Source organism: Pituophis catenifer, unplaced genomic scaffold, assembly GCF_029215685.1.
Source record: "Pituophis catenifer annectens isolate HBS135680 unplaced genomic scaffold, rPitCat1.0.hap2 SCAF_5, whole genome shotgun sequence".
NCBI lineage: Eukaryota > Metazoa > Chordata > Lepidosauria > Squamata > Colubridae > Pituophis > Pituophis catenifer.
The window spans coordinates 61,070,072-61,214,250 of NW_027256885.1; the positions used below are offsets into that span (position 1 = coordinate 61,070,072).

Sequence of the window (144,179 nt, forward strand, 5' to 3'; positions counted from 1 at the left end):
GATTATTATTGTCATGTTAGTTGCTTGCTGTTGTTTCATTCAGTGTATTCCCTCATTAATTGCTATGTTTCGTCCTGCTCCCCTCTCTCTGCCTCCTCACCAAATGCGATACATACAAAAATCTTTGTTCCCTCAAAATTAAATAAAAAGAGAGGACATGTAGGAATCTGCAGGGGAGGTGTAGGAATCTGCAGTCTGCATATGTGCAGGGATTTTCCTATCTTGGATGGCAAACCTCAGATAAGGAAGGTTACTTGTACGTAAGCGCCAGGAAATGACATTAGCAAGAGGATGACACTGCCAGACGTTTGCTCCCACATGACCCCTGGAGAACCTATGGATTGGATGATTTACGATGGACAGTTGGGGGAGATGCTTTCTATATGTGATTTTCGCGCCTTTGCTTCAGACCTTGCTTTTCTTTGACTGCATTCAGTTCTTATCCAGTAAAAGTTACCTTTCTCTATGAAAATGGAGTCGGGGTTTTTCTTTCTTGGATAATGAAAGGAGGCCATCCTGACATTAAACAAGGTTTGTTTTTAACAGCCATCCCGGAAAACTACCGAGGGGGCTGAACAAACAATGTCTGATCAAGACAGCGACCAGGACCAGATGGGAGCTGCCGGTTCAACAGCTTCATCATTTCAACCGGGGGGGGGGGGAGGGAGCCTCGGACTGGATGGCAAATTTACAGCTGGAAGAAGAATCAGAGCAAGCCAGATGGTTGGTGGGAGTGGGGTGGCTACCAGAGCTGGAAAAGACCCCCCCCCCTGGAGTAACAAGCACCAGACCCCGAAAGGGAGAATCTGCCTGGATGCAGGAGCAGAAAGAAAGCCTCCTGGTCACACAGGCCCTGCAACTTCTGAAGGAAGCTGAAGAGAGCTGTAGAAGCCAAGAAAGGTATGTTTACCCTGCTGAGAAGGGGGGGGACCGCCCCAGGGATGAACCAGAGGCTGCTGCTTGTGGGGGAGAGAAAGAGCAAGCTGGGGAAGGAACATCTCTAGCCTCTGGAACTCAGGCGGGAGAGGCAGCAGTCCAGGGGCCCCCAGCAATACAGGCACCACCCCGGAGGCAAAGAAAGCCAAAAATTTCCCCCATATCAGAAAAGTTCGGAGGAGATCCGAAGAAACTGGGATTTTTCCTGACCCAAGTATGGAACCATATGCAGGACTGGGGAGGGGACTTCCTCTCAGATGCTGCACGAGTGAGGTGCGTTACCAAAGTCCTAGAGGGAGTAGCAGCTGAATGGATGGTGGGACTCCACAATAATAACTCCCCCTTGCTGAGAAATTATGATCAATTTATGAGAGCCCTCAGAGCGCATTTTGAGGACCCCTTAGCCAAGCGAAAAGCGAGAATCAGAATGAAGGGCATTCACCAGGGCTGGAGATCGGTGGCGGAATACACCCAAGAGTTCCGCGAGTTGGCACCCTACATGAGAGGGTGGTCAGAAGTGGCCCTACTAGAGAATTATAAAGATGGGCTGAATGAGGACGTCTACAAAGATTGCCGTTCACGGGGGGTCCCTGAAGATCTGCAGAGCTGGTATGTGGTAGCAGCAGATGTGGAGATCGACCTGGCCCGAAGCCGGCTCCGTGTTGGGCGCTCTTGGGATCAGCCACCCTCCTTACTCCACAAGGGGGCGCCAAAGGGAGCAGTGGGGAAGACAGGGCCCAAGCCAAAATCCTCCGCGTATTTCAAATGTGGGAAGGAGGGGCACCGAGCTGCTGCGTGTTTCTCCAAACCAGCGCCCAAGGCGACCTTTGCCGGAGGAAAGAGGGCTGATAAAGCACCAGCGAAAGCCCGCGAGACCGCCCTGAAAGGAGAAGTCATTGAGTTCACTCCCCTGAAACCGGGTGAGTTGGGAACTCCGACCATCGCTGATGACAGTGAGACCGACACCGATTCCGATGACGACAATCTGGTGAGTCACAATGGGGGCCCCATGACCATCCCAGTAGAACTAAGGGTACCATCCACCGGGGCCCATGGCCAGATGCCAGCCCTTCTAGACTCCGGATGCACCAGGTGCGTAATCAGCCCAGATGTGTTTGAAAAGATGGGCCTAAGACTAAAAGCGAGGAAAAGGCCCATCGCATTCTGTCAGCTAGACGGATTGGCGGCAGGAGGGGGCCCAGCCAATTTTGTGACCGAGCCAATCGAGATGCAAATGGGGGATCACCTAGAGACTCTTAGTTTTATAGTGGCCCCGGACATGGAGTGGCCCCTCATACTTGGACTGCCTTGGCTCCGTAAATGGAACCCGCGCATAAACTGGAGAACGGGAGTTTTCCGCATTCACTCCGAAAAGACAGGGAAGGAAGGGGAGGAACCCCATTTGGTGGACGGAGTGGAAAACGAGGGGGCAGCAATGGCAACAGACCACATTGCGGGGGAGGAAAAGATTCCAAAGGAGTATTGGGACCTCCAGGAGGTGTTCAGCGAGAAGGCCACAGATGTGCTGCCCCCCCACTGGCCAACGGACTGTACCATTGAAATACTCCCTGGAGTAAAACTCCCTAAGCCAAAAATCTACCCCATGACCCCGCGGGAGCTGGGGGAACTACGAGACTTTATTGAAAAAAACTTAAAACGGGGTTTTATCCAACCGGCTAGGCCAAGGGTGGCAGCGCCGGTACTTTTCCGGGAGAAGAAGGATGGGTCCTTTCGCTTGGTGGTTGACTACAAAAATCTGAACGCCATTTGCGTAGAAAATGTCTACCCCCTGCCACTCATGAAGGACATGCTAGCCCACCTAGGCAAGGGGAAAATTTTCACCAAACTGGACTTGCGGGAGGCCTATTATAGAGTTCGGATTAAGGAAGGGGACAAATGGAAAACTGCTTTTAACTGCCCGCTGGGATGTTTCCAGTTTCAGGTGCTCCCTTTCGGACTGCAAGGAGCCCCTGCTGTGTTCATGCAGTTAATCAACGAAGTACTGCATAAACACCTTTACAAAGGGGTGCTGGTCTATTTGGATGACACTCTTATCTACACCGAGGACATGGACGACCATGTGAGGACCGTCCTGAAAAAACTTAGAGCTGCTGAACTGTATGCCAAACTATCCAAGTGTGAATTCCACCAAAACAAAATTGACTATCTGGGATACCGCATCTCGCATGAGGGAATAGAGATGGATCTGGAAAAGGTCCGGGCAGTTTTGGAATGGGCCCCACCCCGCACCCACAAACAACTACAGAGCTTCCTGGGCTTTGCTAACTTCTATAGACAGTTCATCCCCTCGTTCGCCAAAATCGCATTGCCAATTACAAATCTTCTGAAGACAAAAGGAGAAATGAAACCAAAGCCCTCCCGGCCCCTCAAATGGACTATGGACTGTCAGGCGGCATTTGAGAAACTAAAACAGCTGTGTGCTGCTGAACTGGTCCTTAAACATTCTGACATGGACGCCCCTTTTGTTGTACAGGCTGACGCCAGCGACGTAGCAGTAGGGGTAGTGTTACTACAATCCAATGCAGAAGGAAAGCTGCAACTCTGTGCCTATACCTCTCGTAAGCTAACGGAGACCGAGAGGAGGTGGGCCATATGGGAGAAGGAGGCTTTTGCGGTTCGTTGGGCACTGTTAACGTGGAGACAATTCCTTGAAGGAGCTAAGCACCCGTTTGAGGTGTGGACTGACCACTAAAACCTAGAAGCTTTGAAAACGCCACGTAAACTGTCCCCAAAACAAGGCCGCTGGGCTCAACACTTCAACCGATTTAATTTCTCCCTGCGCTACCTTCCTGGAGGGAAGAACTTCATGGCAGACGCCCTTTCTAGACTGCCGCAATACAATAGTGTTAGAGAGGAGGTGATTCGGCCAATTATCCCCTCAATACAACTAGCTGCACCAGTAGTTACTAGAGCCCAGGTGAAAGCAGATCCAACTTTTTCGGACGTCTTGACTAAGCAACTACAAGAAGCCCTAAAGACTGATGAGTGGTTTCTGGCCCATTCAAATGAGTGTTCTTGTGGCTCGCCAGCGGCCTGCGCGGATCATGGCTGATCCCGACGACGAGGAGGCTGGTGTGGTGTTGCACCAGCAGCCGGCACAGATGGCGCTCACGTCGGACAGCGAGGAGGCTGAAGGGGATGTGGTGCCAGAGGCAGAGACTCAGCCAGGGCCTTCAGAACCTCCAGAGGCTCCTTCAAGTGGAGAGAGCGAAGCGGAGGAGCCTCTTCTCAATGCTCGAACATGCAGGGCTGCCAAAAGGCAGGAGTGGCTACTCAGGAGGAGGAGGTCTCCTCGAGAGTAAGGCTTGAGGATAATTGGCCACTCCCTTAGCCTATTTAAGTCACATGCGGTTAGTAAGTTTCTTGCTGGAAACAACTTGTAATTATCATCAGAGCATTTTTTGGAAAAGTCTTATCGTATCTTGCTTTCTGGGCTGGTTGCCAACCTTTGCCAGACTTTGGTTTATTCTTGCTAGTTAATAAATTTGATAAGGACCATTGGTGTGTGTCAATATCCTTGGGAATCCACAGCTGGGGCAGACCAAGTGTACACTTCGGGAAGGGCTTGCTTGGGTGGGAGCCAAGTTGTATGTTCCCGCCAGTCTGAGAGCAAGAGTTTTACAGCACGCTCATGATGTCAAAGTTGCTGGGCATTTTGGGTTTGTGAAGACGTTGCATCTAGTTAAGCGGCAATTCTGGTGGCCCGCACTCAAGAAGGACATAGAGACATATGTGGCCAGTTGTCCCGTGTGTGCTTCGGCCAAGAGGCCTCCTGGAAAGCCACCTGGACTGCTTCAAAGTGTTGCCAGACCAGGTGCCCCATGGAAGGAAATCTCCATGGATGTTATTGTAGAATTGCCCGAAAGTGGGGGGGAACACAGTTATTTGGGTGGTTACTGATTTGTTTTCCAAACAAGTGCATTTCATCCCATGTCCCAAGATCCCTTCTGCAAAAACACTTGCAAAAATGTTTATCCAACATGTATACAGGTTACATGGAGCTCCAGAATGTATAATTTCAGATAGAGGAGTTCAATTTACCTCCCATTTTTGGAAGGAGTTCCTAGGGTTGATAGGCTCTGCCCAAGGGTTAAGCTCCACCCACCATCCCCAAACTAATGGGGCTTGTGAGAGAACCAATTCCATTTTAGAACAATATCTGAGATGTTACATAAATTATCAGCAAGATAATTTCAGCCTTCAGTACTTAATTAAATGGAAGGGTTACCCATTGTCAGAGGCTTCCTGGGTGAAGAGCGCAAACATTCAAGCTGATCGCCTTATAGCAAAATTCCATGCAGACCACCCGGGAAAGCCGGGAGGGGGGGTGCACAGCCAGGGAGGGGCTGATGAGACTAATCTTGTTGTGTTTTCCCTATGGGATAGGTGATGTCGCAGAAGTGAAGGGAGAGGGGCCGGATGTCAGCGTTCCAAATTAGGTTTTCTTCCAGCGCTGACATAACAAGATGAAGCAGAAATGAAGCAGAAGCTGAGATGAACTTTTACCTAGTTTTGTATGTTACAGATAGTGTTTCCTGGGAGACGAGGATGGGGGCTACATTCCTGTGAAAAGAACGTGCCGGGATGTAGAGATGGATCTGTATGATGGCCAATGGGACATTGGGGTTGGAGAGCGGAAGAGGAGGGGGTTGGAAGGAGGGGCCAGTTTGGCTGCAATTTGAATCAGAAATGTCGGATTCCGCTATTCTTAAAATAAAAATGATTCATTAGACAGCTTGCGCTTGAGAATGAAGTTTATTCAAGATAGCACCGAAACCTGACAGGCAGATTTACTGCTGTTTGCAGAGGTGGCCTATAATAACTCCATACATAGCAGCACAGGGTTTACCCCTTTCAAGGTGGCTTCTGGCCAAGATTTTGTGCCCATTCCAGAGTTGCCTCAGGAAAAACCACAAAACCCCTCCTTGGTTGATTGGATCAAACAGTTACGTGCCACTTGGTCTGTAACTCGCAAGGCACTGGATGAAGCACATCGGGTTCATAAGGCCCAAGCCGATAAGAAGAGGGTTCAAGCACGGACTTATAAAGTTGGTGATATTGTTTACCTCTCCACCAAATACTTGCAAACTACCCAAAAATCTAAAAAGCTTGGACCCAAGTATGTGGGTCCTTTTCCGGTAGTTCGGATCATTAACCCAGTCACAGTACAATTGGAGTTACCCAAAAATTTGAGGCGAATTCATCCGGTGTTTCATGTAAGTTTACTAAAACCAGAGCATTCATCCCCTTTACGTCCAGACCAAGAACCTCCTCCTGTCCCCATACTAATCGAAGGGGAACAGCATTTTGAGGTCTAAGAGATTTTAGACTCTAGAAAGCATCGGGGTAAGGTGCAGTATTTGGTGGCCTGGAAACATTTCCCATTATCTAAGGCTGAATGGGTGAATAAACGAGATGTTCGAGCTCCTAAGAAAGTACAATTGTTTCACTCCAAATATCCTGATAAACCGTAATGTTTTTTATGTCATGCTCTATTTCTGTGATCTGTTCTGTCCCCGTCTCACACACGCACACAAACAGTCAGCCAGGAGTTAAATAAAACTTGCAGACAATAAATTCCTTCGATAACAGGATTGGCAGCAACCCAGTAGCTGCTTGCCAAGAACTTTACTCACAGGTGGAGGTGTTCCTCCTCTGTCAGATAAACCAAAACAAATACACAAAGCCACAGAATTGTCAAGTCCAGTCCGTATTAAATCCAAGGCAGGCAGATAACGTAGTTTCAGAGATACAATGCGACTCGCTAGTTGTTTAGTTTTGTCCGTCACAGAGCCTGAATGGCCATCACACCCCCTTTTATCCCCTGTGGGGTGTGGTCCAGTGACTCTGCTTAATCTCTGGCATGCCTCCTTTTCTGCTGCGTGCGCTTGTCTCTCCGATGCTGGCGTGGATCCAGCCAAGACCTATCTCCGTCACTGTCCGACTGCGACTGCTCGGCGATACCTGGCTCCTGGCCAATCTCTTCTCCTTCGGGAGACACCTGAGGCATTGCCAGAGAGGAGGGTCCTGGAGAGGGAGGCCTGGCCAACTCCTCTCCTTCACTTTCAGAGCCTTCTCCCTCCGATAAAACGGGCTCGGGGGTCGGAGTCACAACAGATCATCTGTTTTATGACATTTTGGTTTCTTGTAGGAATAATGCCTCTTCTGCAGGAGGGCCGAATGTCAGCCTCTGCTTTCTTGCTTATTGCTTACTTGCTCGGCTGCCATGAAATGGGGGGACGGGGGAGCTATTGGAATTCTTGGGAGGGGGGAAGCGAGCTGGAGGAGAAACGAAAGTAAAACTTTGCTGCAGCGGTTTTCTTTGAAGCTGGCTGATAACGTCTGCAGGTCAACAGTCGTGGCATAGCAAGAGGATGACACTGCCAGACGTTTGCTCCCACATGACCCCTGGAGAACCTGTGGATTGGATGATTTACGATGGACAGTTGGGGGGGGGATGCTTTCTATATGTGATTTTCGTGCCTTTGCTTCAGACCTTGCTTTTCTTTGACTGCATTCAGTTCTTATCCAGTAAAAGCTACCTTTCTCTATGAAAATGGAGTCGGGGTTTTTCTTTCTTGGATAATGAAAGGAGGCCGTCCTGACAATAGGAGAGGCCTCTGTGCGGCAAGCCTGAGGGAGAGAAGGGGATAGGATAGGAGATGTTTCTGTGGGGCAAGGCTGAGGGCGAGGAGAGGAGACGCCAATCGTAACTACTCATTAATTTTCAAGCTGTGTCGATTTATCAAGCCCGATCACATAGTTTCGTAGCAGAGCATGGGTATTCAGCTAGTAATATATATACACACACGTGTGTGTGTACATACATACACACTTCAATCTACACTTCAGTCTATACATTTCTGCTCGGGGACCACTGTTACCATGATTTGGAATCTAGCTACATTTATGGGAGAGATAAATTGATTTTTACCCCAAAGAAATTTTGTTTCCCTCTCCTGAGGGACATTTCTGTGATTTTGTGTTCCCTCTTGCTGTATAACAAATTCCTTTTGAAAAGAGTCTTTCTGCAATAAACAGTTCTGAAGTTTTGTGTGCTCATTTTTTTATTAATTGCTAATTCTGAATGAATTTCTGCCACTTACAATATCTCATCACAAAATGAACAATTGAGAGAGCCAAATGTGTTTAATGTAGATAAGATGAAAGGAGAAAATACAAACTAAGCTGCTTTTAAATATGCTATACCATATTTTTGTGTAATGTACTGTATACTTGCTCCTTGGAAAAGTTCTGCCCTGATCTAGATAGGCTTTTCAAGTTACATGAAGTTCTGAGTATATATGTTTTTTGTTATTGTTAAATGCCTATACTGAGGGTTGTATGTAATGATACAAAAAGGGAAGGAATGGAATTGAGAACAAGAATGTCCAAAGATAATGGTTTGGTTGGAAGTATAACTATTTTAGTGGGCTATGTGAAGTACAATTGGATGTTTGAATGTGAAGCAGTGTAGTGCATAAATGCAGAATACCATAAGCTAATGAGATTCCTATCACAATCATTGTATTTGTGTCTTGTAGGCCTACATGGCTGCCTGTCTCAGTACTTGTAAAATATACTATCCAAGGTAAGAAACATTTTACATCAGGGAGTGGAAAAGACAAATGTTGTGTTGATACAAGTTAAGAGTCAGAAATTCAGAGAGATTTTAATATTGCTACTTGTCTTTTTACAGCCACTAGTACATGGCACAAGGTTCTGTGGACAAGAATTCCCAATTCAATGTTTTGCAGTTGAAGCAAAAAAAAAGTATTTGTAAGGGACAAACTACATGTCAACATTGGAACAATTGGGCATGTGGATCACAGCAAGACCACATTAACAGCAGCCATCACTAAAAGTGAGAGTTGGGGAGAGATGGGCGCAGTTGTTAAGAGACCAAAGAAAGAAAGGATTTCTTTTTTTATTTGCTAGAGGGCCATTGATTTAAAGAACCACCAGTAAAGTATTGGAGCAATTGACTAGGCTGATCCAGAGCTATAGGTAAACAGGATGGTCTAAAATTAAAGCATGATACTAAAAAATTTCCAGGGGTTAGTTTTTTTGTGTTGGGTGCTCTCACGTCTAGAAACTGCTTCAACCTTTCTATTTGGAATAAAAATGTTACCCTTCAATAATAATCTTGATTGATGGCTATCACAATGTATTTGAAGGTGTTAAGCAGAGGTGGGTTTCAGCAGGTTCTGACCAGTTCTGGAGAACCAGTAGTGGAAATTTTGAGTAGTTCGGAGAACCAGTAAATACCACCTCTGACTGGCCCCATCCCCATCTATTCTCTGCTTCCTGAGTCCCAGCTGATTGGGAGGAAATGGGGATTTTGCAGTAACCTTCCCCTGGAGTAAGGTGGGAATGGAGATTTTACAGTATCCTTCCCCTGCCACGCCCAAGCCATGCCATGCCCACCAAGCTACATCCACAAAACCGGTAGTAAAAAAAATTGAATCCCACCACTGGTGTTAAGGCTTTTAGACAGCAGAAGTCTTCCAGAGGGTTTCAGATCAGTTCAAGCATCAGAGGTGGGTTTCAGCAGGTTCTGACCAGTTCTGGAGAACCGGTAGCGGAAATTTTGAGTAGTTCGGAGAACCGGTAAATACCACCTCTGACTGGCCCCCATCTATTCTCTGCCTCCCAAGTCCAGCTGATCGGGAGGAAATGGGGATTTTGCAGTAACCTCCCTGCTACGCCCACCAAGCCATGCCCACCAAGCCATACCATGCCCACCAAGCCACACCCACAGAACTGGTAGTAAAAATTTTTGAAACCCACCACTGTCAAGCATAATATTGTTTCAAAGTCTCACATGGTAGACTTAATGCTTTCTCCTTACTTGAGGCTCAGGTAAAGAATTAAACAGTGTGTTTTCCCCCACTTTTATCAACTGCGAGAAAGACTTTGATGCTGTTTTCTTTCTATTAACACTTCTTATAATCGCATAAGGGAAAAAAGGCTGAGATGCATAAAAGTCCTTTTTGCTAATTCAAAAGTCCAGAAAAGGAATAAAAGAACCTTTAAGCATTGTTTGGGTGACTTGTCCCCTTAGACAAGGAATAGTGCCAGCCTTTCAAATATTTCAGTTTAAACACACCTGTGATGCCATGTTCACATTTACCTTTTTCTTCCAGTTCTTTCAGAGACTGGAAGTGCCCAGTACAAGAAATATGAAGAGATTGATAATGCACCAGAAGAAGAGGCCCGGGGGATTACAATTAATGCCTCCCATGTAGAATACTCAACAGCCAACCGCCATTATGGTCACACAGATTGTCCTGGACATGCTGATTACATCAAGGTTGGCTCGAGGAACTAGTATGCCAAGAAACCTTTTAAGAATTCCAATATTCCTATTTTAGAATCCCTGGCAGAAGGTACTTAGTGATTGTACTTGCAAGATATATTTAAATGGATGATTTAAGAAAAAAAAAAGTATCTTTCCCATTTGAGGTATTTTTATGCCAACCACAGTAATATGAAAGGATGTTTTTCTAAGCTTAGAAAAGTGTTGGGAGACATATTTCCCATTCTTTTCTCTATAGAACATGATCATTGGGACAGCACCATTAGATGGCTGTATCCTGGTGGTGGCTGCAACAGACAGACAAATGCCAGACTAGAGAGCACCTGCTTGCTAAACAGGTTGGTTGTGGTCTAAAAGACACAGCTAGTGATCATCTGATACATTTGCTCAGACAGGGCAAATTTAAACAATTTTCCTTTCTCTGCTTTATCCCCTCACACTATTCTAGATTGGAGTGAAACATGTGGTTGTGTACATCAACAAAGCTGATGCAGTTGATAAAGAAATGTTGGAACTAGTGGAGCTGGAGATCCGTGAGCTACTTACAGAGTTGGGCTATGATGGGGAAGCAGCTCCTGTAATTATAGGGTCTGCTCTATGCGCTTTAGAGGTCAGTATTATGTTGCACGAACTCTGCTCCTTTTCTTCCCTTTATTAAAGATGTATTACTAATTCCTGTGGTTCTTTTTTTGTAGAACCAAAATCCAGAACTGGGCTTGAATTCTGTTATAAAGCTTCTGAATACAGTGGATTCATACATCCCTGTGCCAAAACATGACCTTGATCAACCTTTTCTGCTTCCTGTAGAGTGTACTTACTCCATTCCAGTTACCAAACTTTCACATTATACCCTGCACATCCAAAGATGAGAATCCATTAACAGTAGGAGATAGCTATTTTGTACTTCATTATTTAAACTGGCTTTAATTTGTTCTAGGTCGGGGCACTGTTGTAGCAGGTACCCTTGAACATGGTATTCTCAAGAAAGGGAAAGAATGTGAATTTGTGGGTTACAAAACATATTTACGCTCTGTTGTGATTGGTAAGTAGAATCCTCCTCCTGCCCCTTTTTTTTTTTTGCAAGGTTGGTCTTCCAGTGAATTTTTAGCTTAGTTCAGGGGTGTCAAACTCAATTTCATTGAGGGCCACATCATGGGTTGTGTTTGACCTTGGAGGGCAGGGGGTGGACATGGCCATGGTGGGCGTGAAATCTTAAGGTTGTAGAAAAAATGCTTTTAAAAGTAAAAAAAAGTTGGCCACGCCCACCCAGTCACATTAACTCCCACCCCCCCAAGCCATGCCCACAGAACTAGTAACAAATTTTACATTTCACCACTGAGCCCAACATTTATGTTGCTAAGTGAGAATTTTGTTAAGTGAGTTTTGTCCCATTTTACGACACTTCTTGCCATATTTGTTAAGTGAATCACTGTGGTTGTTAAATTAGTAACACAGTTTGAATCTGGGTTTCCCCATTGACTTTGCTTGTCGGAAGGTTGCAAAAGGGGATCACGTGACCCCAGAATGCTGCAACTATCATAAACTTCAGTTGTCAAGCATCCAAATATAAATCATGTGATAACAGGGATGCTGCAATTGCCGTTAAGTGTGAAAAATGGTCATAAGTAATTTTTTTCAGTGCCATTGTAACTTTGAACAGTCACTAAGTGAACTGTTGTCAGTCGAGGACTACCTGTAGTTTTGGGAACTGGGGAGGCTACACAAAATTTGCAGAAATGTGTGTAATTGGCTTCAGGTGTCGAGATGTTCCACAGACAGTTGGATCAGGCATAGGCTGGAGACAATTTGGGCTCTTTGATGCGGTCTGTGAAGCGAGAAGATATATGATGGGGATTGGTCATGTGTAAGCCTGGCTCCATCCAGCCACATCAGAAGATTGAGGCTCAGGTGAGTGAGGGAAATGTGGGAAGGCAGAATACTAGGATGCCGTTTCACATCCTGTAGACGACTGGGAAATAGAGATGTCCATAAAACTCTGGAGCACGTTAACATGTTACTAGGGAATGGCTAGGCTAGTACCCACCTGCTCTCCTACCCTGTAAAGTTGAGACAAGAAGAATTGCTTTGCTTTTATAGGTTTACAGGTGAAATTCAAAAAATTAGAATATCATGCAAAAGTTCATTTATTTCAGTAATGCAACTTAAAAGGTGAAACTAATATATGAGATACACCAGTGGTTCTCAACCTGTGGGTCGCGACCCCTTTGGGGGTCGAATGACCCTTTCCCAGGGGTCGCCTAAGACCATCGGAAAACAGGTTCTGGAGCCCCACCCACCCCCCGCGCTATTCTTACCTTTTATTTGGCCCCACCCCCAATCTATTGCTGCCTCCTGAGTCCCAGCTGATGGCTAGAGGGAAAAAAAAATATTTAAACTCTTGCCGCGGGGCTTCAAAGGGCCGCCCTACAGCTGATCAGTGTTAAAAGAAAACAAATGAGTAGACCGGTGTCTGCAAAAATAAATGGGTAGACCCAGTGGTGGGATTCTACTTCGGTAGAACTGGTTGTTAAGTACTTAAGTAGTTAAGCCAGTGGTTCCCAAAGTGGGCGGTACCATGCCTTAGGGGGCGGTAAGAGGCAAGGGGGGCGGCAGGGGGGCGCTAGAGGCAAAAGGTGGGCGCTAAGTGGCAAGGAAGGTGGCCCCCACCCTTTGGCCTGTGCCTCGCAGCAGTTACCTCCTTGCAAGGAAAAAACAACTCCTTTCAGCTTCAGCATAGGCTAATTATCCCGTTGATTAGATCTGCCTCCCGACTCTCAGCTGATTTGCTCTCAGCTGTTTTGCGCAGGGCTCTGCAGCTTGCTGCAAAGAGCTAAATTGCTGGAGCAGATTTTTTTTTTCTCCTTATGCAAATCAAGCTGAAAACGAAACTGGAAGTAAAGCAGGCTTTGGCTGTTACGTTGGAAATTAACCATAATTAACCAATGTGAGGATGGATTTAAAAATAGATGACAATGGGAAGGGGTATAATATAGAATAGAAGGGAAAAATTAAATTTGATTAAGATTAGAGATGAGGATGAAGGGTAATATTGTTTTTTTTAAAAAAAAATAGATGAGGAATAAATATGGCGAAAAGGAAATATAGAAATTGTAAATTTAATTGAAATGACTAAACAGTTTAAATTTGTGAACCAGCCAAATACTCTGTTCAAAGAAAATACATTGTATGTTTGTACGTGTGTTTCTAATTATTGCTATTTATTCATATTTGTTCTCTTTTATTCTTTAAAGTTTAACAATTCATTCTTTATCTTAATATCTTTATATTTGTTTGGGGTTGCCTTTCTTCCCTTTCATCTTTTTTATTGTACAGCAATCTTTCTCCTCAAACCTACCACCTCTCTTTTCTTTCCTTACTTTCTCTTCCCCCCCTCTTCTTCTCCTCCCTACTTCCTCTTCCTTTCTCCTTCTCCTCCTCTTCCTCCCTCTCTTACCCTCACTCTTACTCTAATTTCCCTTCCCTTCCTTCCTCCCTTCTCTTCCTTCCCTCTTCCATCTCTCTTCTCCTTCCTTCATCCCTCTCTATTGCTGTATTCATTTTCAATTTTATATTTTCCACTATGGAGTCCAGGCAACCCCTTCCAGGACTCTTCCTTTCATTTATCAAGTATATTTCTCAAAATTTCTCCTCATCTTTTTAATTATTAGCAGTATATTTCATCTTATTCCATTTTTTCTATTGAACCCAGTGTAATCATCTTTATCTTTTTTTTCAATTATTTCCTTTTCAATATTATCTCGTTTCTCTTGCTTCTCATTCATCTTTTCTCTTTTTTTTGCAAGATAACCAATTCTCTGCTTCTTTATTTCCCTTAAATGCCTCCCTTACTTTTTGAAACATCTCCCTCAGTGTCTCAAATTCATCCTCCCAATTCTCCATATTTTCAATTTTAAAAGGCTAGGATTTTTAAGCTTATTCTTTTCATTTAAATATGGGGGGGGGGATGCTTTTCAAGGAGCCACAAGGGGGGCTGAGAGCAGAGTCATTCTGACAGTGTCTTTTAAAATTGCTTGGAAGACCCATTTTTTCCCTAACAGTAATGGTTTGTATACTTTGGAATAAAACATATACCTGGAAAAAGTACTTGCAAAACTTGGACAGAAGGAAGAGAAAGGCAGGACTGGACTCATTATCAGTAGCTAGTTAGTTCATTGTTATCAGTGACTCCCACTGATTCTAAACTCATTTTAAGGCTGGGATTGGTGACTACTGAAATTTAAATATTCATCATTGGTCTCAGAAATCTTTGATTTGCGAGGACCTGTCAGAAATCACTTTTTTCAGCCCTCTGGGTAGTCCTTTTGTGCATATGGACTACTCAGAGGGCTGAAAAAGTTATTTTTGACTGGTCCTCGCACTTTTGACCAGTCCTCGAACTTACGACTGTCCTCACATTTTATGTTTTTTTCCCTATCTTGGCACCATGGTGAAGAGAAGCAATTGTGAAATGAGTGACATGGTTAAGAATGTTGCACGGGCATAAATGTGAGGATGGTCATAAGTGTGAGGACCAGTCAAAAGTGTGAGGACCTGTCAGAAATGACTTTTTTCAGCCCTCTGAATAGTCCCTATACACATAATCATGCCCACCCAGTCACATGACATCCAAGACACGCCCACAAAATAAGCCACGCCCACAGAACCGGTAGTAAAAAATTTTAGAACCCACCCCTGGTTGGGGGTCACCACAACATGAGGAACTGTATTAAAGGGTCGCGGCATTAGGAAGGTTGAGAACCACTGAGATAGACTCATTACATGCAAAGCGAGATAGTTCAAGCCTTGATTTGTCATAATTTTGATGATTATGGCTTATAGCTCATGAAAACCCCAAATTCACAATCTCAGAAAATTAGAATATTACATGAAATCAATAAAACAAGGATTGTACATAGAACAATATCGGACCTCTGAAAAGTATAAGCATGCATATGTACTCAGTACTTGGTTTGGGCCCCTTTTGCATCAATTACTGCCTCAATGCTGCGTGGCATGGATGCTAACAGCCTGTGGCACTGCTGAGGTGTTATGGAAGACCAGGATGCTTCAATAGCTGCCTTCAGCTCTTCTGCATTGTTCGGTCTCATGTCTCTCATCTTTCTCTTGGCAATGCCCCATAGATTCTCTATGGGGTTCAGGTCAGGCGAGTTTGCTGGCCAATCAAGCACAGTAATCCCATGGTCATTGAACCAGGTTTTGGTACTTTTGGCAGTGTGGGCAGGTGCCAAGTCCTGCTGGAAAATGAAGTCAGCATCCCCATAAAGCTCATCTGTGGAAGGAAGCATGAAGTGCTCCAAAATCTCCTGGTAGATGGCTGCGTTGACCCTGGACTTAATGAAGCACAGTGGACCAACACCAGCAGATGACATGGCTCCCCAAATCAACACAGACTATGGAAACTTCACACTGGACTTCCAAGCATCTTGCAGTGTGTGCCTCTCCATTCTTCCTCCAGACTCTGGGTCCTTGGTTTCCAAATGAGATGCAAAAGTTGCTCTCATCAGAAAAGAGGACTTTGGACCACTGAGCAACAGACCAGTTCTTTTTTTCTTTAGCCCAGGTAAGACGCTTCTGACGTTGTTTGTTGTTCAGGAGCGGCTTGACGAAGAATACGACATTTGAAGCCCATGTCCAGGATCCGTCTGTGTGTGGTGGCTCTTGATGCACTGACTCCAGCCTCTGTCCACTCCTTGTGAAAGTCCCCAAGACTTTTGAATGGCCTTTTCCTGACAATCCTCTCCAGGCTGCGGTCATCCCTGCTGCTTGTGCACTTTTTTCTTCCACACTTTTCCCTTCCACATAACTTTCTATTAATGTGCTTTGATACAGCACTTTGGGGACATCCAACTTCTTTTGCAATTACCTTTTGAGGCTTTCCCTCCTTGTGGAGGGTGTCAATGATGGTTTTCTGCACAACTGTCAGGTCAGCAGTCTTTCCCATGATTGTGATTCCTACTGAACCAGACTGAAAGACCATTTAAAGGCTCAGGAACCCTTTGCAGCTGTTATGGCTTAATTAGCTGATTAGCGTGGGACACTTTGAGCCTAGAATATTGAACCTTTTCACAATATTCTAATTTTCTGAGATTGTGAATTTGGGGTTTTCATGAGCTGTAAGCCATAATCATCAAAAGTATGAAAAATCAAGGCTTGAACTATCTCGCTTTGCATGTAATGAGTCTATCTCATATATTAGTTTCACCTTTTAAGTTGCATTACTGAAATAAATGAACTTTTGCACGATATTCTAATTTTTCGAGTTTCACCTGTATATCCTGACCAAAGAAGGTGGCCGTCAAGCATCTTTTGTGTCCAAGTTCATGCCAATTATGTTCTCACTGACCTGGAATATGACTTGTCGCATAGAATTACCCGAGGGAAAGGTTTGTATCGCTTTTTTCCCATTAATTTCTTGTGTGTGAACACTGTTGAGTACTGTTTATAACAGGTGTTATCTCAATATTTCTAAACTGTTACATTTCTTGCAGTTGTGGAGGTCTAAGTGTAGGTTGCCATCTCTTCATACCTTTCCTCTTCTTTGCTGTAGGAAATGGTGATGCCAGGTGAGAATGTCTGCCTTAAGCTCATACTGCAGTACCCCATGATCTTGGAACAAGGACAACAGTCACTCTGAGGGATGGATCTCAAACCATGAGCACTGGAGTGGTCACAAAGATACTGCCACTAGCTCCAGGGGAGGATTGCTGGGATAATTAAGTTGCAGCAGCTGGAATTGGATATGAATACTTCCTAGAAAACTGATGACACTGCATCCAGGTCTGCACAGTAGAAGAACGTGGCAGTCTTGGCTCAAAGAAGAGGGTACCACCAAGGAGTGGGGGCAAGGGTGAAAGTTGTTTAAATAAAAATAATTAAAAAGTGAGCATGAGGTCCCCCCCCCCCCCCGAATCATCCTTAGCTCAATGCAGGTGTGCTGATGAAGCTCCAAAACATCTCTGCACCACAAGCACATAACCCTGCTATGCAACCTTAATCCATTACAGATAAGCAGCATGCAAGAGCAGCACATTTCCAATAGAAGTTAATATATGTAGTTTGGGGTTGAACTGTGAGCTGCTTCGTGCTCTGGGCTTTGTTCTTTGCTTGCAGACATTTCGTTACCCAAATAACATAATTTTGGAGCACCAAGAACCCCACAGAAGCATATTTGTTATGTTTTTGTGCTGCCATACATAGCTGAAAGGAAACATGAAATCACAAAGAGCCTTGATAGTACAGTGGTCTACGCACCCTGTTATTAACACAATTTACTGCTGGTTCGAATCTCTCCAAGGCTCAAGCCTTCCATCCTTTCTAAGGTAGGTGAAATGAGGACCCAGTTTGTGGGGGCAATAAGCTGACTTTGTATAAATATACAAAAGTATGAAGGCTATTGCTTAACGCATTGTAAGCCGCCCTGAGTCTCCGGAGAAGGGCGGCATATAAATCAAATTAAAAAAAAAAAAAAGTATTGAAAATGTAAGAAAAAATATCTGCATTAAAAAAAGTGGAGATGGGAATTATTACTGTTGTTTTGATTGGAAAGAAATATAGCAATAGCACTTCGACTTATATACCGCTTCATAGTGCTTTTACAGCCCCTTCTAAGCGGTTTACAGAGTCAGCATATTGCCCCCAACAATCTGGGTCCTCATTTTACTGACCTCGGAAGGATGGGAGGCTGAGTCAACCTTGAGCCGGTGAGATTTGAACTGCCAAACTGCAGCTAGTAGTCAGCTGAAGTAGCCTGCAGTGCTGCAGTCTAACCACTGTGCCACCTCGGCTCTTCCAAATATGATTTGGAAACTAGCTAAAGTGCTCATTGGAAGGAGTGAAATGCATCGCTTTTTATCTGTTCCCCAGCAGTATTTTAACTATGCATTGACAAAGATTTTTTTAAAGGTGATGTTAAATACTATCAACCATACACAGCCTTATTTTTTTGCAACTAATTACATGAATCACTAACAACAGTTTGATAAAATTTAATGTACAAGTTTTTAGCCTGATTAAGCATTGCCAACCTGTTTCACAAATATGACCATCAGAATTATAATAGTTGAGAAGGGATTAATATTATCCTTAATTCTAAAGTTTGTTTTCTTCTATACTTAATGTTTTTTCCTGTTTAAAAAAGGACTTTTCCTTTGCTCACCACTTCACAACTGTTGGTTCAGATTACAGCTGTAAGGTTCCTATATACAATGCCAGTTCCTTTATACCTCAGACTGACTAGCCAGGATCAAAGTAAGACTATGACACTTTAAGCAGGTTGACAAATGAAAACTGAATTTCATTGAAGAGCAGCAAAAAGCTCACAACACTCAACCTGTGCTTATTTTAAAAGAATTCACAGATGGGGTGACTAGCTGAGGCATAAAACCAGGACTTTTAAGTGATTCAAAATGGTATCTACAAATAAAGATTTAACACACCAGTCACACCATCATCCTTGTTTTCTTTTTTCATAACTGAAAAAACAATAGTAACTAAGACTCCTGCAGAGGCCAAATTGAATTATGGCACAAATGTACGGTTTCTGCCCATTCCCAAAGTCCTTAAATTTAATGTGTCATTGATTCCAATAAAAACATCAATTAAAATTTTAATTTGGTGTGTAACGGCATTCACAGGATAACCCCAGCACTAAAAACTACTGCTTTATGATCTGTTTCACTGTCACTCAAACTACTAATCCTTGGTGATCTATTTTCAGAGAGGAAAATTATGCTGCTAGACAATAATGCTGAATTCCAAAACAGTTCTTCAAGTCTGGTTGAGCTAAGTATGCTGGACAGGTCACAAAGTTTTCCTCTCTGATGCTGCAGAACCACAATTAAGGATTGTTGCTTACAAACTGGCCCTCCCACACATTCACCCCAAGGCCAACATTAGTTAGTTTAAATTTTTATTTTAACTTTTTAAATATTTTTACTTAATAAAAGGTCAAGATTTGTCCATATGGTCATGTCCTTGTCAAGTTAATGTGGGAAAGTGGCATTTGTTCTAGGAACCCCAATGGAGTTATAAATAACAGAAAATAAACACTGCCCTCCTCTGGGCAATGGAAAGGGGTCTTGCTCCATCCCACTGGTCAACAATACCCTGGGCAGGCTTCACTAAACCAACAGAAAGGAAGGTGCTTGCCAAGAGGGGCTGGGCCAGACTGCATCCCTTCAGGGGCCTCTGCCTTGGGCACAAGGGATGGCCCAGGCTTGGGGGGTTCAGCAACAGAGCCATAGCTGGCTGGGGTCTCAGGTCACAGGAAGAAGCATGGACATCAATTCCCAGGGGTATGGAATGGAAGCTGCTGGGAGGGATGAGACTGAACTGGAAAGAGAAGAAAGAGGCAGTGAGGACCACAAAGGCACACCAAAATCCAAAACAGTATTATCTGTTACCTGCAGGGCAAGCCCTGCCCAATTGCCATCAATGCTCAATCAATTCTTCAGAGTAGCTAATTTATCCTGATCAGAAATGCGGACTACAAAATCTTGTAATTTCCACCCATATGGACATGCTAGATGGGGATAACAGTTTGGTACATCAGAGGGCTCATCTTTCCTATTAATCGACCTTCTCCCAACCCCTGGCTTCAAATAACAGACTTACCTTGGTGGTGCCCTATGTATGTGTAGGGGGATGGTGTGGAGGCGGAAAGGGTGGGCACACCACTCTGGGGCACACCTCCTTGAGGGGGTCCACCATGAGTCTGTGAGGAATGCAGTAACATGACTTGGGGAGCTCCAGGGTGAGGTGGTGGGGCAGCTGCAATTCCAGTCTGGACATGGGCCTGTAGTAGACAAGAATAGTTTTGAGGATTTTAATAAACCATACACCAATTTATCACTAGGCCACCAGAGAAAATGCCAAATTTTCTAATTTAATTTAATTTAATATTTAAATTTATATACCGCCCTTCTCCCGAAGGACTCAGGGCGGTGAACAGCCAGAATTAAAAAAAAATCAAATACAAAATTTAAAAACAATTTAAAAATAAACATTTTGGCCCGACAGTTAAAATCCCCCATTAAAAATCCAAATTAAAATATACAATTGGAGAGATTAGGCCAGCCGGACTTGATGAAATAAAAAGGTTTTGAGGGCCCGACGGAAAGTAGGTAAGTCCGGAATTGTCCATATCTCCGGGGGGAGCTCGTTCCAGAGGGCAGGTGCTCCCACAGAGAAAGCTCTCCCCCTGGGGGCCGCCAGTTGGCATTGTTTGGCTGACGGCACCCGGAGGAGCCCCTCTCTGTGGGAGCGTACTGGCCGGTGGGAGGTTCTCGGTGGCAGAAGGCAGTCCCGTAAATATCCAGGCCCTAAGCCATGGAGCGCTCTAAAGGTGGTCACCAACACCTTGAATCGCACCCGGAGGACCACCGGGAGCCAGTGCAGCTCACGCAGGAGAGGTGTTACATGGGTGCGCCATGACACTCCCATAATCACCCGCACGGCCGCATTCTGGACCAGTTGGAGCCTCTGGGTGCTCTTCAAGGGGAGCCCCATGTAGAGAGCATTGCAGTAGTCCAGGCGGGAAGTGACGAGGGCATGAGTGACCGTGCATAAGGAGTCCCGATTCAGAAAGGGACACAACTGGCGAATCAGGCGAACCTGATAAAAAGCCCCCCTGGCCACGGCCATCACATGCTCTTCTAAAGACAGCTGTGCATCCAGGAGGATACCCAAGTTGCGAACCCTCTCTGTGGGGGCCAACGACTCACCCCCAATAGTCAGAGATGGCACCAACTGACTATATCGGGACGCTGGAAGCCACAGCCACTCGGTCTTGGATGGGTTGAGCTTGAGCCTGTTTCTCCCCATCCAGATCCGTACGGCCTCCAGACACCAGGACATCACGTCAAGGGCATCATTGGGGTGGTCCGGGGTGGAGATGTACAGCTGGGTGTCATCAGCATACTGATGGTACTTCACCCTGAAACCACGGATGATCTCACCCAGCGGCTTCACATAAATGTTGAACAGAAGGGGCAAGAGGACCGACCCCTGCGGCACCCCACATACAAGGCGCCCCGGGGTCGACCTCTGCCCCCCCGTCAACACAAACTGTGACCGGTCAGAGAGGAAGGAGGAGAACCACCACAACACGGTGCCCCCCACCCCTAACCCCTCCAACCGGCGCAGCATGATACCATGGTCGATGGTATCAAAAGCCGCTGAGAGATCTAACAGGACCAAGACAGAGGAACAGCCCCTGTCCCGAGCCCTCCAGAGATCATCAACCAATGCGACCAATGCAGTTTCCGTGCTGTGCCTAGGCCTGAAGCCCGACTGGAACGGATCGAGATAGACCGCTTCATCCAGGTACTGGGGAAACTGTCGTGCCACCACACTCTCAACAACCTTCGCCAGAAAGCGAAGGTTGGAGACTGGACGATAATTTGCTAGAACAGCCGGGTCCAGGGAGGGCTTCTTGAGGAGGGGCATCACCACAGCCTCTTTCAAGGCGGCGGGAAAGTAGCCCTCTCTCAAAGAAGCGTTAACAACCCCCTGGAGCCAGCCTTGTGTAACCTCCCGGGAAGCCAGCACCAACCAGGAGGGACATGGATCCAATAAACAAGTGGCCGCACTAAATCTACCCAGAATCCTGTCCACGTCTTCAGGGGTCACTGGGTCAAACTCCTCCCAGATAACGCTCTCAAGACCTGTCTCCGTCACCCCACCTGTATCTACCCAGTCAGAGTCCAAGCCTTCCCGAATTTGAGCGACTTTGTCATGCAGATACTGAACAAAATCCTCAGCCCTGCCCTCCAAGGGGTCCTCCTGCGCTCCCGGATGGAGCAGGGAGCGGGTCACCCTGAACAGGGCGGCTGGGCGGTTATCTGCAGACGCGATAAGAACGGAAAAATAATTAAACTTTGCCATTTTTATCACCACTAGGTAGGTCTTAATATGAGACCTTACCAGTGTTCGGTCGGATTCGGAAAGGCTAGCCCTCCAACTTCTCTCTAGGCGTCTTTTCCGGCGCTTCATCTCTCTCAGCTCCTTGGAGAACCAGGGAGCTAAGTGAGATCGGCGGCGGGTCAGAGGCCGCAAAGACACGACACAGTCCAAAGCTCCAGCGGCCACCCTATCCCAGGCGGCCACCAGGTCTTCAGCCGGGTCGTGAGTCAGAGCCTCAGGGAAAGGCCCAAGCTCCGTCTGGAACCTATCAGGCTCCATCAGGTGCCTGGGGCGGAACCACCTAGTCGGTTCTGCCTCCCTGCGGCGGGGTGTAGTGGTTTGAAGGTCAAGTTGAAGGAGAGAATGGTCAGACCATGACAAGGGTTTAATCACTACATCCCCTATATCTAAAACATTCAGCCACTGGCCAGAGTTGAAAACCAAGTCCAGAGTGTGTCCCCCTATGTGTGTAGGGCCATGAACTAACTGGGTCAGGTCCATTTAATTTAAGAACATATATTTAGCAACTGATGTAACTCATACCACTGAAATTTAGATGAGGCACTTAACCTAATTCCAAGTATTGTTCAAAGAATATTTAATAATGAAATATTATTAAACAAATAATTCATGAAACAATTGCTGTTCTTGGTGCAAATACTGATACAATCTTTGCTCAAACTTAATGTAGTATCCTATTGATGACTTTTAAATGTTTGTCCAAGCAATCCTAGTAGACAAAATTACCCTGACATTTCTCTCATACATCAATTGCCGCGAAAAATGTTACTGGTCATTATTCATCTCCTGGGTTGTCAAACACCACTCTGAGTATTTATGAGGACAGACACTCTGAAATGTCTTCCATGGTCAAAACTGCTGCCCCTTTTCCCTTCCCAGAGTCAGGCATACTCGCCTGAGTGACATGGGCCATGTTGGTGTATCCGTGCTGCAGCTGCTGATGGGCATGAATGGCATAAACTGCTGGCTGTGGGAAACCGTTCTGTGGAGACTGAGTACTGGGCCCCGGGGTTATGGATGGTGGTGTAGCTGTCAGTGTAGCTGTGTGGTACAGGTTCTGCTGCTGCTGAGCGCTGGCCAAATGAGGGGGCTGTCCAGCTTGGTGCTACAGTAGAAAGCACATGAGTCACACTTCAACTACCAGTTTGAAGAGCAAGATTTGAAACTCAGGTTAGTGTACATTTATCTGTGGGAAGGATGGGGAATGACTCATTTTATTAAATTTGTATTAATGGCATTATATTATTATTATTTTAAATAGTATTTATTGAAATTCCAACATATAAAACAAACAGTACAAAAAACACACCACAGACAAAAACACAGAAAAAGACATAGCAAAATTTTTTCACTAATGACAGCTTTTCTATATCGGTATCTCTAGCATAACAAACATATTTACAAAAGTTCTAATTCTATATATCTCTATAACAGATTATCCTATTTTTTTTGCATCTACTCTCAAGCCAGGGATACCATCTGTTCCAAACTTGATAGTACTCGGTTTCTTCCCTCTCCTTCATTTCCATAGACAGTCTGTCCATTTCTGTAGTGTCATATTTGTTTTATTATAATTTGGTCTGGAGGAATATCTGATTGTTTCCAGTTCTGTGCTAGGACAATTCTACTTGCGGTTAATATATGTAATGTTATATATTGTAATTTTTTCTCCACTTTCCCTTCAAAAATGCCCAAAAGAAAAAGTTCCGGCTTCATCTCTATTCTCTGTTCAGTTATCCCCTCCAACCACTTTCTTATCTTACACCAGTATTTTCTAATCTTAGGGCAGGTCCACATGTGGTAGAACGCTCCTTGTTTATGACCACACCTCCAACATTCCGGGGACGTATTCAAGAACATCTTGGCCTATCTCGCTGGTGGCAGATGCCATCGATAAAACATTTTGTAAAGGTTCTCCTTATAAGCAGCTGACATCGTTAGTTTGTAGTTTCTCTCCCATAATTTATCCCATTGATCTAATTGAATATTGTGTCCAAAATTTCTTGCTCAGCTAATCATTGTCTCTTTCACAGAATTGTCTCTTTCCATTTTAAATTTTAACAAAAAATTGTACGTTTTTGTAATCATTCCCCCCCCCCCCATTCCTAATAGTATCTTATCAAGTTCCAATTGTTCTGTATATATACCATGTTGTTCCCGGTCTTTTTTATATTTTGTTCTAATTTGCAGGTATGGCCACCAATCAATTTTTATCCCCTGGTTTCTCAAATCCTGCTCTGATTTTAAATTTCCAAATTCGTCTAAAAGTTCCGAGTATCTTACTACTTTGTTTATATCCAATACATTGGGATAGATTATGGCCTCCATTGTTGATATCCAAACTGGAACTTTCATATAATGATTTTTCCTTATATTATCCCAAATATTTATCAAAGCATTTCGCACTAATGTCTCTGGTTTTATTTTTTCCTTCCCATAAAAACGCATGCCAACCCAATTGAAGATCGTGGCCTTCCAATGTTAATACTCTCTTATTTCTTAATTGAACCCAATCCTTTAGCCACGTTATTGCTGCCGCTTGATAATATAATTCCCAATCGGGTAGGCTGAAGCCTCCTTTGGTTCTAGAGTCCTGAAGAAGTTTGCGTTTTATTCGGGATTTTTTTCCCAACCAAATAAATTTACCGGCCAGTACACTCCCACAGAGAGGGACTCCTCAGGGTGCCGTCAGCTAGGCAGTGTTGACTGGCGACCCCCAGGGGGAGGGCCTTCTCTGTGGCAGCACCTGCCCTCTGGAACGATTTGCCCCCGGAGATACGGAGGATATCAGATCTACGGGCTTTTCGCCGCGCCCTAAAAACTTTTTTCTTCCATCAAGCAGAGCTGGCGTGAAATCCCCCCCCCATTTTTGAGATATTAGATTTTTTAATTGTTTAATGGGTTTTAGTCGTAAGGTTCTTAATTTTCGGCCAAAGAGTATAATTCTTTTAAATTTTTAAATTTTGTATTGGATGTTTTTTACTTGGCTGTGCACCGCCCTGAGTCCACCAGGAGAAGGGCAGTATACAAATTTAAATAAAATTAAATAAAATTTAATTTAATTTAATTGATCAAAAAATGCTTTCCCTAATCTTTTTTTCCCATTGTCCCTTTTTCTTTGGTTACATTGTATTTTCTAACATTAATAAACTTATTTTTATACATTTCTATACATTTGTTATATATGTATTTTATACTTCTAACTTCTTCCCTGTGATTATTATTCTTTATTTCTCGACTCAAGCCATTCATACTGTTATACGTATTCATATGCTACAGACAGCAGTAGAGGAGGCGCAAGCCGCCGAATCACTGAATAGATTGACGGAAGAGATACAGAAGCTGGGCAACCCCCTGGCAGCTAGAAGTGGGGAAACCGTCCATCAGGGAGAGGTGGAATTACGGGAGGACACTGAAGATGAGGGAAATAATCATGATGATGTCCATCAGTTGAGAGTGGCTAGCAAGGAGCATAGATGGACAGAGGATCGAAAGTTGTTCTCCTCATGTATAGGGTGCGGCGGAAACCACCCGAGAGCTATGTGTCGCCATAAAAACACCATTTGTAGACGGTGTGGGAAGAAGGGTCACCTAGCACAAGTTTGCCGTGCCGCGTTGCTTGCCCCCCCAACTGGACAGACTTCAATTTGAAATGGGGGGGAAGCGTGGCCCACCGAGGCTAAGAACCCCAGAGGACAAGTGTTTTACTATTAACACAGATGTGTGTTGTTCAGAAAGGGTGAACAATCAAACCGGGATGCCAGGAAGTAGTAAAATTTACATTACTGCCTTTATTGCGGGATGGAAGTGGATACAGGGTCGGCAACAACAATTGTATCCTGGCAGACTCTACAGAAATTGGTGCCACACGGAGCCGAGCGGAAGCTTATGCGTAGTCGTATTCGTTTGAGAGATTATCAAGGAAGTAACATCCCCATTAAGGGTAGCGGAACGTTCCACGTAGAATATAAAGACTTGTCCGGGCCACTTAAATTGGTTGTTGTTGAAGGTGCACTGCCTAACCTCCTGGGACTGGATTGGTTTGCAGCATTGGGGCAAGAGATTACCGGGGTTCATAAAATACGGGGAGAAACCATCAGAGAGTTGAGTAAAGAGTTCGCCGATGTGTTTGACGGAAAGTTGGGAGAATATAGGGGTACCCCGATATCCTTCAGTTTGGACCACAAGGTGGCCCCAATAAGAATGAAACCGAGGAGGGTGCCATTTGCACTAAAGCCCAAAGTTGACGAACAACTAGATAAATTGATTCAGCAAGGCGTACTGAAACCAGTGGACCATGCCAAGTGGGAGACCCCTATAATGACGCCAGTGAAACCAGACGGGTCGGTCCGAATTTGCGTGGATTATGAAATGTACGGGAGTTCATGGCTTCCATGACAGCCATGGACCTGACCCAGTTAATTCATGGCCCTACCCACACGGGGGGAAACACGCTGGATCTGGTTTTTGTCTCTGGACAGTGGTTGAGTGATCTTGAGATAGGGGATATAGTTACCGAGCCCTTGTCATGGTCAGATCACTCTCTCCTTCGTCTTGACCTTTGAACCGCTGCACCCCGCCGCAAGGAGGCGGAGCCGGTAAGATGGTTCTGCCCCAGGCGCCTGATGGAACCTGATAGGTTCCAGATGGAGCTTGGGCCATTTCCTGAGGCTCTGGCACACGCCTCGGCTGGAGACCTAGTGGCCGCCTGGGATAGGGCGGCCGCTGGAGCTCTGGACCGGGTCGTGCCTTTGCGGCCTCTGACCCAGCGCCGATCTCATTTGGCTCCTTGGTTTACTGAGGAGCTAAGGGAGTTGAAACGCCAGAAAAGACGCCTAGAGAGTAGTTGGAGGGCCAGTCTTTCAGAATCGGACCGGACACTGGTAAGATCTCATATTAGGAATTACCTAGTGGTGATAAAAGCAGCGAAATGTAGCTATTTTGCTGCTCTTATTGCGTCATCAAATAACCGCCCGGCCGCCCTGTTTAGGGTGACCCGGTCCCTGCTCCACCAGGAAGCGCGGGAGGACCCCTTGGAGGGTAGAGCCGAGGATTTTGTTCAGTATCTGCATGACAAAATCACTCAGATCCGGGAAGATTTGGACTCCGACTGGGTAGTCGCAGGGGGAGGGACTGGGGCAGGTCTTGAGAATGTTATCTGGGATGAGTTTGATCCTGTGACCCCTGAGGACGTGGACAGGATTCTGGGTAGACTGAACGCGACCACTTGTTTATTGGACCCGTGCCCCTCCTGGTTAGTGCTGGCTTCCCGGGAGGTGACGCGAGGCTGGCTCCAGGGGATTATAAATGCTTCGTTGGGTGAGGGTGACTTCCCCGCCGCCTTGAAAGAGGCGGTGGTGAGGCCTCTCCTCAAGAAGCCTTCCCTGGACCCAGCAGTGTTGGCTAACTATCGTCCGGTCTCCAACCTTCGTTTTGTGGCGAAAGTTGTTGAGAGTGTGGTTGCGCGACAGCTCCCCCAGTACCTGGATGAAACAACGTATCTAGATCCGTTCCAGTCGGGCTTCAGGCCTGGGTACAGCATGGAAACGGCATTGGTCGTGTTGGTCGATGATCTCTGGAGGGCTCGGGACAGGGGTTGATTCTCTGTCCTGGTCCTATTAGATCTCTCAGCGGCTTTTGATACCATCGACCATGGTATCATGCTGCACCGGTTGGAAGAGTTAGGGGTGGGGGGCACTGTTCTACGGTGGTTCTCCTTTCTCTCTGACCGGTTGCAGTCTGTGTTGGCAGGGGGGCAGAGGTCGACCCCGAGGCCCCTCGTATGTGGGGTGCCACAAGGGTTGGTCCTCTCACCCCTTCTGTTCAACATTTATGTAAAGCCGCTGGGCGAGATCATCCGTGGTTTCGGGGTGAAGTTCCATCAGTACGCTGATGATACTCAGTTGTACATCTCCACCCCGGACCACCCCAACGATGCCCTTGAAGTGATGTCCTGATGTCTGGAGGCCGTGCGGATCTGGATGGGGAGGAACAGGCTCAGGCTCAACCCATCTAAGACCGAGTGGCTGTGGTTTCCGACGTCCCGATATAGTCAGTTGACGCCATCGCTGACTATTGGGGGCGAATCGCTGGCCCCTACGGAGAGGGCTCGCAACTTGGGCGTCCTCCTGGATTCACGGCTGTCTTTAGAAGAGCACTTGACGGCCGTGACCAGGGGGATTTTTCATCAGGTTCGCCTGATTCGCCAGTTGTGTCCCTTTCTGGATCGGGACTCCCTACACACAGTCACTCATGCCCTCGTCACCTCCCGCCTGGACTATTATAATGCTCTCTACATGGGGCTCCCCTTGAGGAGCACACGGAGGCTCCAACTGGCGCAGAGTGCGGCCGCGCGGGTGGTTATGGGAGCAACATGGCGCTCCCGTGTGACACCTCTCCTGCGCGAGCTGCACTGGCTCCCGGTGGTCTTCCGGGTGCGCTTCAAGGTTTTGGTTACCATCTTTAAAGCGCTCCATGGCTTAGGACCTGGTTATTTACGGGACCGCCTACTACCACAAATAGCCTCCCAACAGCCGGTACGCTCTCATAGAGAGGGGCTCCTCCGGGTGCCATCAGCCAAGCAGTGTCGACTGGTGGCCCCCAGGGGGAGGGCCTTCTCTGTGGGGGCACCCACTATCTGGAACGAGCTCCCCCCAGAGATACGGAGGATCCCGGATCTGCGCAATTTCCGCCGTGCTCTTAAGACCCTCTTATTCCAGCAAGCCGGCGTGGCCTAATTTTTCTCCCCTTTTTTAAAAATTTTAAATTGAAATTTTAATTTGTTTTAAATTTATTGGGATTTTAATTGTCGCGGGCTAAATTATTTAATTTGGTTTTAAATTGTTTTTAACTTTTGTATTTCTGTATTTTATCCTGTGCCTGTTCACTGCCCTGAGTCCTTCGGGAGTAGGGCGGTATACAAATTTAATAAAACTAAACTAAAACTAAGGGCTCTTCAACATAATGCTTATCCGTTACCAGTGGTGCAGCACTTGTTACATTCGTGGGGGTGGGTGGGTGGGTAAGATGTTCGCAAAGTTAGATCTTGCCCAAGTGTATCAGCAGCTCCCTGTAGATGATGCCACTGCAGAAGCCCAAACAATCGTAATGCATCGGGGGGCGTTCCGTTGTCACTGCCTACAGTTTGGGGTGAGCGTGGCCCCAGGGTTGTTTCAAAGTCTGATGGAACATTTGTTAAATGGCATCCCTGGGGTTGTGCCTTATTTTGATGACGTGCTCATCTCCACTACCAATAAAACGGAATTATTTGAACGACTTCGACTAGTGCTACAAAGATTTCAAGAGGCTGGACTAAAGGTAAAGGAAGAAAAGTGTAAAGTAGCAGTAAATCAAGTAGAGTTCCTGGGATACCTGGTCGATGCATCCGGATTGCACCCCACCAAGGAGAAAGTACAAGCAATACAGGCTGTGCCAACACCAAGGAATAAGATGGAACTCCAGGCCTTTTTAGGGCTCCTCAATTTCTATAGTGTGTTTTTGCGACAAAAGGCATCTGTCGCTGAACCACTACATTGACTATTGGGAAAAAAGGTGCCGTGGGTATGGGGGCGCAGAGAAGCAGCTGCATTTGTGGGGGTAAAAAAATTAATTTCCTCGGATAGCGTCTTAGTTCAGTTTAATGAACGTCTGCCATTAGTCCTGACGTGTGATGCATCCCCGTTTGGAGTCGGGGGAGTTTTGAGTCATCGCCTTCCAGACAATCGTGAGGCTCCAATAGCATTCTTTTCTAGAACATTATCATCTGCCGAGAGAAACTACAGCCAACTTGATAAAGAGGCATTGGCTGCGGTGGCGGAAATTAAGAGATTTCACAAATATGTTTATGGAAGGAGATTTGATTTAGTGACAGATCATAAGCCACTTATGGGACTAATCGCGGGGGACCGGCAAACACCGCAGGTCCTGTCCCCAAGAATGATGCGGTGGACAGAGTTCTTAGCAGCATATAGTTACCGACTTATACATTGACCCGGCATAGAACTGGGCCATGCTGACAGCCTAAACCGATGTCCGCTACCTAATCTAGTGGAGGATCCAGCTCCAGCAGCATCAGTACTGCTGATTGAGACCATGCCATCCGTTCTTGTTACGGCCACGGAAGTGGCAACCCAGTTGAGAAAAGACCGAACAATCATGCAAGTGTTAAATTGGGTATGGAGGGGATGGCCTAAAGAGACAGGGAGTGTAGAGTTTAAGCCATTCCGGGCAAGGCAATACGAACTTTCAGTGCAGAAGGGTTGCCTATTGTGGGGGAATCGGGTAGTGATACCCTCAAGGCTAAGGAAATCATTATTAGAGACTCTACATGAAGGCCACCCCGGAATTGTAAGGATGAAGGCATTGGCCCGTAGTTATCTATGGTGGCCAAATATAGACAAAGATATTGCAGAGTGGGTGGCGTTGTGTCAAGCATGCCAGGAATCGAGACCAGCACCTCCTGCAGCACCACCACGGGACTGGGAAACACCAAAAGGCCCCTGGTCTAGAATACATCTTGATTTTGCAGGGCCGATAAAGGGGTCCTTCCTAATTGTTGTGGATGCCTATTCCAAATGGCTGGAGGTGGCCATAATGAGGTCAATCACGACGGATGCTGTTGTGAGAGTATTAAACAAAATGTTTGCGACACATGGGTTGCTGGACGTGTTAGTATCAGACAATGGGCCGCAATTTACGGCAACAGCATTCAAGGTATTCCTAGTAAACTGAGGAATACGCCACGCCCTGGTCACGCCATTTCACCCCGCGAGTAACGGGCAGACGGAGCGAATGGTACGAGCGACGAAAGAGGCCTTGACTCGAATGGGTCCAGGGGACTATCAGGACAAACTTTATAAGTATTTGTTCAACCAACACGTCACTCCCTGTGTAGCCACCGGAAAGAGCCCAGTTGAATTACTTAAGGGTCGCCGGCTGAGAACAAATTTAGATAAAATACACCCCGATTATTCGACAGAAAGCCTCAGACTGGGAAAGTACAGTCAGAACCTTTGAGCAAGGTGATCTAGTATATGCCCGGAATTATACTGGTCAACCCATATGGATGCCGGCACAGATTACAGATGTTACAGGTCCCCGTTCATACCGGGTGGAGATCGAGGATTGGCGCCTGTGGCGCCATGTTGATCAGCTTCAGAGCCGAGTGAGGGGGACAGTCGTTAGGGAGCTGGAAGAAATAAACCAGGGTGGGAATCTAGAAGAGCGAGTGTTTTTTTTTTTTAGTTTAGTTTTTATTATATTTGTATACTGCCCTTCTCCTGAAGGACTCAGGGCGGCGAACAGCCATGATAAAACAACATACAAGACAAAATTTAAAAAAACATATTAAAACAATTCGATCTTTGGCCAAAATTAAAACTTCCAATTAAAACCATTTTAAACCACTTTTAAAACGCAATTTAAAATCATTTATCCCGTCAGACCGGCTTGCTGAAATAATAGGGTCTTCATAGCTCGACGGAAGGCGCGGAAGGTTGGGGATCTTTTGTATGTCCGGGGGCAATTCATTCCATAGGGCAGGAGCCCCCAGAGAGAAGGCTCTTCCCCTGGAGGTCCCCAGTTGACATTGTTTGGCCGACGGCACCCTGAGGAGGCCCTCTCTGTGGGAGCGTGTCAGTTGGTGGGAGGAAAACGGTGGCAGAATGCGGTCCTGTAGGTAACCAGGTCCTAAGCCAAGGAGCGCTTTAAAGGTGGTAACCAACACCTTGAAGCGCACCCGGAAGACCACCAGGAGCCAGTGCAGCTTGTGCAAGAGGGGTGTTACATGGGAGCGACGAGTGGCCCCCATTATCACTCGCGCAGCCGCATTCTGGACCAGTTGGAGCCTCCGGGTGCTCTTCAAGGGGAGCCCGAAGTAGAGAGCATTACAATAGTCCAGACGGGAAATGACGAGGGCGTGAGTGACTGTGCGCAAGGCGTCCCGATCCAGAAAGGGATGCAACTGGGAAATCAGGCGAACCTGATAAAAAGCCCCCCTGGCCACGACCATCATATGATCGTCTAAAGACAGCCGTGAATCCAGGAGGACACCCAAGTTGCGAGCCCTCTCTGAGGGGGGTAAGATCTCATCCCCAATAGCCAATGATGGTGTTAGCTGGCTATATCGGGACGCTGGAAACCACAGCCACTCAGTCTTGGAGGGGTCGAGTCTGAGCCTGTTCCTCCCCATCCAGATCCGCACGGCCTCCAGGCAACGGGACATCACGTCAAGAGCATCATTGGGGTGGCCTGGGGTTGAAATGTACAACTGCGTGTCATCGGCATACAGCTGACACTTCACCCCAAAGCCACGGATGATCTCGCCCAGCGGCTTCACATAAATGTTAAACAGGAGGGGCGAGAGGACTGACCCTTGTGGCACCCCACAAGTGAGGAACCTCGGGGTTGACCTCTGCCCCCCCGTCAACACAGACTGCGTACGGTCAGAGAGGAAGGAGAACCACCGTAACACGGTGCCCCCCACTCCCACCCCCTCTAGCTGACGCAGCATGATACCATGATCGATGGTATCAAAAGCCGCTGAGAGATCTAGGAGGACCAGGACAGAGGAGCAACCCCTGTCTCGGGCCCTCCAGAGATCATCAACCAATGTGATCAATGCCGTTTCTGTGCTGTAACCCGCTCTGAAGCCCGACTGGCATGGATCTAGATAAGACGGCTTCATCCAGGAACCGAGGAAGCTGTCTCGCCACACTCTCAACAACCTTCGCCGTGAAGCGGAGGTTGGAGACAGGACAATAATTAGCTAATACAGCCGGGTCCAGGGAAGGCTTCTTGAGGAGGGGCCTCACCACCGCCTCTTTCAGGGCGGATGGGAAGATGCCCTCACTCAACGAAGCGTTGACAATCTCCTGAAACCAGCTTCGTGTAACCTCCCGGGAGGCCAGCACCAACCAGGAGGGACACGGGTCCAATAAACATGTGGTAGCGTTAAGCCTCCCCAGAATCCTGTCCACGTCCTCAGGAGTCATAGGGTCAAACTCCTCCCAGATAACATTCTTAAGACTCATCTCCATCATCCCATCCGAGGCTACCCAGTTGGAGTCCAGGCCGCCCCGAATCTGAGCGATTTTATCAAGCAGATATTGCACAAAATCCTCAGCTCTACCCTGCAAGGGATCCTCCCTCGCTCCTACCTGCAGTAGGGAGCGGGTCACCCTAAACAGGGCGGCTGGGCAGTTCTCTGCAGATGCAATAAGAGTGGAAAAATAATTAAATTTCGCCACTCTTTTTTTAATTTGATTTATATGCCACCCTTCTCCGGAGTCTCAGGGCGGCTTACAATGCGTTAAGCAATAGCCTTCATACTTTTGTATATATATACAGTCAGCTTATTGCCCCCACAAACTGGGTCCTCAATTTACCTACCTTAGAAAGGATGGAAGGCTGAGTCAACCTTGAGCCTGGTGAGATTCGAACTTACAGTAATTGCAGACAGCTGGTGTTAATCATAATGCTATCAGTCTGCTGAGCCACCAGGCCACCAGACTCTTATTGCCACTAGGTAGGTCTTGATATAAGACCTCACCAGTGTTCGGTCAAGTTCAGTGCAGCTGGCCCTCCAATTGCTCTCTAGGCGTCTTTTCCGGCACTTCATCTCTCTCAGCTCCTCGGAGAACCAAGGAGCCAAGGAGAGGGACAACAATGCAGTGAAAGGGTATCTGAAGGGCTGAGGCCAGTGCAGAATGGAACACCTGTTATTGAGGGTTCATTGTCACGGAGCTCGTCTCGCTTTTCCCCATCTCCAACTGAGGGATATGTTCAGGAGGGGCCCCCAGAGAGTATGTGTAAGCCATCTGATGTAGTTGAAGAATCGTTGAGAATGCAGTCGACGTGTGAGGGCCCGACAGAAATACAGGAGAACCGCCAGTTGATGCGAAGCCGCCGTATCTGGATGATTATGTTTGTGGTATACGAAGTTTCCCCGAGGAAGACGGAAGGGGTGTTATGTCCACGCAGGCGTGAGCAGAGACTTCTGCCACGCAGGTGCGGGACATATTTTAATGTTATTGGTTAAGGCTGATAGTTTTCCTTTAAAAGGGGCTATCAGCCGGAAGTTGCATGTTGGTTTTACTGAGTCATTATCTGCAATAAACATTGCTGCTAAAGTTTGGCTTCTCATCTGTATTCCTACTCCCACACATTCCACATACCATTTATTCCATATTATATAATAGTCTGTCTCTTCTTTTTCTTTAATTTCTTTTGTTAATTTGTCCATCTCAGCACATTCTAAAACTTTTTCTATCACTTCTTTGTCTGTTGGGGTCCTTTTCTGTTTCCAATTTTTTGCATATGTTATTCGTGCAGCTGTTATAATATGTAGCATCAAGTATTTTATTTCTTTGGTATATGTTCTCGTGAGTCTTCCTAAGAAGAACGTTTCTGGTTTTCTTTCAATTGGTTGATCTATTATTTTTTCTATCCATTTCTTTATATTTGTCCAAATTTTTTTTGCCACCGGGCACGTCCACCATAGATGGTAATATGTTCCTTGAGTTTTCTTACACTTCCAACACGTTGAGGTATTATTGGGAACATCTTTGCAAGTCTTGTCGGTGGAAGATGCCATCTATAGAACATCTTCAGCTGGTTTTCCTTGTATGCCGTGGATAGTGTTAATTTTGAATTTACTTGCCACATTGTTTCCCATCTCTCCAAATCTATTGTATAATTAAAGTTTTGCGCCCATTTGATCGTGTCTTTCACTATCTCCTCCTCCATTTTATATTGTAATAGAAATTTATAAATCTTACTTATTAGCTTCTCATCTGACCCTAATATGATTTTGTCTAGTTCGTGTTGATCTGTTTGTCATATGTTTTTGTGTCTTCTTTATATTTAGATTGGATTTGTGAGTACGTCTACCAATCAATATCTCTGTTTAGGTCCAATTCCAATTCTTGTTTTGATTTCAATTTTCCTTGTTGTTCTATTACATCTTTATACCTTATTGTTTTATTTAGTTCTATTAAGTTTGGGTGTTTTACTGCTTCTATTGGTGAAAGCCAAATTGGTATTTTTGCATATTGCTGTTTTTTAATTTTCAACCAAATTTGTAATAACGCATTCCTTAATATATGTCTTTTGAAGTAACTATGTGTTCTATATTTTCCATCCCAAAGGAATGCGTGCCAACCCACTTGTAACTCCTGCCCTTCAATTGTTAGTATTCTTTTATCCTTTAGTTCTAACCATTCTTTTAGCCACGTTATGCCAGCAGCTTGGTAATATAGTTCCCATTCTGGGAGTGCTACTCCTCCTCCTATCTTTTGTATCCTGTAATAATTTAAATTTAATTTGTGGTCGCCTTCCCTGCCATATAAATTTGAATGTTATTTTATTTAATGTTTCAAAAAACTTTTTTCCCAATTTTATTGGTATGACCTGAAATAGGAATGAGTCTTGGCAAAATATTCATTTTGATGGTGGAGATCCTTCCCAATAATGATATCTGTAAATTTCTCCAATTGTCCAAATCTTTATCTGTGTTATTATTTTATCATAATTGTCTTCTTTGATTGATGAGCCCCTTGTCAATAGCCCAATCCCTAGGTAGTTTTTCTTAGTTACTTGAATTTGTATGTTTTCCAAATCTTTTTCCTGTTCCTTTGTAAGATTTTTAGTTATTAATTTTGATTTGTTTTTATTAAACTTAAGTCCCGACACTTCTCCGAATTCTTCTAATTTCTTAAGTAATTTTGGTCCTGATTCTAGCGGTTCTTCTACTATAAACACCAAATCGTTGGCAAAGGCCTGAACCTTGTATTCTTCTTTATCTTTAAACCTTTAATTTCTTGATCCTCTCTAACCTTTTACAAAAGGATCTCCAACGTTAATATATACAAAAGTGGAGAGAGTGGACATCCCTGCCTTACCACTTTTGTTATGCCAAATTGTTCTGTGGTGTCATCGTTCATAATTACTCTTGCCTTTTGTTTTGTATAGATTTCCCCTATCTTTTTTTCAAATTTTTGTCCCAAATTGCAAAAATTTTAGTTGCCCCATTAAAAATTTCCAATTCAAATTAACGAATGCCTTTTGGGCATCAAGGAAAACCAGTGAAGCTTGTTTTTCCGGGTGTGATTTGTAAAATTCTAATGTGTTTATTATTATTCTCATGTTGTTCTTGATTTGTCGGCCTGGCAGAAATCCATTTTGGTCCGGATGTATATGCTTATTCGGTACTCTTTTAATTCTTTCTGCTATAATTACTGCAAATATCTTATAGTCCGTGTTTAGTAAGGAAATTGGTCTATAGTTTTGTATTAGATGGTGGTCCGTATCTTCTTTGGGGATAATAGTGATTATTGCCTCTGTCCAGGTTGTCGGAATTTTTGCATTTTCCAGAGCCTCATTGTATAATTCTAACATTGTTTCCCCCAATATTTCCTGTAAATTTTTATATATTTCCACCGGTAGCCTGTCTGGACCAGGTGTTTTATTGTTTTTTTGTTTTTTCAGTGCCGATTCAAATTCAAGTTTAGTTATCGGCCTATTTAGTATCTCTCTTTGTTCTTCTGTAATTTTTACCATTTCTGATCTTTCAATATATTGTTTTACTTTTTCCTCCTCTATTTCTTCCTGTTTATATAAATTTTAAAAAAAATGTTTGAATAATTTCCTTTTTGTCTTCTCTTCTATATTGCATTACCCCTTTTTCGTCTCTGAGTTGAGATATCATTCCTTTATCTTTTTCTTTTTCCAGTTTATGTGCCAGCCATCTACCTGTTTTGTTTGCGAATTCGAAATAGTTTTGTTTTGCCATCTTTATTTTCTGGGCTATTTCTGTTTGATTTATCAGGTTTATTTTATGTTTGGTTATATTCCATTCCTCTCTTACTTTTTTGCTTTGGGGTTCTTCCTGTAATTTATATTCTAATTTTTTTAGTTCTTCATATAATTTATCTTGCTGTCATCTCACCTTCTTTTTCTTCCCTATATATGCAATCGTCAATCCGTGTATATATGCTTTTGTCGTATCCCAAATATTTTGTAAAAAGGTATCTTCTTTTTTTTGTTTATTTTAAAAAATGATTCCAATTCCTTTTCTAGCATTTGTTTAAACCTTTTTTCTCTACATATATTTTGGTTCATTGTCCATCTCCTAAATCTTATTTTCCCCTTCCAATTTATGAGTATTGGGTTATGATCTGCCCATTCGTTTACCCCTATCTCTATTGTTTCTAGACCTGTCCGGATATCTGCAGTCATCCAGGCCATGTCGATTCTGGACCACGATTGGTATGGGTGGGAGTAAAATGTATATTGGTTCTCATCTTCATGTGTCTCCCTTCATACGTCTCTCAATTTTATTTCCGAAGCCATATTAAAAAAATTTTTTGGTAGTGTTTCTTTCCTTTTTTTATTTTTCTTATTACTCTTGTAGTCTTTTTTAACATCTACTATAGCATTATAATCTACAGTTACAACAGATATTTTCATAATCTAAATCTATTACTTTACTATGTAGTTCTTTAAAAAATTCATGTTGATTTTGATTGGGGGCATATATTATTATTAATAGTGATTTTTTTCCCTTTTATTTCTAATTCAACCATCACAATTATTCCCTCATCTGCGTAGATTAGTTTTGATTTAATCCTTTCTTTTACATAGACCGCTACTCCCCCCCCCTTTTTTTTTATCAATGATGTATATAGTTTTCCTAATTTTGGATTTTCTAATAGTTTTTGGTATCCTTTTTTAATATGTACCTCTTGAAGGCATATCACATCTGCTTCCAATTTTCGTAATTTTGTGAATGTTTGTGTTCTTTTCTTTGGTGCATTTAATCCATTTGTTGTGGCTCCGATCCCCGAGCCCATCTTATCGGAGGAAGAAGGCTCCGAACATGAAGGAGAGGAGCCGGCCAGGCCTCCCTCTCCAGGCCCCTCCTCTCTGGCTATGCCTCAGGTGTCTGCCGAGGGAGAGGAGATTGGCCAGGAGCCAGGTGTCTCCGATGACAGCGATGACGGTGATACGTCGTTCCTGGATCCACGCCAATGAAGGCGAGATAAACGTTTGCAGCAGATGAGGAGACGTACCAGGGATTAAGCTGAGTCACTGGACCACACCCCACAGGCTATATAAGAGAGTGTGGTGGCCATTTAGACTCTGTGACGGACAAAGCTAACTTCTGGCTAGTCACTTTGTACAACGCCTGAATCTGCTGAAGGTTTCTGTTTGAGCTGGACTGTTTTTGAAAACTGTGTGTATTTGTTGGTGTTTATCTGGTGGAGGAAAACTCCCTCTTCTTGAAGTAAAGCACTTGGCAGACGGTTATCGTATTGCTGCCAAGTTCCTGATAACGAACCTTGTGTGTGCCAAGTAATTCTTTAACCCCCGGCTGGCTGTTTGTGTGTGTGTGGGGACGAGGATAGAACACCATTTAAGTTTGCTGAGAGAAGTTTAATTGCCTCTTCCATTGCCTAGTGTTGTTGTTTTTTGGTGTTTCTTGTCTCCATCCACGTTCTTGCTTTCGCCCCTTCTCTTTCCTCTTGTTCTTTTTCCTGGCTGTTTCTTATTTCTCTTTCTTGCTCCATTTCTTCTATTTGCTCTTCTTCCTGGCTTTTGCTCTCTGTTTCTTCTTTGCTTTCCTGTTCTTCTTCCTGTGTGAAATGAAGATTATAAAATTCTCTTGCTTTCTCTAGTGTGTCTACTTTATACTTTTTATCTTGCCATGTAATTAGAATCCCGTCTGGTGTCAGCCATCTAAACATTACTTTGTATCTAACCAATTGGGTTGTTTAAAATTGATATTGTTGGCGTTGGTTTCTAATCCTTCGTGGTATTTGTTTTAAAATTATAATTTCTTTACCCTTGTAAATCAAAGTTTCTTCTCGTGATTTCTTGTATACTTCATCTCTGGTTGTTCGCTTAGTAAATCTGACATGTACTTCCCTCACCAATCGGTGTCTTATGTAATTAGTATGTACTCAGTAGATTTCATCTATCTGTCCTCTTATTTCTGTCTTGTCTCTCTGTATTATTTCTGATACTATCTCCACCATCTTTTCTCCCAGGTCTTCATCTTTTTCTTCTACTATATTTTGAAAGTGCAGAAAAAAACGAGGCTTTCTCCATTTCCAACATTGCTATTGAGTCTGATAACTCCTTATTTAGTTGGAAAGATTTTTGCTCCATTGTCTCCACTTTTGTCTCTACTTGATCTATTTTTGTTTCCATTTTTTTGATTCTTTGTTCATTTTCTGTTATTGTTTGTTGAATGTCCCCAATTTTATCATTCATATTTTTAATGTCCTCTTTTACTTCTCCAATTTCATTTTTGATTTCTGTATGAAACGTTTTCATTTCTTCATGATTACCTGCCATTTTTTCTTGTGTTTTTAATAGGGTTTCTTGAATCATCTGGAACATATTTTGCATAGTGTTTAATGTCATTTCCGGTTTTTCTTTTCCTATCATATTATCTATCGTTCTTTGCTGTAGTGGTGTATGCCAATGTTGGTGTAGGATTTGTAGTTGTTTTTTTTTTCCTGTTTTGGCTATAGTTGTTGTAGTTGACATTTTTAAAGCTCGTGTAAAGTTTTTCCACACTATCATATAATTATTGATCCTTAATTCTTAATTTCTCTTTTTTTTTGGATATACGTATTTCTATACCTTTTACTTATTTGAAAACACTTTTAAATACACACACCTTTACTTATATCCTGTATAAATTTCGACTTAATCTGAATTCATCTATTATACAATATAATATGACACTACATATAACAATATAATCAAGTATTACTTTGAAGTATATTTAATCAGTACAATTTATTTAATTTGCTTTTATTTTACTTCTCTTTTTCCCGCCCTTCTATATTACTATAATTCACTTAGTGTCTTATTCATTCATTATACTCTGTAACATTTCACTCTTTCAAACTCAGTGATTTAACCATACAATAATTAATTATAAATTTAAGATATTTTTTCTTACTTTACTACTTATGTAGAGTCAGGTCCAGAAATATTGGGACATCGACACAATTCTAACTTCTTTGGCTCTATACACCACCACAATGGAGTTGGAATGAAACAAACACAATGTGCTTTAACTGCAGACTGGTAATGGGACAATTGGCTTCTCAGCTGTTCCATGGCCAGGTGTGTGATATTCCCTCATTACCCCAATTACCCCAATTACAATGTGCAGATAAAAGGCCCAGAGTTCATTTCAAGTGTGCTATTTGCATTTGGAATCTGTTGCTGTCAACTCTCAAGATGAGATCCAAAGAGCTGTCACTATCAGTGAAGCAAGCCATCATTAGGCTGAAGAAACAAAACAAACCCATCAGAGAGATAGATAGCAAGAATATTAGGCATGGCCAAAACAACTGTTTGGAACATTCTCAAAAAGAAGGAACGCACCAGTGAGCTCAGCAACACCAAAAGACCTGGGAGACCACGGAAAACAAGTGTGGTGGATGACCGAAGAATTCTTTCCCTGGTGAAGAAAACACCCTTCACAACAGTTGGCCAGATCAAGAACACTCTACAGGAGGTAGGTGTATGTGTGTCAAAGTCAACAATCAAGAGAAAACTTCACCAGAGTGAATACAGAGGGTTCACCACAAGATGTAAACCATTGGTGAGCCTCAAAAACAGGAAGGCCAGATTAGAGTTTGCCAAACAACATCTAACAAAGCCTTCACAGTTCTGGAACAAGATCCTATGGACAGATGAGACCAAGGTCAACTTGTACCAGAGTGATGGGAAGAGAAGAGTATGGAGAAGGAAAGGAACTGCTCATGATCCTAAGCATACCACCTCATCAGTGAAGCATGGTGGTGGTAGTGTCATGGCGTGGGCATGTATGGCTGCCAATGGAACTGGTTCTCTTGTATTTATTGATGATGTGACTGCTGACAAAAGCAGCAGGATGAATTCTGAAGTGTTTCGGGCAATATTATCTGCTCACATTCAGCCAAATGCTGCAGAACTCATTGGACGACACTTCACAGTGCAGATGGACAATGACCCAAAGCATACTGCAAAAGCAACCAAAGAGTTTTTGAAGGGACAGAAGTGGAATGTTATGCAATGGCCAAGTCAATCACCTGACCTGAATCCCATTGAGCATGCATGTCACTTGCTGAAGACAAAACTGAAGGGAAAATGCCCCAAGAACAAGCAGGAACTGAAGACAGTTGCAGTAGAGGCGTGGCAGAGCATCACCAGGGATGAAACCCAGCATCTGGTGATGTCTATGCATTCCAGACTTCAGGCTGTGATTGACTGCAAAGGATTTGCAACCAAGTATTAAGAAGGGAAAGTTTGATTTATGATTATTATTCTGTCCCATTACCTTTGGTCCCTTAACAAGTGGGAGGCACATATGCAAACTGCTGTAAGTCCTACACCGTTCACCTGAGTTGGATGTACATACCCTCAAATTAAAGCTGACAGTCTGCAGTTAAAGCACATTGTGTTTGTTTCATTCCAACTCCATTGTGGTGGTGTATAGAGCCAAATATGTTAGAATTGTGTCATCCCAATATTTCTGGACCTGACTGTATAAATATTTGTATATATACTGCTCAAAAAAATAAAGGGAACACAAGCAGAAGACATCCGAGATCTGAATGAATGAAATAGCCTTATTAAATACTTTGTTCTTAATACTTTGCCCAGTATTGGAAAGAAAAACAAATACCACCTCAAGAACATGTTATTGGAAAAATATTGGAGTGCGCTGAAATGAACAAATTGACTTCAGAAATTAATGACAGAGAAGATTCGGAATTTTATAGCGTGTGGGACATGTGGTACGAATGGATGGGGAAAAGAAATAAAGAAGGTAATAGAGATTAAATATTAACTAATTAACAAAATCTATATGAATAGTATTATATTTAGTCTTAGAGAGTTGAGCACTATTATCTTTAAGTGTTTTGAAATTAAATCTAGCTTCAAGAAACAATATCAAATAAAAGACAAGTAATAATGCATGTAGATGTATATATGTATATAATTGCACCAATGAACCGAAAATGTACCGATTGTATCACTATATGTTATAATAAAAATCAAATAAAAAAAAAATAAAAAATAAAAAAAAATAAATACTTTCTTTTTTTTTTTTTTTAATTTGATTTATATGCCGCCCTTCTCCGGAGACTCAGGGCAGCTTACAGTGCGTTAAGCAATAGCCTTCATACTTTTGTATATTTATACAAAGTCAGCTTATTGCCCCCACAAACTGGGTCCTCATTTAACCTACCTTAGAAAGGATGGAAGGCTGAGTCAACCTTGAGCCTTGGAGAGATTCGAACCAGCAGTAAATTGCAGGCAGCTGTGTTAATAACAGGGTGCTTTAAACCACTGTAGTACCAAGGCTCTTACATACAGTAGTTTATACACTGCTCAAACAACTAAAGGGAACACAAAACTACTGTATGTAACGAACAAAGTATTTAATAAGGCTATTTCATTCATTCAGATCTCGGATGTCTTCTGCTTGTGTTCCCTTTATTTTTTTGAGCAGTGTAAATATATATATACTGTATATTGTTCTTCTTTTGTACTTCTTTGTCACTCTTTCCCTTCTCTGATTTTACTTCTGGTTGTAATTTTCTGTTGTGCTATTGCATCAGTCTTCTTTCAAGTCTTTAACTCCACCCTCAAGTCCATCTATACGTCTCTTGTCTTTCCTTCTTTTTAGTTTTTATGTCTCCAATTTACAGTCACCAGTCACAATTTAAATTCCACAGATTTTTCAAAATTAAACTTTTTAACTTCTTTGCCTCATAAGGTAGTTTAATTTCTCCCGTGTTTCACCTTCTCCAATTCCCTCCGTCCCAGGGATATCATTTCCGCCACTAGTCCGCCTCTTGTTCCGTTGTTTCACTCTCTGGGACCCTCCTTCGCTCACACTAACCTCTTTTTCCGTTTCGTGCAGTGCTTCCCTCTGAGTCCGTCGCCGCTTGTTGGATTTGTCTTGTTCGTCCCTTTTGCATCTTTCTCACTCCGTGCTTCCGATCTTCCGGGTTTTTTTCGATTTCCTTCTCCTGGGTTCTTTTCTCTGCCACTAGAAACTATTTTCTTCATGCTTTGCTTCCACTCTATATGGCCGCCATCACTCCTAGTCCGCCTTGCTGGCCGACTTCCTCTCCACCAGTTTTAAGGGGATTAGTCCTTTGTCCACCCGGGCGATTACGTGTTGACCGGGGGCTTCGGATCTTCCCCTTTTGTATCCCAATCTCTGCGGGATCGAGAGTGCCTTTTAAAGGCTCCTGATACAGAGTTTTTGGGTTTTGGAAACGGCGCCCCGTTTCCTCACCCTCTCCACGATGACGTCACTGCCGGAAGTCCTCTTTGATTCATGGTCCATCTTCCCCTTGTTTTTAATCTTCCTTTCCATTTTAATATCAGTGGGCTATGATCTGCCTGTGTATTTGATGCTATTTCTATCTCCTCTATATTTTTGCTTAGTTTCAAATCCATCCAAATCATATCTATCCTGGACCATGAATCATGTGGGTTAGAATAAAAAGTATACTGTTTTTTTGTGGATTTCGTTCTCTCCAGATATCTTTTAAATTCAACTCTTGCATCATGTCAAAAAAAGTAGTCGGTAGTGTCATACTCTTATTTTTTCCCCCTGATAAATAATCTTGTTTTGAGTCTACAACCACAATAAAATCTCCCAATAAACAAACATTTTTACTTTCCAATTCTGCTATTTTTTAATGTAAATTATAGTAAAATTCCCCATTTGGTATTCGGTGCGTAGATAGCTGCCAATAAAATCTTTTTTTGTCTTATTCTTATTTCAATTAATAAAATTCTTCCTTCCTCATCAGCAAAAATTTGTCTCGGTTGTAACCAATCTTTAATATATACTCCTCCTCCTCTCTTTTATTGTGATGCAAGAGCTGAATAAAATTTTCCTAGTTTGGGGGCTTCTAATAGGTGTCCTTGTTGTCTTTTAATATGGACTTCTTGCAAACATGCAATGTCCATGTTATATTTTTGGAGTTTGGATAGAACTTGCCTCCTTTTGGCTGGAGAGTTTAAACCCATTTATGTTAATCGAAATTTGATTTCTTCTTCCATTTTATCTTCTGTTGATGGCCCTAGTTCCTTTCCTTAGTCTCGTTTCTCTTTGTGTCTTCGACCTCGCCCCTGTTCTTTTCTGTTGTTCTCTTTCAGTCCTCTCCTGTAATTCAATTTCCAATTCCTTTCCTTCTTCCTGACTCTTGTCTTCTATCTCCTCCCCACTCTCCCTCTCCTCATCTGTTGCTATACATTGATCATAAAATTCCTGGGCCTTATCTGGTGTGTCCAGCCTAATTTTTTTGTCTTGCCACGTCACTAGCAAGCCTTCTGGGATAAGCCAATGGAACATTATTTTATTTATTTTATTTATTTATTTTATTTTTCAGATTTCTATACCGCCCTTCTCCTTTCGGACTCAGGGCGTTGAACAGCCAAGATAAAAAACATTTATACACAAAAGTTAAAATAGATTTAAAATAATTAAATAAATTTGGCCCATAATTTAAAACATTTCAATTAAAATCCATATCAAATTTTAAAACCAACCATAAAATCAGGACAGCCCGGCTAACTGAAAAAAATAGGTTTTTAGGGCCCGACGAAAAGTCCGGAGGTCGGGGATCACTCGTATCTCTGGGGGTAGATTGTTCCAGAGGGTAGGTGCCACCACAGAGAAGGCTCTCCCCCTGGGGGTCGCCAGCCAACATTGTCTGGCCGACGGCACCCTGAGAAGGCCCTCTCTGTGGGAGCGAACTGGCCGGTGGGAGGCAATTGGTGGCAGAAGGCGGTCCCGTAAGTACCCCGGCCCTAAGCCATGGAGCGCTTTAAAGGTGATCACCAACACCTTGAAGCGCACCCGGAAGTCCACCGGAAGCCAATGCAGCTCGCGCAGGAGAGGAGTTACATGGGAGCACCCCATCGCTCCCATAATCCCCCGCGCGGCCGCATTCTGCACCAGTTGGAGCCTCTGGGTGCACCCCAAGGGGAGCCCCATATAGAGAGTGTTACAATAGTCCAGACGAGAAGTGATGAGTGCTTGAGTGACCATGCGTAGGGAGTCCCGATCCAGAAAGGGGCGCAACTGGCGTATCAGGCGAACCTGATAATTTTATATTTCACAAGTTGGGAGGAGAGGTAGTGGTAGTTTCGCCTTTGCTCTCTTACTCTCCTAGGTATTTGTTTGAGTGTCAGTATCTCTTTCCCTTTATACGTCAGCGGTGTGTCCCGTGTTCTCCTATAAATTTCGTCTAATTTTTTTTTTGTGAATCATACATGTACCTCACGTGGCAACTTATGTCGCCGTGCATAGTTCGTATGCACTCTGTACAATTCATCAATACCATTTTGCAAATCAATCCTATCCATCCTCAAATTATCAGCCAACAACTCTTATCATAAGATTCAGGAGGTCTTTATTTTCTAATGTATTTTGGAATCTTAGGTAGAACGCGGATTTGTCCATTTCAAGATATGTTATTGCCTCTCCGAGTTCTCGATTCGTTGCCATCAATTTCTTTTCTGACTCTTTTTCTTTTCTAGTTTTTTTTGTCTGTTCTGTTCTTACTTCCACTGTTGTTTTTATTCTTTGCTCGTTCTTGGCAATTGCCTCTTGTATTTCTCCCATTCTATCATTTAGTTTCCGTATATCCTCTTTTACTTCACCCATGTTGTTCTTTAGTTCCTCATGGTTTTTTTCCAAACGATTCTTGGGTTTTCAGAATCACCTCCTGAATCATATTTAAAGTTGTCTGCATAATTTGTAAATTCATTGCCGATCCTGCCTTCTCGCCTCCCAACATATCTCTTATCAATTTCTGTCCTGCTGGAGAGGCAGTCATTTGCGTAATTTTCTTTGCAGTTTTTGTAATTGTCGCTGTACTTGTCATATCCAGTTTCCCGGAGTTTCTTCCACAATACCATAAAATATCTAGTTCCTTTCCACTCCAGAAGCTACCTTTCCAATAGCAATTAAGTATTTCTTACTTCTATAACCTTACTTGCCTAATTTACCATCAATTAAAATTTACAAGTAAGATAATCAAATAATTAGATAATATAGTTAATTCTACCATTCTACTCCATAATACCATCAAGTTTCACTCTAAATTTATTTAACAATACCTAGACTAAAATATAGTACCTCAAAGACAAGAAGAAAAAAAATCCAAGTATAAATTATTTAACACTATTTAAAACTAACTTTTATCAATCAAATTCAATACAGTAAATTTAATCTGTAAATTTAATAAATTTAATAATAGATTTATCTATTTATACTATATCAATCAATTAGGTGTTAGATAATAAAAATAAAGATAATAAAAAAAATCTAAATATACACCATGATATTTGCTATTAAATAATCAATATAAACAATATACACATCGGGCCACTGATCTTCCCAATCCAAAGTCTTCTACTGATTTTAAGCAAGTCTTTCACTCTCCTACTTCATTACACTGTCCACACTTCTTCAGTTTACTACTTTCTAAGTCCTAAGTCCAAGATGTCCGCTCCTGCTAATATGCACTGTCACTATCACTTCGCTTCTCTCTCCAAACCTTTTCATTTCAGTTTTTGTGTCCACAATCTCCAGTCATTCACTCCCAATCGCCACAGGTTCAATCACAATCTTTCTTTCTCACAAGTTCCAATGTTCTTTCTTTTCCTTTCAACTCTTCCGATCGCTCTCTTTCCTCTTTTCAACCTTCTTCTCAGAACTTCGCTCCACCGCCAAAGCGCCGCCTTTTCCCTCTTTGGAGACTCACTTATCAATCAGTTTGTAGATTCCGCCAGATTAGGGAAGCAGCCCAGTAACTCACTCTGTCCCATCTCTAGCCACCAATACTTCTCGCTGCTTTTCACTCCTTGCTTCCTTCACCATTCAGGTAAGCCACCACGTCTCTGGATCCGACCATTACAGCCGGTCTCTTTTGCGCCGAAATTCAAGGGGTTCCTTTCCGTAACGGGAGATCGCACTTCTCCCTGTTACCCCAAGAGTGTCCCCTCTACAGAGCCAACCCCTCCAAGGTTGGACCTCACCTCTACCGGCTTCCAGACGCGAAAATTCAATCCAAGAAAACGAGGCTCCATTTTCCTGAACCGCTGCACCGTGACGTCATCCCGGAAGTCATATCATTTTTATTAAATTAGCCTTCCCGTTCTCTTATCTCCTTTATATAACACATAACCCCGACTCATTGATCATGTTGTCATAGATTTAAATTATTCACATTTTGAACATAAGTTCCCAGAGAAAGTATATTTATTTAGAATACCAAAAAAGCTACATGTCAGTTATGGTGGGTAGGTTCCAACCACCCACCTGTCCTCAGTTTTGCATTTCCATTGCAGAAAATACTCCCCACCCCCTCAATTTGATCAAATTAATTAATTTTGTTTAATTCCCAGATCATTGTCCCCCCAAATAAAGCATGCAAGGATTAATAAGTTTGTCCCTGGTGCTTCAATTCTGTAACAGCAGTTTCAGGAACCGAGATAGACAGAACATCACTTTAAAAGCAATATTCCTTTTCATGCCACCTAGAATTTCTAGAGCTTCAAGGATCATGGTGCTCTAGGACCAACTTCAAACATAAAGTCAAATAGTAAGGTGTTGAGTGTCAAGACAAGCATTAAGTGTCTCCTATGCATTAACCCCATACTTGGTTCCTCCCCCTCCCTCCAAGTACCTGCACAGGGCTGGGGGCGGCATGTTGTGTTTGCTGCTGGTTGCCCGTGGGTGTGGTAGATGGTTGAGGCTGATGCGGATGCAGCTGTGTGGCATGATGGGAATACGACTGATGCACTGTGGCTGCGGAGAGAAGCAGCAAGCAGCAGTCAACAAAGCAACGTGGCGGAAGGAAGGAAGGAAGGAAGGAAGGAAGGAAGGAAAGAAGGAAGGAAGGAAGGAAGGAAGGAAGGCTGGCTCAGACTTCAGCTAACAATAAAGGTACCATAAAGAGTTTGGGGTGTAGGTTGTTCTGCCGGAGGATACTGTGGAGTAGATGATGAGACGATAGCTTGGGGGTGACTGCCAGATGTCATCATACGGGGATTACTCTGCAGCATGGGGGCAAACACAGGCTAGAGGGAAGGAAAAAGAGAATATATGAGCAAAACAGATAAACACACGTATCCTGTTTTCCCTTGAATATTTATTGTACCCACCTGCGAGGGATAGTGGGCCATGGGCTGCATCATAGTAGGCTGTCCTGTGAACGGCTGGGCATTGTAGGAGATGTATGAAGAGTATGGAGTAGCAGCTACCAGAGGGGGCCCTGCAGCCGCTGCTGCTTGCATAATGGGAGGAGCTGAGGTGGGCTGGTGCTGGTCTGAACGCTGGGGAGGTAGAGACCCTGTTCAGGAAAAAGAAATGGGTTAAGAAAAGCCATTTATACTCTTGTTTTTTCTCCAAGTGGCAGAACAGTTGAGCCTTCCAGGCAAATTTTCCATGATCAACGAGCCTCTGGCCAAGAATCGCCTCACCTTTAGCTCGGTATTTCCCCTGCTGTCCAGGCACAGAATTGGAAACAGGGTAGGGGTACATCTGAGGTGCCTGTAGAGAATAGCAGCAAACTAATTAATTCTAACGGTATACTTACTACTATGCCTGATATGCTTTGTAAAGAACCAATAATTTGCAGTGCAAAGATAGGACCATTCAGGTATCATTCTTCCCACCTCACCTGCACAGTTGGGCTCATGTGAATCTGTGGGATGTAAGAAATATATTGTGTGCTGTACATGCCACTTTGCCCTGGGGTAATCACTGGGATGGAGGGTGTAGAATGGGTGCGTGGCCCCGGTGATGTAGGCGTACTTGTTGATTTGTTCTGGGAAAAAAGGCAGCAGTTATTAGATATTTGACTATGAAAGCAAGTTAAGAGATTACTGAAGGTGCCGTTATCCAAAAACCCATCCCGTGAACCCACACTAGTCCCAGAGCTAGTTACGTACCACAGAAAGAAGTGTCTTTAAGGGGTTGAATTCTTTTGCATTAGGATTCAATGTTGATTTCTTCACCTGCCTGGATGGGAGTACAATGGAAATGAGACAGGAACACAGACATGCAACAGTCTTATCTAGAGGTAGTCCTTGACTTACAATAGTTCATTTAGTGACCTTTCAAAGTTACAATGGCACTGAAAAAAGTGACTTATGACAGTCTTTCACACAACTGTTGCAGCATCCTCATGGTCATGTGGTCAAAATTCAGACACTTGGCAACTGACTCATATTTATGATGATTGCAGTGTCCCAGGGTCATGTGATCACGTTTTGCGACCTTCTGACAAGCAAAGTCAATGGGAAAACCAGATTCACTTAACCGTGTTACTAATTTAACAACTATATTGATTTGTTTAACAACTGGGGCAAGAAAGGTTGTAAAATGGAGCAAAACTCACTTAACAAATGTTTCGCTTAACAGAAATTTCAGGCTCAATTGAGGTTGTAAATCGAGGACTACACCTGTACTCCGGTTTCCCCCAGACTTACTCTGACACAGGACCATCTTCCTTGTCCTCTGCTTCCCCTTTACCCAGAGAACTGGCTGTCTGGGTCTGGCATTCCATGCCCTCAGAGGACTCTTTCTCCTCCTTGCTGCTGCCTTCACAGAAATCTAGGCTGGGTTTGGGAGACTCTTCAGACACTTCACATGAGCTGCCTACCCCAACCAACACCTCTGGCAGTTTGTCTTTTATTTTCCCTTCAAGAGACTCCTTTGGCTGGAAGGGGTCATGGGTGGCCTCTGGAGAGGAGCTGGGCTGTAACTAGGAAGAGACATGAGGTAAGCAACTGTGGTCAGAAAAACTGCTTTTATTTTATGTTTCTATTTTAAAAGTGCTCAATGTTTTCCTCCTTTTTAAAAGGGGAATAAGAGAATGTGCTCACCTTAAACTGGGCTCCAAACTTCTTCAACTCCTCAAGCTGGTTTCTCTTCTGCTCATTTTGGAGACCTAGAGCAGTGCAATTGCCACAATTGAAGAGTTAAGAACTCAAAACCCTGAAGAGCATTTTAGTATCAATCTCCAAGTTTTGTTAAGTTTTCTTAAATCTGGTACTAACATTAAATGGGAGTAATTGTCTGAGGATTATGGGAACTGTACTCCTATAAATCCAGATGGCATTGGTTTCAGGTGGCCAACTAAAGGATATGCACCTGGTAAGTTTTTTTTTACTTAGCAGTGATTATTCAATTTTGTATTTATATTCCACTTTTCTGAATGAGCAAGGTGATGTTATTTTTTTTTTGGGGGGGGGGGGGGATAATCAAGTCTTCCTTCATTTATCCCCAGAACAATCCTATAAGTTACACTGAGATGAAGAAGCTGGCTCAAAGACATCTAGTGAGTTCTGAGTTTGTTAATTAACTATTTAGTTCATTACATTTAGAACAGAATAGAATTTTTATTGGCCAAGTGTGATTGTACACACAAGGAATTTGTCTCCTTGTGTGTAGACTCTGCCTGACTTGGATCACAATTTTAAAAAACAGCAAAGTGCATATATATCATATAAAAAAATATGCAAAGCAACTCCAATCTGACATTTAGAGTAACAAGCAAAAAACTCAGAGAGTCAAAAGAAACAAACCTTTGCTAGTCTGTTTGACCAAATCTGAGGGCCCCATAACTTCTACAGTCCTGCCAGCTTCTTTGGTGGGAGAGCTACGCACCTCTTTAACTGGAAGAGGAAGGAAAGGGTTAGGAGGCAAAACGTATGCTACGTTTTACATCCAGATACCTGGCGAGGAAAGAGGAACAAAAGCTTGAAATGCACCTGGAAAGTATGGCAACTTCCCAAAGAACCTCACCATTTATTCAAATCACCTATTCTCCTTCTTCAGACAGACAATAATATGTTTAGTATCTTAAAACATTTTTAAGTGATCAAACCTATCAAGTATTTAAAAACTGTAAAATCTCAAATATTCTTCTTACTAGGGTAAAACAGGAGGGAAGAAAAGAACAAAGAGAAGTTTACAAGTCAGCAATCTTTCCAGGCAGCAAACTTCAAAAATCTAAACAAAGTCCTCAACATTTTTAGGTTGCTTTTAGGTCCATCCTTAGTTCCTTCTTTGTTGATTGGCAATCAACAAAACCTGCTTTATTCCCAGTTTAAGTACTTACCTTCAACAGCAGCTACTGGGATAGATGCTGGGACTTTAGGTGAAGGTGGGGTTGGAGAAGCACTCGATTCCATGGTAGTCCTTGACTCAGAAGGTGATGCAGGAGCAATAGGGATAGCTGGTCCCACAGGGGGATCTTGGGAAGAGAGTGGAACAGTTGAAGCAGACTTCAGTGAACGAGGAGCATAGAGGCGGCCCACTATACAGTACAGGAATAGCAAAGATGCATTAGATAAGTGCTAACATGTGGAGATTTTTTTAAAAAAATGAGGACCCAGTTTGTGGGGGCAATAAGCTGACTTTGTATAAATATACAAAAGTATGAAGGCTATTGCTTAACGCATTGTAAGCCGCCCTGAGTCTCCGGAGAAGGGCGGCATATAAATCAAATTAAAAAAAAAAAATCAAGGCTCTCACAAAAAAAGACATCAGATTTGCTGCTTATTCTTTCTTCTACCTGTAGCAGATGCAGCAGAGACTTCCATGGGTCGGCTGGTTGGGGAAGACATATTCTTGGCCCCTCGACTGGGTCGTTGAGACTTCGGAGACGTTCTAGATGGACCTAAAACAAAGCAGCCATAGGTGGTGATGAATCAAACTAGATACACACAAAAAAACCAAAATGTTCCTTTGACATCCATGCCTCTCCCTTAACTAGCAAACAATGAAAATTCCATCATGCCAATGAAAATTAGCAGCCATCTATCTAGTTTCAATTGGCATTTACAAATTGACTGATCAAGAAATTTAAAATAAGTGAATGGTGATTAAGTCAATGCACCAACCAGAAACCTTGTTCCACTGTGACCTATCTACAAGAGGAGCCTGCCCATTCCATTCGTAACCCGAGGATTCATGGGAGTGAATCTCATACCTTGAACAAGATCACTCCCTGCTTTCTGCTCACACATTCGCTAATCAAACGCAGTTTGTTAAGTGCACAAGGTATTTCAGGGTGGGGAAGGCCATGGGGGGGGCTAGTGAAGGAACAGGCCACCTGCTTAAGACCACCCAAGACCTCCCCGACCCACTGAAATACCCCATGCTCCGCACAATTGTTTCCCCCCCACCCAACCTGCCACGGTCACTTACTGTGCAAAGATCTAGCAAGCTATCTCCTCTCCAGCCTCTCAGCCACACCCCGCCCTCCGGAGCTCCATTTTGGGCTACAAAGTGCCAGACGAGGCCTGCGCACACCAAAACGGAGCTGCGGAGCTCCTTTTGGGCTACAAAGGCTTTTTGCAAAGCTGGCAAAAGGCTTTGCAAATGGTAAAGCTTCGATGCTTCAGGCCTTCCCTCCATTTGCAAAGCCTTTTGCTGCAGTTCTCATCCAGGGCTCCATTTGCAGAGAACAGAGGCCTAAAGTACTGTGAGACCACAAGAGATCAATAGCGTGAGATCTTGTGCTACTGATCTCACGTGATCTTGCATTACTTTTAGGCCTCCATTCTCTGCGTACTCACTGAAGGCCTGAAGCACCAAAACAGGCCAAGAAAGCAAAGGATGTCAAGATCTTCACAAGGTGAGTGCAGTATCCACAGGCCTAGTGCCTATGAAGACCAGGGCTGTTGAGGCTTCAAATCTAACTTCTCCCCATTTGCACTACAATCCTTCCTTTCTTCTTCACTCCTTCAATTTAGAATCCATTTTTGTATCTCATACACTATAAACTGTGTCACTTCTTTAGTTATATGTGTTTTCTTTACCTTTCAATGCTACTACCCTTCCTTTTATTGTTATTGTTCTCCAGAGAACATGCTAACCTCGTTCTTCCATTTTCCCCCCTAGTGATAGTCTGATACACTTTGTGATTTCAACCTGTCCATACCATTCATCCCACCCTGCCCTTCTACTCATCAACTTACAGTATTTTTCTATCTTGGTAGCTTGAACCAGATTGATATCGCAATGAAGACAGAAGATAATCATTTCCTCATTCAAGGAAGTAACCCCCTCCCTAAACCTAATTTGTATTGGTGGTGCTAGTAGTCCTTGCTTAATGACCATTTGTTCAGCAACCATTCAAAGTTACAACAGCACTGAATTAGTGGTAGTTACGACCAGTCCTTAAGGTTATGGTCATTGAAGTGTCCCCCCAGTCATATGATCAAAATTAGGGTGCTTGGCAGCTCAAATACATTTACCACTGCACCATGCACTTCAACTTCACCCACCGGTCTTACCCCATACCTCTCTGCCCTTTTGGATGCCCTGCACCGCCCCCCTCCCGGTGTCCTCAGCTGACCTTTGCCATTATTTTCCCCCTGCTGCTGATGAGGCGTTAAAGGGCAGAGATGGAGAGGAGTTGAAGGGAAGGGAAGGGAAGCATAACAGGGCAGAAGCTTGAGGTCTTTGTCTAATGACTACAACTGGGACTATCAGAACTGTGATTGCTAAGTGATGCAGTTAAGTGATGTTTTGCCTAATGAGACCATTTGGTTATCAACAAAAATTCAAGTCCCAATTAAGGTTGTAAAGGGAGGACTGCTTGTAATTATTATTAGTACTTCATTTCTTTCTAAATAATTCAGAATTTAAAATGGGCATTGGTCTTACCTTAAATGCCAGATTTCTTGATTGGGGTGACATTGTCCAGATGAGGGTTTTATCAGTCAGATCTGACGCTGGCTGAGTCATAATTTTTGACCACTCCCCTTGCTCCTCCCCTTTCAGGCCCAGTTTCGACGAAGAAAGGCCACAAGAAGGATCTCCAACAGGAACCATCATTGTCAGGAATAGAAACCAGTCCAACGGGACAACTGGAAAAAAACTACTTGAACAAGAACAATAAACTGTACAGGCACTGAGACAGAGGGAGGGGCTGGACAATGTCACCCCAATCAAGAAATCTGGCATTTAAGGTAAGACCAATGCCCAATTTCCTTGATGAGGGTGTGACATTGTCCAGATGAGGGACATACCAAAGTTTTGGCAGTCTCAAGGGCGGGATGTTGAAGGGCCTGGAGAGACCCCTGCATGATGCACCTGCTGCAAAACCCTCCTGCCAAACCCTCCTGCCAAATGACGCTTCAGCAGAAGCAAAAACATCTATCTTGTAGTGACATAAGAACGGCGAGGGGGTAGACCAGGTGGCCGCCCTGCAGACCTTCTCAAGGGAGGCCTGGGTCGCCCAAGCTGCTGAAGTAACAGCACTCCGAGTGGAGTGGGCAGTAATGCGACTGGGAACAGGGATCGCCTGGGCCTGATATGCTGAGGCGATGCAAGCCCTGATCCAGCGACCAATTGTAGCAGAGTAGACCTTGTACCCTAGGGAACTTAGTAAGAAGGAAACGAATAAGGCCTCGGATTTTCTGAAAGGGGCAGTCCTTTTGATATAAATTTTTAGAGCCCGCCGTACATCTAAGGTATGCTACCTTCGCTCCAAGGTATGAGAGGGCCGTGGACAGAAATTGGGTAGAATAACCTCCTGAGCCCTGTGAAAAAGGGAATTAACTTTAGGTATAAATGAAGGGTCCAATCTCAAAATAACTGTGTCTGTCCGGAAAACACAGAGATCCTCCCTAACCGAGAGGGCTGCCAGCTCCGAAATGCGATGGGCTGATGTTATGGCTATGAGGAAGGCTACTTTAAGGGCCAGGAAACGAAGGTGGACTGTGCGGAGGGGTTCGAAGGGAGCCTCAGTTAATGCGTTAAGGACCTTGGGCAAATCCCAAGTAGGATATCTATGAATTGAGAAGGGCCGTAAGAGCCTGGCTCCTCGCAGGAACTTTTTTATCACAGGGTGCTGAGTGAGTGGCTGCCCAGATGGACTGGACAAGGCCGTAGACAGAGCCGCCACATGTCTCCGAAGGGTGCTATGGGCCAGGCCACGGTCAAACCCATCCCAGAGGAACTCTAGGATTTGGGAAGGTGAGGCTGAAACAGGGTCTATCTGTCAGGATTGACACCACCTATAAAAGGCGAGCCAGGTGATATTGTAGAGTCTGACTGTGGATCTTCATCTACAGGCTTGAACAATGTGAATCACCCTATCTGAATAATTGTCCCGCCTTAGACGGGCCCCCTCAAGTGCCATGCAGTCAGTTGGAGCCACTGAGGGTCCGGATGAAGAAGGGTTCCCTGACGCAGTACAATCTGGTCTGGTGGAATCCTCCAAGGGTGAGATGTGGAGAGACCGACTAGGTCTGCGAACCACGGACGGCGTGGCCTGTCAGCGATAACCTTCCGAATCAGAGCCGGAATCAGAGGCAACGGTAGGAAGGCGTAGTGAAGACCTGGTGGCCAGGTGAGACGGAGAGCGTTGACCCCTTCCACCCCTGGCGTCGGGAACCTCGAGAAGAAGTGAGGAAGCTGGGTGTTCAGGTTCGTGGCAAAGAGATCTATGGCTGGAATGCCAAACCTGTTGCACATCTGTTGGAATATGTTGGGATGGATCTGCCATTCGGCGTTGTCCACCTCGGTCCTGCTGAGGAAATCTGCTTGTGTGTTTTCCGTCCCCACTATGTGGTCTGCTCTGATGGAGAGGAGATGTTGCTCTGCCCACTTGCCTACGAGAAATGATTCCTCCATGAGATGCTTCGAGTGGGTACCCCCCTGACGGTTGACATGTGCCTTCGCTGCCATATTGTCTGTCAACACCAGAACATGACGGTTTTGCACGAACCGTTGAAATTGTGTGAGAGCAAGATGGATGGCCTTCAGCTCCAGCCAGTTGATAGGGTTGGTGAGGTCGGAGGCAGACCAACGGCCTTGAGCTACGTGCGATGTGAGATGAGCTCCCCTTCCATGAAGGCTGGCGTCTGTAGTGAGTACAAGACGGTTGTCATTCATGAAGAGGCACCCCTTGTCTATAGAAGGCGATGTCCACCAATATAGCGATCGCCTGACTGAGAGTGGAACTCTGATTGTTGACATGGTGTGAGCTTGGCATTTCCGTTGAAAGGGAAGCAGGAACCACTGTAAGTGGCGGGCGTGAAGGTGCGCCCATGGAATGATCTGAACGCAGGAGACCATCTTGCCTAGAAGCTTGGATAAAGTGGCCAATGGAACTGACGGGTTTTTGCGAATATGAGTCACTAGGTCCCTGATGTCTGACCTCCGTTCCAAGGACAGGTAGACGGCCCCTTGACCTGCGTCGATGATGGCGCCAAGATGGGTGATCCTGGTGACTGGCACTAACTGACTCTTTTTGTAGTTGACTAGGAACCCATGATTGTTCAAGGTTCGGATCGTGAGGTTCAAGTCGTGTAAGGCTTGTTCTTGAGAGTAAGCCTGAATCAGAATATCATCCAGATAAGCCTGGAGCCTTACCAGTTTTTGTCGCAGGTGAGCTGCCACGACCGCCAGGACCTTTGTGAATACTCTTGGTGCAGATGCCAGCCCAAAGGGAAGAGCCCAGTATTGGAAATGCTTTCCTGCATAGCTGAATCGGAGATACTGTCGATGCTTTGGCAGGATGGGAATGTGAAGGTAAGCCTCCATGAGGTCTATGGAAACTAGAAAATCGTTGGGACGAATCCCTTGAAGAATAGAGGTTAGTGAACACATTTTGAATCTGCGATACACTATGTGGGAGTTGAGATTTTTTAAATCCAGAATGGCTCTCCACCCCCCCAACCGCTTAGGAACTACGAACAGGAAGGAGTAATACCCCTGTTCCCACTGTTCGTGGGGGACCTCCTCTATGGCGTGTATCTGCAGGAGGTGCTGAACAGCCTGGTTCATTAATTGACGTCTGGAGTCGCTTTTGGAAGGTGGACATTGAAGGAAGCGGGTTGGAGGTTTGGAGAGGAATTCCAGGGGGAGGCCGAATTTCACTACTGAAAGGACCCAGAGGTCTGGTGTTGACCTTTCCCACCTGTCTGCAAAGAGGGACAGGCGACCCCCTATTGGAGGATTTGGCGGTGAGTCACTTACGACTGCGGGACTGGCGGTAGCCAGAGCCCCGAAAGGACCGCTTGGACTGGAATTGCCTGTTCCTATCCTGAAAGTACTGACGGTCCGAAGACCTATAGGATCCCTGAAGGTATTCCTGCCTGGAGAGACCTCCTTGGGAGTAGGAACGAAAGGAAGGTCTCCTGTAATATGGAGAGGACCTTCTTTCAGACCGTTTGTATGTTGAAGGCAAAAACTTCAATAATTTTTCTGCAGAATAAGGAGCTGCAGCTAAGTGCCATTTGGCCTTAAGGTCAGCAGACCACTGGCGAAGCCAGAGCATTCTGCGGGCTGAAACTGTAGAGGCTAAGGCTCTGGATGCAAATTTGGCCGAATTCAACGTTGCATCAGCTGAGAATTGAGTGGCAGCAATTATTTTATTAATATCCTGATGGAGGCGAACCTCACTGGGAGGCACCCTTGCCTGTAGTTGTTGAAGCCAAAGGATGGTAGTTCTGTTAAAAAATGAGGCTGGTGAAGCTGATTGAATTGCCCATGCTGCAGCCTGATGGTTCTTTTTAAAAAGAAATTCCAATTTTTTGTCCTCTGGCCTTAGACCTTCAGAGGTATCCCCTGCCACATATGAAGATGAAGAGGAAAGGGCTGCTACAGGGCTGTCCACTGGGGGAACTTGTAAGAGTTGAGCAAACTTTGGAGCAACAGCATAATACTTATCTGAACCATGTGCAGATGCCATGGTTGCAGGCCCAGCCCACTGTTTCTTTACCATGTCTATGAACAGTTGTGGAGTTGGAACATAACACAGTTCAGGGGGGTGGGGGGGCTCAGAGAAAAGTCCCTGTAATCCACCCTGCTGGGCCTCCTGTATTTCTTTAAGATATTCATCTTCCTTTAAGGCGGCCGTTAAGCAAGCCTTATGCAATAAAGACTTGAATTTATTAGGGGGAAATAAACCTGTAAAAGCAGGTTTATCTTGAATTATCCCTTCATCATCTGATAGGTCAGAATGTCTCTCTTCCTCAAACACAAAGGCTTCACTAGCTCTGGAGGCTGCAGGAGAATGAGAGCCAGTAAGGCTGACTGCAGGGGAATCTCTAATACGAACAGAGCGCTCTGAAATAACACAGCCAGAGTGGTGACCATGACTGGTAGCTGCCACTTGAGAAGCAATGGCCTGATCAATCAGAATCCTCAATCTTTCTGGCATATTTTTAAAAGGATCTTCAGGAGTTAGCACAAGCATGGGGGATTCTCTTGTAGAAGCAACTGCTGCCACATGCCCACCAAATTCAGGAGTTGTAGGAGTTATTAAGTGGCTTGCAAAAGGGTTTGTAAGGTGCTTTGTTCTTGCTGAAGAACATTACCCTCTCCCTCCGATGACCAAGCCTGGCTAACAGCCGAAATGGGAGGAGGAGGGGTAGATGGGGGAGGAGAAGCCTCCTTACCAGGCACAGTTGCAGGAACCTCGCTAATTTGCTTCTCTAAGGATTTATGCCTCTTTGCTAAATCCTTTTCCTTTGCTTTGGAAAGGTGCTTGCATTTGGAAGTTGATTTCTTCCCAGTGGACATAATATTTCCCTCCCCTTGGGAAGAACGATCCGCCATCTTTAGTATACTCACTGCGACCAAGATGTCGACTGGAGAAAGATTTAGTTTCACTTTCGCCACGTGGGTTGAAAACAAGATGGCGACGACTCTGGCGTTAAACGTGATGGCTGCCAGGTCACACTGAGCAGGATCAACTCTGCTCCAGAGGTAACTGTCTAGGAAAGCCTAGAAACGGACCTCTTCAGTGCCTCTACAGCCACGATAAAAACGCTGGCTGGAAATGCCACAGGGAGAGGCAAGAATAAAAACTGGCTCTCTCCTCAAACTCCGTTGGTGGTAAGAGGGGAAGGAATTGCGATTTCAAACCTCTGCTGCAGACTCGGTGGCAAAGCGGCAAAAAACACCTTCAAAAGTGCCGCGGTGCTTCAAATAGCTGCCCTACAGCTGATCGGCGATTTCGGGGAGCTGCAGCGGGGGTGGTGGCCGGATTTAGCGATCCTGGTTCAAAAACCAGGAAATCACTTTCCTTGTTGGTGGTATTGTGGTCTGAGCCCCCTTAGAAAATCATTGGTGGAATGGAGCGGAAAACCCCCCACCAAAACAGGAAGGGAATAAAAGGAAAAAAAGTTCCCTTTTAAAATGGGGCTTCCAAAATGGCTGCCGCCAGGAGCGAAACCAAGCCTGGAAGCCCAGGTTGCTCCAGCAAAGCAAAGACCGGCAGGCTACAAGAGGAAAAAAAAAAATAGCCTGGTAGACCGGTACCTTAGAAAAATTTGAAGGAGAAGTAACAATTTTAAAGATAGAGAAAAATAAGTGGTCAAAAAAGCTTACAAATACTGTGATATTGAACAGACCTGGGCTGTAGAGCCAGATCTGCAGGAGATGTTTCTCTCAGGCTGACTGAGTCGAAACTGGGCCTGAAAGGGGAGGAGCAAGGGGAGTGGTCAAGAATTATGACTCAGCCAGCGTCAGATCCGACTGATACAACCCTCATCTGGACAATGTCACACCCTCATCAAGGAAATTCTTGTGCTCTTGTGGAGCATGTAAGAATTTTTGCACAGTACGTAGAAAAGTCTCTTATCTCCTCATAGGATCTCTATACCATTAGCCAATGGTTTCTGAAGAACCCCTTCAACCCAACTCTTCCCCAATTGACTTTTTACTGCTGTCATTCATTCGTATGATTTTCCAGAGCCTCAGGTTGCCCATGTCAGTTTTGGCTATCACATTATTTTCTTTTTTGCTGTCATCTTCTACAAGCACTCTCTTCAACTTTTTCAATCTCATTTCAAAATGCATTTCCCTTACAGCAGTGTTTCTTAAAGTGTAGTCTTAAAACCCCTGGGGGTCCCCTAAGATCCTTGTCAGGTTTCTTTGAAATCAAAATTATTTGCCAGCCTACGTTGAAAAATACAATATTAAAATCCCATCAATCATGAATAATCACAGCTGTAGAAAATGTATCAGCTTTAATTTTTAATATGATAAATATAACCTGCACAACGCTCTTTTGAGGTTCTCCACAATTTTTTAAAATGTGAAAAGATCCTTGAGAGAAAAAAGTTTAAGAAACACTGCTTTAGAGGAAAAAGTAAAGCAGAACAAACTTCCTTACTGTGACTTTACATCCGATTCTTTACCACTTAAAATTACATCGTAATAGAGACAGGATTTGGGGATGGGGGAGAGGGAGTCATGTGAACTTCCAGTCAAATGGGCCAACCTTCACCAAAGCTTTTCTGCCAGTTAAAGTGACTGTTTCAATCCATTCCAGTATCTCCCCTTTAAGCCTGAGTTCCTCAGCCTCACCTCCATTGATACCTCGTTGCTCTGGAGCAGAGCCAGTGTTGCTTTCTGAATGATGTGAACTCCCACGGGGTGGCAAGGAGCCCACGCCTGGCCTCCCTCCTCTAGAACTACTGCAGCGTATGCCTCCTCTGGAGCTTTCTCTGACACGCTGGGGAAGTGGGATATATTTTCCCTCTCTGTAAAAAGAAATAGCTGGGTAATTTCTAAGAACAATAAAGGAAGAAACCACAAAAACTTTCCTCATCCAGGGAACCGGAAGTGTCGCGACGATACTGGCTGGGAAATAGCGAAGCTCCGATAGGCTTTGTAAAAACCCAGCCAAACAAACCGCTGTCGGGGGTCCTCGGACTGGAACCATCTTGGAGGGACGAGGGAGAGAGAGAGAGGCATCTCGAAAGACCGAAGAGGAGCAGGCAAGCTCCTTGGAAGGTCAGAGGCAGCTCTTTGACCCGACGGTGGAGGCGGCCATTATATCCGCTACGAGCTGGGGCAACCGGATTAAGATGTGAGCAGGAGTGGAGAATGAACAGAGTATTGTTACCGGGTGAGTAATTGGCCAACTCACAGGTAAGAAGAAAAAACTTTTAAAAGCTTGAAAGAAGTCCCAACGACTAATTAGCGGCTAATTGGCACTCGGGAAATTAAGCGAAGGAAAAAAAGGAACTTTAAAACTAAAACTAAAGCCTTAAAAGGAACCTTTCACTGGGATTTAAAACTGGATTTGGATGAAATTAAAACAAGACAAGAAAAAAGTAGAGAAGTATTCTTTAAACAACAAAAGGATTTAATTCAGAGAAGAGGAAATAATCATTTTTGTGGATTTACAAAGGGATATTTTGTGGCTGGAGGATTTGTGAATTGGAGAGAGACATCTGCTGGTGGAAAGAAAGTATCGTACTAAGCTTATTTATATCATCGTGAGAAAGTTTGTAGGAGTGTTTTGTTTATATAACTAGAACATGATTGCAAGAGGAGTGGAGAGAACAAAGACTGAAATTGGAATGGCTCAAATGAACGTTTGAATTGGACACTATCTGGAAAGAAAAAAAGAAAAAAGAAAAAAGAGACACTACATGGACTTTGAATTTTAATTATATGCAAAGGAATAATAAACTTAAAAATCCTTGCCTTTTAAACTGATAACATGGAGAATTGAGAAGGAAATAAATGAACATAAAGATACAGATGATTACGCTGGGATTAACAGTGACAGAATAAAAAAGCTGATTACACTGGGATTAACAGTGAGAGAATAAAAAAGCTGATTACACTGGGATTAACAGTGAGAGAATAAAAAAGCTGATTACACTGGGATTAATAGAGATAGAATAAAAATGGATAAGGGGGAATACATTTTAAAAAGGAAGAGAAGAGAAAGAAATGGGGAAGGAAAAGAAGGAGAAGGAGGCAAGGGAATGGGAGAAAGGGAGGGAAGTGTCAAGAAATGGAATTGTGGAGAAATTAAAAGAAAATAGGAGATAGTAAAAAGGAATTTAAAAGATGAATATGCTAATTGAAGAGAAGGATGTTAATTCTAGAAATTATATTTAAAAAGCAATTTAGAAGGAAGATACAGATTATTGTAAAAGGGATATAAGTAAAGATAAAATGAAATGTGAGTAAGTAAAAAAGAAGAAATACACTATTTAATGTAAAATAGATCAGTAGATGCAATGTGAAAGACAGAATGGACTATATATTTTGTTGTTGGAAGATGTACAAATTAGAGAGAAATAATAGTAACAAAAGAATTAATTGAAATTAAGGGGGGAAATTGAAATGTAAAATTGAATAAAATGGAAATGTTAATAAATGATGCAAGTAAGAATAAAACAATACATGTAAGAAATAAAATAAGAAGAAATATATTGTTAAGGGTTGGAAGGTTATACTAGCAAAGGATTTAAGATAAAAATGGAATAAGTTGAAATATATTGTTAATAATTAAAAGGGGAATTTTGAGAAAACAAATGAAAGAAAAGTCGGGGTTGCCTGGACACCATAGTGGAAAATAGAAAATAAATACAGCAATAGAGAGAAATGAAAGGGGAGTAGAGGGATGAAAGAGGAGTAGAGGGATGGAAGGGAGGAGGAAGGAGAGAGAAGAATGGGAAGAAAGGGAAGAGGGGAGGAAGGAAGGGAGGGGAAATAAGAGAAGGAGAGAGGGTTTGAAAGGGAGAAAGAGGAGGAGAGGGAGAAAGAAAGGGGAAGTAGAGAAGGAGTAGGAGAAGAGGAAAGAAGAAAAGAAGGGAGGGAGATGGAAGAGATTGAGAAGATTGCTGTACAATAAAAAAAGATGAAATGGAAGAAAGGCAACCCTGAACATGCATAAATGCACTAGGATAAAGAATGAGTTATTAAAAAATAAAAATATTTTTTTTAAAAAAATTAAAAAATAAAAGAGAATAAATATAAATTAAAACATCGACCATGGTATCATGCTGCACCGGTTGGAAGAGTTAGGGGTGGGAGGCACTGTACTACGGTGGTTCTCCTCCTTTCTCTCCAGCCGGTTGCAGTCTGTGTTGGCAGGGGGGCAGAGGTCGACCCCGAGGCCCCTCATATGTGGGGTGCCACAAGGGTTGGTCCTCTCACCCCTTCTGTTCAACATTTATGTAAAGCCGCTGGGCGAGATCATCCGTGGTTTCGGGGTGAAGTTCCATCAGTACGCTGATGATACTCAGTTGTACATCTCCACCCCGGACCACCCCAACGATGCCCTTGAAGTGATGTCCCGGTGTCTGGAGGCCGTGCGGATCTGGATGGGGAGGAACAGGCTCAGGCTCAACCCATCCAAGACCGAGTGGCTGTGGTTTCCGACGTCCCGATATAGTCAGTTGACGCCATCGCTGACTATTGGGGGTGAATCGCTGGCCCCCACGGAGAGGGCTCGCAACTTGGGCGTCCTCCTGGACTCATGGCTGTGTTTAGAAGAGCACTTGACGGCCGTGACCGGGAGGATCTTTCATCAGGTTCGCCTGATTCGCCAGTTGCGTCCCTTTCTGGATCGGGACTCCCTACACACAGTCACTCATGCCCTCGTTACCTCCCGCCTGGACTATTGTAACGCTCTCTACATGGGGCTCCCCTTGAGGAGCACCTGGAGGCTCCAACTGGCGCAGAGTGCGGCCACGCGGGTGGTTATGGGAGCAACATGGCGCTCCCGTGTGACACCTCTCCTGCGCGAGCTGCACTGGCTCCCGGTGGTCTTCCGGGTGCACTTCAAGGTTTTGGTTACCACCTTTAGAGAGCTCCATGGCTTAGGACCTGGCTACTTACGGGACTGCCTACTACCACAAACAGCCTCCCACCGGCCGGTACGCTCTCATAGAGAGGGGCTCCTCCAGGTGCCGTCAGCCAAACAATGTTGACTGGTGGCCCCTAAGGGGAGGGCCTTCTCTGTGGGGGCACCTACTATCTGGAACGAGCTCCCCCCGGAGATATGGAGGATCCCGGATCTGCGCACTTTCCGCCGTGCTTTGAAGACACTCCTATTCCAGCAGGCCGGCCTGGCCTAATTTTTTCCCTTCTTTTAAATTTTTAAACTCAAATTTTAATTTGTTTTAAATTATTGGGAGTTTTAAATTGTCTCGGGCAAAAATTATTTAATTGGGTTTTAATCATGTTTTAACTTTTGTATTTATGTGTTTTATTTCGTGCCTGTTCACCGCCCTGAGTCCTTCGGGAGTAGGGCGGTATACAAATTTAATAAAATGAAAAATGAAAATAAAATGAAAACAGAAAAATTAGAATTTGAGGGCGAATAAAGATGTTGTTTATACAAATAAGCATAGAAATTTTAAAACATGATCAAAAAATGGAAAAAGGAAATTTTGGCAAAAATTGTAACTGAGTAAAATGTATTTGAATATGTTAAATTGTATAAGTATATGGCCAATACTCTGTTCATAAAATATGCAAGTGAAAATGTAGGGGGGGGGGGGAAATCAATAAAACTTGATTAAAAAAAAATAAAATAAATCCTCATCCGAGAAGCTGTATGCAAAATGAAAGGGAACATATGAAGCAAAGTGCCACTTTCTGTTGCCTGTGCCTTCCCCGATCTCAGCTCTTTCGTCCCAGCGAGAGCTATGTTTCTGCTCGCTTTCTTTTCCTGTGCCTTCCCCAGGCAGCGATGGCTGGGGGCATGGGGGGGCAGCAGAGGCATCAGGGCTGCTCCCCCCCCCCAGCAAGCCGGGCCTGGAGGAGCGCGGAGAGTTGCAGGCGAGCGCCGGAGGGTCAGAAGACTTGCTCTGACGTCACCCCAACATGCATTCCCAGCACGCACTCCTCTGTCCCAGAGTAGGATTGAGTGGGGGGAAGGGAGTGGGGGGAAGGGAGCAGGGGGAAGGGTAGGAGGGAAGGAGAAGCCCAGCTGGCTTTCCTTTGATGTGGGGCAGGGGGAAGTCCCAATACCCCCTCCATGGCCTGCCCACTGCTCTCGCAGTGCCTTGCGCAGCACAGCAAAAGCACGCTTCACAATGGGGGAGACTGGATCCCCTCCTCCTCCTGGAGCCCATTAAAACACAATGCGACCCTGCCCCACTCGCCCCTGGCAACTCTCTCTCTCGAGGCAGAGAGCAGGTCGCGCCTCCAGCACCAACAAAGCTGGAAGTAGCCGCCCGCCATTTCCCACCAGTCAGGCAGCGAGAGAGAGACAGAGAGAGGGAGACAGATTCGGCTCTGTCCTCCTCTCTCCACCTTGCCCAGTTTTGCAAGGATTCAGCGGACACTGCCTTGGAGATTGGGGGGGGGGGGTGTTCGTCCCATACTTTGCCTGCCAAGAGTCTTCGGGGGCGCCCAGGGACTATATTTTCTGGCCACTTTGGACCGAGTTGCAGGATGCGTATGCGTGCCTGTGTGAGTGTGCTGCTGTCAGACCTGGAAGCCATCTTTTACATCTAGGCCTTAAGGCTTGCCACATTTACTGCTGTGGAAAATTGGGAGGGGGGATTGTATGGAGCATGGGTGATAGGTAGTCATAACAACATTCCTTTCTTAGAAAGTCAAGGCCGTCTTGCCCTGCACCTGGGAGGCTGGAACTAGACCAGTTGGGACCGTGCTGTAATTGGACCATGTGATAGACTTGTGGGTGTTGGGCAGGGACTTGAACTTTCCTTTGGGGTGGGGAAAGCCTGGAAGCTTTCAGATTCTGGTTTCCCCAGATGCGCCAATATGGTATCTCTAATAAAGTGTGACTTTGAGGAATTCCAAGCCTCAGAGTTTTCTTTCATTAGGGGTGCTGCTTGGGATGATACTTCTCTGAAGTGCGTGCGGTGATCTAAGGTGGCAACCACGTGGCGCTGTGATGTAACAGCCTGATAGTCACTCCTTTTGCAACGCAAGGTTTATTTTTGTATCTTTCCAGAGACAGAGAGAATGGGTGTTGGTCCTACCTGATACACCCTTTTTCGGCAGGAACGAGAGACTCCAGGCATGGGTATCACTCTGTCTTCTGGCTCTATGGACTGAGTTCAATCTTTGCACACGCTCCCAGATTCAACCATGTCCCACAAGGTTTCCAGGATACTGCACCTGCAATGACACCCCAAGGACACCTCCAAGACCAGACCCCCAAATCAGGGTGGGGCTGGAGTCTCTCATTCCTGCCGAAAAAGGGTGTATCAGGTAGGCCCAACACCCATTTTCCAACTAGGAACTCGAGACTACAGGCATGGGACTTACCAAAGCCAACAGTCCTCAAGGGTGGGAAGAGGTCTGGTCCTCCAATCCGGGCGTCTCCAACACACGTTGCAGAACCCTCCGTCCAAATGCAGCATCAATCCGGTAGTGTCGGATGAACGGAGAGGGAGATGACCACGTCGCCGCTCTGCAGATCTCTTCCACTGATGCTCTAGTCGCCCAGGCCGCGCTGGTAGCCGCACTGTGAGTTGAATGAGTGGTTATACCCCTGGGCCGAGGCAGTGACTGAGCTTCATAAGCTCTGGCGATAGTAGCCCTGATCAATCTGCCCACCGCTGAGCTGGTAAGCTTCAGCCCCATCGTAGCTGGCAAGAAGGATACAAATAAGGCCTCCGATCTCCTAAACGACCTTGTCCTCTTAATGTAAGTCTTTAATGCTCGTCTCACATCCAGCTTATGCCAGAGCTTTTCCCTGGGGTGAGATGGGCAAAAATCCGGAAGTACCAATTCTTGTGCCCGATGGAACCACGAATTAATTTTGGTCATGAAGGCCAGATCTAAACGTAGAACAACTCTATCCGCATGAAAGATACACAAGTCTTCCCTCACAGAGAGGGCCGCAAGCTCTGAAATGCGTCTGGCTGATGTAATGGCCACAAGGAAAAGAGTCTTATATGTTATGAAACTGAGGTGGACCTGCCTAAGCGGTTCAAAAGGTGTAGTAGACAACGCCTGTAACACCTTCTGGAGATCCCAGGTGGGATAACTGTGTACCACTGCTGGTCTTAAGTTAGTCGCCCCCTGAGGAAAATCCTTACATCAGGATGTTGAGCAACAGAAATTCTCCTCCCACACGATAACACTAAAGCTAAAGCAGCCACTTGCCTACGAAGGGTTGCTGATGATAACCCTTTCTCCAACCCAACTTGCAGAAACTCCAGAAGCTGCTGCACTGTTGCCTTGGTCGCCTGAATCCTCCACCCCGAGCACCACAAACAGAATGTTCGCCAGGTGGAGTTATAAATGCGTGCCATTGACGGGCGCCTGGCAGCCTGCATAGTCTCTGTCACGCTTGCGGTGAAATTTCTCCCTTGAAGCAATCGCCGCTCAACCTCCACACGGTTAAGTGAAGCCATTGAGGATCTGGGTGACAAACGGGTCCCTGAGAGAGGCAGACCCTGTCGGGTGGGATCTTCCAGGGCGGTGCGACCGATAGACTCACCAGATCCACAAACCACGGTCGCTGTGGCCAATGAGGAGCTACCAGGATGAGCTCTGCCCTGAAGTGAAGAATCCGACTGATGACCTTCGGAAGCAGTGCCAGAGGGGGCAAGGCATATAATAGGCCCTCGGGCCAAGGGCAATGAAGAGCATCTACTCCTTCCGCTCCCTGACACGGGAACCGAGCGAAAAACCGGGGTAGCTGGGCATTCGTCCGTGAGGCGAAGAGGTTGATGGTCGGCTGACCGAAACGTGTCACAATCTCCTGGAATAATGTTGGGTCCAGACGCCACTCTGACTGATCTAAGGCCTCCCTGCTTAGCCAATCTGCCCACGTGTTGTCCTGTCTGGCCAGATGTTCCGCTTTGATGGACCTCAAATTTTGCTCCGCCCAACGACAGAGCCTCTCTGCCTCCTTCATGAGAGTCTGGGATCGTGTACCCCCCTGCCTGTTTACATGGGCTTTTACTGTAATGTTGTCTGTCATAAGGAGTACATGGCGGTTCAAGAAGTAGGGCCTGAAGTGCCTGAGTGCCAAGTGTGCTGCTCTCAGCTCTAGCCAATTGATGCACTTCCGTGCCTCCGCCCGTGACCAAACACCCTGCACCATCTGATGCTGGCAATGAGCCCCCCATCCTACTAAACTGACGTCTGTGGTCACTGTGACTCTCTCCTGTACTAGGAAGTAATATCCCTGTGACAGCCATCAAGACATCCACCAGCTCAGGGATGCTCTGACCAACCCCGGAATCCTGACTTTGGTCCGTGACGTTGCCCTTCCTGACTTCTGAAACGGTAACATGAACCATTGCAGAGGCCTGGCGTGAAACCTCACCCAAGGCACAATCTCTATGCACAAAATCATCTTGCCTAACAGGGTGGAGAGCTGTGCTAAAGTCACTCTGGGTGCAGCCATCACCCGACTGGTCAAACTCTTGATGTCCTCCAACCTGTCCGGAGACAGGAACACCTGGCACTGAATGGTGTCTATAACCGCCCCTAGGTGAATGAGGCGATTTGTCGGGAGAAAATGGCTCTTCTCTATATTTATAGAGAAACCGTGAGCCTGCAGACATTGGACCGTGGTATTCAGATCCGACTCCGCCCGAGCTAGAGATGTTGACTGCACCAAAATGTCATCCAGGTAAGCCTGGAGACGAATCGGCTTGGACCTGAGTACCTCCCCCAATGCCGCCAGGATCTTTGTGAAGACCCTGGGAGCAGAGGCTAGGCTGAATGGAAACGCTCAGTATTGGAGATGTCTGCTGTCGTAATAAAACCTAAGGTACTGTCTGTACTCCCGATGAATTGGAATGTGCAGATATGCATCTGTGAGGTTGATCGAAGTCAAGAAGTCCCCCCTCCGGACATTTGCCAAAATTGACAGGAGGGAGTACATCTTAAACCTCCGATACCTCAAGAACTTGTTTAGGCCCTTCAGGTTTAGAATTGGTCGAAGTCCCCCCGAGGGTTTTTGTATGACAAAAAGCATTGAGTAATAACCCTTCCCCTGTTCTGATAAGGGGACGGGCTCCACTGCTGCTATGGCTATCAGATGCTGAATGGCTGTTTCCATACACCTTCTCTTTGTTACATCTCTTGACTTTGGGCAACAGACAAAAAACCTTGGGGGAACCGTAAGAAACTCTGGAGCTAAACCTGAAGTGATGGTCTCCCTTACCCATGCATCTGTGGTGGATTTCTCCCACTGGTCTGCAAAAAGGCCTAGCCGGCCACCAATGGGAGCTTCGAGCCTCCAGTCAACGGGACCTGCGAAAGGAACGTGAATTCCCTCCACGAAAGGAACGCTTGGGCTGACCTGCTCTGTTCCTATCTGATTGCCCCATCCCCGACTGATGTAAGTGCCCCGCTTGACTGCCCTGGCCTTGGTAAAACCATCTCTGACCTTTATAGAAACCTGCTCCCCCATAGGGACGAAAATAAGACCTCCGATCCTGCAAAGTAGATCGGGTGTCCGCCTTTCGTGATAAAGATGGGAGAACCTTCTTCCTGTCCTTTGGTTCAGATAAAAGGGGATCTAAAGCTGACCCAAATAACTTGGACCCTTTAAAGGGAACAGAGGCCAAGTGCCATCTACGCTTGGACTCTGCCTGCCAATTCTTTAACCATAAGAGCCTCCTAGCCGTCACCGTAGAAGTGATGGCTCGCGCTCCAAATTTCGCTGAATGTAGTGTGGCATCAGCTGTATACTCCGCTGCCGCCACTATCTTATTGAAATCTTGATGAGCTCTGAGATCTGAAACTGGTACCCTGTCCTGCATCTGTTTAAGCCACAACAGTGATGCCCCGGTGAAGAAGGATGCTGCCATGGCTACTTTGATCCCCCAGGCCACCGCCTGGTGAGCCCTCTTAAGAGCCTGCTCTAACTTACGGTCATCCAGTTTTAGCACCTCTTCTGGCTCGGCTAAGGTATCTGAGGAAGAGGACAATGCTAGCACCGGTTCATCCACATCCCGGATATTCAGGAGCTCCGTGAGAACGGGTGTGGTGTTATAAAATCTCCTTTCATAAGAAGAGGAGCTGGTATGAGTTCCTGGTGAATCCCACTGTTTCTTAATCATGTCTAGAAACATCTGGGGAGCTGGTATAATATCAGTTTCTGCAACCGGTTCTGAAAACAGTAAATCTGCTGGATCCTGTTCTGCTCTAACCCCCGTCTTTTCCGAAGTACCCTGCTTTGTGGTGACCTTAGCCTTCATGAGCAAAGCCTTAAAAAGATGTGGTCTAAAGAACTCCTTGAATACAGGCTGTTCCGGTAACAGACCTTCTTCCTCAGATAATTCCTGATCCCACTGCTCAGAAGCACCTGCTAATGAGCCCTCTGACTCTGAAGAGGAAAATGAGACCTCAGATTCCAATTCTGGCTGTGACCTAGTTGGTCTCTGTTCAGAACTCTGTGGCTTAACCACCTCCACATTCTTCCGCTGTGATCTTTTGGACCTAGCCTGACCAGCTGCAAAGCCCCGCTGCACTGCCTCAGCAATCCATTGCTGCACAATCGCAGGCATCTCAACTTCCTGTCCAGCGGCCTGACCCTCTGGTTGAGGTGCCACCGCAGGTGAAGGAGATAGACTCTACTCCTGTTCCTCTACCTGCTCTCTTTCCAAAGGTGGAGGAGATAATTCTCTAGACACTAACAAACTGGTAGAAGGCCCTGGTTCTGCTAAATCAGAATCGTGAACAGGCTGTGGACTATCTAAATGTCTACGCTTTGCTGCTGCCTTTTGACTCTTTGCCACTTGCTGTTCTAAAACATCATGTAATCTCTTCTCTGCCCTTTTCTGCGCTCTTGATGGGCGCGTGAGAGCCATAGCCTTGGCCTTGATCTTTGCTGCTGCAGTCTGACTGCCAGAGTTAGACCCATGGCCACTATTAGTGCTGCGGGTAGATCTTCTGTGAGACTCTCCACTGCTCTCCATACTGTGTCCAAAAAAACACCTTAAATCTCTATTCCACCAGTATTACAAGGAATAATCCTCAACTGCAGAATAGATGAAACAGCCTCACTTGATCTGAAGAAAAACGATCCTTTGAGGCAAAATACGTAGATCAGAAGTGGAGCTGAAGTAAGGAATCAGTCTAGTTCTCCAGTTCAAAAGAGGGGGAAAAAGGCCTGTGCAGGCTACACACCACTGCACTATGGCCCTCCCCTCCCCGGTCAGCAAACTGTGACCAGGCCTCCTCTTCACCTCAGGGGAATAGGACCCGGGTCCGGGCTCCTTTGTGCGTCCCTGAGGGCTTAAGCTGCACTAGAGGGCCGAGAACCCAAACTCTATGGCAGCTGCTGCTCCATGCCTTTAAAATAGGGGAAAACAAAATGGCCGCCCGTCTGGTGGCCTCCTCAGCACTATTTTGGCGCCAAAATGCCCAAAGTCCTCTAAATGGTGCTTCCAACCCCCTCCTTACTACTCCCAGCCTCGGAGGGTAGGTGGTAAGGGCACAAGGCAGTAATGGCTGAATCCCGATGTCCACTCCCTGATCAGAGCCCACAGGTGGCTCTGCGCTTCCCAAAATGGCGGCCCTTTCTTCTAACCACCAAACAGCTGAGATCCCCTCGCCTAATGCTCTGCCAGCAAAGACGACAAAAATAAATTTAAAGCTGGGCACAGATGCAGCCAGGGGTCCTCATCCGAGGAACCCCCCTCTCACGACGATCTTTCTTCAGTGTGCGCGCCCGATGGCCGCCCAACTCTTCAAACCTTTTAAAAACGCAAGGAACCCCCACAAGGGGAAACAAAACAAAACAAAACAAAAAAAAATTAAACCAGATCTGACTAAATTTAACAAGAGAGAGAACTCTAAATCCGTCCAACCGAGCTCAGGACTGAGTTGAATCTGGGAGCGTGTGCAAAGGAGGGCGTCTCTTTAAGATTGAATTCAGTCCATAGAGCCAGAAGACGGAGTGATACCCATGCCTGGAGTCTCGAGTTCCTAGCTGGAAAACGTGGTCGAATTTCCTTACAGTTATTCCCTGGGTGTGTGGGTTGGGAAGTGGAGGTGGGGAGTGGGAGGGCGGGAGCAAGGGGGGAAGGGAGAGAAAGAAAGAGAGAGGGAGGAGGGAGAGAGGAGGATGAGAGGGAGACAGAAAGAGAGAGATGAGAGAAAGAGATGGAGACAGAAAAAGAAAGATGAAACAGAAACAGAAAAAAAGAGAAATGAGAGAGAGGGAGAGGGAGAGGGATATAGAAAAAGAGAAAGATGAGTGATATGGAAGGAGGGAGAGGGAGATAGAGAAAAAGAGATGAGAGAGAGATACCTATTTCTCATAGAAAACACAGGGAGCCACAAAACCTGGGTAGGCGTGGCTGGGAGGGGTCATGTGACTGGGCGAGAGTGAGTGATGTTGAGTTGGCCACACCCACCCAGGTTTTGTGGCTCCGTGTTTTGTTTTCTGTGGGAAACGGGCCCAAGTGGCTCTTTGAGTGTTTAAGATTGCAGACCCCTGGTCTATCCAAAGGTTATTTTGTATTCGTTTTGAATCACCCTAACAAATGCTGCCTGAGCTATGCAGAATAGCTAATATACAAATTATAAAATAATTGATATCATTGATATTAGAATAGATTTAAATACATATTTGCATTCATTTCACCAATGCTGCAAACTTACCTGGAAGCCAAACTAGGGCTGTCTCTTCCAGACACTTGTCTTTGCACTGAACTGTGCTTCTCTTCTTCTGTGCGCCCATCATCATTTTCCATTGCAATACGCAGTCTATACTGTGGGCTTGACTCAATTTCTCGTGCCAGCTGTGCAGCTCTGGCCTCTCGTTGCCGAAAAGCCTCTGTGTTATCTTTTTCAAGAGGGATTCTATCATGAAAAAATGGGCCATTGGAAGAGGGGGAAAAAGGAAATACAGCAAATAAATTCTACTGAGCTATCCAAAACAACAAAATAAACTTGTTTTATTGTAGATGCACCAACACCTCTTAATTTGTAACATGGCAAAAGACATCTCAGATCCCAACAGTTCAAAGGTTTTGATTGAACTTCCTAGAGTTTGTAAATTTCAGATCCAGAACTAACTCCAATAAAGTTCTGGATGCTTATTACTTATTGCATAAATCCAAACATTGCATTTTGGGTAAAATTGGATTTGGTTGGTGACATGCTACTGCAGGTATTGGTGACATACTGGCCAAAATGTGCCCAAACTGACCAGTAGAGTTCTTACCATTAACAGAGACAACAGATGGTAACATGATTTGCTCCTTCTTTCAATAAAAAGGTGTTATGCGAAAGCATTAAATGATGAAAGGCATAACAGGTACATGAGGTCATTTGTTGACCATGAAACATGAAGATTCTGATTTGGTGTCAGCCCACGTCGTCGGGGCTGTCATTCCGGTGGGAACGGAGGGAGACAGTGTGTAAAGCCCACGTTCCTGCCCGGATATCTTGCCTTGCCATCAGTTGCCTCCTCCTACATACAGACGGTGGAATCCTCTTCCTTCAGCTGTTCACAGGGCCTCCAGCTGAGGGCGGATAGGACTGCACTTGAGTGGATGAGGTGCCAGCTGCGTTAGCCAGCATTAATGGAGGCTTACCAGACCTATCCCAATCGGAACGGCCCCAACGAACCAGGACTAATTGCACTGAATTACTGGCTGGAGGAAGGCAGCTGGAGCCCTCCAATCAGCACAGGAATTTGGAGTGGAATCTGGGGGAGGAGTAGCGCTAGGTTTAAAACGGGAAGGGAAAGCACGATAAGGTTAGAGCTGACAATATTTCACTGTAATTGCACCGGGTGATTGTCGGAGCGTGCCGAATTTAGGAAGATAAAACTTTAGAACAACATCCACCCTGTTGTCTGTGATTTATTTTCTTATCCTGATTCAGAACCTGAAATTTGGAATATAAGAGGAAAATAAATTAACCAAAGGAAGAAAAATAGGTATGCTGTATTTGTGAAACAAAAAAAAGAAAAGAAAAAAAAGGGGGGGGGGGATAATGTAACTGATCTGATTCGGTGAGGTGTTGATGGATATGTATGAAGTGAAAATGTAGATTTAATTATGAACAAAAGAACTAATATGTCAAACAGTATGAATTGGTGCTGTATTAACATAAAACCAAAGTTAATTAATTTTGGAAAGAGTACTTAAAAATTTAAATGGGAATGACAACATAAGTCAAAAGTGAAACTGAAATGATCAGCTAGGGTTGGTTGGAGATATGAATGTACATGTACTTTGGACTTCCGGCGGTGACGTTTCGTGGAGTGGGTGAGGGTGCTTTTGACAGCTCCCAAAAACCCAGCTAATTCCTGATTTGGAGCCCCGTCAATGGCATTTCCAGGCTCGGAGGGTCTGGAATATTAAAGGGGAAGGCTTTGATTCTCGGGCGAGACGCTAGCACCCTGGAGAAAGGAAGCCGGACCCCTTAAATCCTGCAGGGAAAAATCTGCCTTTAAGGCAGATCAGGAGTGATGGTGGCCGCCTTAGTGAGGAAGTAAAGAGTGGTATCAGCGGCAGTGATCGTTTGAAAGCGGAGAAAGAAAGTAAAAGTGACACTTAAGAAAAAATTTACGAGAGAGATGCGGGGAGCAGAGAAAGCGGCAATCGAGAGGGAGTGTGCTTAAAAGGAGGCGATCGAACGAAGACAGCAAAGACGGCGGAAGCAGTGAAAGCAGAAGCAACAAAGAAGATACAAAGTAACAACTACGATTACTGTGACAGAAGACGGAAAAAGAGTAAATAAATACGGTGATTTTTGGAACTAAGATTAAAACTGATAACTTTCCTTTCTTTAACTGATAAAATTGGTGTAGGTGGACTGAGAATATTGGGAAGAAAACTGTGGACAGAAAATTAAAAATAGACAATTGAATTCGGTGGATTTATAAATACCAGGAAATACAGTGGAATGTAAATTGGTGTAAGACTGAGAAGTGGGACAGATCGGATAGCAGAGTGAAGAGGGGCAAGGGTGAGAATAATAAAATGGAGAAGCTGATGCAATAAGGTGTGGAAGAACCGGAAGAAGGCAGTCTTAAAAAAAAAAAAGGAATTCTAAAGAGAGAAATTTGCTGTAAAAGATTGAACTTTGGTGTGAGTATTATTTTTGAAATTGTAACTGGATTATTTCTGAAATAGTAATTGTAAATTGGAGAAGGGGGGCTTTCTGTTTTGCTGAAAAGGCTTTATTGTGATATAGAAAATTAAGAGTTGAAGGGGAATATATATATAGGAAGAAAAAAGGGAAAAAGGGATTGTTTAAAACAGGGTAAAATTTCGAAATAGAAAATAGTATTAGAAAACTGTAATTAAAATTCAAGGATTAAAGGGTTTAAATATTAAATAATAACAAATAGATAGCAATCATAAGTGAGAGGTCCTAAGATTAGTTAAATTGAATTGTAACAGGTCAGAGTGATATCTAAATCTTTTTATGAAATTGTGGAGGAACCTGACAAGAAATTTAATAATGTCAACAACAACAACAAAAACTGGAAAAAAAACTGTATCAACCCCAACCTTGATGCCTTCCCCCACAACCCAGCGTTCGATTGAAAGTATGCTGGGAAAAGAAAAAGATAAGAAGGAACCAACCAACGATGAGTACTATGCAGACCATGCTACAAACGATTCAAGAGACTTTAATGAAATCTCAAGAAAAGATGGCAGATCACCAAGAGGAAGCTAGAAGATTCCATAAAGAAATTAAAAATGAAATAGGAGAATTAAAGGAAGATCTAAAGAGTATGAAGGAGAAGATGGAGAATATTCAACAAACAGTAGTAGAGAACGAGCAGAAAGTCAAAAAAATAGAATCTAAAGTAGACTTATTGGATCTGAAACTAGAAATGGCAGAACAGGATGCTCGACAAGCAAATAAAGAATTGGCTGATTCTATCGCATTTTTAGAAATGGAGAAAGCTTCCTTCTATTTGCGTTTTCAGAATGTGGCGGAAGAGAAAGAAGATTTGGAAGGGAAGATGAGCGAAATAATATCAGAACTAATACAAAGAGATAAAGAGGAGGTAATAGACTCGATAGACGAAACATTCCAAGTACATAATAACTATATTAGAAGACATCGATTGGCACGAGAAGTACACATTAGGTTCAGTAAAAAAGCAATGAGAGATGAAATATATAAAAAATCTAGAGAGGAAACAATATCTTATAAAGGAAAAGAGATTATTATATTAAAGCAAATTCCACGGAGAATACGAGACCAAAGAAAACAATATCATCAGCTGACATCCCAACTAATACAACACAAAGTGATGTTCCGATGGATTATGCTGGAAGGAATCCTTATCACGTGGCAAGATAAAAAATTCAAAATTAACTCAGTAGAAAAAGCACAGGAGTTTTATAAAAATTATTTGGAATACGAACAAGTAAGGACGAATTAGAAAGTAAAAGTCAAGAAGAGGAACAACAAGAAGAAACAGAGAGAAAGAATCAAAGAAAGCTCAAGAAAAAGAATGAGAAGAAAGAGAAGGAGCAAGAGGAAGAGTTAAGAGAGAGACAAGAAATACAAAAAAACAAGTACAGTAAGGGATGGAAGAAGCAATATCATTATTTTCCGTGAACATTAATGGTTTAAATATACAGAAGAAAAGAACACAAACATTCTCAAAATTAAAGAAGTTAGACATAGATATTATTTGTTTACAAGAAATTCACATTAAAAAAGGTTTTCAAAAATTATTGAAAAGTAAGAAATTAGGGAAATTATATGTGTCTCTATCTCAACAAAAAAAAAAAGGGAATAGCAGTGTACATAAAATCAGAATTAAAGTATGCGGATGATGAAGGCAGAATTTTGATGGTCAAATTAGATACCGAATCCAAACAATTTTTATTAGTCGTGATATATGCCCCAAATTCAAATCAGCAAGAATATTACAAAAGACTACATAATAAAATAGTAGAACAGGAGATAGAAAACATTTGTATAATAGGAGACTATAATGCCATAGTGGATAATAAAAAAGACTATCATAGTGAGAAGAAAACCAAAAAAAAAGAAATATTACCAAAAGAGTTTTTCAATATGACACAAGAATTAGGTTTAAAAGATACCTGGAGAGAAATCAATAAAGAGAGGCAATACACTTATTATTCACATCCACATCAGTCTGTTCTGTCCCCAACCACATGCACACACACCAACAGACGTTCAAGAGTTAAAGACCAAACCAGCCGGCAAAATCCTTTTCCTTAAGATAACGGAACTTGGCAACAACCTAGTGGCTGCCTGCCAAGAGTTTATTATTTACGAAGAGGAGAGATAACTTCTCCCCACTTCTGATACATCCAAAGAAACAGCTCAATAATTACGGAGGTAATCAAGTCCAGAGATAATCCAGCTAAGTCTTATAGCAAAAGTCCGGCAATGCAGAATGGCGTGGAAGCTTTCAGCTTTGTTCGTCACAAGGTTTGACTGGCCACCACACTCCCTTTTATATCCTGTGGGGTGTGGTCCAGTGACTCAGCCTAATCTCAGGCACGCCTTTTCTTCTGTTGCGCGCGCTTATCTCTGCGACGCTGGCATGGATCCAGCCAAGACTCATTACCCTCATCACTGTCCATCTGTGGCTGCATGGATGTGCTTGGCCCCGGCCCTATCTCTTGCCCTTTGGCGGACACCGAAGGCCTTGCCAGAGAGGAGGGTCCTGGAGAGGGAGGCCTTGCCAACTCCTCTTCTTCACTCTCGGAGTCCTCTCCTGCCGATGACAAAGGCTCAGGTAACGGAGCCACAACAGTCTTGGTCCAGGATCGACATGGCCTGGATGTCAACACAATTGCAATTGGAAATTGAAAAAATAGATATTGGATTAAACGAATGGGCAGGCCATAACCCTATAACAATTCATTGGAAGGGACAAAAAAGATATAAAAGGTGGACTCTAAATCAATATGTATGTAAGGAGAAAGAATATAAATTACGAATGGAAAAAGAAATAGAGATCTTTCTGAGCATAAATAAAAAAGAAGATACCTCCCCTCAAAATCTCTGGGATACTCTAAAAGCCTACATCAGAGGGGTCTCGATCACATATATTGCAAAGAAAAGGAGAGAGAAAAATCAACAACAAAATAATCTACAGGAAGAACTCCAAAAATTAGAAGAAAAATTATATAAAGATCCCCAAAACAAGAAAATTAAAGAGGAAAGAAGGATAATTAAACATAAATTAAATTTGATTACACAGGAAGAAGTAGCCTGGAAAATAAAGATAGTGAAGCAAAATTATTTTGAGCATGCAAATAAAATAAGTAGGTGGTTAGCCTACAAATTGAAAAAAGAAAAGGACAAAAGAATGATACAATGCCTGAAAGATGAAGAAGGGGCAATTCGATACAGAAAAGAAGATAAAAAACGAATAATCTATAATTTCTCTAAATTATATACACAAGAAAAAAAAGAAGAATCGGAAATTAAAAAATACTTGGAGGAAATAAATGTTTGTAAATTGACAGACGAACAAAAAGAAATATTGAACAGACCAATTTCTGAAATTGAATTTGGGATGGCTATAAAAAGACAAAAAAATAAGACCCCAGGCCCTGATGGATTACCGAACTATATAAAAATATAATAAACCCAATAGGAGGGCTAATGTTAGAAATATTTAATGATGTCTTGCAGGAGACAAACATTCCAAAATCATGGTCAGAGGCATTAATTACACTTATACACAAGGAAGATTCGGACCAACAACTAATACAAAACTACAGGCCTATCTCTCTATTGAATTCTGATTATAAAACATTTATGTCAATAATTGCAGAAAGACTAAAAACGATTCTGAATAAGCATATTCATCCGGACCAAAGCGGATTTTTACCAGGACACCAAATTAAAAATAATACACGTATGATAGTTGACATATTAGAGTATTACAAAATACACTCTGAGAAGCAAATTTCTCTGGTTTTCCTTGATGCACAAAAAGCTTTCGACAATTTGAACTGGAAATTTATGACAAAATTGATAAGGAAAATGGAATTTGGACAAAAATTTGGAAAAATGGTTGAAAAAATATATTCAAAACAAACAGCAAAAGTAATGTTTAACCAAGACACGACGGAGGGATTTGAGATAACAAAGGGAGTAAGACAAGGTTGCCCACTCTCCCCACTTCTTTTTATTCTATCACTGGAACCACTCTTAAATAGAATTAGGGAAGATCAAGAGATTAAAGGTTTGAGAAATAAGAATGAGTATAAAATTCAAGCCTATGCAGTCGATATGGTTTTTATAATTGAAGACCCGCTAAAATCAGGCCCTAAATTGATTAGAAAAGTAGAGGAATTCGGTGCAGTGGCAGGTTTAAAAATAAATAAAAATAAATAAAAATTATTAACCAAAAACTTTACAAAAGAACAGGAGATAGAATTAGAAAAGACTATGGATATACAAACTACCAAAAAAATAAAATATTTGGGAATCTGGCTGACCGCAAGAAGCTCATCAATCAAAAAAGAAAATTATGATAAATTGGTTTGGCAAATTGAGAAGGATTTGGAAAATTGGACAAAGCTGCAAATTTCATGGACAGGAAGAGTGGCGGCAATAAAAATGAGTATCTTGCCCAAAATTTTATTCCTCTTCCAGGTTATACCGATTAGAATGGATTTTTTTTTTTTATTTATTAAACAGAATGACTACAAAATTTATTTGGCAAGGGAAGAAAGCCAGAATTAGATTAAAAGTATTATAAGACACAAGAGACAGAGGATGAATAGCCTTCCCGGACTGGGAGACCTATTACCAAGCAGCTGGCTTAGTCTGGATAAAGGAGTGGATAGAATTAGAAAATAAAAGACTTTTAATATTAGAGGGACACGATCTTCATGTAGGGTGGCACGCATTTCTATGGGGGGGGAAACAGCACACACATGGATACTTCAAAAGATATGTAATTAGGAACTCACTCTTAACTATTTGGAACAAAATTAAGAAACATCACTATATAGGAGTACCGTCCTGGATCTCTCCAAAAGAAATATTAACACACCCAAATTTACTAGACTGGTCCAAAATTATTAGATATAGGGATATTGTTAATGAAGGGGGAACCCTAAAAGCAAAACACGAATTGGAACAGGATTTAGGTAGAGAAATACAATGGTGGTGATACCTACAAATAAGATCAAAATATACTGAGAAGAAAACGGATCAAATTAGAGTAGAACTAACCGACCTTGATAAAATTCTGTTAAAGAATGAACAAAAATTAATTAGTAAAATATATAAATTTCTATTGCGGTATAAACTGGAAGAGGAAACCGTGAAAGAAATAATGATCAAATGGGTCCAAAATTTTAATTATTCGATAGAGTTGGAGAAGTGGGAGAAGATGTGGAAAACAAATATGAAATTAACAATCTCAACTGGTCAGTGGATGAATGATCTTGAGATAGGGGAGATAGTGACTGAGCCCTTGTCATGGTCAGATCATTCCCTTCTTAGGCTTGACTTTCTAAACGCCACACCCTGCCGCAGGGAGGCGGAACAGACTAGGTGGTTCCGCCCCAGGCGCCTGATGGATCCTGATAGGTTCCAGACGGAGCTTGGGACATTTCCTGAGGCTCTGACTCATGGCTCGGCTGAAGAGCTGGTGGCCACCTGGGACAGGGCGGCCGCTGGCGCTTTGGACCGAGTCGTGCCTTTGCGGCCTCTGACCCATCACCGAGTTTACCTGGCTCCTTGATTCTCCGGGGAGCTGAGGGAGATGAAGTGCCGGAAAAGACTCCTGGAGAGCGGTTGGAGGACCAGCCGTTCCGAATCTGACCGAACACTGGTGAGGTCTCATATTAAGACCTACCTAGTGGCGATAAAAGCGGCAAAATGTAACTATTTTTCCGCTCTTATCGCATCTGCAGACAACCGCCCAGCTGCCCTGTTTAGAGTGACCCGCTCTCTTCTCCATCTGGGAGCGCGGGAGGATCCCTTGCAGGGTTGGGCTGAGAATTTTGTGCAGTATCTGCATGATAAAATCACTCAGATTCGGGAAGGCTTGGTCTCTGACTGGGTAGGTACAGGCGGGATGATGGCGGCAGGTCTTGAGAATGTCATTTGGGAAGAGTTTGACCCTGTGGCTCCCGAGGACGTGGACAGGATTCTGGGATGGGTGAACGCGATCACATGCTTATTGGACCCGTGTCCCTCCTGGTTGGTGCTGGCCTCCCAGGAGGTTACGCGAGGCTGGCTCCAGGGGATTAACGCTTCTCTGAGTGAGGGTGTCTTGCCTTCCGCCTTGAAAGAGGCGGTGGTGAGGCCCCTCCTCAAGAAGCCCTCCCTGGACCCAACTGTTTTGGCTAACTACCGTCCAGTCTCCAACCTTCGCTTTGTGGCGAAGGTTGTTGAGAGTGTGGTGGTGCGACAGCTTCCACGGTACCTGGATGAAGCTGTCTATCTAGATCCGCTCCAGTCCGGCTTCAGGCCTGGGCACAGCACAGAAACGGCATTGGTCACATTGGTGGATGATCTCTGGAGGGCTCGTTCCTCTATCCTAGTCCTGTTAGATCTCTCAGCGGCTTTTGATACCATCGACCATGGTATCATGCTGCGCCAGTTGGAGGGGCCGGGGGTGGGGGGCACCGTTTTACGGTGGTTCTCCTATCTCTCGGACCTGTCGCAGTCTTGCGCACCTTGCGCTTTGGTAAAATTATCAGCTATATTGTCTTCCGACATACAATATTCCAACTTAACCATGTTGCTTTGGATACACTGACGAACAGATACCGAATGTCAGTATACTTAGATGTAGTTTTAACTGCCAAATTTGTTGCCATTTTTATAGCAGCTTGGTTGTCCTCATGTATTACAATTGGATAATCCATCTTTAAACCAATATCCATCATTGTTTGTAATAAATCAAATCAGTACAAACTAGTGACAAACATGAGAATTCTGCCTCCATAGTAGATAGACTAATATGTTTTTGACGAATTGATTTCCAGCCAATCAAACAATTGTCTAACATGATAGCTATACCCGATGTGGACTTTCTTGTGGTCACATCAGTAGCAAAACTGGCATCAGCATATGCACTTAATACTAAATCATTGTTAGGTTCTAGATACAATGCATAATGCATCGTCATTTTCAGATATCTTAATACAGTGGTCCCCAACCCCCGGTCCGCGGACCGGTGCCGGGCCGTGGAGTACCTGGCACCGGGCCGCGCAGCGGCCGGGGGACATGAACGCTGCAGCGCAAAGGCTCCTGGGCCGTGCGCAAAAGCTCCTGGGCCGTGCGCAAAGGCTCCTGGGCCGTGCGCAAAGGCTCCAGGGAAGAGAGCCCCGCGCAGGTACGCACGTGTGGCCCAAAGCCCCCACCCCTGCGCGCGCTCAGCGGGCCACGGTAAAATTATCAAAGGCTGATTGGTCCGCGGCGATAAAAAGGTTGGGGACCACTGTCTTAATATACGCTTTGCGGCCTGCCAATGCCTATCAGTTGGCTCTGCATTATATCTCACTAATTGGTTTACTCCAAATGAAATATCAGGTCTTGACCAATTGCTTATATAAGATAAACTACCTATAAGAGACTGGTAGATCTCCTTACTGAATTTAGGACTTTGGATTTCTCCTTGTTGAAAATCCTGTGCCATAGGCGTTTTAGCTGGCTTACATAGCTCCATGCCATAATGTTTCAACATTTGGCTTATTTTGCTAGACTGAGATATTTTATAACCTCTAGCTGTTTGATTGATATCTAAACCCAAATAATGCCTAATATTTCCTAAATTTCTAATCTTAAATTTGGTTTCTAACTGTTTAACAATATCTATGGCTTCCTTGTCAGTTTTGGTTATGGCTATATCATCTGTAAACAATAACAAAAATGATACTACACCATTATTTTCTCTTTTAAAGAGACACTTATCCGCTACACCTTCATGAAAACCGATCTTATTTAGCTCTTTCACTATACATTGGTTCCACTCAAACCCTGATTGTCTCAAACCATAAAGGCTTTTATTTAACTTCCAACAATCAGTGTGGTTTTGTGTTTCAACTCCTAAAGGCTTCTTCATATAGATGGTGTGTCTCAATGGAGCATGCAAGTATGCTGTCTCTACATCTATATGGTTAATACTATATTTATGCTTAGCCGCCCACACTAGCATTGTTCTTAAAGTACTCGCACGTAAACTAGGAGCAAAAACCTCATCAAAATCCTTTTCGGTCTGAGAAAAACCTTGAGCTACAAGGCGAGCTTTATGGGTTACTGTCCCATCTATGCTTTTCTTAATTTTGTAAACCCATCTACAACCTATTAATTTTTCACCAGGTGGCAATTTCACAGTTTTGTAAACACCTAACTTAGTTAAAGAATTAATTTCCTTATTCATTGCTCTCAGCAACGTTTCCTTGTGCATTTACTCTGCTGGTTGGTAACACCAACCTTACTTACTCATTGCCTCCTTCCAAGCATTCTGCTCCTTTTCAGGATAAAGCCTGATATCTTCATAACTTGAAGGTTCAATATTAACTTGGCAAACTACAGTTGCTTTATATCGATCAGGTGGATGCTTTTCCCTAGTAGATCTCCTAGGTAAAACAGGACTTACAGCAGATTGTTCATCTGACTCCTCCCCTAAAACTGCATCCTCTAAACCTACTTCCTGTTCTTCCTCCTTGATAGAGGATTTTACATCATCTAAATCCTCAGGAATATCATCAGGAATATGATGCTCTATACTAACAGTATTATTATCATGTCTATAATCTACACGCTCTAGTTTATCCCATCCTTCGTGCTCTAGAAATTTAGCACTTGCACTACAGTAAACACTAGTAGTTCCCTGTGCCCAAAATCTAAAAGATCTATGATTTGATTCATAGCCAACAAAAAACATTTTTCTGGCTCTTTGTTGATCCTTTCTCCTTAAACTAGATGGAATATATACCCAAGCTGGGGTTCCAAATGTGTGTAAGTAACTAAGATTTGGTTTCCTCCCATGCCATAAGGTGAATGGTATTTCACCTGTAGAGGAATGAACCACGTTGTTTAACACATGGTTAGCACACATAACAGCCTCACCCCATAAATTTTCAGGCAAACCAGAATCTGCCAACATAGTTCTAGTCATGGCTTGTAATGTTTGACCTCTTCTTTCGATATAAGAATTGTGCTCTGATCTGTACGGAGCAGACCGTTTATGCTGGATCCCTGCATCCTGCAAAAACTTTTCCAATCTTTGGTTGGTAAATTCTGTACCATTATCAGTCACTAAGCATTTAACTTTAAATTTCTGTTTCCTTTCCACAAAACGTAGCCAGTTGTTAATATGCTGGAATGTTTCACTTTTTGTTTTCATTAAATAACAGAATCCATATCTTGAATAATGGTCTACTATGCTTAGAATATAGCAGGCACCTCCTATGCTAGGTTTCTTGGGTCCAATTAGGTCTACAAACACTACCTCTAATGGATTTTTGGTTTTAAAACCATTAACACCATTTGCTGGTGTTACCCTACTTTTCTGCTGACTACAGGCATTGCAATTCAGATATTTACTACATGCTTGTAGTTTTATCCCTTCAGATAACTGAACTGTTTTCTTTAATGTCCTGAAATTTAAATGCCCAAGTCTCCGGTGTAACAGATGAATACATTCATCATGTGGTTTAACATTCTTATAAACAGACTTAGATTTAGCCACCAATACTGGGTTATCCCTTAAAACAAATAAATCATTTTCTAAACTTGCAGTAACAATTTTGCCATCTTTCTTAATAAAACACTTATCATTTTTAAATGTTACTGTAAACCCAAATTTCAGTAATGATTTAACAGATAATAAATTGAATTTTAACCCAGGAATATATAACATAGACAATGGTTCATTACTAAATGACCAACGAGCAATACCCTCTCCAGCTACCTTAACTTTCCAGCCATTTGCTAGTTTAACATGTTGGTTACTCTTCTCCATTTTAACAAAAAAAAATTCTATTCCTAGAAATAGATTGAGAAGCACCACTGTCAACAACCCAACAATCCTGGTTAACATCAGTAGTTGAACTGGATATAGCTAAATTACAACCCTTCTTGGGTCTAGTATTGTTCCTAACAGACATTTTCTTATTCTTACAATATTTAGCTATATGCCCTTTAGCCCCACAAGCAAAACAACGTTTTACAAAATAGGCAGTTGAATATATTTTTTCTTCTTTTGGTTGTTGCAGTCTCAACTGATTCCTTTCTTGTCTTCTTTTGGATTCTTCCAATAACCTACCGGTTATGCCAGCCAATGTCAGTTCATCTCTGGACAAAACCTCTAACGAAGAAACAGTCATCATAACTATCGTTCAATGAAGAAAGAATTATATAAACTTGTTGTAGTTCTGAGAAAACAAGTTCCTTTTCATGCAGCTCAACTTGGTCCAACACCTAGCAGCAGACTCATCACCACGAATATGGACAAGCTGCTGGTCACCCAGTGTTAGTCCAATAATGCAAAGAGCTCGTTCATTGTCTCTGTTAAACTTGGCTAATATCTTCGCATCTTCCTCATCAGCAGGATTCCATGCTGTTACATCCGGTGGATTATTAACTATGTCCCACAGTCCTTCTCTACGCAGAAGTAGATTACATTTTGCAGACCAGGATACATAGTTTGTTCCATCCAGCCGGGTTATCATGGAAAAAATTACTGCTTGTTCTAGTGCCATCTTCACTTGGATTGTTTATCACAAACACAGTTTGTTCTATTCACATTAACTGTCAGTTTAGCTCTTAACAATCCTAGTTAGTTCTGGTTGGCTCTGGGCCCATAACCAATGTTAAGGATATTGGTGTTGTGTTACCAACCAGCAGAGTAAATGCACAAGGAAACGTTGCTGAGAGCAATGAATAAGAGATACGCAAACTGGTTTATCAAAAGCTTACTTTATAATAGAAAAACAGTCTCATAGTCTTTAAACAAATTCCAAGTCTTTGCCAGTAAATCAGTCCAGTAGTTACAGAATCTTCTTACCCAACAAACAGTAGTTGGTTAGAATAACAAACTCACTCTGGTTCACAAACCACGATGGTTGCAGATCCATCAAACGATGATTAGCAGATAGCAACTCCTCTCAATGGTAGCTTATCATAGCAGCTTCATCATCTAACTGAATAAGTTACAGTACCTTGCTTAAATACTCACAACCAGTCATTACCTAATTACAGCATGACTCAGCATTACAATGAATACCTTTAAAGTAACATAATACATTTACAGATTAAAGTTACAGTACACTTATATTACCTGGACAACATAGTTAGGCTCAAACCATATACTAACAGGGCTTTTTATCAGGTTCGCCTGATTCGCCAGTTGCGTCCCTTTCTGGATTGGGACTCCTTACGCACAGTCACTCAGGCACTCGTCACTTCTCACCTGGACTACTGTAATGCTCTCTACATGGGGCTCCCCTTGAGGAGCATCCGGAGGCTCCAACTGGTGCAGAATGTGGCTGCACGGGGGATTATGGAAGCGATGGGGCGCTCCCATGTAACACCTCTCCTGTGCGAGCTGCATTAGCTCCCGGTGGTCTTCCAGGTGCGCTTCAAGGTGTTGGTGACCACCTTTAAAGCGCTCCATGGCTTAGGGCCTGGGTACTTACGGGACCGCCTTCTGCCACCGAAAGCCTCCCACTGGCCAGTACGCTCCCACAGAGAGGGACTCCTCAGGGTGCCATCAGCCAGGCAATGTCGGCTGGCGACCCCCAGGGGGAGGGCCTTCTCTGTGGCAGCACCTGTCCTTTGGAACAACCTGCCCCCGGAGATACGTAGGATCCCAGATCTCCGTTCTTTTCACCGTGCCCTTAAAACTTTTTTATTTCATCAAGCTGGGCTGGCTTGACCCCCCCCCCCCCTTAGACATTTTTAATTATTGATTTTAGTTGGGTGTTTTAAATTTTATGCCAAAACTTGTTTAATTCTTTTAAAATTAATCTTAAATGTGATGTTTTTAGTCTTGGCTGTTCACCACCCTGAGTCCAGTAGGAGAAGGGCGGTATAAAAATCTAATAAAATAAATAAATAAAATAAACTGCATACAAGGAAAACCAGATGAAAATGTTTCACAGATGGCATCTCCCACCAGCGAGAATAGCGAAAATGTTCCCCAGCAATTCTCCGAAATGCTGGAAATGTAAGATTAGTTATGGAACATTTTATCACCAATGGTGGACATGCCCAGTGGTGAAAATTTTTTTGGAAGAAAATTAAAAATTGGATCGAAGAAATAATCCAGAATTCAATAGAGGGAAAACCTGAACAGTTTCTATTAGGGATATCAATAGAAAATTACACTAAAGAAACACAGTATCTCATACTACATATATTGACTGCAGCACGTATTATATACGCGCAATACTGGAAGAAAGAAGAATTACCACCAGATAAGGATATAATTAAAAAGATTCTGGAATGCGCAGAACTGGATAAACTAACTAAAGAAATTCAGGGGAAAGAGGAAACCAAATACTATAAAGTGTGGAATAATTGGTATGAATGGCTGAAAAATAAGGAAATAAATTAAAGGAATGAAGAAGGGAAAGAGAAAAATGTGATAGATCAATTAACATGTTAGTAGAAATGAAATATGATAGGAGAAAAAGGCTGAATAAGTTAACATTATAATATCTGTAAATATTTACAGTTGCAAGAAAAAGTATGTGAACCCCTTGGGATTACGTGGAGTTTTGCATGAATTGGTCATAAAATGTGCTCTGAACTTCATCTAAGTCACAACAATAGAAAAACACAGTCTGCTTAAAATAATACTACACAAACATTAGATGTTGCCATGGTTTAATTGAACATAACATGTAAACATTCACAGTGCAGGGAGGAAAAAGTATGTGAACCTTTGGACTTAATAACTGGTTGACCCTCCTTTGGCAGCAATAACCTCAACCAAACGTTTCCTGTAGTTGCAGATCAGACCTGCACAACGATCTGGAGTAATTTTGGACCACTCCTCTTCACAAAACTGTTTCAGTGTAGCAATATTCTTGGGATGTCTGGTGTGAATCGCTCTCTTAAGGTCATGCCACAGCATTTCAATCGGGTTGAGGTCAGGACTCTGACTGGGCCACTCCAGAAGGCGTATTCTGTGCTGTTGAAGCCATTTTTTGGTTGAATTACTTGTATGCTTTGGGTCATTGTCCTGTTGCATCACCCATCCTCTGCGGAGCTTCAGTTGGTGGACAGATGGTCATACGTTTTTCTGCAAAATGTCTTGATAAACTCTGGAATTCATTTTCCCATCAATGACAACAATCCGTCCAGGCCCTGAGGCAGCAAAGCAGCCCCAAACCATGATGCTCCCTTCGCCATGTTTTACAGTGGGGATGAGGTTTTGATGTTGGTGTGCTGTGCCTTTTTTTCTCCACACAGTGTTGTGTGTTCTTCCCAAACAACTCAATTTTGGTTTCATCTGTCCACAGTATATTTTGCCAGTAATGCTGTGGAACATCCAGGTGCTCTTTTGCAAACTTCAAACGTGCTGCAATATTTTTTTTGGACAGCAATGGCTTCCTCCGTGGTGTCCTCCAATGTACTCCATTCTTGTTTAATGTTTTCCTTATTGTAGATGCGTCAACAAAAATGTTAGCATGTGCCAGAGATTTCTGTAGGTCTTTAGCTGACACTCTAGGATTCTTCTTTACCTCATGAAGCATTCTGCGCTGTGCTCTTGCAGTCATTTTTACAGGACGACCACGCCTAGGGAGAGTAGCAACAGTGCTAAACTTTCTCCATTTGTAGACAGTCTGTCTTACCGTGGACACATGATCAAGGCTTTTGGAGATACTTTTGTAACCCTTTCCAGCTTCATGCAAGTCAACAATTCTTGATCGTAGGTCTTCTGAGAGCTCTTTTCTGCGAGGCATGGTTCACATCAGACAGTGCTTCTTGAAACCAGTAAACCCAAAACAGGTGTGTGTTTTTAAAGGGCAGGACAGCTGTCAGCAACACATCCAATATCATCACACTGATTGGAGTCAAGGTTGGCTCACTCCTGGCTCCAATTAGCTCTTGGAGAAGTCATTAGGCTAGGGGCTCACATACTTTTTCCTCCCTGCACTGTGAATGTTTACATGTTATGTTCAATTAAACCATGGCAACATCTAATGTTTGTGTAGTATTATTTTAAGCAGGCTGTGTTTTTCTATTGTTGTGACTTGGATGAAGTTCAGAGCACATTTTATGACCAATTCATGCAAAACTCCACGTAATCCCAAGGGGTTCACATACTTTTTCTTGCAACTGTATATATAGTAAGAAATGGATCACTGTTATGTAGCTGAAAAAGAAATTAAGACTCTTGTATATGTTGTATGTCTATGTATGTCTTTTTAACCATGTTTAAAATAAAAAAACTTTGTTTTTTTAAAAAAAAGAATGTACATGTACTTTGATCGCAGACAGTGCCATTTTGTAGTCTGAGACTCGAAAGGAAAAATTGAATGACCAGTGCCTGTTACACATAAATGGCGAAATATTACAGCCAGGAGATAATACTGTTCACTTTAGGAGTATATCCCTAAAGAAGGGGACACGGATAGGAAAACATTGAAATTTATAAATGCTGATAAAAAAGATGGGTAATATATAGTCTACTACAGGGGTGTCAAACTCATATCCAGCCTGCAGGGTGCTTAGATCTGGCCCATGGGGCCAGCCTAGAAATAGCAAAGGACCAACCCACGGTGTCTCTGCTAGCAAAAATGGGCGCAGCCCCCCCCCTTCCGGCAACCAGTTTTGGCCATTAGAGTGCTGCAGGAGGCCTTCCAGGCCCAAAACGGGGCCTCCGGAGTGCTGCAGGAGGCCATTCTTGATTCAGGAGGTTATAAAAGGGAGGAAAGGTAAAATATTTTACCTTTCAGGCTTGCAGGATTCTGCTACTATAGCCTATGTCAATAATTTATAGTTCTAGTCAGTTTCTTGATCTGGTCTCTCTCTCGTAAGGTGATCAAGTAAGTATTAAAAAAACAAAATCACAGAAATGTACACCTATTTTTATAAGTGTACCAAACCATGTGTGTGGAGGTGCGGTCCAGTGTCACGTCCACCATGGCCATGCCCCCCCACCCCCACCCCCACCCCGGCCTTCCGAGGTCAAACACAACCCTGATGAGGCCCTCAATGAAATTGAGTTTGACACCCCTGGTCTACTACATCTGCTAAGAGGAATAAATGTTTATTGAAAGATAGCAATAGCACTTATATACTGCTTCATAGTGCTTTACAGCCCTCTCTAAGCAGTTTACAGAGTCAGCATATTGCCAATAATTTGGGTCCTCATTTTAGCAACCTCGGAAGAATGGAAGGCTGAGTCAACCTTGAGCCAGTCAGAATTGAACTGCTGAAAAGCCATTCTGCATTCTAATTTATTTATTATTTTTATTTATTTTTATTAATAAAATTTATATGCCACCCTATCTCCGAAGACTCAGGGCGGCTCACAACAATAAAACAATCAGTTAAAATTATAAAATACATAATATACGTATATAAGTTATATTAAAACCCCCAAACTCTAAAGACCCTCTCAGTCCAGGCTGGGTGATGTAAACAACCATGTTTTTAATTCGTGGCGGAAGGTGCTAAGGTCAGGGGCCAACCGGAGCCCCAGGGGGAGTTGATTCCAGAGGGTGGGCGTGCCCACAGAGAAAGCTCTACCCCTAGGGGTCGCCAGCCGACACTGTCTAGCCGACGGCACCCGGAGCAGGCCCTCCCTGTGAGAACACACCAGGCGATGGGCAGCTGTTGCTGGCAGCAGATGGTCCGCCAAATATCCTGGGCCTAAGCCATGTAGGGCTTTATAGGTCATCACCAGCACCTTGAATCTCACCCGGAGGGCAACCGGCAACCAATGCAAGTTGCGCAGGAGGGGTGTAACATGGGAGTATCGGGAGTCTCCCATCACAACCCGCGCGGCCGCATTCTGTACCAGTTGAAGTCTCCAAGTGGTCCTCAAGGGCAGCCCCATGTAGAGAGCATTACAGTAGTCAACACGGGAGGTAACTAGTGCATGAGTAACTGTGTGTAGGGCATCTCGGTCCAAATAGGGGCGCAACTGGCGGACCAGACGAATCTGGGCATATGCCCCCCTGGTCACGGCTGTTATATGATCTTCTAAACTCAGCCGTGAATCGAGGAGGACACCCAAGTTGCGTGCCCTGTCTGCAGGGGGCAAAATTTCACCCCCTATAGCCAGCGATGGAATCTCACCTTCGAACCGAGATGCCGGTATCCACAGCCACTCCGTCTTGGCAGGTATTCTGTCCCCGTACCACATACGCACCCCCACAGATGGCCCGGAGTTAATAAGCCACACGACAAAACTCTTTGAAGATAAAGCTGGCAGCAACCCAGTGGCTAGCTGCCAATTCAGACTTCACTCACACAAAACAAAGATTAGACTGCAAGCATTCTGATAAAACAGGCAGAGTTTCAACAATACAAGGATTAATCCAAATGCAGTCCGATAAAGCAGGCAAAGTCCAGTAACGCAGAGATCATGGATTATTTCCAGTTTTTGCTCGTCACAAACTGAACCGGCCACCACACCCACATTTATACCCTGTGGGGTGTGGTCCAGTGACTCAGCTAATCTCTGGCATGCCTTCCCCTCTGCTGCGCACGCTTCTCCCTGCGCCTCTGCCGAGGGTCCAGCCAGCACTTATCTTCTTCGTCACTGTCCACCTGTGGCTGCGGGGACGTGCTTGGCTCTGAGCCTATCATTTGGCCTTCGGTGTCCTCCGGAGGCATTGCCAGAGAGGAGGGTCCTGGAGAGGGAGGCCTTGCCAACTCCTCTCCCTCACTCTCAGAGTCTGCATCTGTCGATAGCCCAGGCTCAGGCAACGGAGCCACAACAGCAGGGTTGAGCCGAAGCCTGTTCCTCCCCATCCAGATCCGTACCGCTTCCAGGCACCGGGACATCACGTCGAGGGCATCACTGGGCTGGTTTGGGGTGGATATAAAAAGCTGGGTATCATCAGCGTACTGATGATACCCTACCCCGAAACCACGGATGATCTCCCCCGGCGGTTTCATATAAATTGTTGTTGTGGCCTGCCAGCAGCCAGCGGAGCTGGTGGCAGACTGACAGTGAGGAGGTTGGGGAGGAACATGGGCCAGTCCTGGAGTCTGGGGAAGGCTCTGATGAGTGCTCTGTGTCGGAGGCAGAGATGGGGCCAGGGCCGTCCGACAGTTATCAGCTGCCTTTGGAGTCGGATATCAGTGGGGCAGAAGAACAGCTGGAGCCTGTTCCCAATGTGCGCATGCGCAGAGCTGCCAGGAGAAGGCAACATTTAAGGAACAAGGGCCGACTCGGGAGTAAAGGCACAGGTGGATGGTGAATCGAAAAGAGCCGAGGTGGCACAGTGGTTAAGAGTGCAGTACTGCAGCTACTTCAGCTGACTGCTAGTTCAGCAGATCAAATCTCACCGGCTCAAGGTTGACTCAGCCTTCCATCCTTCTGAGGTGGGTAAAATGAGGACCCAGATTGTTGGGGGCAATATGCTATTTAGTATACTGTCTTTGGTGTAAGCCGCCCAGAGTCCTCGGAGAGTGGGCGGCATAGAAATATGACTAATAATAATAATAATAATAATAATAATAATAATAATAATAATAATGGCCCCTCCCATAGGGAATAAAGAGGAGCGAAGGTGAGGGGAGTTTGAAGGAGACAATTAGTTCAATTCATTAGGGTGAAGATCTGTTCCTGACTTCTTGCCAAGTAATTGCTGCTACAATGTGGCGTTTGGAAGATATCAGCCTGGCAACTCTCCAAGGCTGATAAAGGACTGTAGTTGTGAAATCTCATGAAAGACTGTTTGCCGGGACTTTGCTGGAGAGGAATCCCCTTTAAGTTAAATAAAAGAGATTTTATCGGGATGAGGAGTCTGCTTCATGGTCTTGGGAGGCCTAGGTCAGAACACTAATCACCGTGCCAAGGCTCTTTTAATGTAGATGTTTGAATGTAGTAAAGCAAAAAAAGATAGGGTCAAGAATGAACGAGCAGACTTAATACAAAAATCAGTATGGAAGTAGTGCACTGAGGTGGCTTAGCTATATAGAATTAATGAGTATCTAATAAATAAATATATAAAGCAAGAGTGAATAGGTATGGGGAGGAATGAGAAAGTAATGCCCTGGATTTCTGAACATCTAAAAAACAGAGGGGAGAATTTTAAAAAAGGGAATATATACATTGATGTACAGAGACAAAGAAAGCAAGAGTGGCTTGCAAGCATAGAAAGGTTTGAAGATCGAACAGTGACTATATTTTAGAGTTACATTTTCTTTTATTTCCTGCTTTAATGTTTTTGTCCATTACTCCTTGTTTTTTGTTTTACATAACACTTAGTACAAAAAGAAATAACAATTGTGTACACAGACACGTCTATATTGAATGTGTGTATGTGTGCGTGCAAACACACACACACACACATTCTTTCCCCCCTCCCATCTTTAATTGGATCATAACATTTGGCTTGGTTAACTTATGTTTTTAGTATATGTATGTTTATCTTTGATGAATTATAAGCCGCCCAGAGTTACCCTGTGGTAAGATGGGCAGCCAATAAACTTTATAAATAAATAAGCAAGCAAGGAAAAATAAGTACAGGCTTCTGCTACTTCGGTATACTGTTGAATTTAGGAGCATAACAAAAACTAGTAATGTAGTGAAACAAGCTATGTTAACAATATAAAGTACAACTGAATTGGTTAGTAGTCCAAAGTGACCATGCATGAGCCCTAATATTCACTGCATTCAGTATTTATTAGATTTATATCTCCTGTATTTTGTGCAACTCAAGAAGCATAATGCTCTCCTTATATTTTCCCCATAAAAGTCCTGAGGTGAATTGGGTGAGAGTGTATTTCTGCCCCTAAGTCATCCAACTGGCTTCCATTCCAAGAGAGGACTAGAATGGTCTCTCAGTTTCTAGTCCAGCACCTAAACTAAATTGAATCCTGGAGTCCACCCTCAAGTGCAGATAATGCAAGGGTAGCGTTGTTATTATAATATTCCAATGGACATGTCTCATCATGGAACATTCACTGTTTCTGCTATCAAATATTTCATTTTCTAAAGTAACCACCAACAGCCTGTAATAAACAGGTGGAACTGAGGATAGAGAAAGGATGAAACTATTCACAAATACTGACATTTAAAGGGTTGAGACGATTACCTCCGAATTGTCTTGACAGTCTACTCTTCTTTATCCATTGATTTCTGCCAACTAATCAAAGCCTTACAAGTCCTGGTATGTTAACCAACTCTCATTTATTAAGTGAAAAAGAAAGAAAAACAACCTAGACTCTATTTTAATAGCCTACCAAATGATATCCTTGTTATCAACTGCTTTGCCCCCCAACCTTCTCACACACACACATATATATATGGCTAAATCATTAACTTACGTATATGATGAGAGACTGCTATCATACGTTGTCTTCACACCATAATTTTCCTCGTTGAATTTGAACATCTCATTTGGGTCCCAGCCATTAGACTGAAATCAGAGATAAATGCTTTAGCACCTTTGCTGTAACAAAGCTTAGTGAAGCAGCTCTAAGTAAATCTATTTTGAGGACTCAAGCCTTATCAGTTACTCACCATATCTGATTCTAAGTCATAATCATCACTGTTGCTATCTCCCCCTTCCCAGCGTTGTAGTACTTTCTCTTTGTGCTCCCCGTTCACTTTAGAATTCATGGCAATGGCAGAATCTGTGAACTTATCTAAGACACACGACAGAAAGAAAGGTCAGGATAGAAAGGATTCAAGTTCTCCCGCATGCCTCCTCCCATCACATCTCAATTCTGTTATTTTAAGGCTGTATTACCTTTGGTGGCATAGTTAAAATCAACATTGCGGAAGTGCACTAACATGACATCAGCAGGCTTGAAAACCATAGTGTCTACAATATCCTCCCTCCTCGGCCCTACTGGCTGATCAGGCACCTTCTTGTGCACAGCATCCACAGCCAGCTCAAACTGTAAAAAAATAAAAATAAAAATCTTAATACAGGCTGCCTATTCCTACTATAGAAAACCACATAAAATTTGAAAACATGCCGTATCACAATCCACTGGTCCCTAAGCACTATTTCCAGATATTCACCCTTGTCATCTCATAGTAACAGGCTACTTAAGCAAGCTTTGTGAAGTTTGGGGAGAAAGGATGCTTCCTGTATCCAAAGTTCCAATATAAAATAAAGCTAAATACTTAAGTACAATTAAGGAATAAACTTCATTGAACCTGTTAGCTAACGTTCTAAGAAAACTAGTCAGCAAAAAAAGTATTCACCTTAGAACTCAGGGTCTTAAAAATTCCTTCAAATGTGCTTCCACTTTTCACTTTCACATCGCATGTTGATCCCTGGGAAGAGAACCAAAGGGAAGGAATACTTTAAAAAAAGGATACAGGGATACTTCAAATTGCAAATCAAAGCATCCCCCCCATACACCTATAATCAATTTAGTTGGAAGGTTGTTAAAATAAAGCAAAGTAAACTGAAGAAATTCAAGAGAAAACCTTGACTCATTTACACAATGCTTAGCACGAACCATTCTTAAGGCACATAGCCATGAGACCCGGAAGGGGAAACAGCAAACTGCAGGCATCCCACCTTCCTTTGGTTGAGAACCTTGCAATTTTTGCATTGTCTACCATTTTAAAATCAACCCAAAATAGCTGGGACTAAAATTCTTAACGTGAAGATCTGAGTTCAAAGAATAATGTAAATCAAATTACAACATGGATCAGTATATCATGAGAGCAATGCCTATATAAAACAAATGCTCAACTCTTCTTGCAGGACAACCACATGAAATCAAAGTATTGAAAGAAATCCCATCATTTACCTTCCACCCTATAAACATGCACCTGTACGTCTATCTTTCCTACATTCTTAATTTATCACCAGGAGACTCACCACAACTGCTGTTAGAAAGTGCAGCATTCGGGAATTGTTATAAACACCCTCAAAAGCCTGGGAGGAATGGAAAAATAAGTGTCACCAAGACATATGTAAGCATCCATTGCCCAATGCTACAACATTCCCAATAATTAGGAAGGCAACTGAAAGATTCCAGAAAATGTATATACCTGTTGTAACAAATATAGGCCTAAATAACTATTATGTCATTTGTTTTCTCAGTAAGGAGCTTCCTTCATGAATCTTAGTATATAGGAGGCTTGGCACAGGTTCAAACTGTATTACTACTTCTCATAAGAGTTTGGATAGAGGGTCTATAGTTGAAAATGAACATTATATTGGGATTTTCACAATTCAGTATCTTCTTTCTTTCTTTCTTTTATTAGATTTATATACCGCCCTACTCCCGAAGGACTCAGGGCGGTGAACAGGCACAAAATAAAATACATAAATACAAAAGTTAAAAGATATAATTAAAACCAGATTAAATAATTTAGCCCAAGACAATTAAAAAATCCCAATAATTTAAAACAAATTAAAATTTTGATGTAAAAGAATTTTAAAACAGGGGAGAAAATTAGGCCAGGCCGGCTTGCTGGAATAGAAGAATTTTAAGAGCACGGCGGAAAGTGCGTAGATCCAGGATCCTCCGTATCTCTGGGGGGAGCTCGTTCCAAATAGTGGGTGCCCCCAAAGAGAAGGCCCTCCCCCTGGGGGCCGCCAGTCGACATTGTTTAGCTGACGGCACCCAGAGGAGCCCCTCTCTATGAGAGCGTACCAGCCGGTGGGAGGCTGCTTGTGATAGTAGGCGGTCCTGTAAATAACCAGGTCCTAAGCCATGGAGCGCTCTAAAGGTGTTAACCAGAACCTTGAAACGCACCCGGAAGACCACCGGGAGCCAGTGCAGCTCGCGCAGGAGAGGTGTCACACGGGAGCGCCATGTTGCTCCCATAACCACCCGCGCGGCCGCACTCTGCGCCAGTTGGAGCCTCCGGGTGCTCCTCAAGGGGAGCCCCATGTAGAGCGCGTTGCAGTAGTCCAGGAGGGAAGTGACGAGGGCATGAGTGACCGTGCGTAAGGAGTCCCGATCCAGAAAGGGACGCAACTGGCGAATCAGGCGAACCTGATGAAAAATCCTCCCGGTCACGGCCGTCAAGTGCTCTTCTAAAGACAGCCGTGAATCCAGGAGGACACCCAAGTTGCAAGCCCTCTCCGTGGAGGCCAGCGATTTGCCCCCAATAGTCAGCAATGGCGTCAACTGACTATATCGGGACGTCAGAAACCACAGCCACTCGGTCTTGGATGGGTTGAACCTGAGCCTGTTCCTCCCCATCCAGATCCGCACGGCCTCCAGACACCGGGACATCACTTCAAGGGCATCGTTGGGGTGGTCCGGGGTGGAGATGTACAGCTGGGTGTCATCAGCGTACTGATGGTACTTCACCCCAAAACCACGGATGATCTCGCCCAGCGGCTTTACATAAATGTTGAACAGAAGGGGCGAGAGGACCGACCCTTGTGGCACCCCACATACGAGGGGCCTCGGGGTCGACATCTGTCCCCCTGCCAACACAGACTGCAACCGGTCAGAGAGAAAGGAGGAGAACCACCGTAGAACAGTGCCCCCCACCCCTAACTCTTCCAACCGGTGCAGCATGATACCATGGTCGATGGTATCAAAAGCCGCTGAGAGGTCTAATAGGACCAGGACAGAGGAGCAGCCCCTGTCCCGAGCCCTCCAGAGATCATCAACCAACGCGACCAATGCCGTTTCCGTGCTGTACCCAGGCCTGAAGCCCGACTGGAATGGATCCAGATACGTCGTTTCATCCAGGTACTGGGGGAGCTGTCGCGCAACCACACTCTCAACAACCTATGCAACAAAACGAAGGTTGGAGACTGGATAGTTAGCCAACACTGCCGGGTCCAGGGAAGGCTTCTTGAGGAGAGGCCTCACCACCGCCTCTTTCAAGGCGGCAGGGAAGTCACCCTCACCCAACAAAGCATTTATAATCCCCTGGAGCCAGCCTCGCGTCACCTCCCGGGAAGCCAGCACTAACCAGGAGGGGCATGGGTCCAATAAACATGTGGTCGTGTTCAGTCCACCCAGAATCCTGTCCACGTCGTCAGGGGTCACAGGATCAAACTCATCCCAGATAACATTCTCAAGACCTGCCTCAGTCAACCCCCCTGGAACTACCCAGTCGGAGTCCAGATCTTCCCGAATCTGAGTGATTTTGTCATACAGATATTGAACAAAATCCTCGGCTCTACCCTCCAAGGGGTCCTCCCGCGCTTCCTGGTGGAGCAGGGAGCGGGTCACCCTAAACAGAGCGGCCGGGCGATTATCTGATGACGCAATAAGAGCAGCAAAATATGTACATTTTGCTGCTTTTATTGCCACTAGGTAATTCTTAATATGAGATCTTACCAGTGTCCGGTCGGATTCAGAAAGACTGGCCCTCCAACTACTCTCTAGGCGTCTTTTCCGGCACTTCATCTCCCTCAGCTCCTCAGTGAACCGAGGAGCTAGGTGAGATCGGCGCCGGGTCAGAGGCCGCAAAGGAACAACCCGATCCAGAGCTCCAGCGGCCGCCCTATCCCAGGCGGCCACTAGGTCCCTAGTCGAGGCGTGTGCCAGAGCCTCAGGAAATGGCCCAAGCTCCATCTGGTATCTGAAATTGAAGCATTCAAATATTTGTCACAAAATAAATCAAAATAATGTTGTTTATGATACAGGTTGATATGAAAAGTAGTTTTCTTTTTCAAAACAAAAATGGTGCCTTTCAGTGATTTAACTCCACTAATCTTAACAAAGTTGCAAATTTAGAAAAAAAACATAATTATAAGCAGACTTTGCTGCACCTCAACAACAAATGACATGCTGAAAATCTAGAGGTAATTTAGCGTTACAAATTTGAACTAAATTTATTACATGAGATTATTTTATTCCAGATAGTATTTATACTTTGCTACTGTTATAGGAATTTCAAATAAAAGAAATATAATACAAATTAACACAAAGACACAGAAATGGTTTTAACTGTAGTCATAGCAGATACATAAGATTCTAGGGCAGTGATGGCTAACCTTTTTGCTGTTGTGTGCCAAAAATGGGGGGAGTGGGTTGGGTCGCGCCTTCGTGTGCCCACACCCATAATTCAATGCCCCCCAGTGCCCCCCCATGCATGCACGCATGACCCCCCTGCATGCGCGTGTGACCCCACTGCATTCCCCTGCTTTTGGCACGTGATGGCAAAAAGGTTACCGGTGGGTCCAGTAGGCCCGTTTTTTCGCCCTCCTCAGGCTCCAGAGGCCTGGGGAGGGTGAAAACGGCCTTCCTCATTCTCCTGGAGGCCCTCCGGAGGCTGGAAATGGCCCGTTTCTCGACTTCCAGTGGACCCGGAAGGCCCGAAAATCAGCTGGCCAGCACACACATGCATGCTGGAGCTGAGCTAGGGCAATGCTTGCGTACCCACAGATATGGCTCCGCGTGCCACCCTTGGCACACGTGCCATAGGTTCCCCATCACAGTTCTAGGGAGTCTTTTACCACATGTCATAATTCTTAGGCTAGGGGTACATTTATAGCCATAAGAACTGAAGCCTACTAGCAGATATATTTATTGGCAAAGACTGGTAGTAGAAACCTCAAATCTCTACCAGTTACACAAATCATACAGATTAGATATGACAATGGTTTATAGTACAACTTACAGGAGATTGTGGAGGTCTTTTGCCTGTACTCTGGCCCCTGAAAATAAATCAGGCACACATGTAATTAATAATGCAAAATGCAAACTCTTTAAAACAATAGGTACATTTGGTGCATAAATTCATCATTCCTTTTTTGCTTTAATTTATATGCCGCCCTTCTCCGGAGACTCAGGGAGGCTTACAATGCGTTAAGCAATAGCCTTCATACTTTTGTATATTTATACAAAGTCAGTTATGAATCCAATTCACAGGAGTACTCACCACTAACAAGAACCCCATACTTTACTACCAAAATAATTAAACAGACTTCCTAATTCAGCTAAGACAGACATAACTTCCTTTCCATGGACACAACTTTCTGACAAAGCAGTGCATGTACTCATCCTCTACAAACATAAAAGTAGATGTTGCTTCAATGGACACAAAGTGTTACTGGCAGATGCACCCAAGAATTTTATGTGTATGAAAAGAAGCTTAGAATGGATTTGCTTTGCCTCAAATCCATGTTTTCTGAGCTTTCTACGTTATCTAAATTTGGAATAACATTTTGCACAATTCATCAAAATTTCCCAGCCAATTTAAAATAAGTGGGAGATAACTAGGTGATAATTCAATCAGAATAGCAAAAGGAGCTCCTTATATCAAATATCCCGATGAGCTCCTTCATTACTATGCTTTACTCTGTCATAACCACAATGATCACAAAAATATACCCAACCCCTGGGAACGCAACAAGACAGACAGAAAATTGTTGTTCCCAGATTTTATGATTGGATAGATAACAAGAGGGTAGCCAAGACAAATGTATAGTGTTAGAACAAAAATATAGATGTTATTATAGATAAATGTTTAAGAGATAAATATACAGAAATAAGGGGAAAAGTATTAATATCATATCATATTATGTTTAAATAGTGAACAAAGCTTAAGAACTGCATGTTTATATGAGTACTAATATTATTGTAAAGTGATGGAAGATGTTTGGAACCAGTGATGTCATATCTATGTCCAATGTTTTTTTTAATTTTGTATATTTTTTTTTAAAAAAAGACAGACAGAAACCATGATCTTGTTCAACCTTATAAAATTGATGCATGGCTCAGCAAATGTTATTTAGTCCTGCTCTTTCTTAAACCAGAGATTTATGCTAGGCTACGAAATAAAAGAAAAAGAAAGAAAACAACCATTTTTAAGCAGCATGCTGGGCAAAACTCATTTCTGGAAGGTATCACCACTCATATATACAGGTAGTCCTCAATTTACAACAGTTTGCTTAGTGACTGTTCAAAGTTATAACGGCACTGAAGAAAGAGACTTATGACCATTTTTCACACTTATGACTGTTGAAGCATCCGCATTGTCATGTGATTTACATTCAGATGCTTGACAAGTAGCTCACATTTATCATGGTTGCAATGTCCCAGGGTCATGTGATCACCTTTTGCAACCTTCTGACAAGCAGTCAATGGGGAAACCCAGATTCACTTAACAACCGTGTTACTAATTTAACAACTGCAGTGATTCACTTAACAAATGTAACAAGAAAAGTCATAAAATGGGACAAGACTCACTTAACAAATTTCTCACTTAGCAACATAAATTTTGGGCTCAACTGTGGTCGTAAGTTGAGGACTACCTGTATTTTTTTTTTTTATTTTTTTTTTTAATTTGATTTATATGCCGCCCTTCTCCGGAGACTCAGGGCGGCTTACAATGTGCTCAGCAATAGCCTTCATACTTTTGTATATTTATACAAAGTCAGCTTATTGCCCCCACAAACTGGGTCCTCATTTAACCTACCTTAGAAAGGATGGAAGGCTGAGTCAACCTTGAGCCTTGGAGAGATTCGAACCAGCAGTAAATTGCAGGCAGCTGTGTTAATAACAGGGTGCTTTAAACCACTGTAGTACCAAGGCTTCCTCTGTATAAGGAAGTTCTTTTAATTAAGCAGACCAAGATGCTGCAATGTCTGAAAGTAGTTCTGTTGGATGCATGGTTTTTCTGATGTCTTTTAATATATTGGATTGTGTTAGGAAATGGTCATTGCCTAACTAGTTGGCCAGGCAATAATATAATCCAACATTGTATGTTTGTATTGTGTAAATGTATTGTTGCTTTAAGAACATTGCTGAGTCATTCTGCATCCTGATTGGATAAGCTCTGTAGCCAATGTATTTAAGGAGACCTTTATTGTGGTTAGTGTAAACACTACACCATAGTTGGTACTGGCCTCCCGGGAGGTTACACGAGGCTGGCTCCAGGGGATTATAAGTGCTTCTCTGAGTGAGGGTGCCTTTCCCGCTGCCTTGAAAGAGGCAGTGGTGAGGCCCCTCCTCAAGAAGCCTTCCCTGGACCCGGCTGAATTAGCCAACTGCCATCCGGTCTCCAACCTTCGTTTTGTGGCGAAGGTTGTTGAGAGTGTGGTGGCACGACAACTGCCCGGGCACCTGGATGAAGCTATCTATCTGGACCCGTACCAGTCAGGCTTCAGGCAGGGGTACAGCACAGAAACGGCATTGGTCGTGTTGGTGGATGATCTCTGGAGGGCTCGGGACAGGGGCTGCTCCTCTGTCCTGGTCCTGTTAGATCTGTCAGCGGCTTTTGATACCATCAATCATGGTATCATGCTGCAGAGGTTGAGGGGGTTAGGAATAGGGGGAACCGTTTTGCGGTGGTTCTCCTCCTTCCTCTCCGACCGCTCGCAGTTCGTGTTGACAGGGGGGCAGAGGTCGACTTCGAGGCACCTTGCATGGGGAGTGCCGCAGGGGTTGGTCCTCTCGCCCCTTCTGTTCAACATTTATGTGAAGCCGCTGGGTGAGATCCGTGGTTTTGGGGTGAGAGTCCATCTGTACGCTGATGATACTCAGCTGTACATCTTCACCCCAGACCACCCCAACGATGCCCTTGATGTGATGTCTCGCTGCCTGGAGGCCGTGCGGGTCTGGATGGGGAGAAATAGGCTCAGACTCAACCCCTCCAAGACCGAGTGGCTGTGGTTCCCGGCGTCCCGATATAGTCAGCTTGTGCCATCGCTGACTATTGGGGGTGAGTCTTTACCCCCCACAGAGAGGGCCCGCAATCTGGGTGTCCTCCTGGACGCACGGTTGTCTTTAGAAGAACATATGACGGCCGTGGCCAGGGGGGCTTTTTATCAGGTTCGCCTGATCCGCCAGTTGCGGCCCTTTCTGGACCGCGACGGCTTGCGCACAGTCACTCACGCCCTTGTCACCTCCCAACTAGACTACTGCAATGCTCTCTACATGGGGCTCCCCTTGAAAAGCACCCGGAGGCTCCAACTGGTCCAGAATGCGGCCGCGCGGGTGGTTATGGGTGCAACTCGTTGTGCCCACGTGACACCCCTCCTGTGCGAGCTGCACTGGCTCCCAGTGGTCTTCCGGGTGCGATTCAAGGTGTTGGTTACCACCTTTAAAGCGCTCCATGGCATTGGACCTGGATACCTTTGAGACCGTCTTCTGCCACCAGTAGCCTCCCACCGGCCAGTTCGCTCCCACAGAGAGGGTCTCCTCAGGGTGCCATCAGCCAAATTATGTCGGCTGGCGACACCCAGGGGGAGGGCCTTCTCTGTGGGAGCCCCTGCCCTTTGGAATGATCTGCCCCCAGAAATTCGTAAAATCCCTCAAAACCATGTTGTTCCGCCAGGCTGGGCTATCAATGTAAAGATTTTAATTGGTTTTAAATGGGATTTTAAATTTGGGGTTTTATAAATTGGGCCTATTATTTAATAATTTTAATTATTTTTAAATTTTGTCTGTCTTTTGTGTTTTTAATTAGGCTGTACACCGCCCTGAGTCCTTCGGGAGAAGGGCGATATAGAAATAAAATAAATAAATAAATAATAATGTGTGCCAACCATGTTTTAAACAACGTTGTTAATTCATCTACTGGAGAATTACCATTTAAACTATGGCATGGTAGAAAACCTAATCTTAGTTGTTTGCATACGTTTGGTGCTCCTGCTTGGATTCACATTCCCTCTCCATTAAGACGGAAGGGACAACAGAAAGCTAGAAAAATGTTTTTTGTTGGATATGAATCGAACCACCAATCGTTTAGATTCTGGTTGCCAGGAACCACTAGCATTTATTGTAGCGCTAGTGCAAAATTCCTGGAGCATGTAGGTTGGGATAAGCTTGAGCAAGCTGATTACAGAAATGATGATAATGTTATTATTGAAAATCAAATATTCAGTGATACCCCTGATGAAGATATAGGTAGAGTCTACTGTAAAAGAAGGAGGAAGTTTAGGGGAGGAGACAGATGAAATACCAGTTATGAGTCGTGCATTGCCTAGGAGATCTACTCGGGTAAGACATCCGCCCAATAGGTATCAAGCAAGCATGGTTTGCCATGTAAATGTAGAACCTTCCAATTTTGATGATATCAAGACGTATCCTGAAAAGGATCAAATGGCATGGAAGGAGGCTATGAATAGAGAACTCAAATCTTTAAGAGAGTTAGATGTATATGAAAATGTTCAGTTACCACCAGGAGAAAGGATGATTGGTTGTAAATGGGTCTATAAGTTAAAGACAGGTATTGATGGTGGAAATGTAACCCATAAAGCTCGTTTAGTCGCTCAAGGTTTTGCACAGTCTGAAAGAGACTATGATGAGGTTTTTGCTCCCAGTTTAAGAGCAACCACATTGAGAGCAATGCTAGTGTGGGCGGCGAAGAATGATTATAAGATTACTCATATAGATGTTGAGACAGCATATTTGCATGCACCTTTACATCACAACATTTATATGAGGAAGCCGTTAGGTGTAAGAACGGATGATCGAACCGATTGGTGGAAATTAAAAAAGAGCCTTTACGGTTTGAAGCAATCAGGGTTTGAATGGAATAGGTGTATTGTGAAAGAGCTGAATGCTATGGGGTTTATAGAAGGTGTAGCAGATAAATGTCTCTTTAAACGGGAGAAAGATGGTTTAATGTCATTTTTGCTCTTGTTTACAGATGATATTGCTATAGTAACGAAGACTGAACAGGAAGCAATAGAAATTATTAAGTTGTTACAGGATAAATTTAGGATAAGAAATCTGGGTAATATAAAGCATTATTTAGGTCTTGATGTTATAAGAACTGCTAGAGGATATAAACTGTCTCAATCTAGCAAGATTAACCAAATGTTAAAACACTATAATATGGAGTCATGTAAGCCAGCAAAAACTCCTATGGATCAGGATTTCAAACATGGAGAGATACAAAGTCCTGTATTCAGCAAAGAGATTTATCAATCTTTAATAGGAAGTCTATCATATATCAGTAATTGGTCGAGGCTGGATATTTCCTATTGTGTTAATCAATTAGCAAGATATAATGCAGAACCAACAGAGAGGCATTGACAAGCTGCAAAGCGGATATTAAGATACTTGACATTAACAATGCATTACGCGTTATATTTGGAACCTAACTGTGATCTTATACTGACTGCATATGCTGATGCTAGTTTCGCTACTGATTTATCTACCAGAAAATCATCAGGTATTGCGATAATGTTAGGGAATTCGTTAATTGGACGGAAATCGATCAGGCAGAAGCATATTAGTCTATTCACCATGGAGGCGGAATTTTCTTGTCATTAATGTGCACAGACCTAATATACAGCTAATGATAGATATCGGCTTAACTGTAGATTATCCAATTGTAGTTTTTGAGGACAACCAAGCCGCCATAAAAATGGCTACCAATTTGGTGGTGAAGAAGAGGTCTAAATATACTGACATTCGATATTTGAATGTACGGCAGAATATACAGAGCAATATGATAAAATTGGGATACTGTATGTCGGAGAACAATATTGCTGACAATTTTACTAAAGCGCAGGGTGCGATCAAACATAGGACATGTTGCGAAAGTTATGGGTTAAGATTGTGAACCAGTATATATTGTCCTGTCCAAGGGGGAGTATGTTAGGAAATGGTCATTGCCTAACTAGTTGGCCAGGCAATAACATAATCCAACATTGTATGTTTGTATTGTGTAAATGTATTATGTTGCTTTAAGAACATTGCTGAGTCATTCTGCATCCTGATTGGATAAGCTCTGTAGCCAATGTATTTAAGGAGACCTTTATTGTGGTTAGTGTGAACACTACACCATATTTTTACCTGCTACTATGCTGTAACTATTTTTGATCTCTCTAAATGGTCATTGTTTGATCATGGTTTATTTATTACTGTTTTCTGATATTTATTGAACTGTTTTTATATTGTTCCTGAATGTTCCTTGTATTTTTCTACAAACTGGTAAGATGATTTTATATCCCTGGATTGATCTTATATTGCACTTTATATGGGTAAGACTTGGATTGTTAAAGGACTATGAATTCGCTTTACCCTTAAAGTAAAATACTATAAAACCAGTTTGTCTGCATGTTATTCACAATTACTCTCAAAACCGTTTCCGTGCGTAAAAATTTCTGATGGTACTGCTTTATAAACCATGACTCTGGTGGTGACACAACAATATCCTTAACAGATTGTACATTAGCATGCAATTAAGTCAACCGAATTTACTTCCGAGAAAACATTGTTCCGATGCTCAATTGGCATCCGAAATTAATCCTTCCCAAAGCAGTCAAAGTCTACTCCACGACAAGGAGTGCAACTCAGCCCAGGAGGGATCGTGGTGTTTCTTTTCCCGAAAGACAGAGAAGAGCCACACACATCCCTTCCGCAATCACACATGCCAGAGATGGATGACTGGGGAAGATTCTAAGCGCGGGGGGGGGGGCGGGCAGGGAGTCTAGCGGTGTGCGCCTTCCGGTCTCAGCAGGGCGTACGCTGAGAAGAGCGGCACCCAATCAGTGGCAAAGCAGCCCAACTCCGCTTATCGGGTCTACGCATACACCCCCCGCCCCCCGAGTCCTCCCGTCAACCCTTTTGGGGTGGGAACGTAACAGTACCTTCCCTTTCGGTCTTTGCCGCCAGGATCCCTTCCTTTCCTTCGCTCATACAAACCAGCGCACTTCGGTCAAGCCTTACCTGGTGCCGCTTCCTCCAGGGGGGGCTCCTCCGCCGCTAACCGGGGTAGCCACCATTGTATCTCTAGGTCCGCCCACGGCCCCGGGGCTGAGGTTCCCGTTGGGGCTGGCCGGGGGTGGGTTGACTTTGCGTGAGGCGGCGGCGGTGGTATTAGCGGCCGGAGGCGGCGGAGAGGGGCCCGAGGAAGGCGCAGCAGGTTGAGGGGAAGGCGGCGGCGGCAGCGGTTGTTTCAACATGGCGCTGGCGGCGGCGAGGCGCCCCTACTCCTCAGCACGCGTTCAACGACGTCGAGCGAAAAGGGGGGGGGAGCGGAGCGAAGGGGGCAGGGCGACCGAGACCCTTGCCCCGTGCGCGCGCACCTCCCGGGCTTTGCCTGTATGGGCTGCCTCTAAAGCGGCGAGTTAAAAATACGAGGCGAAGGAAGGGGAAAAAAAGGCGATCAGTCAAGGCAAGCCAAGAAGCCCGTTTGTTTCAGACTTTAACTCCGCGATACAGGCAACGCCGTCCGCTCCTGCCGGCCCGGAAGGCGGGCAGGTCGGCAGTCGCGGAAATGGAGGATTAAATGCTGCGAAACGGGGGGAGGGGGGGATATCAGGCGGACACGTTTCGCCTGCGCGCGTCAGTAAAACAAACGCCTAGAACGTGGGCCTCGATCCCACCTGCTGCTGCCGCGGGATGAGTCGTCCGGGAGGACGCGCGCCTTTGGCCGCTTTTGCTTCCCCTCCGTTAAAGCCGGCTTCTCGGGAAAGAGAAGAGGGGAAAGTCTCGAGCTCCGCAGGCGCCGAGGGAAATGGCAAGCTCGCGGGGGACGGGGAAGATGGAAAAGAGCTAGGCCGCAACACAGGGGGGAAAAGAGGGAGGGGCGGTTGTGATGTTGGCGCTCAGGGCCGCGACGCGAGCGGTCTCAAACCCCTTCCTGCCGGGGGAAGCGGACGGCTCTGTCCCCTGTCAGGCTCGCGCTTGCTTGTGAAGTAAGAGGGGGGAAGGGCCACACAGACCCCGCTGGCCCGCGCGAACGAGAAGTCAATCCGGTTGCAGCACAATGAGTCCCTGGGGAGGGCGGGGCCTAGCTCTGCGCCTGCGCTCTTCGCGCGCCCTCCTGCAGCGGACGTTCGGTAGGGGTTCCTGCCGGGCGCCGCGCGCGCGCACTCTTCGCGTTAACCAATCGAGAAACGAAAGCGAGCTCCTTCAGTTCCTTGACAGAGCTTTGGGGAAGAGGGGGCCGTTCCTCCGGTAATGGCTAAGACCAGTGCACATGCGTAGGAGGAAACAAAGGCTTGCGCCTATCGTTGCCCTCGGATCGGTCTGCGCATGTGCGAAACGAGTTGCCTGCATGCGCGGGAGACGAGACTCGCCAATTTAGACCAAAATGCCAGGATGTTGGTTACCTGGTTGGCCCCGGATGACCTCATTCTCAGTATGATAGCTTTGGCCTTTGTGACCTCAAGAGCAGTGTGTCTTAAGAAGGGATGATTGAGGCTTGATAGAAATATTAAAAGCCATAAAGAAAAGATGTATCTCAGTATCAGATACACATTGCTAAGAATTGATGTGACTTGAATGCACACATGCATAATAGTGATATGTCAGCCATGTTAGTATTTAAGAAAATTTTATTATTTAAGAGTCAACAAGGCTGTAATCCCATAGAAATGTACCACAGAGAACCCCACTGATTAAATAAATGTGGACATGAAAACACACTAAATTCATTTTTATATTGTTGGAAGAAACATCCTTCTAGGTTCTGCTCCAAGTGGGGAAAAAGACACTGGAAACATGGAGACTGCAACTCAGGAAACGTTTTAAGTTCATTTACAAGGAAAAATTCAGTCTTGCATTTACTGTATGTGTTTAAATGGGTTTTACCTGTTCATCTCTTTCCTGAAGCATGTGAATACAGTTTTTTCTTATCTGTTGTGTCTCCATTTTGTTGAAACTGCATTATCTGTTTAGTAACTGCAATACTGTTGTGTTGTTTCTTTTCAAACTCTGCCTGCAAGCTATCTACCACCATCTCTAATCCTGTTACAATGCCTTTCCTGGGAAGATTACCCACAAAAGGGGGGAGGGGACCCTGTTCTCATGTCTTTCAGCCCTGCACAGATGACTCTGCAACTATGGAAGCAGAGCACATGGATTCAGATGCTGCCTCCAAAGGAGACCTTCCATCGGTTTGAACCAGAAATTGGGTTTGAATCCAGCCTCCACTGAAAGTCATCACAGCAACCAGAGTGGAGCAGACCTTCCCAAGCCTGACTGACCAGCCTTACCACCACGCATGCTACCCAGCAGACATTAAAGAAAAGACCCTGAGATGTATAAGTAAAGACCAAAAGACTCTTTTCAATTCCCAGAAGACAGCTGGAAAGACTATGGGGAGGGTGGAAATTCATTGTAAGGTTTTCTTTCTTGTCTCATTTATATTGTAATCAGTTCATTGTAAGAATTGTTTTTGGGAGTGGTTGCCACAGCAAGTTATGTACACTCTAGATTTCTGTCTGGTGGGGAGGAGAAATATGTCCAAAATGTTTGTATTGCCTGTATTGTAAAAGTAGCTGCATACACATGCACACACAGAGAGACACACCATTCAGAATTAGACTGAAACTATTCCCTTCACTTACCTCCACACAAAGCTTCTCCTAGGTTGATTTTTGCTCTGTGGCACTAAAAGCCCAAGGAGTCATATCTCCCTGCTAATTCCATGGGGAGGGGGCAATCCCCCTCAGGCAATTCCCTCACTTGAAGAGATAACAGAAAAAGTGATATCTAAAACCCAAGCCCTGATTGTGACTTACAAATGATGCTGCCCAGTTGCCCAGTAAAGAAAGATACGTTGCGCTGGTGGTCTCATGAGTAGAAGTCCCAGAGCTCATTGTGTGTAACACCAAAGAAAAAAAAAAAAGCCTGGATATTGTACACTGGCTAACCTCAATTTGGATTCACAAATCCTGTATGCACTAAACTAAGAGCTAGGGCAGGTTCAGTAACCAACCCTTGGAAATGGGCAGCCTGTAATTTAAAGGAAAACCATGGCTGTGAAAAATTTTGGGACATGTGCTTGCTTGAAACCTGACTGGAAGCTCACAGAAAGTAATATCTGAAATCTGAAATTAATTGGCATGGAAAATTGGATACTGTAAAATTCTTACCAGAACTTTTCTCCTGGCTGCTAGACCTTCATGGTTGAAAGCTTTCAGGAGCCACTGAAGGAATCCTTTTCTGTTGCCCCTATCAATGTCTTTCCCTTTGCATTAGAACAATTAAAAGCACCCATCAAGCCTCCCTGATCTGATCAATTTTAATCTTTTGCCAAGAACTTGTTTCAAAACTCACATTTTGAAAAAAAAAAGTAGGGATTGTAGGAAGTTAGCACCCACCTCTTTCCCGGAAGAGTGAAATATTTTAGGAAATATGAAAAAGGCAGAATATTATATTTCCCTGGATGAGAAATGGATAAGCATATTTTGAAGCAGCTCCCATCTTCCTGCCCCCACCCTTTGTCAATGGGCCATTAAGGCCTGGGCCAGTCTATTCTACATAACAAAGATCTACCTCCTTCAGGCAGAGCCATAGTAGGAATTGCCAAAGATCCAACAAAGATAGGATTAGCCCTCTACCCATCTAGCAACAGAAACTCACCACATGGCACCTGGGAAGCACATGTGGCCATCAGCCAGCAAGGCTAGCTAAGACCCCCACCCCCTGGGAGTCTGACAACCAATCAGGATACTCTTTCTGGGCCCCAGGAAGTTCAGAGCCAGGGAGAGCATAAAAACCCAGGGACTCACTGTATCTGCCCCTTTTTCTGTTCAGGAACTCAAGCCATGTGATCCTGTCCACCATTAAACCATCTTTCCAAGCAGTCTCCATGTCTCCAGTGTCTTTTTCCCCACTTGGAGCAGAACCTAGAAGGATATTTCTTCCAACACTCCCCAGGTGCCATGTGAGTTCTGTTGCTAGGTGGGTAGAGGGCTAATCCTATCATGTCCTGAGGGACATGTCTTAATCCCATCACCCTGGAGCTGAAGGGGGGGGGGCAGGGAGCTGCTTTGTCTTTAAAACATGTTTTTCCTTTTCTCATCCAGGGAAATATAATATTCTGCCTTTTTAATATTTCCTAAAGTATTTCATTCTTCTAGGAGGGGGGGGGTGCTAACTTTCTTCAATCCCCCCTTTGGGCCATAAAGGTGTGAGTTGAACACTTTTTCTGGCCCAAGATTAGGAATTGATCTGATCAGGGAGACTTAATGGGTGCTTTTAATTTTTCTGATGCAAAGGGGAAGGCATTGATAGAGGTAGCAAAAGGCTTCCTTCAGTGGCTTCCAAAAGGAGAGCTTTCAACCTATGGAGATCTAGCAGCCAGGGCAAAAGTTCTGGAAAGAAATTTACAGTATCCAATTTTCTATGCCAATTATTTTCAGATTTTTTAGCAGAAGACACAGAGCTCACTACATTGCACAATCTCCTAAGACCAGGGTGTCAAACTCGATTTCATTAAGGGCCGCATCAGGGTTGTGTTTGACCTCGGAGGGCCGTGGTGTGTGTGGCTGGGGCTGGGCGTGGTCATGGTGGGCGTGACAGGAGTGGCCGTGGGCGTGGTCATGGTGGGCATTTGACACAGGCTCAAGATGCATATTTTTCCCCTTCTTTCTTTCCACAGTTCTTTACTATAACCATTTTCCTATCTCTTCTACCAGATATTACTGGAAAACATTTATTACTTATTCTTCATACTCCACTAAACTTTTTATTTCTAAATTTATACCTCATTGTTTAATAGTAAATTGCTTTTCCAGGCAGAAAAGCTATTTATACTATTGCATTTTTATTATTTAACTAATAATAAAAATGCAACAGCATAAATAACATAATAATACAAGATCTAACAGCAGAGCTAAATTTCCAGGATAGTAAATAGAAATGGCTGTCAATTATAGATTGTTGATTGTAGCTCAAATGGACCTACAGTATATAAAATCTGGCATTAAACTGTAGTATGTATCAGACCTGGAAGCCATCTTTCTACCTTTGTGCCTTCTTGAACTTTCTTTTGGGTGTGGAAAACCCAGAAGCTCTCAGATTTGGGTTTTCCCAGATGTGCCAATATGACATCTCTAATAAAAGTTAGCTTTGAGGAACTTCAAGCCTCAGAGTTTGGTTTTGTTGGGGGTGTTACTTGGAACCCTGACATTAACCTAAATCCCCTTTCAAACTAAAGCAGCTCCCCCGAGTTTCGGGGTGCTGTCCGGGGTCCTGAGCCCCAAGCGTCGACCCGATACCGGGCGGTGTGAAGACTCAGGGAAGATGGAGGAAGAAAAGAAGTCCACGGAGGGAGCAGCAGGCACGGGCTCAGCAACTTTTTTTTTTTTATTGAAAAAGTTTTTCAAATACAAATTTTTCCCCCTTTTTCCCCCCTCCTCCCTAACCCCCCTCACCCTCCCCTTCCCCTTTGACTTCTTCATAATAAAACCCAAATTCATAACAGATTATATTCATACTTTACCATCCACTTACTCCATCTCCATATGCTGACCCTTTCTTTCTAATAAAGTTATCATATCCCCCTTATACTATACTATAATATACATTTCAAAGTGACATTCTATTATAATATTATCTAATAACTCCTAATTTAACATAATAATATTATTATATCTCCCAATTTAACAATTTCCGCTCATGATCTACCCTTTTACTACCCCCCATACAATATAACATTTCAAAACATTCTTCCACTATAAAACTATACAATAAATCCTAATTTAACATTTATTCAGTTCAGCTACCCATTTCCTTCCCCCCCATCATTATGTCTCTTAGCTCAAATCTTTTACATATATTCACACCTAGACATAATATCCCTTTTCATTAAACTAAACAATCAATAACCTAACCTATCTCCACCCACTTTCCTACAAAACTACCATAATTGTTCTTAATATCTTTATTCTTCTGCCCACTCCACTAGAAAAATATTCCCTTATGTAAATAAAATCCTAAAAGAAAAAAACTTTAGGTTTGTAATCCATATAATATCTTCTGTAATGTCTTTCAACTGGATGATAAACTCCATCGCCCATGTTAGTAACATCGCATCCTAATTCCAACAGTATTTTCAGTATCTTCAATTACCATCTGCCCCCATCAGTAACAAATATCTTCATATTGCAAAAAGAAAAAAAAAAAAGAACACAACAACCACCCGAGTGACTTTATATTTATATTCCATATAATGTCTATAGAGGTGTCTTTTATCCAGATTATTAATTCCAACCACCATAATAGGGTAACAACCAGATCTTCTGCGTGCCCCAATCCAGTAGATCTCTTGCCATGTAACTCAGCATACACATAATATATTTATCAAGAAATCCAAAAAACAAACAAGATATTTCCAACCATTCGATTTAAGGCCTTTTTCACATCCCAAAAAATTCAGCACTGCAGAGATCTGTCACTCTCCTCAGGATAAAATAAACCAATACTTTGCCCATTATCTTTTCGTATATTCAGTCCTCTCATAAGTAACTGGCATTACACTGTTGTTTAGTTTAAAAGTTCTTGTTTTTGTGAGACCTACTTCTTCTTTTCTTGACTTTTTGTGGGTTGGATCTCCATCCTAAATTCCTTTCTGTAGATTGTGTATCGACTATTTGGTTTTCATGCTGATCTATAACTTGATCTTGTTGGTTTTGCTTTTGTGGCTGAAATCTTTCTGGTTCTGTAAATTGTATATCGACTGATTGACTTCCATGCTGGTTTGTGGCTTGATAAATCATTGCATTAGGGTCCGGAACCGCCTCTCTTATATTAAATAATCCAGCTGAGACCTCTAAGAGAGAATCCAAAAGCGGCTCATCTGTGGAGACCTCTATAACTTGTTGTTTCTTCATTACTTCCATCTCCTTCTGCTTTTCTTGAGTTTCTGTCTCTTGTTGATTTTGCTTTTTAAGGACCTTGTAGTAAAATTCTTCCGCTTTTTCAACAGTATTTAACTGATATCTTACTCCTTGATATCTCAGTATTATACCCACTGGGACATCCCACCTGAATAAAATATTTTGCTTTCTTAGCTCAGTCACCAAAAGTCCAAATTTCTTTCTATCTCTTAACATCTTAGGCGGCAATTCTTTATATATCCAAATTTTTCTCCCATACAGTTGTAAAATAGAATTAAAGGATTTTTGCACAATATCATTTCTTATGTCTTTATCTGTAAAATAAATCACCACATCTCTAGGCAGTTGCCTTTGCTTTGCAATCCAAGAATTTACTCTATAGGCCTTATCAATTTTACAGAATACCTCCTCAGGATGAACCTTTAAGATCCCAGCCAGAACTTGAGCAGATGTTTTTCTTAAGTCATCACTGTTATTTTCCTGTAAGCCTCTGATTCTGATCGCAAATTCTGTAAGCCTGTATTGCATCATTACAACTTCTCTTTCAATTCCTTGCTTTATATCTTCTGCATTATAAATCTCGTGACCAGCTTCCTCTTTAGACTTTACTTCTAAACTATTGTCTTGAATATTTATTAAATCCTTTTCAATTCTTAATATTTTATTGTCCAAATTATAAATCTTATCATCAATTTTCTCCATTTTAGACTCTAGCAATTTAATATTTGTATCCAACTTTATAACAACTTCTGAAAAACCATTAGTCACTGTTACAATCTTTTGTTGCAAATTATCATACTTTAGTTGTATCATTTCTTTAATTTCCTGCCTTAATTTTTCAAATTTCTGGTTCACAGTCTCATGATATTTTGCCATTTCCTCCTGAATAAATTCTTTTAAATTAAAACCATTCTGCAGACTCTGTAGGCTCAGAGCTTGTTCAAACAGTTGTGAGTGGGGGAGCACCCCCCCCTTCTTGTCTATCAGGCTTTATTAGTAACGCCATCCTGCCAGCAAACTCTTTTTTTTTTCCCCAAACAAGATCAAGTACAAATCTCCAAGAAGAGAGGAACTTAAAATAACTAATTTTCTTCCAAATTGTAGCCAGCACTATATATTCCACTACTTTGTATCTGTTATGGAAGGACTCTCACTTTCGGCTTTCTTCTACTTCCCAAGCCTCAGCGGTCGCCATTTTAAAAAAATTTTCTCTCTCACTCTGAAATGCTTATAAATTCATTAAGGATACTTGCAATTTAGGGTCCCAAGTCCAAGTCTCATCTTTTTTAATAAATCCATCTGTTAGGTTCGTTGATTAATCCGGTTCCAGCGCCTAGCTCTGCAAAAAGGCAGAGTGCGCCCGATGCCCGGAGCGACGGCGAGGGGAAATAGGGAGCCTCAACCTGCTCGTCCCCAAGAGTTAAAAAAAACCTCTGGGGACTTCGCAGAGGGCTCTACCTGCCCTCGCCTGCTCAGACTCACATTTCCGTCAGGAAATGGAGTTTTTCGAGCCGCCTTTCAGGTGTAAAGGCGGCTCTTTACAGGCAACGGGGCGGCGGTCATGGAGGACCGTCTGGCGGCGTCGGAAGCCAGACAGGAAGTCGGCTCAGCAACTTCTGAGACCCTCTACTCTCCCTCCCCGGCTATGGAGGAAGCCATGAAAGCTGCAGACATCGAACGCCAGCTGGGCGCCCAACAGAAGGAGCCGATGCCAGAGCGGAGGTCTCAGCCAGACCTGGCCCTGCAGGGTGAAGCTGCAGGAGTTACCCCGATCCAGAAATTGCTGTGGGAACCACAAGTGGGTGCAGGACAAGCCTCGACCCTCAGCTGGGAAGTGCCACAGCAGCTGTGCCACAGGCGCTCCGGAGAATGGGGATTCCCGCCACCGTCACGCAGCCAGTCGCTAGCCGGTCTCCCAGAGCAGTTGAGCCAACTCAGCGTGAGCGGGACAACCCAGCCCTTCGGCACCGGCCAACTTAGGTGGACATTGGTGCAGCCAACATTCACCTTTCTGAGCCAGGGAGTTGCAGCGCAATGGACCGGAGCGTCAGACTCTTTCCACTCGGTCCCAAGCAGCTTGACTCCCAGCCTAACGCTCCAGCCTGGCCCGGCTGGGGGTTCCCTCCGGGGCACAAATGACCCAGCAACCAACCCTACTCAGCCAGCCCAGCCACAAAATACAGGGCCCACCACAGGGATTCTGGAGTCTACCTGCCCCGCAGCACCAACCCGGGCTCGGATTGCCACCAGCAAGCCAAATCCCTCCTGGGTGGGCTTTCTACCCAGGGCAAGGATGGGTGCAATGCCAGTGGACACCGGCCCCGATCCAGCTGCCAATGCCATTCCAACAGCCAGCTGTCCAGCCGCAGCCACACCTGCAACCCCAAGCCACAATCCCTCAACAGGTGCCAGCGGTAGGGAGATTCCAGAAGCGGTGCGGCGTGACTGGCTGGGAAAATGCCGGGCTCCGACAAGCTTGGCGAAATCCAGCCAGACGAACCGTCACCGGGGGGTCTTCGGACCGAAACTGTCCTGTAGGGACAGTGAAGAAGGAGAGGCAGCTCGGTGTCTATAGAGGGACAGGCAAGTCCCTTGGATAGCCCGAGAAACTCTTCGATCCAGTGACAGGGGCAGCGATCAGGGTGAATCGCCATGAAGCTGGAGCCTCTGGAGCAAGCGATGTGCAGGAGGGAAGATTTGGACAGTGTTGGTGCTGGGTGAGTGATTGGCCATCCATAGACAATAAAAAGAACTTCAAATATTTTAAACTATTAAAATTACCCCGGCATGGAAATAGCGGCTAAATAGCGATGGGGGGAGATGGCGGATGGAGAGAGAAAGTGGGAATGACAAGCGCGCCATAGAAGAACCTGACCAAAGAATTAAAAGTGATTGATAAATGGAAATGTAAATTTGGAATTTGGATTTAATTTGGATTGGATTACAAACTGGTTGTATATAAAGGTGAAAGAAGAACTGGAAAACTGGCTTTTTCTCTTTTTTGACTTGGTAAAAATGGATGTGGATTACAAATAAAATGGCGATTTTTTAACTAGCTGAGTGGAATGGTGGATTATAGAGAGACATCTGTAGGAGAAAGAAGAGCATAACATGGAACTGTCTGTTTTGAGAAAGCCTTTGAAGAAGCAAGGAGAAAAAAATAAAACGAACTTTTAAAACGATAACTGGCGAGAACTAAGGACGATATATTTTGCCTACAAGAGGATAGACTTTGATGATTAAAAAAGAAGGACCTTAATGCGACTTAAAACTGGAATAATATCAACCTGGAAAAAATAAAATGGAGCAGGAACTTAACGAACTGATAAAGGCGATGTGTTTAGAAATAAAGGAAATGATTATTAATTTGCATGGAAAATCGAAATTCGAGGATGTAAAAGCTAGAATGCACTGAAGATGAAAAGGAAATGACTAATGAGAAACAAGAAAAAGAGATGGATAACAAAGAACACAAAGACAAAGAGATTGACTATGGAAAATTTAACAATTGTAATATTAAGTATGGACAAAAAGAAAAGAAACAGAAGGAAAAGAGGGTGGAATAAGAAAAATATAAAAAATTTAAATGATTACACTGGGATTTACAGTGGAAATATAAGAAAGAGGGAAAAGAGATGGAGAATAATAGGAAATAAAGGACAAAATAAAAGATTTTATGATTTCAAAATACAAAATAAGTATACTGGGATTAACAAAAAGACACAAAAAAAAGAAAGAGAAAGAGAAAGGAAAAACAATGGGAAATATAGGGCAGAATAGGAGAGTGCAGAATTCTAAAATACAAAAGAAGAAGGAAAAAGAAAAGGCGAAGGAAAAGAGGGTGGAGAAGAAGAAAAAATATTAAAAATATAAATGATTACACTGGGATTTACAGTGGAAATATAAGAAAGAGGGAAAAGGGATGGAAAACAATGGGAAATAAAGGGCAAAGATTTCATGATTTTAAAACACAAGATAAGTACATTGGGATTAACAATGAAAAGATATGAAGGAAAGGAAAAGTAGAAACAGTGTGAAATATAGGGCAGAAAAGGAGAAAGAAAGACAGAAAGAAATGAAAATATATTCAGAACTGTAAAATTTAATAGATGAGTTTAATGTCAGAAAAAAAGATAAAACAGTGATATTAATTAAGTGATTTTAAAATAAGGGGAGTATAGAGCTGTATGACATAAAGGGAATAAGACTTATACTCTATTTTAAGTTTTAAATATGCTCTACTGAAAACGAGAAACTGCAATAAATGTCATATGCTTAATAATATTGGAGGTCTGTAGAGTGATAGGTTTTAATACTATGAATAAACTTCTTGGGGGAAATGCAATAACTGGAATATTTCAAACTATATCTGAAACAAAAAGAGAAAAGGCAAATTAAGAATATTTTAAGAACTAATTGGATTGGGTAAAATGAGAAATTAAGATGCGCTTGGCTTCCGGTTTGCGAGCTTCGGCGACGGCGGTGATTTTCTAAAGACCGCCAGCCCCGCCGCCTGTAGAGCCGCCCCGCGAACGAGGAGCGGCTCGAAAACTCCGAAATCTTGAAGATTGCAGGAGCAGAGACAGCAGGGTACAGGTTGAGCCCCTGTAACCCCCCCAGGGAATCGCTTCTGGGGGTGAAAACAGGAGCGGCTCCCTTCCAACCTGCGGAGACTCCGGGCGGCGTGGGACGATTCTGCCTTCAGCAGAACAAGCCGATAGCAGCAAACTTTTAAAGTGAGAGGAACTAATTCTAACAAATAGCGGAAATATCAACTTGAATCCAGAAACCTGAAAATTGCAAGTATTAGTGCTTTATTGACTTTTTAAATTAAAGAGAAAGTGAGCGAGTGAAAGTGATTTGAAAAAATATGGCGTCCAGCACTTGAGTTAACGAGCTAGTGAAAGTGATTTGCGAAGCCTCTCTGCTTTGCTACAAAGTTGAAAAGTTGCTACAAAGTTGTTCTACCTAAAGGAAAAAAATTTTCTTGCTAAAATTTGACTTTGCTTTACTTCAGTTTTACTTGATTAAATCTGGGGGACTTTTTTAGAAGCTTCTGTGGAAGAGGGAAAGGAAAAAGAACTTCCCTCTTTAGAAAAACTAGCTTACGTGGCACGATGGCTTCAAAGAAGCAGGAAGGGAAGGCATCAGGGGGGGGATCCCCCACACACAAACATCAAACGCAACTTCCCCCTGCTCAACAGCTACAAACTCAGAAAAAAGAACTTGATGTGGGAGATTTAAAAGAATTTATTTCTAAAACTTTGGATGAAAAATTTCAAGAATCTCAACAGGAAATAGATCATAAACTTCAAAAATCACATGAGGAATTTTTGCAGGAAATTAATGAAGTTAAAGATATGGTGAAACAGAATCAAAATATGGTGACCAAAAAAATATCAGAAGTGGCGTCTGGCCTGGCAAATTTTATTGGGAAAGTTGATTTTAAAGTTGAAGAACTCAAATTAGAAGTTAATGTTAGGATGAAAGATAATGACTATAAAATTGAAGAAGCTGACAATAAAATGCAGAGAATTGAAGATGAGATTGTCATGATACAATTCCGGGCGATGGAATTTGCCATACGGCTTCGGGGAATTCGAGAGGAGGAGAGACAGGACTTGAGACAAGTTTGCTCTGAAGCCCTGGCTAAGATTTTACAAGTTAATCCTGATTTGGTATTTCATAAAATAGATAAAATTTACAGAGTGAACTCTTGGGTGGCCAGACAAAGACAACTGCCTAGAGATGTGGTCATATACTTTACTGAGAGAGAAATTAGAAATGAAATCCTCCAAAAATCTTTTCACACCTCTGTACAAGTGGGGGGCTCACGACTTGTAATTTTTAAAGAATTACCTCCTAAAATGCTGAAAGCTAGAAAAGAATTTGGTTTTCTTGTTAAGGAATTGAAAGATTTACAGGTACCCTTCCGGTGGGATGCACCAGCTGGGATAATTTTTAGATATAAGGGAGAAGGATATCGATTGAATACCGTGGAGAAGGCACAACATTTTTATAGTACTATTCTTAAGGAAAGAACACCATCTCCACGTACATCTACAGTTTTGGAGATTAAGGAGAGTGAAGAGAGGCAATTGGAAGAACAGTCTAAGCAGGAATTAGAAAATGTGCAAGGTGCAGAAGGAGGTTTTCTGAGTGAGCCCTTGCTGGATTCTTCTCCAATTTTGGATTTGATTCAGTTGACTGAAGTTAAAGATCAACGTATAACTAGAGCTCAATCCAAGCTACTTAAACAAAAGCAACAACAACAACAGGAAAGACAAGACAAGAAGGCAGCTAAGAGTACCCCACAAGAGAGTGGAGCTATGGGAGGAGCAAGATCGAAGCTCTTGGATGAACTTCAAATATTTTGCTCTGCGCTCCAGAAACAGGCTGATGACCCTTAAGTGTCTATCTTGGAATGTTAATGGGTTGAATTCAGCACAGAAAAGGAAGAAACTATTTACATATTTGAAACAATTTAATAATGATATAATATGTTTACAAGAAACGCATATTACAACTCAAGATCAGAAATATTTGATAAATTCAAAATTAGGAGTACATTATATATCTTCAACTTCGCAGAAAAAGAATGGTGTGGTTATTTATGTAAATAAAAAATTAACAGCAAAAGTTATAGAAGTAGATCAAGATGGTAGGTTTGTAGCAATTGAATTGCTCACAGCAAATGGTCAAATTCTTTTGATTGGAATTTATGCTCCCAACCAACAACAGGATTATTTTTACAAGATGTTACATACTAAAATATTGCAATGGGACTATAGATCTATTTTATTTATGGGAGATTGGAATGGAGTAATTGATTCTAAATTAGACAAAAAGAGCTTGGCAAAGTCTAGAATTAGACTACCGCAGACCTTTTTTGATATGAAAGAAGATATGGAACTAAAAGATGTTTGGAGAATACATAATCCAAATGAATTGGATTACACTTTCTTTTCCGATAGACATAGATCTTTTTCTAGGATTGATTTTATCCTGTTGTCAAATGATCTACTTGTTAAGACAAAAAGAACAAAGATTTTTCCAAGAACTTTGACTGACCATAGCCCTGTATGGATAGAAATTGAGATGGATAAGGTTGAGAGACGTTCTTGGAGATTAAATGAGAACTTGTTTAGATATGAAAAAAATACAATAGAACTTAAAAAGCATTTGAAAGAATTTTTTGAAATAAATTTGAATAAAGGTACCCCAATTGAAATTGTTTGGGACGCTAGTAAAGCTTATATGAGAGGGGTACTTATCTATATGAATTCTAAACATAGACTGTTCCGACAAAAGAAAAGATTTGAGTTGGAAATGGAAATAAAGAATAAAGAACAGTTACTTATTAAAAACCCAACAGATGAAAGAATACGAAGTGCTATAAAACTTTTGAAAGACCAATTTCAAATGCTTATGGCGGAACAAGTTGCAACAAGTTTACAATACGCGAAGCATAATACATTTTGCAATGCTAATAAACCGGGCAGATGGTTGGCTTACACACTGAGGAAAAAACAAAGTATACGGACTATTGATAGTATTGACATTGGAGGGAAAGAAATTTTTCAACAAAAATTAATTAAAGAAGCTTTTGTGGATTATTATACTAAATTATATGCCAAAGAAGAGGTGCAGAATGGACTTATAGAAAAATATTTAAAGGATAAGAGAGTTACAAAAATTACTGATCAACAAAAAGAAAGAATGAATTATCCTATAACAGAGGAGGAGATAATAGCAGCAATTAAGCAGCTAAAAACAGCCAAAGCTCCTGGCACGGATGGTTTGACTGCAGTGTATTACAAAACTTTACAAGCTGAAATGGTGGGACAACTTAGAGATTTATTTTGCAATATTCAACAAGGGGGTAAAATACCCCCATCTTGGACAACTGCTTATATATCTTTGATACCAAAGGAACAAGTTGGTCCTAAAAAACCAGAGAACTACAGACCAATATCTCTTTTGAACACAGATTATAAAATTTATGCGAAGGTATTAGCCAACAGGTTGATGCCAGTAATCCAAAAAGTGATTCATGAGGACCAAGCGGGATTTATTGAGGGCAGATACATGAAGGACAATGTAAGGCAAGTAATAGACTTATTGGAATATCTTGATAAGAATAAACAGATTTCTGCAGTGCTGGTTTTTTTGGATGCGGAGAAGGCCTTTGATAGAGTGGATTGGAACTTTCTACTAAAGACTTTAAAAAAGATGGGCTTTGGGGACCAATTTATACAGGCGATTTCAGCAATTTATCAAGAGCAAAAAGCACAGATTATTATTAATGGAAGTTTGACGACAGAGTTTAAAATTGAAAAAGGAACAAGACAGGGATGTCCGTTGTCCCCACTTTTATTTATTTTAACATTGGAAGTCTTGCTAAATACAATACGGGACTCAAAAATTTTGAAAGGTATAGTGATAAGGCAAGAGGATTACAGAATAAAGGCATTTGCAGATGATCTGGTTGTTACCCTATCACAACCAATGGAATCAACAATCCTGATGAACGACATTATACAAGACTATGGTAGAGTTTCAGGTTTTAAACTGAACTCAAAAAAGACTAAAATGATAGTTAAGAATATGACACAAGATCGTAAACATGAGCTTGAAAGGAGGGCAGGTTTTGAAATTGTACCTAAGGTAAAATATCTTGGAGTTCAGGTTGCAGAATCAAATATGAAATTGTTTCAAAATAATTATGAGGTGTTGTGGCGAGAGGTTCAGAAAGACATGGAGACTTGGAAAAAGCTGCAACTGTCTTTACTTGGAAGAATAGCAGCAGTTAAGATGAATATTTTGCCAAGATTTCTGTTTTTGTTTCAAATGATTCCGGTGCTTAAAAGTGATAAACAACTGAAAGTCTGGCAGTCTGGTGTGAATAAGTTTGTCTGGAACGAGAAAAAGCCGAGAGTGAAATTGAAAATTATGCAAGATGTTCCGGAAAGAGGAGGCCTTAAACTCCCAAACCTACAGTTATATTATGATGCAGCAGCTTTAACTTTAACAAGTGATTGGTTTGGAAATAAAAAGGCTGGAATATTGAATGCAGAAAGTTTTGATCTTGAATTTGGATGGCATGCTTACTTATTTTATGATGATAAAGTTGATAAAGTATTTAAAAGTCATATACTCAGAGATTCTTTGATGAGAGTTTGGAAGAAGCACCGACTCAAATGGGATTATAAAATACCGCTATGGCTGGATCTTGGTCATACCTTGTGGAATACAAATATAATGTCACTCGGGGGGTTTTTATACAAAGAGGTTCTTTTTACAGATGCGGGCAGATGGCAGCTGAAGACATTGCAGACACTGTTGGACGAAGGGATTAATTTAACCTGGTTACAATATAATCAATTACAAATGAGATGGAAAGAGGACCAAAAAACTGGTATTATACTGCATGAGGAAGAATTAGTTAGACATATAAGAGAGAAAGGTCCAATGCATATTAAAAGGCTTTATAATGTTTTGTTAGAAAGGGACTCAGAAACTGAATTAGTTAAAGATTGTATGATTAAGTGGGCACAAAATTTTGAAGAACCAGTGATGTTGGAAACATGGGAAAAAATTTGGGTTCAGAATGTTAAGTTCACACAGTCGCAGAATTTGAGGGAAAATTTTTATAAAATGTTTTATAGATGGCATTTGGATCCTAAAAAGTTGTCATGTATGTACCCTAATGTTCAGCCAAAATGTTGGAGATGCGAATGTTTGGATGCTACGTATTATCATGTATGGTGGACCTGTAGGAAAGTTAAGGCTTTTTGGATAAAAATTTGGTGGGTCATGCAGAATGTTTTGAAGAAAAAAATTCAATTTTCTCCACAATTGTTTTTATTGGGTATAGTTAAGGGTTTTACACGGGGTGAAATAAAACTAATATTGTATATGATAACAGCAGCAAGATTGTTGATAGGTAAATATTGGAAGAATGAAGCTTTGCCTACTATCGAGGAATGGACTTTGAAGATGGCCAGTTTTGCAGAGATGGCGAAGATTTCAGCGTATTTAAAAGATTGTTCACAAGAGACTTATGAATGGGAATGGAAAAGGTGGATAGAATATGTTCAGAACAAATACCAAACTAGAAAGTATCAAATAGCTTTTATTTGAAAATAATGTATTAGAAATATTTTAATGTAAAGAGACAAAGAGGAAAAATTATATAGGGGGAGGGATGGGTTCAGGTTTATATATTAGTGTTATTAGTTATGAGTATGTAATAGGGAAGTCTGGGGGGGGAGGGTTAGGGAGGGTTAGGGAGGATGGGAAGTTTGGGGAGGGAGGTGGGGGGGTGAAAAAAGGGGTGAAAATGTAATTGTAAAACTTTTGCAATAAAAAAAAAAGATGCGCTTTATAAATATATATTTGAATAAGTGGAAATATATTGTTAAGATACTTTGAGAAATATATTTAATAATTGAAGTTGAATGTAAAACAATGAAATTGAAATGATAAAAATGATTTAAATCAGTGCTGTGGAGTCGGAGTCGGAGTCGGAGTCGAGGAGTCGGAGTCGGAGGAAATTTTGGGTACCTGGAGTCGGAGTCGGAGTCGGCAAACAATGCACCGACTCCGACTCCGACTCCTACTAAATTTAGATTGGAATTTTAAAAAAAGCAAGTTTAAATGCAGTGCTGTGGAGTCGGAGTCGGAGTCGGAGTCGAGGAGTCGGAGGAAATTTTGGGTACCTGGAGTCGGAGTCGGAGTCGGCAAACAATGCACCGACTCCGACTCCGACTCCTACTAAATTTAGATTGGAATTTTAAAAAAAGCAAGTTTAAATGTCCCAATTCACAAAAAGTTATAATTAATGACTTCTCTACTGTAAGAATAAAGACCAATGCATGCAGTGCCTCACGTAACCGCAAAATGAACACGTTAAGTGACCGTGAAGAAGCATGCTTTTCATGTGCTTCACTATAAGGCACGCAACGCACAATTAGGAGTGGCAATACTTATACTTTCCATAGTGTTGTGTTCTGCTGTTACAGGGAACGCAGCGCCCATGGGTAACCTAGCCTCTCACTGATAAGGGATTAAGTAAATATGTTTTTTGCAGGACTAGAGACACTTGCATAAGTGAAGGGAATGGAGGGTCAATAGTTCAAGACTGAAGCTGTAAACCATTGGAAAAACTGCTGTCATTCAGCTAAGGCTATAAAAACTTGTAACTCTGATTGTTAGCTTAAACTTTAAACATGACTAAACACTGTTTAAATTTATGAACCGGCCAAATACTCTGTTCAAAGAAAATACATTGTATGTTTGTATGTGTGTTTCTAATTATTGTTATTTATTCATATTTGTTCTCTTTTATTCTTTAAAGTTTAACAATTCATTCTTTATCTTAATATCTTTATATTTGTTTGGGGTTGGCTTTCTTCCCTTTCATCTTTTTTATTGTACAGCAATCTTTCTCCTCAAACCTACCACCTCTCTCTTTTCTTTCCTTCTTACTTTCTCTTCCTCACCCTCTTCTTCTCCTCCCTACTTCCTCTTCCTTTCTCCTTCTCCTCCTCTCTTCCTCCCTCTCTTACCCTCACTCCTACTCTAATTTCCCTTCCCTTCCTTCATCCCTCTCTATTGCTGTATCCTTTTATGTATATGGACTACTCAGAGGGCTGAAAAAGTTATTTCTGACTGGTCCTCTCCCTTTTGACCAGTCCTCGAACTTACGACTGTCCTCACATTTTACGTTTTTGCCCTATCTTGTCACCATGGTGAAGAGAAGCAGTTGTGAAATGAGTGACATGGTTGTTAAAAATGCTGCACGGGCATAAATGTGAGGATGGTCATAAGTGTGAGGACCAGTCAAAAGTGCGAGGACCTGTCAGAAATGACTTTTTTCAGCCCTCTATACACATAGCCATGGCCACCCGGTCACATGACCAGCTAGCCACACCCACCCAGTCACATAACCTCCAAGCCATGCCCACAAAATAAGCCACGCCCACAGAACCGGTAGTAAAAAAATTTAGAACCCACCCCTGGTTGGGGGTCACCACAACATGAGGAACTGTATTAAAGGGTCGCGGCATTAGGAAGGTTGAGAACCACTGGCTTAGAAGAACTTGGTGGAACAGCTTCTTGGATTCAACTGTAAGTGTTTATATTGTATAGGACAAATCATGTCTAGGTTTAGTGCTGGGATATATAGCTTATTTGTTTGTATAAAGCCATGTACGTACAACTTACAAGACTGTGTATGTTGATATTAAAAATCTAATTATATGCCAGTTAGTATAACATATTTTATATTTTAGGGAAAGAGGCATCCTAAACAATGGCAAAAAGACTGCTAACAACAAACACAACAAAGTCTACTGTTTATGAGCACTTTGCATTATCAAGTGATGGAAAACATTACGTGTGCCAATGTATTAGAAAAGATGATGATGGTGAAAAACAATGTGATGCAAAAATTAGCAGTTTCAGTGGGCCTGATAAAAATGCACCTACAAGAGCATCAAATTTGAAAAGACACTTACAGCGTTTTCATCCCAAAGTGTTAGAAGCCGTGAATGAGAAAGATAGCAATGAAAACATTGCATCTACTTCTGTGACAAAAAACGTTCAGAAATCTACTGGAGAACAATCACAAATAAGAAAATTCTTTATATCTGACAAAGTTACCATAAGGATGACACCAGAAAAATTCAAACACCACATTATTGAAATGGTAGTAAAGAATAGTGTACCACTATCCTTCTTTTCACAGACAGCCTTTTTAGGCCTAAATGGAGAAATGGCAAAAAAAACTTGGTGTTTCTCTGGAAAGAGAAAGTATAAGGAAACTTATAATTGAGGAGGCCAAATGTAAAAAGGAAGAACTACAGAAAGTTATGAAAGGACGTTTTGTCTTCCTTAAAATGGATGCATGCACACGTCACAGAGTCAATTATTTCGCTATTAATGTTAGATTTGTGGATGAAAATAACAAAACAATAACACGGACCCTCGGAGTAAAGGACACTCAGGCACATCACACCAGTGATTACCTTCAGAAGTTAGTGGAGGGTGTTCTAGAAGATTTTGAAATTAAAAAGGAACAGATTTTATGTGTTGTGACAGATAACGCTTCTAACATGTTGAGCACAATTGAGAAGATGAAGGCAGATGAAGAAGGTATCAAACAGATATTAGACTTAGAGGAAGACAGCTCTGCAAGTATTAGAGAAAGTTTAGAAACTGAAGAGAATGCTGACATTTTTTTAGACAACTTTGTTGAAGAAGCATTGAAGCTTGCTACTATTCATCATATGCGATGTGCTGTTCATACACTGCAACTTGCCATAAGAGATGGATTAAAAGATCGCCATGCAGCTACATTAATTGGCAAATTACGGCAAGTAACTGTTGCAGCCAGGGCCCCAAAAACAGATGCAATTTTGAAAAGACGTGCAGGAAAAGGAGCCATTTTGGATCAAACAACTCGCTGGGGAAGCACTTATTTAATGGTGAAGCGTTTGCTTGAACTTAAAGACTTCATAGAAGAAATGGACAATGAAAATCTTGCATTAACTGCAAGCCAGTGGACACAAACAAAAGAGCTGGAGAACCTTCTTTCTCACCCCTTCACTGTCACCAAGAGGTTGCAATGTGATGATCTAACCCCGGGTAAATTCCTCTTGGAATGGAAGAGCCTGTTATATCGCCTGAACAAAAATGGAGGGTTAATAGCTGAGGGCATTGCATCTTCAATGATGAAAAGAGAGAGTCTTTTGCTGGAAAATGAAATCTTGTTAGCGGCTATTTATGTCGACCCAATGAGCCGACTTTTATTGAACAGTAAACAGATTGCTACTGGGAAAAAGGCCCTCTATGATGTAGCAGTTCGCATGAAGGGATTACGACCTGAAATACCTCCACAGGAGGATGGAGTTCTTTTAAGCAATAGTGGTAACTCAGAATCATCTTCTTCAAACGAAGAATTAGACTTTGATTCCTTCTTAGACAAAATGGAAGTTGCTAAAGGAAAGCGACGTCGCATAAGCGTTACAGAACCAGTAAATGTCCAAATAAAAAAATTCCAACAGGAGTTTTATAAAGCACTAAAAGAAGTTGAAAAGTATGATCGCTCATCAAAACTTACTGTTGAAGAAGCCATCCTTGTTTATCCAGAGATCGTTAGTGATGTGGCCAGAATAGTTACTGCAATGCCACCCACCCAAGTCAGTGTCGAAAGATTATTTTCAGCCCTAAAAATAATAAAGTCTGACTTAAGAGCCTCTATGAAAGAGGATCTGGCAGAGGCAATTCTCTTCCTTAGAACTCTACATTGAATTGATTTGCATTTGCTAAGCCTATAACTACATTTCAAGATTAATATAAACCATTTCTAGGTTTTACAGATTTTGTTTTTGGTTCATATAGATAAGCTTTGTTTTTGTTCTAAAACAACCAAATAATGTGGTTTGTATTTTTGAACTGGTAAAGTTCCTGTTCCTGATGTTTATGCCTGCTGCTACTATCCAGCAACTTGATTAATTAAATTAATAAAAAAAAATTAATAAAACTTTGTTGTTTTCATTGTGTTTGTCTTTTGCTTAAACTGTTCAATACAGTAGACTGTTGGCTTCCCAGCCAGTAGTCCTGTGGTAATGACATGTATGTTGCCTTTCTTTCCTTCAAGGAATGTATAAAATACATTCGCATATTAATACAGAGGAGTCGGAGTCGGGGAGTCGGAGTCGGAGTCGGAGTCGGAAGTACAAAAAACTGAGGAGTCGGAGTCGGAGTCGGAGTCGGAACATTTATCTCCCGACTCCACAGCTCTGATTTAAATGTTATACTTGCAAGAAGCAAAGCAGAAAAAGTACATGGATAAAAGTAAAAAAGACAAAGGATTAGAAGATTGAGTAAAGATTTGAAGGAAAAAAGGGAACAAGATGAAATATACTGTTAATAATTAAAAGGGCAAGGGATCGGGCCTGCCTGGACTCCACAGTGGAAAATATCAAATTGAAAATGAATACAGCAATAGTGAGAGATGAAGGAGGAGAAGAGAGGTGGAAGGGAGGAAGAAAGAGAGAGAGGGATGGAAGAGTAGGGAGGAAGGAAGGGAAGGGAAATTTAGAGTAGGAGAGAAGGTAAGACGGGGAAGAGAGGAGGAGAGGGAGAAGGGAAGGGGAAGTAGAGAAGAGAAGAGAAGAAGAGGATGGGGAAAGAAAGTAGGAAGGGATAGGGAAGAGGGAGAGGGTAGGTTTGAGGAGAAAGATTGCTGTACAATAAAAAAGATGAAGTGGAAGAAAGGCAGCGCTGAACAAATAAATATAAATATATTAAGATAAAGAATGAACTGTTTAAGAATAAGAGAGAATAAATATGAATAAACAGTAAAGTTAGAATTTAGGGACAAATGAAGATGGTGTTTATGTATGCAAGTATTGAAATATTGAGATATGTTAAAAAAGGGGGGAAGACGATTTTGTCAAGAATTGTAACTGATTGTATTTGAATTTGATTAATTGTATAAGATAAGAAACGGCCAACACTCTGTTCAAAAAAAAAAAAGATGTGGGTGAATGTGGGAGAGGAGAAAAAACCAATAAAACTTGTTTTTTAAAAAAAACAGGTGCCAGTGGTTCTGCAGCAAGCCTCGGTCCAGCAGCAAGTGCCTGGCCAGCCACCGGTCCTGCCAGCCGCTCCTCCCCCATGGTTTCAGGCGACGTTCAATGGGACCCCTGGGAAGTTGGCATACTTCCTCAACCGCGTCTGGGCCCACATCAACCAATATGGAAATCAATACCCATCTGACCGAGAATTGATTTCCGCCATCTCGGATGGCTTGAACAAAGGAGAGGCGGCGGAATGGATAGCTGAGCTTCACGACGAGGAGGCTCCTGAGCTAGAAGACGCTGATGAGTTCGTCCAACTGATGCGGGTCAGATTCAACAACGTCGCCCAGCAAGTAGAAGCTGAAACCCAAATTAAAGCATTGAAGCAAGATGGAAGACCCGCAAAAGAATTAATATGAGAATTTTTGGAGGCTGGCTGGGAAGTCGCGAGACTGGCCAGAACGCCTGATGGTGCATACCTTCAAAGAAGCCCTGGATCTCAGACAAGCCTGTGGCATAAGGGGAGTACCAAACTGGATACAGTCGTGGTACAACACTGCGGTCATTCTGGACCTAGAGCTTCACCCTCACAGAAAACCAGCTGAGAATAAACCAACTAGGTGACTGTTAGGATGCCGGGCACAGATGAAGAAGCCCGAAGAGCCCCCTTCCACACCATCTGGGACTATCAAATGATACTGGTGTGGTCAGCAAGGGCACCGGGCCTCAGAATGCCTGGCTCCAACCCCCATTCCCCAAACCAAGTTGCCTGCTCGAGCCAGAGCAAGGAAAGCCCCGCAGAAACTGCCGGAGAAAGGACGGAGCGTCAAACAGGCTGCAGAAGTCCCACTCCTGCCCATCGAAGCAGAGGGGACTCCAGCCAGCAGATCTCCTCCAGTATCCCCCGGGGAAAGCAGTGGTGACGACCTGATGGTAAGTGGAGCCATCTGCCCCTTTGCCCTCAAAATTACATTAGCAGTCCCAGAGACAGGGGTCCAAGGGGAAGTAGAAGCCATCATAGACACTGGTTGCACGCAATGTCTAATCAGTCTCCCCATAGTTGAACAGTTGGGCATACGCACGAGGCCCCTGGTGCACCCCATCAGCTTTGAGCAAGTCGATGGAACGCTAATTAGTGGGGGCCCTGCCACCTTGGTCACTGAGCTCGTCAGGCTAAAGATGGGGCACTATCAGGAACTCCTCCGGTTCGTGGTCGCCCCAAAGATGACCGACTCAGTCATACTGGGACTCGCATGGCTCGATAAGTGGGGTCCCACAATCTCCTGGGATGGCAGCTATAGGAAGCTAGTCATTGGCATTGGCCCATTGCCACCTGTAAGGCAGCAATGAGTCTCCCATTGCCACTTGTAAGCCACCCTGAGTCTCCGGAGAAGGGCGGCATATAAATCGAACCAATAAATAAATGAATAAATGAATAAATGAGGCAGGACCATCCCCTAGAAGTCACCATCCCAAAGAAGACTGCTGCACCAGAACCTGCAGCCCCGGCCCGAGATGCCCTACCTGGCAGCCAGCAAGTGCCCAAGGAGTATCGAGACTTATGGGGGGGTTTTAGCGAAGAGGACTGCAATTTAACTAAGTTCCCCATCTAAGTCATTTATGAAGATATTGAAGAGTACTGGGCCTAAGACGGAACCTTGTGGTACCCCACTTCTTACTTCCCTCCATGTAGACATAGACCCATTAAGGACTACTCATTGAGTACTGTTTGTCAGCCAGTTACGAATCCATCTGGTGGTGATGCTATCTATCCCACTTTGTTCTAGCTTACCAAGAAGTAGGTTGTGGTCTACTTTGTAGAATGCCTTGCTGAAGTCTAAGTATATTATGTCCACAGTATTTTGCTGGTCTACTAATTTAGTCACTATGTTGAAGAATGAAATAAGATTGGTTAGGTATGATCTGTTTTTAACAAACCCATGCTGACTGCTAGTTATTACTTTACTCGTTTCTAGATGTTGGCAGGTCTGTTTTTTTTGTTATCTTTTCCAGTATCTTCCCAGGTATTGATGTTAGGCTGATTGGTCTGTAGTTTCCTGGGTCTGTTCCCCCCCACCACCTTTTTTTTTTAGATCAGCTCTTTTCCAGTCCTCTGGTAGTTCCCCGGTGCTCCAGGTTTTTTGAAAGATGTGGTACAGTGGTTCTGAGATGACATCTGCCAGCTCCTTTAGAACTCTGGGATGTAATCTGTCAGGTCCCAGTGATTTGTATTCATCAAGATCAGACAGGTGTTCTATTACTATTTTTTTGCTTATTTTAACTTTTATTTCTAGTCTTGTCTTTTACAGTTATGTTGTTGGTAGTGTCAGGGCGTTGATTAATCCCATTATGGCTATGAGATAATCACCCTGATTACGAGGAGTGGATCGAGACCTTTTCCTTGTTGCATACTTCAAGAAAAACAAACCCCGAAGATATTTTCTAAGAAAACTCATTTATTTGTTATAAAGAAAATAAAACATCTCACTAACTAAGAAAAGTAATTGTTACATTTTGAATATAGTTCGTGCCAGCTGCTTTTCTCAGCAGCCAGACCTCCTGTCAAGAGAACAAAGGAAGGAGTGTGAAAGAATGTGGGGTGTAGACATGCGTAGTTTAGCTTACTAATAACAATTCTTGGCAAGCTACGGAAAGTCTGATAGTCCAGAAATAATGAGCTCAGCTGGTAAATAAAAGAACGCAGTGACAATCCCCTTCTTTTGCCAGTTGAGCGAATATCAGTACATCATCAAATAAGGCACATCTTCTTACGCAGATACTCGTGTTGAGCTGCTGGAAGTGGTTTGTTGAGCATATCAGCAATTTGATCATGTGTAGATACATACTGCATTTTAACAAAACCTTTTTTCACTAAATGTTTTATGTTTTGATAACGGATGTCAATGTGTCTGGACCTAGAACCTGTAAAATGTGATTCAGAAATATAAACCACCGATTCATTGTCTTCCATCACGGTGATCGGTCGGATCGGGTGTGTCCAGATATCTGTGACTAAAGCATCAAACCAAGTTAGAGAATTACATGCATCTGAAACACAAGCATATTCAGCTTCAGTAGATGAACAAGAAACAAAATTCTGTTTACGTACTTGCCAATAAACAGGACATCCATTTAAGAACATCATATAACCTGAAGTACTTTTACGTGATTTCTTATCACTCGCCCAATCAGAATCTGCATAACAACATAATTCTGCATAATCAGTATGTGTTGGTTCTAACAATAATTTCATGTGTTTAGTGTATTTTAGGTATCTCAATAATTTCTTAACGCATGTCCAATGAAACTGTTTTGCCTTACCTACATGTTGAGACAAGAGATTAACACTAAGTGCAATGTCGGGTCTGGTCCAACTACTAATGTACAACAATGACCCAATAACTGAACGATAAAGTGTTTGATCCTCGAACTCAGGACTTGCTTCTTGTGTCAAGTTGTGAAAATCTGTTTGCATGGGTGTCTTTGTTGTGTTAGCATCTTTCATACTGCAATGATGCAAAATTTGTTCAATTTTATCCTCTTGTGAAAGACTAAACCCCTTCTGTGTTTTTTCAATCTGAACACCTAAATAAGTGCTAATGTGACCTAATGATTTCAATGTGAAGTATCTCTGCAAAGCTTTGGCAAAAATTTCACTCATTTGCTTATTTGGACCAATATAAACAATATCATCAACATAAACAAGAACTATCTCATATGCATTGTTAGATCTTTTTGTGAACACGCACTCATCAGTTTCGGACTTAATAAAGCCCATTGAATTTAGTTTGTCAGTAAGACATAAGTACCACATTAAACCAGATTGTTTCAGACCATAAAGACTTTTGTTTAGAAACCAGGTATCCCCTTCTTGCTGTCAGAATCCTGGAGGACTTTTCACGTAGATCTCTTCATCTAGGTCTGCATGTAGATAAGCCGTGTCAACATCAAACTGGAAAACTTCTAAACCAAGAATAGTTGCAGTTGCTAAAGCAATTTTTACACTTTCAGTTCGAACTGTCGGTGAGTAAGTATTTGTGTAGTCCTCAGGATAACGTTGAGCGAAACCCTGAGCTACAAGTCTGGCCTTGTACAATGACTCACCATTTGGTTTCTTTTTGATTCTGTAGACCCATCGAGTGCCAATGACCTTTTTGTTTGCTGGAGGTTTTGCAGGTGTAAACACTTTAAGTTTCTTTAGACTGTCCATTTCAACCTGCATTGCATCATACCATTTGTCTTGCTCTGAATCAGGAAGCTGCTTGATTTGTGTGAAATTATCAGGTGGAAGTGTAACATTGCAAATCAAAGGCAAGGGTGCTTTTGTCAGTTGCCAAGAATATCGTTGTATAGGGATCCCTTTTGTGGCCCTCTTGGAACGTCTCGGGACAACAGTCCAGTCTTCTTCTGCTTCGTCCTCGTCCTCACATTCGTCGCTAGCGTAAGCATCTGCGGCTTGCGAAGACGGAACATCGGGTTGAGAAGAATCAGTGGAATCTTGATCATCAATCTGCGTGGCATCAGCAGTATCATCTCTAGGAAAATAAACTCCAGGATCATTGGAATGAATCCTGGACCAGTCAATATCTTCCTCAAAATTAGCAGATTGGGAAATCACAATTACATGTTTAGAGTCAATAAATTTGCTCCATTTTGAATTATCATCAATATCCATAAATTTCAGTCTCTTTGCTGCTGGACTTCCTTTTCTTCTTTGAGCTAAGGGAATGTTCACCATAGCATATGAACCAAAAATATGGATGTTTTTAAGATCGGGCTTGTAGCGATACAACATGAAGAAAGGAGTCTGATTCATTACACTGCTCCAAATATGGTTGACTATGTAATTTGCATATTTTATAGCTTCACCCCAGTATATCATATCAAGGTTGGTGTCTTCTAGGAGACAACGCATCATGGTTTGCAGTACCCCTTGTCTTCGTTCTACGACTCCATTATGAGCCGGTGTGTAAGGCGCCGACGTCTGATGAATAATTCCATTCTTACGCATCCAGTCCTGGAAACGCTGAGACATGAATTCAGCACCACGATCACTTTGGATTCTGGCGATGCGAACTTGGTGTTGGGTAGAAACAAGGGCTGCAAAGTCTTTAAAGATCTGAAAAGTCTCAGATTTTTCTTTCATAGGATATACATATCCATATCTAGAGTAATTATCAACAATTGTTAGAAAATATTTTCTACCACCAAACGATGGCGGAAAAGGACCAACTATGTCAGTGTGAACCAAATCAAAAATGCGTGTTGACAGGCGTGTAGCGCGTTTGGGAATGGCTGCTGCTTTGGATTTGGCCTTTTTGCAGACAATCCAAAAACACCTTACACCCCTTTAGATCCAAACCTTTTGCGAACTCCAGCATCTTCCTAAGAACACGGAAACTGGCATGCCCCAATCTTCTATGCCATTTATGGATACACCTGGAATGCAAAGGTTTACCAGTTAGTGAATTCTCAACATTAACAGTTTTATGAGGAACCTCAGGCTTGCTCTGAGCAATCTGTTTACCAATTCTCTTTTTGTTGGCTTTAGCAGCCTTTGGAATAGCAACAGGATCTCTCTCTGGAGCATCTCTCTCTGGGCCTGTGCTCTCCCTTTTTGGAGTTTTTATACTTGCCTGTGTTTGTGGTTTAGGCTTTGGCTTTAAGTAATAAACACCACCAATTAATATGGTTTCAGCTACAATATCTCCATCTTTAACTATGTAACTTGCTTTTTCAAGGTGGTGAACTTGGAACTTTAATGCTCTAGACAAGTGACACTGACTAAGTAAATTACTGGTTGCTGTTGGGATGTAATAAACATCAGGAATGAATGCATCAAGCTCTTCAACAAAAACAGTTCCTTTTCCTTTGACCTGACAAGGATGATTTGAAAAAGAATAAAGTTCACGTAGTTCAGGTTCAGGCTCGTGCATCTCTGTGAAAAGTTCCTTTCTGTAGGTAACATGCAATGCTGCACCACTGTCCAAAGTCCACAAGAGTTGTCTGTCGTACTCTGGTTGAAGTTGTGGATCATTGGTTAAAGCCAATGTGGCGAGTGGAGTTTGTGGATCACGCCGGGGACCACGACGACCTTGTCTTCCGCCTCTGCCTCTGCCTCTGCCTCTGGAGTCTGTTCCTCTGGGCTGGTACGAGACAGGAGCTGGAACTCGTTGGGGACAATCCCGGGTGGCATGTCCCACACGATCTCAGATGTAGCATCTTGGCATCCTTGGAGCATAGGTCCTTCCTCGGAAGGGGCGCCTAGCTGGAGCTCTTGATGCGGGTGGTCCTCTCAAGTGTGGAGTAGCTAGCATGAGTGCTTCTTCAATTAAAAGTCTGCATACATTGTCCACTGTGCGTTGAGCAATAGGGACTTGGTTAATCTTTGTAATGGCATCTTTCCATTCATAATTCAAAGAATTAATGTTAATGCTGATCATTTGAATATCATCAATATTATAGCCTCTTTCTCTCAATTCTCTTCTGAGTCCTTTCAGTTTGGTCAAATGTCCTCCAATTTGTTCACCAGGTTTCAATCTCGAACCATGGAATTGAGACATGAGCAAACATGAAGATTCAATTGAAACAGGCCTGTAGCAATTTTCCAATTGGGCCCAAATTTGTTGGGCTGTTGCATCAGGAGAAAATGTAACCTGCAGTTCAGTATCCATGGACATCAATAATGTTGTGCAAGCTTTAGTCTCTAAGTCTCTTATTGCAGGGGACCAAGGCTGAGCCGGGGGGTTAAAAACCATACAGTGAGTGCCTTCTCTGCGAAGTAGCAATCCAATCTCACTGACCCAGGCCATATAATTCTGTCCTGACATCTTTAATTTTGACTCACCAGCTAGTGGAGCAACAGAAAATGCCTGTTGAGGAATGTGCATTTGAGGTGCTGGCTGTGGAAGTAAAGGCACTTGTTGCGCTGGAGGTGGACCAGGAGCTGGCCCTGGTTGTACAGCTGGAGGCATGTGTGCATGCATTTGTGGCTGCTGTGGCTGTTGCACTGGAATCTGCTGTGTTCCAGCTGCCATCTGTGCTTGAGCTGCAATATTGGCATGACCTGCTGGAGATGCAGTCATTTGCCTTTGCTGCATTAAGCTTTGTTGTGTTCCATCTAAAAGGACACCAGCACCACCAGGGGGTGCTTGAGTTTGGGCCTGTGGAGACACTTGTGGGATTGCAGCCTGAATCTCTGAATGAGTTAGAGACAGGTTTGCCAGGGTCTGCTGTAATAATTCAAAATGCTCATGTAGACTACGTTGCCTTTCATCTTTCTCTAGTAAATTCCTTTCGCCAGCAGATGGTGCTGCACCTTTAGTTTCGGGCAGCTCTGCATACGTGGCACTTGTAACTTTAGAGTAGGAGTGATTATGTAAGACATGTGACGTGTGCACTGCTGTCTGTTCTGATTGGCCTGACACAAAATCCACCAGGGGGAGTGTCTTTGGCTCCGAAGAAGAAGGCAAAATGGCGTTTTTAGACATTTTGAAAACACTAGACTGTCTCTCATCTTGCTCAAGCATAGCTAAATCCATATGTGCCTGGGATAGCTCATGTTGATAGAATTCTATATGGGTACGATAAGCTTTTATAGCTTTCTGACGCTGGGTGAGCTCAGGGCTTGGAGGAGAATAATGAATTGTTTCTCTCTCTGCGTGGGAGGAAATATACTCGGCAATTTGCTTTGGCCTTGCACCAAGCGTTACAAATTCAGAAGGTTCTGGGAGGACTTTTTTTTTTTTATTGAAAATTATTAAAAAATACAGAAAAAAAATATAATAATATGGATAGAATTGCAGAGAGTAATATAATACATATAGAGTTTTAAAGTATCAATTTTCGCCTAGAGAAAGTACAAACTTCCATTAAGCTAACTCATCAAAAGAAAGAAAAGTTTAACCAGAAAAAAAATTCTCAATTGTCATGCAATGCTCCTGTAAATATTTACCCACGTTCACATTAAGGTTAATATTTTCATTCTTCTTAAGATTTCTTTTTTTGCAGCCAAGCATACCATCTGTCCCAGCTCCTATATAACCCCGACTCTTGTCTATCTCGCAAAAGTCCAGTAAGTTTGTCTGCTTCTGCACAGTCCATGATCTTTGCAATTAACGTAGCCTCCGATGGGATATTTTTGGATTTCCATTCTTGCGCGAACGAGATCCTGGCTGCAATGATGATGTGGAGAGCGAGATACCAATTAGATTTGTTTAAGTTCTCTGGTTTCATGCCTAGTAAAAACGTTTCCGGGTTCAAATCTATTCTACATCCTACGATTTCTAAAATCCATTTTTGAATTCTAGCCCAATATTCTTTTGCTTGGGGACAGGTCCACCAACTATGAAAGTAAGTTCCCATAGCGGCGTTGCATTTCCAGCAAACCGGAGAGGTCCCTGGGAACATCTTCGATAATCTAGCCGGGGGCAGGTGCCATCTATATAGCATTTTGTATATATTTTCCTTATAGGAAACTGACATTGTTAATTTTAAGGTTGTCTCCCAGATTTCTTCCCATTTTTCAAGTTCAATCGAGTATCCCAAAGGATACTTTTTCAGAGCTTGCAAAATTAGAAGAAAATGCTACTGACCTCAGTCGTAATTCATTATCTTCAAAAACAGCTTCTGTCTTATCTCCCTCCATTTCTGCTCCCACGGCGGCTTCTTGTTCCAGGCGTGTGGCTGTAGCAAGGGGCTGAAAATTTGAAAACCTTCTGTCTGCCACCTCTCCAGCAGAATACATTTTGTATTTGTTTTTCTTCTTCTTCGGCATCTTAGCAAAAATAATTAGCGTACCTCAGTAGCTAAAAACTAATTGCCTATGCGCTTATTATCAAAAGTAACAAACAAGGAAAAAAGCCATAAATCTCAACCGTCCGACTGCTACCAGATGTCAGGGCGTTGATTAATCCCATTCTGGCTATGAGATAATCACCCTGATTACGAGGAGTGGATCGAGACCTTTTCCTTGTTGCATACTTCAAGAAAAACAGACCCCGAAGATATTTTCTAAGAAAACTCATTTATTTGTTATAAAGAAAATAAAACATCTCACTAACTAAGAAAAGTAATTGTTACATTTTGAATATAGTTCGTGCCAGCTGCTTTTCTCAGCAGCCGGACCTCCTGGCAAGAGAACAAAGGAAGGAGTGTGAAAGAATGTGGGGTGTAGACATGCGTAGTTTAGCTTACTGATAACAATTCTTGGCAAGCTACGGAAAGTCTGATAGTCCAGAAATAATGAGCTCAGCTGGTAAATAAAAGAACACAGTGACAGGTAGGTTGGGCTATAGTTTCCTTTTGTGTGAAGATGGATGCAAAGAATGAGTTTAGCAGCTCTGCTTTCTCTCTGCTGCCTGTTACTTCCTTGCCGTCTTCTCTCTTTAGTGAGATTATTTTGTCAACCATGATTTCCCCCCTTTTAGACTGAACTTGAAGGCAGAGTAATTCTTTTTTTCCATAAGCTATTTTAGGAGTCTTTGGACTGAAAAGCAAGGTTAAATGGCTACATAGACTGCAAATGACGTGACTCTTCCTTAGGGTCCAAGCATAGAATACCAAAGCTAGCCAAATGGGATCTTTCTAAAAACAGAATAATAGAATAACAGAGTTGGAAGGGACCTTGGAGGTTTTCTAGTCCAACCTCCTGCTCAGGCAGGAAACCCTATACTCGTGATGGCGAACCAATGGCACACGTGCCAGAGGTGGCACGCAGCGCCCTGTGGGCACGCAAGCCGTCGCCCCAGTTCAGCTCCGCCGCGCATTTGCTTTTTTTTTATTATTATTAACATAAACAAACGTAAAACACAAATACATGTAAACACTTATACATTAACAAGAAGTCCATCGACTAACTTCTAGAAAACCTTCGCATCGGTGATTAATGTCCATTTACCCAATTTTCCTTAATCATACTATTTACAAATTTACTTGCTTATACCTTAATACATTCATAGAAGTTCAGCAGTATCTTTCTACAATCATATTAACCATTTATTTGTACCATCCTACGGCTCATCTCATGTATCTATTTCTGCAATTCTTGAGTTATGTTCTCCTAGTGTCCTATGTTGTTGGCCCTATCCTTCCTTCTAACCATGTGTACCATTTTTGCCAAACTAAATAAAACTCAGTGTTCTCTTTATCTTGGAGCTCTTTTGTGAGCCTATCCATCTCTGCGCATTCATTTATTTTTGTTATTATTTTTTCTTCTGTTGGTATTATCTCGGATTTCCAATTCTGAGCGTACACTATACGTGCCGCTGTCAATATGTGGATGGTAAGATATTTTATCTCCTTGGTACACTGTGGTGTAGTCATTCCAAATAGAAAGAATTCTGGTTTCATTTCTACTCTTTGCCTTGTTGTTTCTTCAATTATTCTCTTAATCTCTTGCCAGTAGTGTTGTGCCTTCCTGCAAGACCACCAGAGATGGTAATATGTCCCCTTTTGTGTCTTGCACTTCCAACACATTGGTGATGTGTTTGGAAACATTTTAGCCAAACGTGCCGGAGGAAGGTACCATCTATAAAATATCTTGTATAAATTTTCTTTGTATGGAATCGACAGTGTCATCTTATAATTTTCTGCCCATAGCTTATCCCATCTATCCAACTCTATATTGTGACCTATATTTCTTGCCCAGCTTACCATGTTTTCTTTCACTGTTTCCTCCTCTAATTTATACCTTATTAAATATCCATAAATTTTAGATATTATTTTCTCATCTGTGCCTTTTAAAATTTTATTCAGTTCACTTGGTTGGCTTTGAAAATCATAATGTCTCCGGTCTGCTGTATATTTTGACTCAATTTGAAGGTATGGCCACCAATCAACCATAATGCCTCGTCTTTCCAGTTCTTGTCTCGTAAGTAGGTCTCCCTCACTACTCAACAATTCTTGATATTTCCACATCTTTCCTATTTCTATAGTGTTTGGATAAATTAGGGCCTCCATAGGCGACAGCCATCTCGGGATTTTACTATAGTGTTGCCTTCTGATACCTTGCCATGTTTTATATAGTGCACCTCTTATTACATGTCTCTGGAAGTACGGATGTTGCTTGTCTGTGCCTTCCCACAGAAAGGCATGCCAACCTCGACTCAGATCAAATCCCTCTAAGTATAATGTTCTCCTATTTGATAGATCTATCCATTCTCTGATCCAATTCAACGCCGCCGCCTTGTAGTATAGCTCCCAGTCTGGTAGACCTAGGCCTCCCTTCTCCTTTGTGTCCTGCAAGCATCTTATTTTAATTCTAGCTTTCTTTCCTTGACAGATGTATTTCATTATTGTCTTGTTGAGATCCTTAAAGAAATCTTTTCCCGGACCAATTGGTATCACTTGGAAGAGATATAAGAGTCTTGGTAATATGTTCATCTTTACAGACGCTATTCTGCCAAGAAATGATAGTTGTACCTTATTCCATCTTTCCAAGTCTTTTCTAATTTGCTTCATCAATTTAATGTAATTGTCCTAATAGTTGTTGCTTTTGTAGTAAGCCAGATTCCCAAATATTTTACTTTCTTCACAATTTGCATTCCTAATTCTTCTTCTAATTTTTCCTCTTGTGTCGTCATATTTTTGGTCAAGACTTTGGTTTTTTGTTTATTGATCTTAAGCCCCGCCACTTTGCCATACTCCTCTATCTTCTCTAGTAATTTGACTCCTGCTACTTCCGGCTGTTCCACTATGAAGACCACATCATCCGCGAAAGCCTGTAATTTATACTCCTCATTCCTTATCTTCAGTCCTTTTATTTCTTCTTCCTTTCTTACTTCCTTTAAAAGGACTTCCAGTGAGATTATAAACAATAGAGGCGATATCGGGCATCCTTGTCTTACCCCCTTTTGGATGTTTATTTTTTCAGTCATATCTCCATTAATTATAATTCTCGCTGTCTGGGAAGAATATATTTTCTTAATCATTTTCAGGAATTTGTCGCCGAAATTCATAATCTGCAGTTGTGCTATAAGGAATTTCCAGTTCAAATTGTCGAACGCCTTTTGCGCGTCGAGAAAGATTAGCGCTACCTGATTATTGATGTTTTGCTCGTAGTATTCCAGGACGTTTATTATTGTCCTCATGTTGTTTTTTATTTGTCTCCTTGGGACAAAACCATTTTGGTCGGGGTGTATATAATTATGTATAATTGTTTTCAGCCTCTGTGCTATAATTGTCGTGAATAGTTTATAATCTACATTTAACAGCGAGATGGGTCTATAATTTTGGACTTTAGTCGGATCCGTATCTTCTTTGGGGATGAGTGAGATGATTGTTTCGGCCCAAGATTTAGGTGTTTCTGCTTCCAACAGTGCCTCATTGAGAACTTGTAGTAGTAGTTCGTCTATTGCAGACTGGCAGTTTTTATAAAATTCCGTTGGAATTCCGTCCGGACCTGGGACTTTGTTGTTCTTCTGTTTCTTTCGGGCTTCCATCAACTCCATCATTGTTATTGGTTTATTCAGTATTTCTCTGTGGGATTCCTCTAATTTCTGGATATTTGCTTTTCGTAGGTATTCCATAATATCTTGGTCTTGAGTCTCTTCTTGTGTGTAGAGGTTTTGATAAAATTCCCTTACTATACGTTTTTTATCTAAATTCATACTATATAGTTGTCCTGTTTCATCCTGCAATTGGTATATTATTCTTTTTTCCCTCTCTTTCTTCAGTCTGTATGCCAGCCAGTGACCTGTTTTGTTTGCATATTCAAAGTATTTCTGCTTGGCCATTTTCATTTTCTGTGCGATTTCTGCTTGCGTAATTAAGTTCAACTCATGTTTAGTCCGATTCAATTTTTCCCTTGTTGTTTTGTCGTCAGGCTGTTTCTGTAATTGTGACTCATATATGTTGAGTTCTTCCATTAATTTTTTCCTCTTTTGTTGTTTATCTTTATTTTTTTTTTGCTGTGTATGCTATTGTGAGGCCTCTTATATAGGCCTTAGTAGTGTCCCACAAATTCTGTACTGACGTCTGCTCCTTTGTGTTTATTTGATAAAATATTCTAAGTTCGTTCTCCATCATCTGCACATAATCTCTATCTTTTATTATTCCGGTGTCCATCATCCACCTCTTCTGCTTTCGCTGTCCTCTCCATGTTATTTTTATAGGATTATGGTCGGCCCATGTGTTCGGTATAATTTCGATGTCTTGTAAATCCTTCCTGAGGTCTGGCGTCATCCAGGCCATGTCAATCCGAGACCATGACTGGTGTGGATTTGAGTAGAAGGTATATTGTTTGGTTTGTTTGTTGGCCTCTCTCCATACATCATGTAATTGCAATTCTTCAGTCATATCCTTGAATGTATCCGGTAGGATTCTCTTTCGGGTCTTACTTTATTACTTCGATAGTCGTCTTGTATATTCACAATTGCATTGAAGTCTCCGACAACACAGATATTTTCGTACTCCAAATCCTTAATTGTATCGTGTAGTTTCTTGTAAAATTCCCTCTGGTTTCCATTAGGTGCATAGATAGAAGCTAGCAATATTTTCTTTGTTTCTGTTTGTATTTCAATTATTAAAATACGTCCTTCCGAATCTGTATATATCTGTTTAGCTTTTAAATGGTTTTTAACATAAGTTGCCACTCCTCTCTTCTTATTATCTCCTAGGGATGTGAATAATTTTCCTAATTTTTGATTCTCCAACAATATTTGTTGCTGTCTTTTAATGTGTACTTCTTGTAAAGTTATCACATCTAAGTCCAATTTTTGCAATTTCGTAAATATATATTTCCTTTTCCTTGGGGAGTTGAGTCCGTTTATATTAATTGATATAATTTTTATTTCTCCTTCCATCTCTATCGAGTTTATCTATTTGTGATTTTCAACTTTGTTGTGTTTCTGGTGACTCTTTGAGTCTTTTCCCTCGCTCCCTCTCTCTCCATTCTTTCTCTCTCCAATCTTTTTGCCTCTTCCTGATCTTTTTCTTCCTTCTCCATCCGCCGTGTCCCGGGTTCCGTTTCTCTCCTTGTCTCCTGTTCCTCTTCCATTGTAAAGTGCTGGTCAAAGAATTCTTGAGCCTTTTCCAAATTATCAATCTTGTACTTTCTTTCATCCCAGGAGATGAGTAGGCCTTCCGGTAGCAGCCAGCGGAATTTTATTTTAAATTTATTTAGCTGGGTGGTCAGGAAATTATAATTTCTTCTTTGATCTCTTGTTCTTCTTGGTATTTGTTTGAGAGTTATGATTTCTCTTCCCTTGTGCATGATTGTCTCTTCCCTCATCTTCCTGTAGATCTCTTCCTTAATAGATTTTTTCGTGAATCTTATGTGAATTTCTTTGGGTAATTTGTTTCTTCTTGCGTAGTTCGTGTACACCCTATATATTTCATCCATTCCATTTCGCAGTTCATCCTTATCCACCTGGGTTGCCTTTGCCAGTATCTCAGTCATTATTTCACTTAGATCCTCATCCTTCTGCTCTTCTACATTTTGAAACCGTAAGTAGAATGATGCCTTTTCCATTTCCAGATAGGTTAACGCGTCCTCAGTTTCCTTATTAAATGCCCCTTGATCTTGTTCCATTCTTTCCATTCTATTGGTTGCATATTCTACTCTTTCTTCCACCTTTTGGATCCTCTGCTCGTTTTCCGCTATGTTTTGTTGAATTTGTTCTATCTTCTCATCCATATTTTTGATGTTATCTTTAATTTCACTCACATCTGACCTCAATTCTTCATGATTTTTCTTGGTCTCTTCATGATTATGTGCCATGGTTTCCTGCATTCTATTCATGCCTTCCTGGATCATTGCTAATGCAGAGTGGATGTTCTGTAGAGCAGGGCTCATCTTCTCCTTTTCTGTGGTTTCAGTTACTTTTTGTTGAGCTGGTGAGGTCATAAGTATCATTTGGCTCAATGGTGTTTTCTTACTTATTTTAGCTGTTGTCGTTATACTTGTGGTCGCCATTGTTATCTCTTTTTTTATTCTTTCCCAGATTTTCATATACTGGTCAATATTTCTAGGTCTGTTTTAAAATTTCACCCAAATTTATTTTTCGCTTTTTTCCAGGCTCCTCTATACTTATGAATCAATCAGCATGGGA

General features: G+C 43.0%; 2 protein-coding genes across 3 annotated transcripts; one reads left to right on the plus strand and one right to left on the minus strand.

Annotated features, from left to right (window-relative positions):
* Positions 1-4,001: 4,001 nt before the first annotated feature.
* TUFM (Tu translation elongation factor, mitochondrial) lies at positions 4,002-17,053 on the plus strand. The gene is given in 15 exon segments (XM_070944769.1): positions 4,002-4,100; positions 5,817-6,009; positions 8,502-8,548; positions 8,657-8,722; positions 8,725-8,821; positions 10,104-10,270; positions 10,515-10,585; positions 10,587-10,614; positions 10,725-10,886; positions 10,972-11,102; positions 11,212-11,318; positions 12,033-12,184; positions 16,558-16,680; positions 16,845-16,920; positions 16,923-17,053. Coding segments are annotated over 15 exon segments (1,611 nt in total). The 3' UTR covers positions 17,015-17,053.
* A 1,684-nt stretch (positions 17,054-18,737) lies between these two features.
* Positions 18,738-106,870, minus strand: ATXN2L (ataxin 2 like). 2 transcript variants are annotated; one of them, XM_070944511.1, is made up of 23 exons: positions 106,635-106,870; positions 99,628-99,664; positions 95,909-95,965; positions 95,281-95,352; positions 94,817-94,967; positions 94,588-94,712; positions 94,392-94,483; positions 72,594-72,794; positions 60,600-60,775; positions 51,841-51,945; positions 51,385-51,582; positions 50,849-50,938; positions 50,147-50,211; positions 49,751-50,025; positions 49,211-49,280; positions 48,940-49,086; positions 48,740-48,809; positions 48,422-48,609; positions 48,208-48,337; positions 47,944-48,065; positions 23,115-23,324; positions 19,910-20,090; positions 18,738-19,627 (listed from the first exon to the last, which is right to left on the minus strand). In XM_070944511.1, exons 1-23 carry the CDS (start codon positions 106,868-106,870, stop codon positions 19,578-19,580), a joined length of 3,048 nt encoding a protein of 1,015 aa, XP_070800612.1. In that variant the 3' UTR covers positions 18,738-19,577. The 2 variants fall into 2 exon arrangements, with proteins under 2 accessions (XP_070800612.1, XP_070800611.1); XM_070944510.1 differs by lacking the exons at positions 23,115-23,324; positions 47,944-48,065 and having other exon boundaries at positions 106,635-106,732.
* Between the last annotated feature and the right edge of the window lie 37,309 nt (positions 106,871-144,179).

Coding starts and splice junctions, on each gene's coding strand:
- ATXN2L (XM_070944511.1), bottom strand. CDS start 106,870: ATGTTGAAACAACCGCTGCCGCCGCCGCCTTCCCCTCAACCTGCTGCG. Junction 51,583..51,840: donor CTCTGCTGCATCTGCTACAG/GTAGAAGAAAGA, acceptor TGTACTGTATAG/TGGGCCGCCTCTATGCTCCT. Junction 48,810..48,939: donor ACATGAGCCCAACTGTGCAG/GTGAGGTGGGAA, acceptor TATTCTCTACAG/GCACCTCAGATGTACCCCTA.